The sequence below is a fragment of the Eleutherodactylus coqui genome, chromosome 5, assembly GCF_035609145.1.
Source record: "Eleutherodactylus coqui strain aEleCoq1 chromosome 5, aEleCoq1.hap1, whole genome shotgun sequence".
Lineage (NCBI taxonomy): Eukaryota > Metazoa > Chordata > Amphibia > Anura > Eleutherodactylidae > Eleutherodactylus > Eleutherodactylus coqui.
In genome coordinates this window covers 248059030-248174336 of record NC_089841.1, presented here as the reverse complement: position 1 = coordinate 248174336, position 115307 = coordinate 248059030, and the positions used below count along the sequence as shown (strand labels likewise).

At 46.4% G+C, this 115307-nt stretch overlaps 3 protein-coding genes across 3 annotated transcripts; 2 read left to right on the top strand and 1 right to left on the bottom strand.

The window, feature by feature from the left end:
• The first annotated feature begins 49839 nt into the window (after nt 1-49839).
• Nucleotides 49840-71254, top strand: LOC136627085 (glyoxylate reductase/hydroxypyruvate reductase-like). The gene is made up of 9 exons (XM_066602031.1): nt 49840-50021; nt 57952-58082; nt 60684-60756; nt 61670-61786; nt 62484-62572; nt 66286-66390; nt 67647-67782; nt 68576-68706; nt 71027-71254. Exons 1-9 carry the CDS (start codon nt 49855-49857, stop codon nt 71149-71151), a joined length of 1074 nt encoding a protein of 357 aa, XP_066458128.1. The 5' UTR covers nt 49840-49854; the 3' UTR covers nt 71152-71254.
• A 1193-nt stretch (nt 71255-72447) lies between these two features.
• On the top strand, nt 72448-87278 carry GRHPR (glyoxylate and hydroxypyruvate reductase). The gene is made up of 9 exons (XM_066604457.1): nt 72448-72595; nt 78837-78967; nt 81096-81168; nt 82120-82236; nt 82991-83079; nt 83212-83316; nt 83400-83535; nt 85297-85427; nt 86669-87278. Exons 1-9 carry the CDS (start codon nt 72513-72515, stop codon nt 86788-86790), a joined length of 987 nt encoding a protein of 328 aa, XP_066460554.1. The 5' UTR covers nt 72448-72512; the 3' UTR covers nt 86791-87278.
• A 3450-nt stretch (nt 87279-90728) lies between these two features.
• Nucleotides 90729-102639, bottom strand: ZBTB5 (zinc finger and BTB domain containing 5). The gene is made up of 2 exons (XM_066604456.1): nt 102440-102639; nt 90729-93215 (listed from the first exon to the last, which is right to left on the bottom strand). The coding sequence occupies exon 2, from the start codon at nt 93209-93211 to the stop codon at nt 91181-91183; it is 2031 nt and encodes a 676-aa protein (XP_066460553.1). The 5' UTR covers nt 93212-93215; nt 102440-102639; the 3' UTR covers nt 90729-91180.
• Nucleotides 102640-115307: the final 12668 nt, after the last annotated feature.

The window sequence follows — 115307 nt, the reverse complement described above, 5'->3', positions numbered from 1 at the left end:
CTTTCCAAACAGCCTTCATGGAACATGTGCTATTGTGTTGTAGAGGAGCCATCCATCTCCATGGTCCCAAGCTGCTATTAAACTCAGCGTAGTGCAGTCCTGTAGTCATGCCTGCTGGATGTTAACAAGCAGGATAAGAATACATAAAGTTTGTTTCCATGAAGATGCATAGGGGCTAGAGACAAAAAAAAAGCCTGTAGGACATTCCTAATCAAGACAAGTTGTTGCATTGGAGTAATTAAAATAAAAATAGTTGCAATGGTGGGCATAGCCTCTAACGCTTTCCTGCTTTGCTTGTACTGAACGAATAAGCTGTGAAAGTATGGTGCGTTGATGCTGCGGACTCGGAAGCTGACTCTGATCCTGGCCATTTAACTCCTTAGATGCTACAATCAATAGCGGGCACAGCAGCTGGTTAGACATAGGGAGGGGGCTCGTTTGGCCAGCCCATTGGCAACCCCACCCCCTGTGACGTGATGGTGGCTTGCTATAGTAGTCGGAAGCCTTAACAATCTCCTCCAGGTCTACCATATATGGAAGAGGCAGAAGCAGGGCCTAATAGGCTTCTTGTTAATTTTACACTGATAGGTGTAATATTCTGCAATACAAAAGTATTGCAGTGTTTCTTGAGCAGTCAGAGGATTGCACGATAAATTCCCCTAATGGGAATAAACGTTAACAAAAGCTTATAAAAAAAATATATATATTTTTTTTCAAAAAGAAAGTTTATTAAACAATCACCTTTTTATTATAGAAAAGAAAATTAAAACCTACTATACATAAATGGTATTGTCATATCTGTAAGAATGCATGCAATGAAATGAACACATTTTATATCCAGCTGTGAAGATGCGGTTTCTGTTCATCTGCAAAAAAAGAATAAAAAGTGGTCAAGAAGTCATATGTATCCCAAAATGGTGCAATGAAAGCTACAAACAAAAAAAACAATTCCTCATACAGCTTCATCAATGGGAAAAATTAAAATTCTCAGTCTTGTTATGTTGTGTCACAAACAATTATTTAAGTGTGCAAAAGTATAAAAACATAAAATGTATTCCCCGTGTAATTCTACTGACTCCCAGAATGAAGTTACATCATACTGCATAGTGAACACTGTAAAAACAAAACCCAAAACCCAATAGTATAATGCTGCTTTTTTTAGGGGGGAGTCACACCCTTCAAAAAAATTAGTAAAAGATTTGAATACTCATGATGTACTGTATTAGTGGCATTGAAAAACGAAACTTGTAGCACAAGAGAGGAGCCCTCATATTGTTACTTCAGCAGAAAGGGGGGAAAAAAGCTTCTGGCTTTCAGAAAGCTGAAGTTTAAAGAAATGTTTTGACAAATTGAACCCCTTTAAAGGGAATCTGTCATTAACTATGTTTCTGCTGCTTCTAGTTGAGTTGATGTGAAGTCCGGGGAGCCTCTCCTCTTACCTGTCCAATCTGCCATTCCTGCGGTGTCCCCCAGCAAACTCATTGCACGCACACAGCAACTGCTTTTGGAAGTCTGTGCATGCACGTTCCCATTCATCTCTATGGGAGCGAGAGCATAGCCTCCTGAAGAGTTAACATGGCTGTGTGTGTGCTGATTTTGTGGGGGGTCCTAAACTACAGTAAAAGCACCATAACGTAGTGTATGTTGATGAACTGTTCCCCTTTAAGGCACAAAACGGGTGGTAGTGGAGGGATGCAGTATACCTAAATAATAAACCCTATACTCACCTACTGCTTCCATGGCTCCCGCTTACAAATGCTGAATGCACAGTGGTTGTTGACCCACGTGCTCGCTGCAGTTACTAGAAGGCCCAACAGGGACATCACTGACAACATCCCATAGACCTGTTTACGGGGCGTCATCGGGTCTTCCAGTCGGGTGATGTCCTCTATCAGATGCCTGGCACTGGGGTGAGTATATTTAACTGATCAAGTTCTGGGCACAGCGTGCTCAAAGCTATATAAAAGAACTCGGAAAACTGGTTTGTTTATGGTGAGCTTTTAATTTGTTGGCTTTTTTTCTCTTATTCTGCGTAATTTTAGTAAAATGCATTTGCTGCACACCTCAGTTTTTATAACATCTGCATGTTTATGAAAAGATAATAATGGGTAGCGCTCCAGACAATGGAATGAAGAATATGATCTCAAAACAAAATTTATGTATAAAAAACACTATGGAAAAAGACTCACCCGTGACGCCGGGCCCGTGGAACGGGCTCCGGTATGTCAAAGTCCAAGGTTGCGTAGCAAATCACAGGGCGTGAGTTAGATTTTCTTGCACTGGTCATTGGAGACATCTCATGGAGAGCGTCATGGTAGGTCCCAGAAGTGGAAAGTGAACACCACGGGATAAACCGAGCAGGTAGATATAATACAAAAAATACCAGCGCTCCAGTGTTTGAAAAAGTAACAGACAAAGAATATGGGAATGTGTTGCAGCACCCAGTTAAACAGCATATGTCACTTACTTCTCAGGGGTGCTTATTGAAAAGTACCCCTGGGTCCCGGAAAGCAGGCAGAATCCAAATAATGATTAAGGAAATCTTTATTGTGCGAAGCGTTTCGGCCGAGCTGTCGGCCTTTCTCAAGCATAAAATCATATACAGCATGTTAACAATTTATAGAGCATGCATACCTATGGAATCAAGGGCATTGGGTCATGTCTCCCTCAGATGACGTTTCATCCTGTCAGCTGGAAGGTGCGAAAAGGATCATGCACAGGAGCAGAGCTGAATAGCTCCTCTGTGCATTAGAATCACTACATCATTGGTGGGCGTGGTTATAGTCGCGTCATTCATGACGCGGCGCACCCGACGTCATTAGTGGGCATGGTTATAATCGCGTCATTCATGATGCGGCGCACCCGACGTCACATAACTGAGTTTTACTATCATGTGACCGCGGACATCAATATAGGCGCCGCGGCGCATAGGGGGTGTGGTAAAGGAGACGTCCGCGGTCATGTGATGCTTCTGATACTATTCTCATGGACCTCGGCGTCATGAGTGACGTCCACAGTCATGTGATGTTCCTGCCGCCACACCTCTCACAGACCGCGGCGTCATGGCTGACGTCCGTGGCCATGTGACTTTGTATTATATCTACCTGATCTGCATGTTTATGTAACAAATCTATAACCCCCAATTCCCCCCAAAATTGGGATGCTGTGTAAATGTAAGAACCAAAAAAAAAAAAAAACGCAATGATTTGGAAATCTCATATATCCATATTTTATCCACAATAGAACATATCAGAGGGGAGAAGGCAAACATTTTTCCATTTCATTTAGGAAGTTAGAAATTGATGGCAGCAACACATCTCACAAAAATTGGGCGGGGCCGTATCTACCATTGCGTAGCCTCCCCCCTTCTTTATACAACAGTCTGTAAATAGCTGGGAAGTGAGGAGACCAGTTACTAGAGTTTTGGGAGAGGAAGGTTGCCCCATTCTTGTCTGATGTAGGATTCTTGCAGCTCAACAGTCCGGGGGCGTCTGCTTGATTTTTTTTTTTGTTTCATAATGCGATAAATGTTTCCTATTGGTGGACGGTCCGAACTGTAGGCGGACGGTTCACCCCCGGACTCTTCTCCTGAGAAGCCATGCTGTTGTGATGGATGCAGTGTGTGGTTTAGCATTGTCTTGCTGATCTTTACTAGCGGTACCTGAAAGAGATGTTGATTTTATAGGAATATATTGTTCTACAACCTCTATATACTGCTCAGCATTGATGGAGCCTTTCAGGATGTGTAAGCCGCCCTTGCCATAGACATTAATGTAACCCCAAACCAGCAGAGATGCAGGCTTTTGAACGGTGCGCTGATAAGATGGATGATCCCTCTTCTCTTGAGTCCGCAGGACTCTGTCTGGGGTTTCCAAAAATAATTTTGATCTGACCACATAACAGTTTTCCATTTTACCTCAGTCCATTTTAAATAAGTTTTGACCCAGAGAAGCTGTTGAAGTTTCTATTATCGTGCATTGTCGTGCATGCCATCCACCCATCTGTCTCAAGGCTTTTAATTAGACTATTTAGCCAGGATCCTACTTTCCCTGAGTTCATTTGGAGATTTAAAACCAAGGAGACGTACCGGTTACTCATGGGACCTGTTTGCCAATAGAACATGGATGGGGTCATCTGAGATGCCAACTTTGAATAACCTATGTGTCCATATGTATTTATCCATACCCGTATCACATCTTGTATCCAAGCTACAATAGGATGAGAGAGCCTGCATGACCGCCTACAACATATCTTGTATCTAAGCTAGATGCAGTACAACAGGGTACTAGAGCCTCCATGCCTGCCCGTATTACATCTTGTATCCAAGCAAGAGGCGGTACAACAGGATACTAGAGCCCCCATGCCGCCCGTATCACATCTTGTATCCAAGCTAGAGGCGGTACAATAGGGTACTAGAGCCTCCATTCCCGGCCTTATCACATCTTGTATCCAAGCTAGAGGCTGTACAACAGGGTACTAGAGCTCCCATGCCGCCCGTATCACATCTTGTATCCAAGCTAGAGGCGGTACAATAGGGTACTAGAGCCTCCATGCCCGCCCGTATCACATCTTGTATCCAAGCTAGAGGTGGTACAACAGGGTACTAGAGCCTCCATGCCCACCCATATCACATCTTGTATCCAAGCTAGAGGTGGTACAACAGGGTACTAGAGCCTTCATGCCTGCCCGTATCACATCTTGTATCCAAGCTAGAGGCAGTACAACAGGGTAGTAGAGCCTCCATGCCTACCTGTATCACATCTTGTATCCAAGCTAGAGGCGGTACAGCAGGGTACTAGAGCCTCCATGCCTGCCTGTGTCACATCTTGTATCCAAGCTAGAGGCAGTACAACAGGGTAGTAGAGCCTCCATGCCTACCTGTATCACATCTTGTATCCAAGCTAGAGGCGGTACAACAGGGTACTAGAGCCTCCATGCCTACCTGTATCACATCTTGTATCCAAGCTTGAGGCGGTACAACAGGGTACTAGAGCCTCCATGCCTACCTGTATCACATCTTGTATCCAAGCTAGAGGCGGTACAGCAGGGTACTAGATCCTCCCTTAAAAGAATCCGTTCTCCACAATAAGTTATCCTTTTGCTCTGATATTGTAGTTACTTATATCAATGTTATAATCACACAGAGAAAGTTGCATTATGACGATTCCTTCCAGGGAATGGATGGTTTTTTTTCTTTTCTTCTTTCTTTACAATGAGTGCACATAGTTGTCGGGTCACTCCTCAGCCTTTTTTATATAGCCCTAAGATTAAAATTTAAGTTTTGATGATCTTAACTAAAGAAAGGCTAAATATTTTTTAAGCAAAATTGCTAGAAGTAATTATATGGTACCAATTTTCTGATCGAATATTGGAATACTGAAAGGAATAGAGTGTTGGGCTACCAATGGAAGACAACATGCAATGGGTTGTGATTTTGGTGGCTCAAAGGGATTGTCCAGTTGTAAACTACTAAGGACTTATCCCCAGTATAGGCCATCAGCAGTAGATTGGTGGGGGTCTGTTGCCCAGGACCCCTGCCAATCAGTTGTTTGCTGGGCTGATGTCTGCAGGAAGCAGACAGCTCTGTTCCCACTGCAGTGGCCAGGCTTGGTATTACAGGTTCTCATTAATTTGAATGGAAACTTTGCCTTCAGTACTAACCCTAGCCACTGCCGTGGGAATGGAGCTGTCTGCTTCCTGCAGAAATCACTTCAGTGCATGAGCACACTGGTCCAGCAAACAAGTGATTGCCAGAGGCCAAAAAAAGTAAAGCCTACTACTGCTGCCCTATCCTGAAGATTATCCATCAATAGTTTGCAACTGGACAACACCTTTAAGGAGATTTACCAATTAAAATTTTTTTCTTTTTAAAAGAGCTGAGCAAACAAAAAAAAAAACAATGATCCTACCACAGCGCCAGTGCCGCATCTACCTTTCTCCCTGCGTTGTCTGTTCTGCATCCTGCAAATTTGGGCTCCTTTACAGGGGCGATGCGATTTTCGTCTGCACGTGTCGTGGCTGAAAATTGCATGAATTAAAGGTAGCCACGACAAAGTCGCAGCTGCATCTCTCGTTTTGTCGCCTTTTTAGAATATACACCGCAGCCCAGAATACTGTCAGGTGGGGGGAGAGCATTTAGCTCTGTTAACCTCTCTTCCCTCCCCCTCTTCGCCCTTTGTTGGCAAAGGGAGGGGGCGGGAGCTAGTATGTTAATCTCCTGCCCCCTCCCTTTTCAGGCAGCCGGAAAAAGGAGGGAGTTTAGGAGAGCTGCTGCTTAACTCCCTCCCACCTCCCTTGGACGGCAGCTTTCATAGGCTCCCATAGGAGTTTATGGGAGCGTCTAGCTTATTCTGGTCAAAAGATAGGTACAGACTAGAGATGAGCGAGCACCAAAATGCTCGGGTGCTCGTTCCTCGAGTCGAACTTCCCGCGATGCTCGAGGGTTCGTTTCGAGTAACGAACTCCATTGAAGTCAATGGGCGACTCGAGCATTTTTGTATATCGCCGATGCTCGCTAAGGTTTTCATTTGTGAAAATCTGGGAAATTCAAGAAAGTGATGGAAACGACACAGAAACTGATAGGGCAGGCTAGAGGCTACATGTTGGGCTGCATCTCAAGTTCCCAGGTCCCACTATTAAGCCACAATAGCGGCAAGAGTGCCCCCCCTCCCCCCAACAATTTTTACTTCTGAAAAACCCTCAATATCAAGGCATACCTTAGCTAAGCACCACACTACCTCCAACAAAACACAATCACTGCCTGCATGACACTCCGCTGCCACTTCTCCTGGGTAACATGCTGCCCAACCGCCCATTTCAGTAATAGTAGCAGTCAAGACAGGCCCCAGTAACAATTCCAAAGCAGCAGTATAGGGGGAGCACAGTATTAGTTCCATTTCAGTAGTAGTAGCAGTCTGGACAGACCCCAGTAACATAGCACTAGCAGCAGTATAGGGGGAGCACAGTATTAGTTCCATTTCAGTAGTAGTAGCAGTCTGGACAGACCCCAGTAACATAGCACTAGCAGCAGTATAGGGGGAGCACAGTATTAGTTCCATTTCAGTAGCAGTCTAGACAGGCCCCAGTAACGTATCACTAGCAGCAGTATAGGGGGAGCACAGTATTAGTTCCATTTCAGTAGTAGTAGCAGTCAAGACAGGCCCCAGTAACAATTCTGAAACAGCAGTATAGGGGGAGCACAGTATTAGTTCCATTTCAGTGGTAGTAGCAGTCTAGACAGGCCCCAGTAACATATCACTAGCAGCAGTATAGGGGGAGCACAGTATTAGTTCCATTTCAGTAGTGGTAGCAGTCTAGACAGACTCCAGTAACATATCACTAGCAGCAGTATAGGGGGAGCACAGTATTAGTTCCATTTCAGTAATAGTAGCAGTCAAGACAAGCCCCAGTAACAATTCCAAAGCAGCAGTATAGGGGGAGCACAGTATTAGTTCCATTTCAGTAGTAGTAGCAGTCTAGACAGGCCCAGTAACATATCACTAGCAGCAGTATAGGGGGAGCACAGTATTAGTTCCATTTCAGTAATACTAGCAGTCAAGACAAGCCCCAGTAACAATTCCAAAGCAGCAGTATAGGGGGAGCACAGTATTAGTTCCATTTCAGTAGTAGTAGCAGTCTAGACAGGCCCCAGTAACATATCACTAGCAGCAGTATAGGGGGAGCACAGTATTAGTTCCATTTCAGTAATAGTAGCAGTCAAGACAAGCCCCAGTAACAATTCCAAAGCAGCAGTATAGGGGGAGCACAGTATTAGTTCCATTTCAGTAGTAGTAGCAGTCTAGACAGGCCCAGTAACATATCACTAGCAGCAGTATAGGGGGAGCATAGTATTAGTTCCATTTCAGTAATAGTAGCAGTCAAGACAAGCCCCAGTAACAATTCCAAAGCAGCAGTATAGGGGGTACAGTATTAGTTCCATTTCAGTAGTAGTAGCAGTCTAGACAGGCCCCAGTAACATATCACTAGCAGCAGTATAGGGGGAGCACAGTATTAGTTCCATTTCAGTAATAGTAGCAGTCAAGACAAGCCCCAGTAACAATTCCAAAGCAGCAGTATAGGGGGTACAGTATTAGTTCCATTTCAGTAGTAGTAGCAGTCTAGACAGGCCCCAGTAACATATCACTAGCAGCAGTATAGGGGGAGCACAGTATTAGTTCCATTTCAGTAGTAGTAGCAGTCTAGACAGGCCCCAGTAACATATCACTAGCAGCAGTAAAGGGGGAGCACAGTATTAGTTCATTTTCAGTAATAGTAGCAGTCTAGACAGGCCCCAGTAACGTATCCCTAGCAGCAGTATAGGGGGAGCACAGTATTAGTTCCATTTCAGTAGTAGTTGCAGTCTAGACAGGCCCCAGTAACATATCACTAGCAGCAGTATAGGGGGAGCACAGTATTAGTTCCATTTCAGTAATAGTAGCAGTCAAGACAGGCCCCAGTAACAATTCCAAAGCAGCAGTATAGGGGATACAGTATTAGTTCCATTTCAGTAGTAGTAGCAGTCTAGACAGGCCCCAGTAACATATCACTAGCAGCAGTATAGGGGGAGCACAGTATTAGTTCCTTTTCAGTAATAGTAGCAGTCAAGACAGGCCCCATTAACAATTCCAAAGCAGCAGTTTAGGGGGAGCACAGTATTAGTTCCATTTCAGTAGTAGTAGCAGTCTAGACAGGCCCCAGTAACATATCACTAGCAGCAGTATAGGAGGAGCACAGTATTAGTTCCTTTTCAGTAGTAGTAGCAGTCTAGACAGGCCCCAGTAACATATCACTAGCAGCAGTATAGGGGGAGCATAGTATTAGTTCCATTTCAGTAATAGTAGCAGTCTAGACAGGCCCCAGTAACATATCACTAGCAGCAGTATAGGGGGAGCACAGCATTAGTTCCATTTCAGTAGTAGTAGCAGTCTGGACAGGCCCCAGTAACAATTCCAAAGCAGCAGTATAGGGGGAGCACAGTATTAGTTCCATTTCAGTAGTAGTAGCAGTCTAGACAGGCCCCAGTAACATATCACTAGCAGCAGTATAGGGGGAGCACAGTATTAGTTCCATTTCATTAGTAGTAGCAGTCAAGACAGGCCCCAGTAACATATCACTAGCAGCAGTAAAGGGGGAGCACAGTATTAGTTCCTTTTCAGTAGTAGTAGCAGTCTAGACAGGCCCCAGTAACGTATCACTAGCAGCAGTTTAGGGGGAGCACAGTATTAGTTCCATTTCAGTAGTAGAAGCAGTCTAGACAGGCCCCAGTAACGTATCACTAGCAGCAGTATAGGGGGAGCACAGTATTAGTTCCATTTCAATAGTAGTAGCAGTCTAGACAGGCCCCAGTAACGTATCACTAGCAGCAGTATAGGGGGAGCACAGTATTAGTTCCATTTCAGTAGTAGTTGCAGTCTAGACAAGCCCCAGTAACATATCACTAGCAGCAGTATAGGGGGAGCACAGTATTAGTTCCATTTCAGTAGTAGTAGCAGTCTGGACAGACCCCAGTAACATAGCACTAGCAGCAGTATAGGGGGAGCACAGTATTAGTTCCATTTCAGTAGCAGTCTAGACAGGCCCCAGTAACGTATCACTAGCAGCAGTATAGGGGGAGCACAGTATTAGTTCCATTTCAGTAGTAGTAGCAGTCAAGACAGGCCCCAGTAACAATTCTGAAACAGCAGTATAGGGGGAGCACAGTATTAGTTCCATTTCAGTGGTAGTAGCAGTCTAGACAGGCCCCAGTAACATATCACTAGCAGCAGTATAGGGGGAGCACAGTATTAGTTCCATTTCAGTAGTGGTAGCAGTCTAGACAGGCCCCAGTAACGTATCACTAGCAGCAGTATAGAGGGAGCACAGTATTAGTTCCATTTCAGTAGTAGTTGCAGTCTAGACAGACTCCAGTAACATATCACTAGCAGCAGTATAGGGGGAGCACAGTATTAGTTCCATTTCAGTAATAGTAGCAGTCAAGACAAGCCCCAGTAACAATTCCAAAGCAGCAGTATAGGGGGAGCACAGTATTAGTTCCATTTCAGTAGTAGTAGCAGTCTAGACAGGCCCAGTAACATATCACTAGCAGCAGTATAGGGGGAGCACAGTATTAGTTCCATTTCAGTAATACTAGCAGTCAAGACAAGCCCCAGTAACAATTACAAAGCAGCAGTATAGGGGGAGCACAGTATTAGTTCCATTTCAGTAGTAGTAGCAGTCTAGACATGCCCTAGTAACATATCACTAGCAGCAGTATAGGGGGAGCACAGTATTAGTTCCATTTCAGTAATAGTAGCAGTCAAGACAAGCCCCAGTAACAATTCCAAAGCAGCAGTATAGGGGGAGCACAGTATTAGTTCCATTTCAGTAGTAGTAGCAGTCTAGACAGGCCCAGTAACATATCACTAGCAGCAGTATAGGGGGAGCACAGTATTAGTTCCATTTCAGTAATAGTAGCAGTCAAGACAAGCCCCAGTAACAATTCCAAAGCAGCAGTATAGGGGGTACAGTATTAGTTCCATTTCAGTAGTAGTAGCAGTCTAGACAGGCCCCAGTAACATATCACTAGCAGCAGTATAGGGGGAGCACAGTATTAGTTCCATTTCAGTAATAGTAGCAGTAAAGACAAGCCCCAGTAACAATTCCAAAGCAGCAGTATAGGGGGAGCACAGTATTAGTTCCATTTCAGTAGTAGTAGCAGTCTGGACAGGCCCCAGTAACATATCACTAGCAGCAGTATAGGGGGAGCACAGTATTAGTTCCATTTCAGTAATAGTAGCAGTCTGGACAGGCCCCAGTAACATATCACTAGCAGCAGTATAGGGGGAGCACAGTATTAGTTCCATTTCAGTAATAGTAGCAGTCAAGACAGGCCCCAGTAACAATTCCAAAGCAGCAGTATAGGGGGTACAATATTAGTTCCATTTCAGTAGTAGTAGCAGTCTAGACAGGCCCCAGTAACATATCACTAGCAGCAGTATAGGGGGAGCACAGTATTAGTTCCTTTTCAGTAATAGTAGCAGTCAAGACAGGCCCCAGTAACAATTCCAAAGCATCAGTTTAGGGGGAGCACAGTATTAGTTCCATTTCAGTAGTAGTTGCAGTCTAGACAGGCCCCAGTAACAATTCCAAAGCAGCAGTATAGGGGGAGCACAGTATTAGTTCCATTTCAGTAGTAGTTGCAGTCTAGACAAGCCCCAGTAACATATCACTAGCAGCAGTATAGGGGGAGCACAGTATTAGTTCCATTTCAGTAGTAGTAGCAGTCTGGACAGACCCCAGTAACATAGCACTAGCAGCAGTATAGGGGGAGCACAGTATTAGTTCCATTTCAGTAGCAGTCTAGACAGGCCCCAGTAACGTATCACTAGCAGCAGTATAGGGGGAGCACAGTATTAGTTCCATTTCAGTAGTAGTAGCAGTCAAGACAGGCCCCAGTAACAATTCTGAAACAGCAGTATAGGGGGAGCACAGTATTAGTTCCATTTCAGTGGTAGTAGCAGTCTAGACAGGCCCCAGTAACATATCACTAGCAGCAGTATAGGGGGAGCACAGTATTAGTTCCATTTCAGTAGTGGTAGCAGTCTAGACAGGCCCCAGTAACGTATCACTAGCAGCAGTATAGAGGGAGCACAGTATTAGTTCCATTTCAGTAGTAGTTGCAGTCTAGACAGACTCCAGTAACATATCACTAGCAGCAGTATAGGGGGAGCACAGTATTAGTTCCATTTCAGTAATAGTAGTAGTCAAGACAAGCCCCAGTAACAATTCCAAAGCAGCAGTATAGGGGGAGCACAGTATTAGTTCCATTTCAGTAGTAGTAGCAGTCTAGACAGGCCCAGTAACATATCACTAGCAGCAGTATAGGGGGAGCACAGTATTAGTTCCATTTCAGTAATACTAGCAGTCAAGACAAGCCCCAGTAACAATTACAAAGCAGCAGTATAGGGGGAGCACAGTATTAGTTCCATTTCAGTAGTAGTAGCAGTCTAGACAGGCCCTAGTAACATATCACTAGCAGCAGTATAGGGGGAGCACAGTATTAGTTCCATTTCAGTAATAGTAGCAGTCAAGACAAGCCCCAGTAACAATTCCAAAGCAGCAGTATAGGGGGAGCACAGTATTAGTTCCATTTCAGTAGTAGTAGCAGTCTAGACAGGCCCAGTAACATATCACTAGCAGCAGTATAGGGGGAGCACAGTATTAGTTCCATTTCAGTAATAGTAGCAGTCAAGACAAGCCCCAGTAACAATTCCAAAGCAGCAGTATAGGGGGTACAGTATTAGTTCCATTTCAGTAGTAGTAGCAGTCTAGACAGGCCCCAGTAACATATCACTAGCAGCAGTATAGGGGGAGCACAGTATTAGTTCCATTTCAGTAATAGTAGCAGTAAAGACAAGCCCCAGTAACAATTCCAAAGCAGCAGTATAGGGGGAGCACAGTATTAGTTCCATTTCAGTAGTAGTAGCAGTCTGGACAGGCCCCAGTAACATATCACTAGCAGCAGTATAGGGGGAGCACAGTATTAGTTCCATTTCAGTAATAGTAGCAGTCTGGACAGGCCCCAGTAACATATCACTAGCAGCAGTATAGGGGGAGCACAGTATTAGTTCCATTTCAGTAATAGTAGCAGTCAAGACAGGCCCCAGTAACAATTCCAAAGCAGCAGTATAGGGGGTACAATATTAGTTCCATTTCAGTAGTAGTAGCAGTCTAGACAGGCCCCAGTAACATATCACTAGCAGCAGTATAGGGGGAGCACAGTATTAGTTCCTTTTCAGTAATAGTAGCAGTCAAGACAGGCCCCAGTAACAATTCCAAAGCAGCAGTTTAGGGGGAGCACAGTATTAGTTCCATTTCAGTAGTAGTTGCAGTCTAGACAGGCCCCAGTAACAATTCCAAAGCAGCAGTATAGGGGGAGCACAGTATTAGTTCCATTTCAGTAGTAGTTGCAGTCTAGACAAGCCCCAGTAACATATCACTAGCAGCAGTATAGGGGGAGCACAGTATTAGTTCCATTTCAGTAGTAGTAGCAGTCTGGACAGACCCCAGTAACATAGCACTAGCAGCAGTATAGGGGGAGCACAGTATTAGTTCCATTTCAGTAGCAGTCTAGACAGGCCCCAGTAACGTATCACTAGCAGCAGTATAGGGGGAGCACAGTATTAGTTCCATTTCAGTAGTAGTAGCAGTCAAGACAGGCCCCAGTAACAATTCTGAAACAGCAGTATAGGGGGAGCACAGTATTAGTTCCATTTCAGTGGTAGTAGCAGTCTAGACAGGCCCCAGTAACATATCACTAGCAGCAGTATAGGGGGAGCACAGTATTAGTTCCATTTCAGTAGTGGTAGCAGTCTAGACAGGCCCCAGTAACGTATCACTAGCAGCAGTATAGAGGGAGCACAGTATTAGTTCCATTTCAGTAGTAGTTGCAGTCTAGACAGACTCCAGTAACATATCACTAGCAGCAGTATAGGGGGAGCACAGTATTAGTTCCATTTCAGTAATAGTAGCAGTCAAGACAAGCCCCAGTAACAATTCCAAAGCAGCAGTATAGGGGGAGCACAGTATTAGTTCCATTTCAGTAGTAGTAGCAGTCTAGACAGGCCCAGTAACATATCACTAGCAGCAGTATAGGGGGAGCACAGTATTAGTTCCATTTCAGTAATACTAGCAGTCAAGACAAGCCCCAGTAACAATTACAAAGCAGCAGTATAGGGGGAGCACAGTATTAGTTCCATTTCAGTAGTAGTAGCAGTCTAGACAGGCCCCAGTAACATATCACTAGCAGCAGTATAGGGGGAGCACAGTATTAGTTCCATTTCAGTAATAGTAGCAGTCAAGACAAGCCCCAGTAACAATTCCAAAGCAGCAGTATAGGGGGAGCACAGTATTAGTTCCATTTCAGTAGTAGTAGCAGTCTAGACAGGCCCAGTAACATATCACTAGCAGCAGTATAGGGGGAGCACAGTATTAGTTCCATTTCAGTAATAGTAGCAGTCAAGACAAGCCCCAGTAACAATTCCAAAGCAGCAGTATAGGGGGTACAGTATTAGTTCCATTTCAGTAGTAGTAGCAGTCTAGACAGGCCCCAGTAACATATCACTAGCAGCAGTATAGGGGGAGCACAGTATTAGTTCCATTTCAGTAATAGTAGCAGTAAAGACAAGCCCCAGTAACAATTCCAAAGCAGCAGTATAGGGGGAGCACAGTATTAGTTCCATTTCAGTAGTAGTAGCAGTCTGGACAGGCCCCAGTAACATATCACTAGCAGCAGTATAGGGGGAGCACAGTATTAGTTCCATTTCAGTAATAGTAGCAGTCTGGACAGGCCCCAGTAACATATCACTAGCAGCAGTATAGGGGGAGCACAGTATTAGTTCCATTTCAGTAATAGTAGCAGTCAAGACAGGCCCCAGTAACAATTCCAAAGCAGCAGTATAGGGGGTACAATATTAGTTCCATTTCAGTAGTAGTAGCAGTCTAGACAGGCCCCAGTAACATATCACTAGCAGCAGTATAGGGGGAGCACAGTATTAGTTCCTTTTCAGTAATAGTAGCAGTCAAGACAGGCCCCAGTAACAATTCCAAAGCAGCAGTTTAGGGGGAGCACAGTATTAGTTCCATTTCAGTAGTAGTTGCAGTCTAGACAGGCCCCAGTAACAATTCCAAAGCAGCAGTATAGGGGGAGCACAGTATTAGTTCCATTTCAGTAGTAGTTGCAGTCTAGACAAGCCCCAGTAACATATCACTAGCAGCAGTATAGGGGGAGCACAGTATTAGTTCCATTTCAGTAGTAGTAGCAGTCTGGACAGACCCCAGTAACATAGCACTAGCAGCAGTATAGGGGGAGCACAGTATTAGTTCCATTTCAGTAGCAGTCTAGACAGGCCCCAGTAACGTATCACTAGCAGCAGTATAGGGGGAGCACAGTATTAGTTCCATTTCAGTAGTAGTAGCAGTCAAGACAGGCCCCAGTAACAATTCTGAAACAGCAGTATAGGGGGAGCACAGTATTAGTTCCATTTCAGTGGTAGTAGCAGTCTAGACAGGCCCCAGTAACATATCACTAGCAGCAGTATAGGGGGAGCACAGTATTAGTTCCATTTCAGTAGTGGTAGCAGTCTAGACAGGCCCCAGTAACGTATCACTAGCAGCAGTATAGAGGGAGCACAGTATTAGTTCCATTTCAGTAGTAGTTGCAGTCTAGACAGACTCCAGTAACATATCACTAGCAGCAGTATAGGGGGAGCACAGTATTAGTTCCATTTCAGTAATAGTAGTAGTCAAGACAAGCCCCAGTAACAATTCCAAAGCAGCAGTATAGGGGGAGCACAGTATTAGTTCCATTTCAGTAGTAGTAGCAGTCTAGACAGGCCCAGTAACATATCACTAGCAGCAGTATAGGGGGAGCACAGTATTAGTTCCATTTCAGTAATACTAGCAGTCAAGACAAGCCCCAGTAACAATTACAAAGCAGCAGTATAGGGGGAGCACAGTATTAGTTCCATTTCAGTAGTAGTAGCAGTCTAGACAGGCCCTAGTAACATATCACTAGCAGCAGTATAGGGGGAGCACAGTATTAGTTCCATTTCAGTAATAGTAGCAGTCAAGACAAGCCCCAGTAACAATTCCAAAGCAGCAGTATAGGGGGAGCACAGTATTAGTTCCATTTCAGTAGTAGTAGCAGTCTAGACAGGCCCAGTAACATATCACTAGCAGCAGTATAGGGGGAGCACAGTATTAGTTCCATTTCAGTAATAGTAGCAGTCAAGACAAGCCCCAGTAACAATTCCAAAGCAGCAGTATAGGGGGTACAGTATTAGTTCCATTTCAGTAGTAGTAGCAGTCTAGACAGGCCCCAGTAACATATCACTAGCAGCAGTATAGGGGGAGCACAGTATTAGTTCCATTTCAGTAATAGTAGCAGTAAAGACAAGCCCCAGTAACAATTCCAAAGCAGCAGTATAGGGGGAGCACAGTATTAGTTCCATTTCAGTAGTAGTAGCAGTCTGGACAGGCCCCAGTAACATATCACTAGCAGCAGTATAGGGGGAGCACAGTATTAGTTCCATTTCAGTAATAGTAGCAGTCTGGACAGGCCCCAGTAACATATCACTAGCAGCAGTATAGGGGGAGCACAGTATTAGTTCCATTTCAGTAATAGTAGCAGTCAAGACAGGCCCCAGTAACAATTCCAAAGCAGCAGTATAGGGGGTACAATATTAGTTCCATTTCAGTAGTAGTAGCAGTCTAGACAGGCCCCAGTAACATATCACTAGCAGCAGTATAGGGGGAGCACAGTATTAGTTCCTTTTCAGTAATAGTAGCAGTCAAGACAGGCCCCAGTAACAATTCCAAAGCAGCAGTTTAGGGGGAGCACAGTATTAGTTCCATTTCAGTAGTAGTTGCAGTCTAGACAGGCCCCAGTAACAATTCCAAAGCAGCAGTATAGGGGGAGCACAGTATTAGTTCCATTTCAGTAGTAGTTGCAGTCTAGACAAGCCCCAGTAACATATCACTAGCAGCAGTATAGGGGGAGCACAGTATTAGTTCCATTTCAGTAGTAGTAGCAGTCTGGACAGACCCCAGTAACATAGCACTAGCAGCAGTATAGGGGGAGCACAGTATTAGTTCCATTTCAGTAGCAGTCTAGACAGGCCCCAGTAACGTATCACTAGCAGCAGTATAGGGGGAGCACAGTATTAGTTCCATTTCAGTAGTAGTAGCAGTCAAGACAGGCCCCAGTAACAATTCTGAAACAGCAGTATAGGGGGAGCACAGTATTAGTTCCATTTCAGTGGTAGTAGCAGTCTAGACAGGCCCCAGTAACATATCACTAGCAGCAGTATAGGGGGAGCACAGTATTAGTTCCATTTCAGTAGTGGTAGCAGTCTAGACAGGCCCCAGTAACGTATCACTAGCAGCAGTATAGAGGGAGCACAGTATTAGTTCCATTTCAGTAGTAGTTGCAGTCTAGACAGACTCCAGTAACATATCACTAGCAGCAGTATAGGGGGAGCACAGTATTAGTTCCATTTCAGTAATAGTAGCAGTCAAGACAAGCCCCAGTAACAATTCCAAAGCAGCAGTATAGGGGGAGCACAGTATTAGTTCCATTTCAGTACAGTAGTAGTAGCAGTCTAGACAGGCCCAGTAACATATCACTAGCAGCAGTATAGGGGGAGCACAGTATTAGTTCCATTTCAGTAATACTAGCAGTCAAGACAAGCCCCAGTAACAATTACAAAGCAGCAGTATAGGGGGAGCACAGTATTAGTTCCATTTCAGTAGTAGTAGCAGTCTAGACAGGCCCCAGTAACATATCACTAGCAGCAGTATAGGGGGAGCACAGTATTAGTTCCATTTCAGTAATAGTAGCAGTCAAGACAAGCCCCAGTAACAATTCCAAAGCAGCAGTATAGGGGGAGCACAGTATTAGTTCCATTTCAGTAGTAGTAGCAGTCTAGACAGGCCCAGTAACATATCACTAGCAGCAGTATAGGGGGAGCACAGTATTAGTTCCATTTCAGTAATAGTAGCAGTCAAGACAAGCCCCAGTAACAATTCCAAAGCAGCAGTATAGGGGGTACAGTATTAGTTCCATTTCAGTAGTAGTAGCAGTCTAGACAGGCCCCAGTAACATATCACTAGCAGCAGTATAGGGGGAGCACAGTATTAGTTCCATTTCAGTAATAGTAGCAGTAAAGACAAGCCCCAGTAACAATTCCAAAGCAGCAGTATAGGGGGAGCACAGTATTAGTTCCATTTCAGTAGTAGTAGCAGTCTGGACAGGCCCCAGTAACATATCACTAGCAGCAGTATAGGGGGAGCACAGTATTAGTTCCATTTCAGTAATAGTAGCAGTCTGGACAGGCCCCAGTAACATATCACTAGCAGCAGTATAGGGGGAGCACAGTATTAGTTCCATTTCAGTAATAGTAGCAGTCAAGACAGGCCCCAGTAACAATTCCAAAGCAGCAGTATAGGGGGTACAATATTAGTTCCATTTCAGTAGTAGTAGCAGTCTAGACAGGCCCCAGTAACATATCACTAGCAGCAGTATAGGGGGAGCACAGTATTAGTTCCTTTTCAGTAATAGTAGCAGTCAAGACAGGCCCCAGTAACAATTCCAAAGCAGCAGTTTAGGGGGAGCACAGTATTAGTTCCATTTCAGTAGTAGTTGCAGTCTAGACAGGCCCCAGTAACAATTCCAAAGCAGCAGTATAGGGGGAGCACAGTATTAGTTCCATTTCAGTAGTAGTAGCAGTCTAGACAGGCCCCAGTAACTTATCACTAGCAGCAGTATAGGGGGAGCACAGTATTAGTTCCATTTCAGTAATAGTAGCAGTCAAGACAGGCCCCAGTAACAATTCCAAAGCAGCAGTATAGGGGATACAGTATTAGTTCCTTTTCAGTAGTAGTAGCAGTCTAGACAGGCCCCAGTAACATATCACTAGCAGCAGTATAGGGGGAGCATAGTATTAGTTCCATTTCAGTAATAGTAGCAGTCTAGACAGGCCCCAGTAACATATCACTAGCAGCAGTATAGGGGGAGCACAGCATTAGTTCCATTTCAGTAGTAGTAGCAGTCTGGACAGGCCCCAGTAACAATTCCAAAGCAGCAGTATAGGGGGAGCACAGTATTAGTTCCATTTCAGTAGTAGTAGCAGTCTAGACAGGCCCCAGTAACTTATCACTAGCAGCAGTATAGGGGGAGCACAGTATTAGTTCCATTTCATTAGTAGTAGCAGTCAAGACAGGCCCCAGTAACATATCACTAGCAGCAGTATAGGGGGAGCACAGTATTAGTTCCTTTTCAGTAGTAGTAGCAGTCTAGACAGGCCCCAGTAACGTATCACTATCAGCAGTATAGGGGGAGCACAGTATTAGTTCCATTTCAGTAGTAGTAGCAGTCAAGACAGGCCCCAGTAACATATCACTAGCAGCAGTATAGGGGGAGCACAGTATTAGTTCCATTTCAGTAGTAGAAGCAGTCTAGACAGGCCCCAGTAACGTATCACTAGCAGCAGTATAGGGGGGGCACAGTATTAGTTCCATTTCAATAGTAGTAGCAGTCTAGACAGGCCCCAGTAACGTATCACTAGCAACAGTATAGGGGGAGCACAGTATTAGTTCCATTTCAGTAGTAGTTGCAGTCTAGACAAGCCCCAGTAACATATCACTAGCAGCAGCATAGGGGGAGCACAGTATTAGTTCCATTTCAGTAATAGTAGCAGTCAAGACAGGCCCCTAGTAACAATTCCAAAGCAGCAGTATAGGGGATACAGTATTAGTTCCATTTCAGTAGTAGTAGCAGTCTAGACAGGCCCCAGTAACATATCACTAGCAGCAGTATAGGAGGAGCACAGTATTAGTTCCTTTTCAGTAGTAGTAGCAGTCTAGACAGGCCCCAGTAACATATCACTAGCAGCAGTATAGGGGGAGCATAGTATTAGTTCCATTTCAGTAATAGTAGCAGTCAAGACAGGCCCCAGTAACGTATCACTAGCAGCAGTATAGGGGGAGCACAGTATTAGTTCCATTTCAATAGTAGTAGCAGTCTAGACAGGCCCCAGTAACGTATCACTAGCAGCAGTATAGGGGGAGCACAGTATTAATTCCATTTCAGTAGTAGTAACAGTCTAAACAGGCCCCAGTAACGTATCATTAGCAGCAGTATAGGGGGAGCACAGTATTAGTTCCATTTCAGTAGTAGTAGCAGTCTGGTCAGTCCCCAGTAACAATTCCGAAGCAACAGGATAGGGGGAGCATAGTATTAGTTCCATTTCAGTAGTAGTAGCAGTCAAGACATGCCCCAGTAACATATCAATAGCAGCAGTATAGGGGGAGCACAGTATTAGTTCCTTTTCAGTAGTAGTAGCAGTCAAGACAGGCCCCAGTAATGTATCACTAGCAGCAGTATAGGGGGAGCACAGTATTAGTACCATTTCAGTAGTAGTAGCAGTCTAGACAGGCCCCAGTAACATATCACTAGCAACAGGATAGGGGGAGCACAGTATTAGTTCCATTTCAGTTGTAGTAGCAGTCTAGACAGGCCCGAGTAACGTATCACTAGCAGCAGTATAGGGGGAGCACAGTATTAATTCCATTTCAGTAGTAGTAGCAGTCTAAACAGGCCCCAGTAACGTATCACTAGCAGCAGTATAGGGGGAGCACAATATTAGTTCCATTTCAGTAGTAGTAGCAGTCAAGACAGGCCCCAGTAACAATTCTGAAACAGCAATATAGGGGGAGCACAGTATTAGTTCCATTTCAGTAGTAGTAGCAGTCTAGACAGGCCCCAGTAACATATCACTAGCAGCAGTATAGGGGGAGCACAGTATTAGTTCCATTTCAGTAGTAGTAGCAGTCTAGACAGGCCCCAGTAACGTATCACTAGCAGCAGTATAGGGGGAGCACAGTATTAGTTCCATTTCAGTAGTAGTAGCAGTCAAGACAGGCCCCAGTAACAATTCTGAAACAGCAGTATAGGGGGAGCACAGTATTAGTTCCATTTCAGTAGTAGTAGCAGTCTAGACAGGCCCCAGTAACGTATCACTAGCAGCAGTATAGGGGGAGCACAGTATTAGTTCCATTTCGGTAGTAGTAGCAGTCAAGACAGGCCCCAGTAACAATTTTGAAGCAACAGGATAGGGGGAGCACAGTATTTGTTCCATTTCAGTAGTAGTAGCAGTCAAGACAGGCCCCAGTAACATTCCCGTTGCAGCAGTTTAGGGAGATAACAGTCTCTTTCACATTTCAGTAGCTGCAATATAGACAAGGCCCCAGTTACATTTATGTAGCAAAAGTGTGGGCCAACCCCACACACCTTGCTGTATCATGAGTGCAGGCGAAGCCCATAAAAATTACTAGGATTACACTGTAGGCGAGGGCCCAAAAAAATTGGTGTACCAACAGTACTAATGTACCTCAGAAAAATTGCCCATGCTCAACCAAGAGGGCAGGTGAAACCCATTAATCGCTTCAGTTACTGTGGCTTAATTTGTAACTAGGCCTGGAGGCAGCCCAGTTAAAATAAAAATTGGTTCAGGGGCAAGTTTCAACGCTTTAATGAGAATTGAGACGTATAAACATTGTTTACAAAAGTAATATAACTGAGCCTTGTGGGCCTAAGAAAAATTGCCCATTCGGCGTGATTACGTGAGGTTTCAGGAGGAGAAGGAGGAGGAGGATGAATATAATACACAAATTGATGAAGCTAAAAGGTCCCTGTTTTTTATGGTGATAGAGAACGATTCTTCCATCCGCGGGTGCACCCTAATTATTGTTTAGGTACCGCTGGTGGAGAAGAGAAGTCTGGGGAAATCCAGGCTTTGTTCATCTTTATGAGTGTAAGCCTGTCGGCACTGTCAGTTGATAGGCGGGTACGCTTATCCGTGATAATTCCCCCAGCCGCACTAAACACCCTCTCTGACAAGACGCTAGCCGCAGGGCAAGCAAGCACCTCCAGGGCATACAGCGCGAGTTCAGGCCACGTGTCCAGCTTCAACACCCAGTAGTTGTACGGAGCAGAGGCGTCACGGAGGACGGTCGTGCGATCGGCTACATACTCCCTCACCATCCTTTTACAGTGCTCCCGCCGACTCAGCCTTGACTGGGGAGCGGTGACACAGTCTTGCTCAGGAGCCATAAAGCTGTCAAAGGCCTTGGAGAGTGTTCCCCTGCCTGCGCTGTACATGCTGCCTGATCTCCGCGCCTCCCCTGCTACCTGGCTCTCAGAACTGCGCCTTCTGCCACTAGCACTGTCGGATGGGAATTTTACCATCAGTTTGTCCGCCACGGTCCTGTGGTATAGCATCACTCTCGAACCCCTTTCCTCTTCGGGTATGAGAGCGGAAAGGTTCTCCTTATACTGTGGGTCGAGCAGTGTGTACACCCAGTAATCCGTAGTGGCCAGAATGCGTGTAATGCGAGGGTCACGAGAAAGGCATCCTAACATGAAGTCAGCTATGTGTGCCAGGGTACCTGTACGCAACACATAGTTGTCCTCACTAGGAAGATCACTTTCAGGATCCTCCTCCTCCTTCTCTTCAGGCCATACACGCTGAAATGATGACAGGCAAGCAGCAGGGGCACCGTCAGCAGTGGGCCCAGCTGTCTCTTCCCCCTCCTCCTCATGCTCCTCCCCCTCCTCCTCCTCCAAAACGCGCTGAGATATAGACAGGAGGATGCTCTGACTATCCAGCGACATACTGTCTTCCCCCGCCTCCGTTTCCGAGCGCAAAGTATCTGCCTTTATGTTTTGCAGGGAACTTCTCAAGAAGCATAGCAGAGGAATGGTGACGCTAATGATTGCAGCATCGCCGCTCACCATTTGCCAACCAGGCCCACTCTTCTGTAAAGAATTCAGGAGGCTGACTCCCACTATGCCGCCCATGTTGGAGTTGGTATTCCACTATAGCTCTACGCTGCTCATAGAGCCTGGCCAACATGTGGAGCGTAGAGTTCCACCGTGTGGGCACGTCGCACAGCAGTCGGTGCACTGGCAGATTAAACCGATGTTGCAGGGTGGCAGCGTCCGTATTGGACTTGCGGAAATGTGCGCTGACCCGGCGCACCTTTCCGAGCAGGTCTGACAAGCGTGGGTAGCTTTTCAGAAACCGCTGAACCACCAAATTAAAGACGTAGGCCAGGCATGGCACGTGCGTGAGGCTGCCGAGCTGCTGAGCCGCCACCAGGTTACGGCCGTTGTCACACACGACCATGCCCAGTTGGAGGCTTAGCGGCGAAAGCCAGCGGTCGGTCTGCTCTGTCAGACCCTGCAGCAGTTCATGGGCCGTGTGCCTCTTCTCTCCGAAGCTGAGTAGTTTCAGCACGGCCTGCTGTCGCTTGCCCACCGCTGTGCTGCCACGCCGTGCGACACCGACTGCTGGCGACGTGCTGCTGCTGACACATCTTGATTGCGAGACAGAGGTTGCGTAGGAGGAGGAGGAGGGTGGTTTAGTGGAGGAAGCATACACCGCCGCAGATACCAGCACCGAGCTGGGGCCCGCAATTCTGGGGGTGGGTAGGACGTGAGCGGTCCCAGGCTCTGACTCGGTCCCAGCCTCCACTAAATTCACCCAATGTGCCGTCAGGGAGATATAGTGGCCCTGCCCGCCTGTGCTTGTCCACGTGTCCGTTGTTAAGTGGACCTTGCCAGTAACCGTGTTGGTGAGTGCGCGTACAATGTTGCGGGAGATGTGGTCGTGCAGGGCTGGGACGGCACATCGGGAAAAGTAGTGGCGACTGGGAACCGAGTAGCGCGGGGCCGCCGCCACCATCATGTTTTTGAAAGCCTCCATTTCCACAAGCCTATACAGCAGCATCTCCAGGCTGATCAATTTGGCTATGTGCACGTTTAACGCTTGAGCGTGCGGGTGCGTGGCAGCGTACTTGCGCTTGCGCTCAAACAGTTGCGCTAGCGACGGCTGGACGCTGCGCTGAGAGACATTGCTGGATGGGGCCGAGGACAGCGGAGGTGAGCGTGTGGGTGCAGGCCGGGAGACGGTCGTGCCTGTGTCTTGAGAGGGGGGTTGGATCTCAGTGGCAGGTTGGGGCACAGGGGGAGAGGCAGTGGTGCAAACCGGAGGCGGTGAACAGCCTTCGTCCCACCTTGTGGGGTGCTTGGCCATCATATGCCTGCGCATGCTGGTGGTGGTGAGGCTGGTGGTGGTGGCTCGCCGGCTGATCTTGGCGCGACAAACCTTGCACACCACAGTTCGTCGGTCGTCTGCACTCTCAGTGAAAAACTGCCACACCTTTGAGCACCTCGGCCTCTGCAGGGTGGCATGGCACGAGGGGGCGCTGTGGGAAACAGTTGGTGGATTATTCGGTCTGTCCCTGCCTCTACCCCTGGCCACTGCACTGCCTCTTCCAACCTGCCCTGTTGCTGCACTTGCCTCCCCCTCTGAAGACCTGTCCTCAGTAGGCTTAGCAAACCAGGTGGGGTCAGTCACCTCATCGTCCAGCTGCTCTTCCTCCGAATCCTCTGTGCGCTCTTCCCTCGGACTTACTGAAATTACTACTACCTCACTGATAGACAACTGTGTCTCATCGTCATCGTCCTCCTCACCCACTGAAAGCTCTTAAGACAGTTGCCGGAAGTCCCCAGCCTCATCCCCCGGACCCCGGGAACTTTCCAAAGGTTGGGCATCAGTCACGACAAACTCCTCCGGTGGGAGAGGAACCATTGCTGCCAAATCTGGGCAGGGGCCCGAGAAGAGTCCTTGGGAGTCTGCCTGCTCCTCAGAAAGTGTCATTTTCATGGAGTGAGGAGGCTGGGAGGAAGGAGGAGCAGCAGCCAGAGGATTCAGAGTTGCAGCTGTGGACGGCGTAGAAGACTGGGTGGTCGATAGATTGCTGGATGCACTTTCTGCCATCCACGACAGGACCTGCTCACACTGCTTAGTTTCTAAGAAAGGTCTACCGCGTGGACCCATTAATTGTGAGATGAATCTGGGGACCCCAGAAACTTGCCTCTCTCCTAATCCCGCAGCAGTCGGCTGCGATACACCTGGACCAGGAGCTCGGCCTGTGCCCACACCCTGACTTGGGCCTCCGCGTCCTCGCCCACGTCCTCTAGGCCTACCCCTACCCCTCAGCATGGTGTATTACGAGTAGAGTAGAAACAGAACGCTGTAATTAAATGTGCCGCTTATTGGCCTGTGGTTGGAGGCTGCCTTCGCTTACGGAATGCACAGCAGACCAGGAAACAATTATGTGCAAGCCTGTAGTGAGACCTAGGTGCGTATGACTGAGCTACTGGAATTCACAGCGCAGAACCAGTCAAGTGGCCAAAGGGCAGTGGTAGGCCTTAAGTATTTTGCTTCAATTTCTTAAAATGGTGAGGTGAAAAACCAGACAGACACCGTATGCAGCGTATATATGTATACTCTTTCCCTCTGGCGGGCGATCATGTAACAGACACAGCAGAGCTAGGAAACAATTATGCGCAAGCCTGCTGTAACGCTTAGCTGGGTAATAATGAGCAACTACTACCCCCAGCAGACACGCGGTGAACTGTACATGGTCACAGGCTTGGCTGGGTATTAATGTGCGACTACTAGTACCCCCCGTAGACATGCAGTAAACTGAAGATGGTCACAGGCAGCCCAAATATAGTATTTTTTCCCAATTTTTTGGAAAAAGCCCACTGCCTATATAGCCTGTATATGGATTTCCCTGTTGGAGGATGACTGTGGTTATTGAAAGCACAGTGCAGCCAGAAAAAATTATGCGCAAGGCTGGGTATTAATGAGCGACTACTAGTCCCCCCAGCAAACACGCAGTAAACTGAAGACGGTCACAGGCAGCCCAAATATTGTATTTTTTTCCAATTTTTTGGAAAAAGCCCACTGCCTATATAGCCTGTATATGGATTTCCCTGTTGGAGGATGACTGTGGTTATTGAAAGTGCAGTGCAGCCAGAAAAAATTATGCGCAAGGCTGGGTATTAATGAGCGACTACTAGTACCCCCAGCAGACACGCAGTAAACTGAAGACGGTCACAGGCAGCCCAAATATAGTATTTTTTCCCAATTTTTTGGAAAAAGCCCACTGCCTATATAGCCTGTATATGGATTTCCCTGTTGGAGGATGACTGTGGTTATTGAAAGCACAGTGCAGCCAGAAAAAATTATGTGCAAGGCTGCAGTAACACCTAGCTGGGTAATAAGTGAGCGACTACTACCCCCAGCAGACACGCAGTAAACTGAACACGGTCACAGGCAGCCCAAAGATTTTTTTTTTCCAATTTTTTTGAAAAAGCACACTGCCTATATAGCCAGTATACCTCTTTCCCTGCCTCACCAGTACTGCCCCTATACTCATTAAAAATGACTGCAGACTGAGGACGCTATGGTCTGCACGCCCGATATACAAAAAAAAAATACAATTTGCAAAACTTCTAAAAGCAGCCTCAACAGTACTGCACATGGTCAGATGTGGCCCTAAGAAGGACCGTTGAGGTTCTTGAAGACGAATATAACAGCCTAACACTCTCCCTATAGCAGCTACAGCAAGACGGCACTTTCCCTAATGTCTCTCAGCGTGCATCTGTGGCAAGCCGCGGGCAGCCCCAGTTTATTTACTCGGGTGGCACCTGATCTCCCCAGCCACTCACTGCAAGGGGGTGGGATAGAGCTGGAACTTCACAGGAGGAAGTTGTAATGCCTTCTCTGTGTTAGTATTGGCCAGAAAACGGTGCAAAATTTTCTGGGAAGAAAATGAAAGTGACTCGAACACCGCGTGGTGCTCGTCTCGAGTAACGAGCATCTCGAGTACCCTAATACTTGAACGAGTATCAAGCTCGGACGAGTACGCATGCTCATCTCTAGTACAGACCTATCTTTTCCGGTCAGCGCACCGTGTATGCTATCTTTTCCGTCCAGACGATATTATGCTCCAAAAAATTGCCTATCTGAATTGGTATCCAATGCTTCAGACGGTCACAATTTTCGGCCAGTGTTTTATCGCTCGTGTGAATACAACCTCAGTCTATGCATAGGATGTCACAGACTGCTGCAGCTAATCACACTGCACCGCAGGGACAAAGATAGATTTTGTGTTGGATCAGTGGTGGCTGGAATGGCTATAAGCTCTTTTATTATTTCTTGGCATGGTCAGCTGTTCTAGAAATGACTACCATATATACTCAAGTTTTTCAGCACATTTTTAGTGAGGTAAAAAAAAAAACCCGCAATACTCACCTCCCAGCCTGCTTCTGTGTCCCTGGTGCGATGGTCTCCCCGGTGGTGCGGCAAGCTCCTTGACAATTCTCCCCGCTGTCATCTCCCTGCTCGTCTTAGAATTTCTTCGCCACCAGCCCTGTGTAAGTAAGCGCTGTGATTGGAACGAGCGCCAGCCAATCATAGCCAGCGCTCGATCATTCACAGCCAATAAGTGAATGATATCATTGAATGGCTGTGATTGGTTTATCAAGTGCCGGCTGTGATTGCTGGCGCTTGATCCAATCACAGCGCTAATGGCAGGGAAATTCAAAGATGAGCAGGGAGATGACAGTGCAGAGAATTCTCAAGCAGCTTGCCGGGAAGGCCATCACGCCTGGGACACAGACGCCGGCTGGGAGGTTAGTATTGCAGGTTTATTTTTTACCTAGTGTATATACTCGAGTATAGCTAGGCTTGTACTCAAGTCAATAAGTTTTACCAGTTTTTTTCGTACTAAAATGTATTGACTCGGCTAATACTCGAGTATTTATGGTATTTTAAATTCGGAAATCCCTTTTTAAATGTCAACTGGATATTATACCTAAAAGTGTTTTAACCCTTTCCAATCCAATTTTCATCCTGGTTTTCCTAGGGGGCTTACTCTTTTTCTGGCATTATACAATGGCGCTATATGCTGGCTAAAGCCAGTACTGCACTCAGGATAGGAAAATTAAATATAAAAAGGAAGGACCTCCTGACTATTCCACTAGCTAATGAGACATGTGAAGACGATACATTGAATGCTTGATTTAGGGTGCAGCTATGGAGCTCATTATAATTATTTATTCATTTATTATTCTTTTCTATATACATTGCCCAAAGAAATTAAGAAAACCCTTAAATCACACCAGGATCTCGATGAACAAAAGGTTAAAGCTGAAAATGTTTACTGATAGAAAATGTGTAATTCACTGAGAACAAAAGTTCTGATGTTCTCAGAGGGCCAATCAAGCTTCATGATGCTGGACTATGAGCTGAGGTGCCACTACAAGACCTTCATGACAACCTTATGGATCCTGTTTCTGATAGTTTGGTCAGAAAGCTCCTGACTAGAGATGAGCGAGCATACTCGTTAAGGGACAATACTCGAGCGAGTATCGTCTTTTTCGAGTAACTGCCTGCTCCTCGGGGGCGAAGGGGGGGGGGAGATATCTCACTCCCGCAACCCACCGCTCACCCCCGCCGGCACCCGAATCTTTGCGGACTAGCAGGCAGATACTCGAAAAGAACGATACTCACTCGAGTATTGTCCCTTAACGAGTATGCTTGCTCATCTCTACTCCTGACCAATAGCCCTCTTGTAGGACTCTGGCAGTCCTCCACCTGTTCCTCACCACACATTATAGAGCAGATGCCAGTCCTGATGCTGGGTGGGCTCCCTGCTCGGCTCAGTCTAGCTCTTCTTGAGTAACGTCCGTGACTTGGTATTTGCTCCATGCTCTTGAGACTTTTCTGGGAAACACAACAAACCTTCTTGCAACGGTTTTAAAAACTCTGTATAAGGTACAACCTGGGCACATATATGAGGACACAAGCAGTGATATTGCTTAAAGGGGTGGTCTCTCCAAACAAAGTGGGGTTATACACTTCCGTATGGCCATATTAATGCACTTTGTAATATACATCGTGCATTAAATATGAGCCATACAGAAGTTATTCCACTTACCTGCTCCGTTGCTAGCGTCCTCGTCTCCATGGTTCCGTTTAAATTCGCCGGCAGCTTGCTTTTTTAGACGCGCTTGCGCAGTCCGGTCTTCTCCATTCAGCACGAGCCACTTCAGTGTGCTCCCCGCTACAGCTCTTCTGCGCATGCGCAGACGAGCTGTCACTGCTCGGGAGCGCGCTGGAGCGGCCATTCTGTACCTTCCTCTGTTAGAGGAAGGTGCAGAGCTGCCGAGCTGTCCGGAGAAGCCGCCCAGCTGTCCCGCCGTCCAGCTGTCCTGGTAAGTGATGGGCCGGGGGGGGCTGCCACTGCGCCGGGCTGCCGCTGCGATGGGGGGGCTGTCGCTGCGATGGGTGGGGCTGTCGCTGCGCCGGGGGAACTACCGCTGTGCCGGGGGAACTAGCGCTGTGCCGGGGGGGGCTGTCGCTGCGATGGGGGGGGGGCTGTCGCTGCGCCGGGGGAACTAGCACTGTGCCGGGGGGGGGCTGTCGCTGGGCCGGGGGGGCTGTCGCTAGGCCGGGGGAACTAGCGCTGGGCCGGGGGTGGCTGTTGCTAGGCCGGGGGGGGCTGTCGCTAGGCCGGGGGAACTAGCGCTGGGCCGGGGGGGGGGCTGTCGCTGGGCCGGGGGGGGCTGTTGCTAGGCCGGGGGAACTAGCGCTGGGCCGGGGGGGGCTGTCGCTGCGCCGGGGGGGCTGCCGCTGTGATGGGGGGGGCTGCGCCGGTTACCTGCTGCCTGGCGGTGGGTGACTGGTCGGCGGCTGCGGTGGGTCCGGTCGGCGGCTGCGGGGCGTCTGGTTGCCATGGAGACACAGCTGGCAGCGTCTCGGGAGCGCGCACGTCGGGCTGCAGCGAGCGACGGGAAAAGAGCCGGCGGCCATCTTGGGGAAACTTTTATAAGTTGCTGAAATGCTGGAACGGTAAGTACGAACCAGCTAGAAATGTCATTTACAGGGGGGCTTAGTAATGTGTACTTAATGGGGGGGACTGGGCAAAAAAAAAAATTCACTGCTTCCTCGAGACATCTCCTTTAAGTTCTCAGTTTGTGTTTAGTTTTTTTTTAACTTGCACATATACGTGTTTTGAGGCCATGAAAGCCTCTTCCTCAGTATCTGCTGGGGGCACACTATACATAAAACAATAGGGTAAACGTAACCTACGATAAATAGTAAAAAGGGAAGTATAAAAGAATAAGTACAAAATAAAAAATAGAGCAGCATTCTGTGAGAAAAACTTATCTGCAATGGATGATTACATGAAGTCGGAAATGTTGGACCGCATAAGTAGCTGATTGTTTGGTAATGTGTAACAGACCGTTAGGATGGTTTCAGATCGGCGTCCGAACCTCTTGTCGGAGGTTCCATTGCAGATACGGCTGAAAATACCAGAAGAAAATATGCTTCACGCTAATCCCACCCAGAGGTCAGAGACAAAGCTTAGACCAAACACACCACAGGTTATTACACATGTGGGATCAACCAAAACAACACCCCCTCTACCTGTCACTCAAGAGGATCCTGCCTCAACTGTCCTATATGACTAGGGCCCAGACTAAAGGGTCTGTAGAAGTTTAATTCACATATTGTCACTCACTTGTATTTTTCCATTGTTTATCCTCCCTTTTTAATTGCTTGATGAAGTAACTAATGAGCTAGTTAATTGTTTATTTATCCATATATTTGTGACAACCTTGGGGTTGTTAACTCATCGGATCACCATCTTTCCTCCACCAGTGGTTGGTTGCACGCCAGGTCCAGGCAAGAAGTTTGGTACAAACCTAATCCGTCCTTTATTGTAGTAAATCAACATAAATCATAACACTATTTTCACACCGTTGTTATTTGTCAGTGTACACAAGCATGTGCAAGTCGTTGGCCGTTAAACAACAGAGTTTCCACTCTATTATACAGGCCTAGTGCCTCAATACAACATCACAATGTCCATATCTCGTACCCATCTATGGTGTCAATCAAGGGGGCGTCCTTCCCTGTCAGACTTGTGGGACTCAGGGGGCAACAGAGAGGGAATTTCTCCTCTGCAGCCCCACCCACCCAGGTGCTGGCTGATTAATTAGACACAGAAACCCCCTCAATGCTGGAGATTTCCTCGTAACACCTGCCCAGTAGCCCCCTACTGGCCACGTTCGGTACTTCTATTTCGCCTTTTCCTAAGGGCTCTTTCACACGAGTGTATATTGGCTGCCGTTTTCACAGCCGGCCAATGTAGGCAATGATCTGATGCATTGGATTCCAATGCATCAGATCACATGGCTGTATTCCTGCGGCGTAACTCGCCCGTCCGGAATACGTCGGGCGCTGCATGGGCTTCTATAGGAGCCAATGATAGCAGCCGAAGAAGGGAGGTGGGAGGGAGTTTAGCAATATGACTGCTGAACTCCCTCCCTCTTCTCTCCTCCCCTCCAGCTGTTTGCTCTGCACCCTCCCATTGCTGGCTGCAGACAAGGGGTGGGGAGGGGGTGGGTGCTTAGCTCCACCCCCATCCATTCCCATTGCAAACAGCCAGAGGGAAGGAGAGAGGAGGTAAGTCGGTGAAGGGGAGGCAACAGCATTGCGGCCTCGGCATATATGCGCCAGGGCCTGTGCCGTCTGAACGGGTGCACAAACGTTAGATTTGTGCGCTCATTCACATGTTTTTACGGCGCCAGGGGGGCACGTAAAAACACCTACAGCCATGTAAAAGCGGCCTGAGTATGCTAACAGAGCAGTAGTCTCAGAAATTCAGACTCCCTTGTATCATGCGATCAGTTCTGCTGTTGCTGATCTCTCCAATTTATACCCCCTATACCCACATATATAAGTGTTCTGTAAATATATATATATGTATATATCCCTCCGCTTTCCCTTTTTTAAATGTATATATAATAAAGATTTGTTTGTAAGCAATTAACGCTCTGTTACACATTTCCAATCAGTTACTTATGTTCAACATTCCTGACTTCACTTCGTGTAATCATCCATTGCCGCTATACAGGGACTATACTTACATAAAGAAAAAAATACGTTTTTTATTTATTCATTATTTATTCAATATTTTTTTTATCTGGTTGCTGATATGAATTTTCTCATCCACCCATTACTAATTGAATGCTTTTCTATGTTTTATACTGTACTTAAGGCTGCATTCCCACGTACGTATATCGGCTCGGTTTTCACGCCGAGCCGATATACGTCCTCCCCATCTGCAGGGGGGGAGGATGGAAGAGCCAGGAGCAGGCACTGAGCTCCCGCCCACTCTCTGCCTCCTCTCCGCCCCTCTGCACTATTTGCAATGGGGAGAGGCGGGACGGGGGCAGGGCTAATTCACGGAACTTAGCCCCGCCCCGTCCCACCTCCTTTCATTGCAAACAGTGCAGAGGGGCGGAGAGGAGGCAGAGAGGGGGCGGGAGCTCAGTTCCTGCTCCTGGCTCTTCCATCTTTCCCCCCCCCTGCAGATGGGGAGGACATATATTGGCTCGGCATGAAAAGCGAGCCGATATACGTTCATGTGAATCCAGCCCACGGCTGGTTTAGACACTACGGTTATCGCTCAAGAAATTTTTTTGAGTGATCATCGTTGTGCGCTTAAGAGCGCAAGGTGATCACTCAAACGTTGAGTGATCACCTTGCGCTCCAAGTGGAGGATGCAGAAGACTAGCAGGGCCTCTTGCCTTTTGCATCCAGCTGTTTCCCGCTCGGAGCACCCGGCTGTTATCCAGCCGAGCACTTCGAGTGGAGGATGCAGAAGACAAGCGGAGGCAGCCTGAACCAATGATTTGACAGTCGATGTGTCCCAGGTTGACTCAAACTAGGCACTGTAGCAAAATTATAGTCACAGATTACATTCCTGTCCTATTAGATGTGAGCTAAAATGCAGCCAGTAACAAGATCTGAGGAAAAATAAATAGCAGGTAATCATCCCCTACAAGCACTAACTTACACATCAATTTTCAGCTCCTGGCTGGAGGGTCACTTAAAGTGTTCCCTTCATTTTTTTGAGCAGTATATAGTGACACTTGCAGATGTCAACTCGCTGAGATCTCCATCTTTCTCAGTAAGGTGGGTGGTGCATTCACATACACGCCAAGCTTTAACACTGCTCGCAAACAGCTTTGTTGTGCTTCACAGCAAACACACATTGCAGTCGAAGATCATAAAATAAACCCTGGCCGCTTCATGTTAGAGGAACAGGACAAAAACAGAAAGCCAGGATGAGATCTCATCGCCACTCAATTAAAGAGAGAAACACAGAATTACCTATGGTGGAGCATTTTTCTAGTCATGAACACAATATAGAACACATGAAAGTTATTATACTTAAAGGCAATTTCAAATCAAGAAGCCATAGAAGAATTTGTGAGTACATACTTATAACAACTTTAGAACCTTTCAACTGAGCGTTAAAGTCTTCAAGAGGATTGTGACTGGGAAGTAGGAGAAATCCATAACACAGATAAAACTCTGGCCTGGTGACCCCCTAACAGTAATTCAGGGACTATAAAACTGTCACATCTTTGTCAGTGGACTATTTAAACATTTATTTATTTCTCTACTCATCCTGTTGTGGTATTTTTTTAAAGTGCAAATGAATCACATCCATGTCTGTGCCTTGTCATAAGTATGTGTGTATATATATTCATGCCTCTTCTGATCTATTTAATTATGCCTGAGGAAGATCCCCGAGTAGGTTGGATAACATCATGTATTTTTGTTAGCCATAAAAGGTATCATGTATACAAGGGTACTTGGTTTCTCCTGCTGGGAACAATCAAAGGTCATACACCATGGCAAGACTTAGCACAGCAACAAGACATAAGGTGGTTATACTGCATTAGCAGGGTCTCATCAGGCAAAGATTTTAAAGCAGACTGGGGTTTCAGGATGTGATGTTCAAATTTATTTGAAGAAGCAGAAATAAACAGACAATGTTGAGGACTATAGATGTAGTTGTTGGCGAAGGAAATTTAGTGCAGCACAGGAAAGACCCATCATGCTTACTTCCCTTTGAAACTGCAGTTGTCCAGCAGGGCCATCATTTCAGAACTGGCAGAAACCAATGGGACCCAGATCCTGTTTGCAGAAATCTGTCCAGAAGTAGTCTTTATAAAGGAATTTTGGCCAAAAAGCCATAACTTTAATGTAGAAGCAAGGCCTCAACTATGCAGAAAACCTAGGAAGTGGGGTGCACAAAAGTGGCAGAAGTTGCTCTGGGAAGAGGAGTCAAAATGTGAAATATTTGGGTGTATCAGGAAGAAATTTGTCAAAGAGCTGGAGAGCGGTACAATGAGTGTCTGCAGGCATCACTGAATCATGGTGATGGGTGGTACAATAATGAGTGTCTGCAGGCATCAGTGAAGCATGGTGGAGAGCAGTATAATAATGAGTGTCTGCAGGCAGCAGTGAAGCATGGTGGAGAGTGGTACAATAATGGCTGCAAGCAGCAGTGAAACATGGTGGAGAGCGGTACAATAATGAGTGTCTGCAGGCAGCAGTGAAACATGGTGGAGAGCGGTACAATAATAATTGTCTGCAGGCGGCAGTGAAACATGGTGGAGAGTGGTACAATAATAAGTGTCTGCTGGCAGCAGTGAAGCATAGTGGAGAGCGGTACAATAATAAGTGTCTGCTGGCAGCAGTGAAGCATGGTGATGGGTGGTACAATAATGAGTGTCTGCAGGCATCAGTGAAGCATGGTGGAGAGCAGTATAATAATGAGTGTCTGCAGGCAGCAGTGAAGCATGGTGGAGAGTGGTACAATAATGGCTGCAAGCAGCAGTGAAACATGGTGGAGAGCGGTACAATAATGAGTGTCTGCAAGCAGCAGTGAAACATGGTGGAGAGCGGTACAATAATAAGTGTCTGCAGGCAGCAGTGAAACATGGTGGAGAGTGGTACAATAATAAGTGTCTGCTGGCAGCAGTGAAGCATAGTGGAGAGCGGTACAATAATAAGTGTCTGCTGGCAGCAGTGAAGCATGGTGGAGAGCAGTACAATAATGAGTGTCTGCAGGCAGCAGTGAGGCATTGTGGAGAGCGGTACAATGAGTGTCTGCAGGCAGCAGTGAAGCATGGTGGAAGTTCCTTGCAAGCCCTGGGCTGCACTTCAGCAAATGGAGTTGGGATGTGGTCAGGATTAATATTGCCCTCCATGCTGAGAAATACAAGAAGATACTTCTCCATCATACAATACCATCAGGGAGGTGTCTGAGTGTCTCCAAATTCATTTTGCAGTAAAACAATGATCCCAAATACCCAGCCAATCATATTAAGACCTATCTTCAGTGTAAAGAACAGGGGGTCCTGGAAGTGATGATTTGGCCCCCAGAGCCCTGATCTTGACATTACTCTGTCTGTGTGGGATTACATGAAGAGACAAAAGAATTTGAGTGAGCCGACATACACAGAAGATCTGAGCTTAGCTCTCCAAGATGTTTGGAATAGCCTCCCTGACGAGTTCCTTCAAAAAATGTGCAAGTGTACCTAGGGGGATTGATGCTGTTTTGAAGGCAAAGGGTGGTCACAGCAAGTACTGATTTGATTTAGTTTCTCTTTAGTTCATTCGCTTTACATTTTGTTAACTGACAAAAATACACTACTAGCACTTCTATTTTTGTAAGAATTCTTACTTTGCAGCATTTTCTCCACACCTGCCTAAAACTTTGCGCAGTACAGTAGATGTTATAGAATATCATATTTTGCGGCATTGTACAGAGAATTAGTCACTCACATCATAAGCTCATAAGCTTTTTCCATATACACAGTATTTATGGGTGGAGTATCTGTAAATCATTGGCGGTCATCCTTTGAACAGTGACTGGTGATCCGGCTACAGAGGGATTAAGTTGTCTTACTTGTTGACACTATTTGCACTAGTTTAGTTGAGTAGTAAGGAGTTACAAAGCATATTTACCACACCATGTCTGAGTTTTTTGCTTTTTGTGGACCTCAAAGTGTTTTAGTTTTTTTTGTTTGTGTCAATTTTTTTTACTTTTTTATGTAAATACCTTTTTCTTTTTTTTTTAACCCATTCTGGACTAGCCCATATTAGACTTTTTAAAGGGTGTTTTCCAGCAATTGATAAGATAAATATCAGATTGCTAGAAGCTCCACCACTGGGACCCCACTTATAAGAAGAGCAGGGGTCCTAATTCCCCCCTCCCTATTGCTCCTCACGGCAGTGCGTGGCTGTTTCTGTCAGCCCTATAGACATTCAGTAGAGCGGTAGAGTGCATGCTTGACCATTGCATTATCCAAATTTCTCCTTAATTTCTCCTGACTGCGGTCCTGCAGTAGAGAGGAACTGGCGGCTTAGGATTCCGATTCTAGATATCGGTGGTAGTCCAGCAGTGGAGCCCCCAGTCATCAGACATTTATCTCTTGTTCTGTAGAAATTGTCAGTTATTGGAAAACCCTTTCAAACATATATCATCTATCCACAGGATATCTGATAAATTTTTGGCCGCTTCGACCCCCATCAATCATGGGAATGACACACCCCGAAATAAATGGAGCAGTGGTGTGCATGTGTGAATACCATTCCTTCATCTCCCTGTAGATGTGCCATTCTCATGATTGGTCAGACTCCAAGCAATATTTTTATCACTCATCCTGTGGATAGCTGACAAATGTTTTTGATAGGATAACCTTATGGTTGAATCATTTTTTTATTTTTATTTTTATTATTGCATTCGAAAAGCTTCAATGTTTTACTTTTCCATTAGTGTAGCTTAAAAGTTGTGTTTTTCAATGGCACCACCTTAGGATAGATATAATATTGATTAACTTAACTTTTGGGAGGAGAATAAAAATAACAAGCAAGAATAGCAATTATAAATTTATGCTATTCACCATGCAGCATGAATACCATTAACTTTAACTACATCAAGATTGGATTTGGGAAATTAGGAGCTGTATTTTAGCGGAAATGCTGTCCCGGAGGTCCGGAGCTGATGGACTAAATATCTATACTTGTAGGTGTGTCCCTGGTGTCAAATAATAGTCCCAATGGGGGGTTTCTGCCCTGAAGTTTCAATACTAGCAGGGGTGTCCTTGGCTTCTTATGAATCTGTGAATAGACGTCTGGTAGGTTGTGCTTATGCCACTGGGTTCCATGGATTGAAGCTCATTACCAGCTGGGATGTTCCTGATTCCTTATACATCTGACAAAAGATTCCTGGTAGGTGATGCAGTTTTCCAGCCGAGGTCCCTAACTTGCAGTTCTTTACTAGTTCCATTTGCAGGGGTTCGCTGGCTTAGGTATGGTCATCTAGCAGGTGGAGGCCTACAGCTTAGTTGACAGTTTTGCTAAAAATTTGTGTCTACGATAGCCTTGTTTTTGGCCAGTGGCGGTACCTGTTTGTGCGATCCATCAGCCCTGCTGTGGTTGTGATGATCCAACATACTCTTCCAATTCCAGTGGTGGAATTCGCACAATTCTTGTCCAGGGCTTGGTGTGATATGTCACGTCTACTTCTGGATGGGGCAGTGTGCGTCATTCCATTCAGCAGCGCTGCATCATTAGGCTAGGATAGCTGATTATGTGCTCGGTCTCACCCCTTCTTCTAGTAGTCACCATTTGTTAATTACTTGGTAGAAGAAAGATTGCACAGTAAAATATCAATATTTTCAGATGATACAAAACAATCTAAAGAAATTAACACAAGAGAAGATGCAAGATGGTTGCAAGAGGATTTGGATAAGTTGGGGGAAGAAAAGTGGCAAAAGAGGTTTAACTTTGATAAATGTAAGGTTCTGCACACGGGCAAAGGAAATACATGTCACCAATACACACTAAATGGGAAACACTGACATAAAAAAAGGACTTGGGGATTTCAGTAAGCTTAACTGGAGCAACCAGTATCAGGCAGCTGCTGCCAAGGCAAATAGGATCATGGGGTGCATCAAAAGAAGTCTAAGGGCACTTGAAGAGAACATTGTTCTAAGTCTTTACAAGTCACTGGTCAGACCACACATGGAATATTGTGTACAGTATTATATCAGAGCTTGAGCAGGTACCAAGGTGGGCAGCTAAAGTAATAAATGGAATGGGCGGACTACAATACCCAGAGAGGTTATCAAAATTGGAAATATTTAGTTTAGAAAAAGGACATCTGAGGGGTGACCTAATAACTATGTATAGATATACCAGGGCACAATACAGAGATCTCTCCCATCATCTGTTTATACCCAGGACTGTAACAAGGGGGCACTCTAATAACTATGTATAATATATCAGGGGTGTTGCAGCCCGTTCTGAGGTTTCCACCTTGCTTTCGGGCCAGACCAGGGTTTAGCAGCATTCCTACCTCTCCTGGAGCTGAGAGGTGTGGTGGTTCCAAGATTAATGTCAGTCAGCACCTGGTGCTAAGTAGCTCTGCTCCTATTTAAGCAATGCTAACTGTTACTCCTGTGCTGGTCAATTCACTTCAGTCCTATGTTGGACATCGTCGGAGCAACACAGAGTGGTGGAAGCTCTTCATTTGAAGCTAAGTTCTTTACTGTTTGGTTTGGTTTTGTTTCTCCTTTTGTTTTGTGCTAGGGCCTGCAGTGAGGGACTGGTCAGTGGCCCAGGTTTGAGTGCAGGCTCGCACTTATCAGCGCGGTCGGTCTGCCGAGTAGGCAGGGCCCCCTCCCGGGTTAGGGGACGATAGGGAGAGCATTCCCCCTTTAGTTTTTATTTCCTTTTGCACAGTTGTGCCTTTGATTTATGTTATTGAGGTTGCACGTTCTTAGGATGCAACAGATTGACCACCCCTTACCTACTCAGGGAGATTCTGTGCTGTTACTATGAATCCCTTTGAGGTTTTGTCACACCAGCTTGGCACGCTGGCTGCTGAGCTCGCTGAGATAAAACAGCGACAAACTGTGCTGCAGGTTCCCAGCAAGGAACCAAAAATTGAGCTATCCGACCGTTTTTCTGGTGATAGGCAGGAATTCGGATCCTTTCGGGATGCCTGTAAGCTCTATTTCAGACTGCATCCTGTGTCTTCAGGGGACGATGCCCAAGGGTGGGCATTGTCATGTCCAGACTGCAGGGGGCACCACAGGCATGGGCTTTTTCATTGCCCCCAATGTCTGAGGCCTTGGACTCGGTGGATGACTTTTTTGCTGCATTGGGTCTTATCTATGACGACCCAGACAAGATATCTGTGGCTGAAGGGAATATCAGACGTTTACGACAGGGGCACTCCTCTGTCAAAGATTATTGTGCTGGGTTTCGACGTTGGGCAGCAGAAACCCAGTGGAATGACCCTGCTTTAAAGAGCCAGTTCCATGGGGGTCTATCCAATAAAATCAAGAATGTACTGGTAGGTTATCCAGTACCCCGTAGTCTAGATGAGGCCATGTCTCTGGCTATCAAGGCTGGGAGACGGATCAGGGAGAGGCATCAGGAACTCTCCATAGATTCTGGCTTCTTATCTGCGGATGCGGAGGAGCCCACGCAGTTGGGGTTTCTGGCTGCCAGGGCTAGGAATGGGAACAAAGTACAGTGTAAAGGTCGATGCTTTTCCTGTAACCGCATTGGTCGCATGGCTCAGTGTTGTCCCCGTCATAATTGCCAGCCAGGACTTGATGACCAGGAGATTACTGAGGGGGCCCCTCTAGGCCATCAAATTGCCTGGATATCACTCTCCAGACTGGTGCTTCCTGCTGAGATCCTGTCTGATAGTGTGGGCAGCCCCATAAGAGTCCTTCTGGATTGTGGAACTAGTATTAATTTAATACATCGGGAGACGGTCAGACGTTTAGGCTTAGAGATGACGGCTCTGGAGTTTCCCATTGCCGTATCCGCCATTGATGCTGCTCCACTATCGCAGAGAAGTCTGAGGTTTTGTGTGCCTAACGTCCATTTAAAAATTGGGCTGTTTCACAGGGAGATTATAACATTATATGTCATAGAATCCCTCCCTTCGCAAGTAGTCTTGGGGCTGCCTTGGCTACATCTACACAACCCGGTAGTAGACTGGGAGAAGGGGGACATTGTTGAATGGAGCCCTGGTTGTCTGTCCGGTTGCATTTCTGTTGATATAGCTTCTACTCAGACAGAAGAGCTGCCGGAAGTCATCGCCGACCTCTCTGAGGGGCTTCCCCCAGTGGGGGCAGACAAATTACCACCGCACAGACAGGGAGATTGTGCTATTAAACTTCTCCTTGACTATGAGTTCCCCAGGAGCTGCATACCCCCTCCTGAGAGACTGATGCTCAAAGCTTATACCCAAGAGGGTTTTAAGATGGATCCTGAGAGGGTTCAGAAATTGAAGAAGTGTGTTGCTCCAGCACTGGGGCAGCCGGATTCTTCTGGGCCTATTATGGCCGAGGTCCAGAGAGAGTTACTGCGAGCAGTTCAGCGGAGAAAGCGAGTTGCTAACAGTCACCGCCCAGAGGGGGCGGAATTCCGTGTTGGAGACTTGGTTTGGTTGACTACCAGAAATATAAAACTCAAACAACCATCCGCTAAACTGGGCCCGCGATTTATCGGTCTGTTTAAAATAATTGAGAAGATTAACGCGGTGGCCTTCCGGTTAGAAATTCCCAGGGTGATGAAAATTAACAATGTTTTCCACAAATCTCTGCTCAAAAGATTCATCGATCCTGGGAATGACCCTCCACCCCCGGCTCCTGTGCTAGCGGATGGGGAGGAGCAGTTGGTAATAAGTCACATTTTGGACTCCCGTCGAGTCAATAAATTTCACAGATCAAACCCTGGTCGTCCTGATCTTAAGGGTCCTGGGGCCCCTCCTAGAAGGGGAGGTACTGTTGCAGCCGTTCTGAGGTTTCCACCTTGCTTTCGGGTCAGACCAGGGTTTAGCAGCATTCCTACCTCTCCTGGAGCTGAGAAGTGTGGTGGTTGCAAGATTAATGTCAGTCAGCACCTGGTGCTAAGTAGCTCTGCTCTTATTTAAGCAGTGCTAACTGTTACTCCTGTGCTGGTCAATTCACTTCAGTCCTATGTTGGACAGCGTCGGAGCAACACAGAGTGGTGGAAGCTCTTCATTTGAAGCTAAGTTCTTTACTGTTTGGTTTTGTTTTGTTTCTCCTTTTGTTTTGTGCTAGGGCCTCCAGTGAGGGACTGGTCAGTGGCCCAGGTTTGAGTGCAGGCTCGCACTTATCAGCGCGGTCGGTCTGCCGAGTAGGCAGGGCCCCCTCCCGGGTTAGGGGACGATAGGGAGAGCATTCCCCCTTTAGTGTTTATTTCCTTTTGCACAGTTGTGCCTTTGATTTATGTTATTGAGGTTGCACGTTCTTAGGACGCAACAAGGGGTCAGTACAGAGATCTCTCCCATCATCTATTATAATCAGGACTGTAACAAAGGGGCGCCCTCCACATCTAGAGGAGAGAAGGTTTCTACACCAACATAGAAGGGGGTTCTTTACTGTAAGATCAGTAAGACTATGGAACTCTCTGCCTTAGGATGTGATGATGGCAAATTCGATAAAAGACTACAAGACAGGCCTGGATGCTTTTCGTGAGTGTTACAATATTACAAGTTATAGTCACTGGTTACTTCAGAAGAGTCGGTGATCCGGGGATTATTCTGATTACCAGATTTGAGCCAGGGAGAAATTTTTTCTCTTAAATGGGGAAATTTGGCTTCTACCTCATTGGGTGTATTTTTGCCTTTCTCTGGATCAACATTGGGGAATAATAGGCTGAACTGGATGGACAGATGTCTTTTGTTGTCCTTACATGGTATGTTACTATGTAACACAGTAAAGTGCCAAGTGGGAAGTTTCTCTTTTTTTTTTTTAAATTGGAAATTCCATAAAATTGTTGATGTCAAGCTTTGTGATAACACAGTAAAATAAGGATGCCTACTATTAATTTCAAACAGAATATCTGAAACTTTTATTTTAGAACATTTAGAGGAGTAAATATAGTATATCTTGACTTTAGTAAAGCATTTGATAAAGTATCTCATACCACAAAGTGAGCAAATATGGGATTGACAAGGCAACTGTTAGCTGGATTCACAACTGGCTGAGTGATTGTACTCAAAGAGGGGTCATAAATGGCTGCACATCCAAGTGGAAGAATGTATCAAGTAAGGTACCACAAGGCTCTGTCCTAGGCCCAGTGTTGTTCAACATTTTTATATATGATCTGGGAATTGAGGGAAAACTGATCTAGTTTGCCAACAACATAAAGCTAGGAGGGATAGCTAACACTGGAGAAGTGAGAGAGGATACAAAAAGATCTGGACAAACTTGAGCAGTTTTCTGCGAGAAACAGAATTGTATTTAACAAGGAGAAATGCAAAGTCCTACACCTTGGCAAGAAAAATTTAAAAAAGGACATATAGTATGGGAGGAATTGGGCTAAGCAGCAGCACACGTGAAAAAGACTGGGTATACTTATAGATCACAGACTGAACATGAATCAACAGTATGATGCAGTAGCAAAAAAAGCAAGCACAATTCTGGGATGTATTATAGAGTCTCGATCATGTGAGGTAATTATCCCCCCTTTCTACTCTTCCTTAATCAGACCTCATCTGGAATACGGTGTCCAGTTCTGGGCACCCCACTTTAAAAAGACATAGGTAAACTGGAGTAAGTTCAGAGAAGAGTTACCAAGATGGTGAACGGTGTGTAAATCATGTCCAATGAGGAACGGTTAAAGGATCTGGGAATGTGTAGCCTGCAAAAAAGAAGGCTGAGAGGAGACTTAATAGCTGTCTACAAATATCTCAAGGGCTGTCACAGTGCAGAGGGATCGGCCCTAGTCTCATTTTTATTTGTAGTTCCAAGAGATGAGCATTCTTAAAAAGGTAGGTACCCATCTTTCCCAGGTTAAGATTAAACCACCTGGTATTAGCGTTAAGATCCATCTGATAGCTTGGTCACCTGGACGTTGGTAGATGGGCCAATATGATTTGATCGAATTATATACCAAGAACCTTGCATTATTCAATGTGGTTAGTGTATGTCTTATAGGTATGTATTATTCTGATAGCAAATGTATTTCGACTGCTGTTGCCACTTTTTGATTTCTGCTTCTAGTGACAAACAATGTGACGCTCCATAGTTCCACACAGATCACAAGGGAACATGCAGGATATTTATGTTTTACAAGTGTAGCATTGTAATTGTTCTTGTTTTGGTTTGTAAGAAAAGCCAATAACAGCAATCACATCCATTGTGATTATTTTGTTGCTACATGGAAGCTTGCCATAGTATTCATCACAAAAACCGCATTGTAGAGAATGTAATCTTTGGAAGCACATGGCTGGCCTATAATTACTGAGGAGAGGTTGTCATTGGCATACTAATATTAAAATGGTTTATTATGCCTCTTGCAATTAAAATTATAGATAGAACATTAAACGATTATAACAATAGCCCATACTAATATACCATTATTATCTGAATCACTCCCATTTCCCAAATTCAAATTCCCCATCGATTGTCCAGAATCTATTGTCTGGTTACACACGACAGTTTATACAATCATTGTAAAAAGAAAATCACTTCCTCTAGAAGGAGTTGTCAGAATCAAATGAAACGTTCTCTGTGTGATTGTAACATTGATATGAGTGATTACAATATCAGAGCAAAAGAAGAATTTATTATGAAAAACTGACCACTTGAAGAAAAGCTTTAGTACCCAGTTGGGCCGCCTCTAACTTTGATAAAAGATGTTATACAAACGGACATGGAGGCATACTGGTTCCATAAGGTATCCTGCGGTATATCGCTCCACACTTGCTGTAACTGAGCCTCTAGATTGTGCAAATTCATAGGCTGTTGAAGTCGGCATCCCAGATGTTCCCATAAATGTTCTACGGGTGATAAATCTGGGGACCGGGCAGCCATGTAAGTGTGACAATGTTGTGGGGACATTCCTGTGACCCCCTTGTGTGTGCGGCCGAGCATTATCCTGCTGGAAGCCGCCATACGAGGAACACATGTGTCTGCAGGATGTCCTGAACATATCGCTGAGCTGTCATTGTCCCTCATACCACTACTAGAGGTGACTGACTGTCGTATGCGATGGTCCCCTAGACCATTACACCAGCGGTGGGTGCAGTGTGCCGCTCCACAAAAAAAGGCAGGATTGAGGCGATCACCCCTAAATCTGCAGACACGGACACGGCCCTTGTCAGTGCCCAAACTAAACTTAGATTCGTTGCTGAAGGCAACCCGGTTCCACTCTGTAGCAGTCCAGCTTCGTTGTTTATGACACAACTCCAAACGGAGGCAATGGTGGGTTTTTGTCAAAGACAGTATACATAATAGGCGCTGTGAGACCAAAGGTCCTTCAGCCAATTGCCTAGAAATGGCTCCAACAGACACAGGGGCTTATAACAATGAGTCCATCTCTCTCTGGATGATGGTCAATAAAACAAATAGAGCTGCTCAGGCTTGTAAGATAATTCTCTATACTGGTACTCTATCAAGGATGTCTTGAGCCCAGCTGCCTTGTGTGTCCTCACACATCCACTTGTCTGAACATTTCCTAACAGTCTGGTCCAAGCAGCCCAGGTGACGGGAAATTCATTGCTACGACCATCCAGCATCTCGCATTCCAATAATGCGCCCCTCCCAGACTCTGGCAACTGGGCATAATCTCTCCAATTACGTCGTAGAGGCGTCTAGTGTTCAACAAGCTCTACACAAGCAGAAGAAGAGGTCACTACACACAAGGAGCCTCCGAGAGCCTTTTATAGGTCAAGGGGGGACCACTTTTAGAGACTCAGATGGCAAAACCGTTCATCTAATCACTCCACAACTCCAAACAAAGTTTTTCAGCAACTCCTTAAGGGGCTTGATTCTTTGAAATATTTACAAACACTGTAGTTGTGTGTTAAACCACATTTAATAAACTCAATGTTAAGATTACAGTCAACTTCCCATCCTTCGACATCATTGTTATTCACGGTCTTCTGATGAGTTGATGTTGAGGATTCTCTAGGCTTGCTTTCTGCAGATCCTGAGACTCATTCTGTCTGCATGAAGCACTGCTCAGCCTCTGATTTCCTAAGTTTACCCTCTGCTGCTTCATTTAAAGGTTATTCCTACAACATGTTTAGTAGGTGTGTTTTAGGTGCTACGTTAAAATATTATTTTATTAAAACATTTAGTTGCTTACAATTTCGGTTTTTGTAACTTTGAGCTGTAATGTTTTGTACCCTCCGATATACATCTGGTGCCTGCACCCATTGTAATCTTTATTACATTTCATAACCTTAATAAAACTTATTGTGAGCAAAAGAATCATAACACCTCATTACAACGCCATTGGAATGAATGCAAATTCTAAGAGAAGGAGTTTTTATTACTGGTTCCCAGCATGCACGTGACCTCTTATTTTGATGTTACGAAAATGGTGATAAATGAATATACGTTTAAAGATTTTGGCGATAATCACATCAGCTGTGACGTGGTGTCCCATCCAGACAGAAAAGATACAAATACAGCGACTGCTTTACTGTCACTCACATGAGCGGTGACTTGGTGGATAGTTACATAGTGTATATCCGAGGTCAGGCTTGGAATGACAGTCTTTTGATTCTAGATACCAAGAATTGTTAAATGACTGGGTATGAGGCACAACGTGGGGACATATATGAGTGCATGATGGTGATATTGCTTAACTTCTCAATATATTACAAAACCAGCACATATAGACGTTTCGAGGCCACTATGCCTCTTCCTCAGTATTTGCTGGGGGAGCATATCAGGAGTGATGAGCAGACTTCTGGCGGTTTTCCCAGGAAAAAGTTTCAACTTTTGAAATTTTGACACTGTTTTTATCATTTATTTACACTATTTGCGTCCCTGTGGGGGGCTTGCAGTATAGCACCTGTGATCAGTATGATAAAGCTTTGCAGGACTTCTGTCCTGCAATGCCTAATTGCTTGTTTTAGCGATCATAGGCATTGGCAATGCAGAACGCCGGTATCTGGCGTCCTGTTGCCATGGCAACCCGTCGGACTCTTCGCGATTATATCATGAGAGTCTAATAACGTCACAGAGGGAGCGCGCTCCCTCTGTGAACCCTTTGCATGCCGCCATCTACATAGATCGTAGCAGTGAAGGGGTTAACAGCTGAGGTCTCTGTCCTGATGCACCCCTGCTGTTGCAGCGGGAGGCCGGCTATCAGTGACAGCCAGCCCCCGCTGCCGGATAGCGTGGGATCTCTCCTGATCTCGCACTATCCTCCGGGTGTAACTTTACATCCTGTTGCATTAATTACCTCCCTGCCAGGATGTACAGTTTGACCCTGCGGCGTTAAGCGGTTAAATGACACAAAAGAGGGTTGTGATGTCACAGTTTGTTATCTGTCTAAAACTAGTTGTTAGCTTCACTTATGGTAGCACACGTGTGATGTCGTAGAAACATAGTTCAGCCTATTACCTGACAGTGTTGATCCAGAAGGCGGCAAAAAACCCCATTGAGTTAAAAGCCAATTTTCCCTATTTAAGGGAAAATATTCCCTACTGACTCCAATCTGGCAATCGGAATAATCCCCAGATCACCGACCCTTCTGAGGAATCAGTGACTATAACATGTAATATTGTAACACTCAAGAAAGGCGTCCAGGCCCCTCATAGAAGCTGAGAGCTCACCTGTTTAAAATCCACTTGTGATATCACAGCTTACCTGAAACAGGTGTGAAGTCAGCTGCTTTCCTGATGGTAACACTTGTGATGTCATAGCTTTCACCTGACTGAACCTCACATGTAGTGTCATAGAATCTCATCTCACACCATCACAATTGTTCTGTATGTCATAGAGAAGATGTTGTTCGTGGAGTCTAAGCGTTGAGATTTTCTGCAAGCTAAGGCTGCATTCCCACGAACGTATATCGGCTCGGTTTTCACGCCGAGCCGATATACGTCGTCCTCATCTGCAGGGGGGGAGGATGGAAGAGCAAGGAGCAGGAACTGAGCCCCCGCCCCCTCTCTGCCTCCTCTCCGCCCCTCTGCACTATTTGCAATGGGGAGAGGCGGGACGGGGGGGGGGATAATTCGCACCACTTAGCTCCACCCCATCCCGCCTCCTTTCATTGCAAATAGTGCAGAGGGGCGGAGAGGAGGCAGAGAGGGGGCGGGGGCTCAGTTCCTGCTCCTGGCTCTTCCACCCCCCCCCCCCCCCCCGCAGATGAGGACGACGTATATCGACTCGGCGTGAAAACCCAGCCGATATACGGTTGTCTGAATGCACCCTCAAAGTTTGTTCCCCTTTGTGCTACTGATCTTCAGGAGTCTAAGCAATTGGACTCTGACCATCACAACATCTGAGACATCACTATGATATGTCATAAGTCGTTTGGACTGAGAGCTGTACTTTAAGTCTATGTGAACTTGTATAAAGGGGTTTTCCAGTGAAATACTATTGATGACCTATCCTCAGGATAGGTCATTAATTGATCAGCTGGAGTCTGCCACTCTGGGCCCCAATTGATCAGCTGATTTTGCGCCCACTGACAGCGCTGCAAATACACCAGGGTCAGAGCGGAGGCTGTTGCTATGACCCCCGTGTAATGGCCAGTGCTTGTAATTGCAGGCATGACTCCTATTGATTTCAATGAGACCCTAGTCTGCAATTACAAGAGCCAGCTGGTATATAGGGGTCGGAGCAGCGGCTTTTGCTCTGACCATAGTGTACTTGCAGCACTGTTAGTGGGTGCATATCAGCTTATCGGTTGGTGTTCTGACTGGTGGACCCCAGACGATCAACTTTCCATAATAGTATTTTGCCACAGAAAACCCTTTTAGCTATCAATTCTCAAATACACACTCAACTCTGGAGCAAATAAAACATTATGGAAGCTTATATGACAGTAAACTTAAGTAGAACAACCAGTGTCAGGCAGCTGCTGCCAAGGCAAATACAATTATGAGGTGCATCAATAGAGGTCTAGGGGCACATGGTGACAACATCATTTTTCAACTATACAAATCACTGGTCAGACCATACATGGAATATTGTGTACTGTTTTGGCCACCAGTTAATGAGAAAGACAGCAGAGCTTAAGCGAGTTCAAACTAAAGAAATAAATGGAATAGACGGACTACAATACTCAGAGAGAATTTCAAAAATAATATTGGTAGCCGAAGGAAAAAAAAATTGAGCAGTAAAACCACGACATGGGTAAAATCCCTAAAAAGTGTCTGGTCCTTAAGGTACAAAACAGCCTGGTCCTTAAGTAGTTAAAGTCTACAGCCTCCCCTGGCACGCTCCCCTTCGAGTGAGAGGCTGCAGTTATGATGGGTCACAACTGCATTCTATCAGTGCACTGCTGGCCGCATGTTTGGTCCGGCCGGTGGCTCACTGATAGTGTCGGGCAGCGGAGGAGGATACCAGCTGTACATATATAATTATATACAGGCGATCAACAGGTTACATCAGCATGGTCAATATCACTTTATACAGGGATATATATACACATCTAAATACATGTATAGTATATACATCTGGTATAACCTGGGCATCTCCTGTATATAGTGATATGTACCATGCTGCTATAACCTAGATATCTCCTGTATATAACTATATATGTACTGCTGGTATACGTTATACATCTCCTGTATATAGTGATATGGACTATGCTGGTATAACCTGGGTACATGCTGTATATGAGTGCACACAATTTAAAAACGCATCAAAAACCAGCATACAGTTTTTTTTACGTGATTTTAATGGTGGTTCAAAAATGCAACAAAAAACATAGCCTAGGGCTAATTTCACACGGGTGAGTCTGATATCAAGCCGTGATATCACGCTTGCCAACCTGTGACATCCTTGTGGATATGAGGCGTTTTTGTGTTGAAGCTAGCTGACATCACACCAGCGGAGGATCGCAGCGTTTCCCATTGTTTTCAATGGGTAAACCTGGCAGCGCATTGCACTTGTGTGCACCTTGGTATGCCGTGCAATGCTCTGCCGGCCCCATTGAAAACAATGGGCGATGCCCAAAGATAGGACAAGCCATGATATTTTCCCACGATATGGGGGAAAAAAATAAAAAATAAATAATCACTCGTGTGTATGACCCCATTCAAAAGAATAGGGTTTATATTCGTGCGAGATTTGTGCGTCTCACAACGCACAAATCTCATGTGATTTTCTCAGCTGTGTGAAAGTGGCCTAAAGGGCTACAAACACATTTTCACAAAGTCCAGGGAATGAGTCATGTTTGGAAAGCTGAAGACAAAGGGGCTAGATCATGTACGTAAATTGGTTTTGCAGCTATAGGCAGCACAGTTTAGGTATGGGTACTGGTACAGGGGGTTGGGGGGAGGAGCTGAACATCTGCATCCGGGCCCCTGAGCCTTTAGTTACGCCCCTGTGTCTAAGAGCTCATTCACATGGGCATATGCAGTTTCTGTCCAAGAAATATACAGTGTTTTCACTGGCAAAGGGCTGTTTCAGACGACCATATATTCACGCCGGCCGATATACAGCGTCTCTGTCTGCAGGGGGAGGAGGCTGGAAGAGCCGGGAGCAGTGCTCTGAGCTCCCGCCCCCTCTCTACCTCCTCTCCACCCCCTCTCCGCCCCTCTGCACTATTTGCAATGAGAGGAGGCGGGACAGGAGTGGGGCTAAGTTTCTGGGAATTAGCTCCGCCCCTGTTCCGTCTCTCCCTATTGAAAATAGTGCAGGGGGGCAGAGAGGGGGTGGGAGCTCAGAGCACTGCTCCCGGATCTTCCAGCCTCCTCCCCCTGCAGAGAGAGACGCCGTAGATCGGCTGGCGTGAAAACCCGGTCGATATGCGATCGTCTGAAACAGCCCTGAAACTGCATATTTACTGGATATAGTAGCGTGAATGAGGCCTGGCGCATTTTAAAGGGGTACTGTCATCATTTTCAAGTCCCCTAAACTACATTATAGGGCTAAAAAGTGAGGGAACAGAGACTTTGGAGAGTTGTGTTGCATACTCACTGGGCGCCTTGTTCCAGCGCTCTGTCCCCACAAAGTTGTCTTGCGCCAGCAGCTTGACCCTTTCTGCGTGTGCAGCTCCCATAGAGATGAAATGGGACATACAGATGTAGAAAGAGCCAAGCTGTTAGCATGCACCGACTTTGTGGGGTGGACAGCGTTGGAACGGGGTGCCGGTGAGTTTGAATCACAGCTCTCCAGACCCCCCTTTGAATCCCATAATGTAGTTTATAGGGCCCTAAGGTGGTAAGTGTCCCTATAACACTATATAGTCTAAGCTAGCACTATGTAACTATTAGACAGAGTTAGTAAATCAGCCCCAATATATTTACACACTTCACACAAAATACCCTGCATTTAATAAAAAGAACTGTAAGTGTAACAGCCTTGAGTACAATGACTAATAAATCATCTACCAGCACTTAAGGAGGCCAGGAGTGTAACCGGCACATGGGAAGTATTCATTGGCTACAAAATTCACTTTCCTCCCACCTTCACTGTTTACTCGAGTCCCCAAACCTGCTCATCTGGCACAAGTGAGATCCAAAGTCCTCCAGAAAGTGTGTTAATGTCCTGGACTTGTCATGTGGAGTTCCAGTCATCTGAAGGTTCTGCTCCGGACGTTAGCTGCAGATCTCCACAGCTGCTGCAGGTCACAAGCAATGAAGGCTTCAGGAAAACACTTACCGAAGGTTTATGTAACCAGAAGGATTCCACCAGATGGGATAAAGATTCTGCGTCAGTCAGGATGGTGAGCAAAAGTATATGATGTTATATTCAGGAAAGTGTTATAGACTCTTTGTAACAAAAAAAAAAAAAACAGTTGTCGTTTTGTTGCAAAACTTGTCATGCAGTTACACCTCAGGCAGACATACAAATAATTAAAGTTGTGGCATGATTAAATGAACAGTATTGTCACCGGAGGCCCTAAAAGTGCTTCCCCCCTTGGTTGTCCCCCGCATGCATAGCATCTTGTATCCAAGCCGGAGGCGGTACAACAGGGTACTTGAGCCTGCATGCCCTCCCGTATCCCATCTTGTAATCAAGTTAGAAATGGCCCATCAGGGTACTAGAGCCTCCATGTCCACCCATATCACATCTTATATCCAAGCTAGAGGCGGTACAACAGGGTACTAGAGCCTCCATGCCCTCCCGTATCCCATCTTGTAATCAAGTTAGAGATGGCCCATCAGGGTACTAGAGCCTCCATGTCCACCCATATCACATCTTGTATCCAAGTTAGAGGCGGTACAACAGGGTACTAGAGCCTCTATGCCTGCCCATATCACATCTTGTATCCAAGCTAGAGGCAGTACAACAGGGTACTAGAGCCTCCATGCCTGCCCATATCACATCTTGTATCCAAGCTAGAGGAGGTACAACAGGGTACTAGAGCCTCTATGCCTGCCCATATCACATCTTGTATCCAAGCTAGAGGAGGTACAACAAAGTACTAGAGCCTCCATACTCGCCTGTATCACATCTTGTATCCAAGCTAGAGGAGGTACAACAGGATACTAAAGCCTCCCTTCAAGCGTTCAGTTTTCCACAATAAATGCTCCTTTTGCTCTGATATTGTAATCACTTATATCAACGTTACAATCACACAGAGAAAGTTACATTTAATTCTGACATCTTCTAGGGGAGGGATTGTTTTCTATAATGAGTGTATAGGTTTCTACTTGTCAGTCATTGTAGTATTTTACATAATATGAATTTATAATAAGAATTTTGGTAAGTACAATTACTTATGCAAACATAAGATTCTTTTAAAGCCACAGCTGCCCCACACTTTGTCTTCCGACCATGCAGCAGTAGGAGACTGCAGTAGTCTTCATGTAATCGTCTAAGGCCAACAGTAACAGCCACCACTTCAATTAAATCTCCTTTTTCTACTATTAAAAAAAGTCAGGACGCACACAGGCTGTATAAGTGCCTGACAATAAATACCAGGCCGAAATTAGAGGATATATGACTGTTAGATATAGAATGTATATAAATGGGTATCTATTATATTGCATTACTTCTTTTTCTACTAATCTTGAGTTACAATCTACATTATAGCCCAGAGCTGCATTCACAATTCTCCCTGTTGTCAGAGGAAATCCTATAATGAAGGGGATAGTTATAAAATGAGGTCTTCATGATGTAGAAAAAAGCTATCAGAACAGGTTCCGTGTAGACATTGAGCCTATGTGGAGTAACATGAAATTTGAGATCTGAAGAATTGTGAAAGCAGCTCTGTACTTTATTAGGAACCTGGATCAGGAAGGGCATCATTTATCCCTAAGGCCACCTGCAGATGGGCGGAAATTCCACGGCGGGATTTCACCCGTTGGAAGCCTGCATAGGATTGCGTTAACAAACACAATCCTATGCAGACGGCCACGGTTGGCCGTGCGAAATCTCGCGCGGCAAGCAAACCGCGGAAGCCGGCACATGAAAGATCCGGAGCTGCGGGGCACGGGTGAGTACGCGCTGCTCTCTGCAGGCACTCGGGTCGGGTCCCGTGGCGAGAATTCTTGCTGCCGGATCCGACCCGGCTGTCTGCAGGCGGCCTAAGGAGAGCACCTAGAAAGTGTGAGGAGACTTATAAGGCCATGCATGCTCCTCTGTGAAATATGCAAATGAGAAGATGGAACAATACCTCTGTAGTGCCACCTATTGGATGGCAGCATTCCTGTAAGTCAATGTCAGACCTTATAACAAGCCTTGAAACAATGAGTCGGAATTGTGAGCCAAAGCCAGAGTCTTCTCCAGAAATAGAAGACAACCATGCACAGACAGCTGTTTTGGGGTGATTGCGCCTCATCAGTGTGCAGCAGGTTTCTGGCTTGGCTACTGAGAGGCCTATAGATGTGGATCAGAAAGGGTATCATTTCTCCCTAGGGAGAGACGTAGAAGGTGTGAGGAGACTTATAAGGCTGGGTTCACACAGGGCGGATTTGCCGCGGTTTTGCTGCAGCAGATCCGCCTGCGGCAAAACCGCCCGCGGCCGCTAATCTCGGGATTAGCCAGCCATGTGGATGAGATTTCTCAGAAATCTGATGGCTAATCCGCTGCGGTAAATCCGGTTGAAACCGCGGCTTCAAAAGAAGCAGCATGTCTGTTTACTTTCTTTTTTTTGTTTATTTATGTCGCGGCCGCGCACTCCTCTATGGGAGCGCCGGCCGCAACGGAAAAGCATGCGGCCGGGCCGCTTCAATTCGCCGCGGCTTAAACCGCGGTGGTTCTCACGGCGGAAATCTCGTGTTTTTTGCTGCGGCCAAACCGCGAGATTTCCGACGGGAATACGGCAAGTGTGAACCCAGCTTAAGGCTATGCATGCTCCTCTGGCTTTGGCTCACATTTCCCAGTCATTGTTACAAGGCTTGTGAAAAAGTCTGACATTGACTTGCAGGAATGCTGCCTTGCAATAGGTGGCACTGTAGATGTATTGTTCCATTTTCCCGTTTTAATACAGACTGTAACTCAGTACTCATTACAAGTTAAGGCCTTAGTCACACGGGCGTTTTTTCACGCGATTTGCGCATCGCATGACGGATGCGCATGCGCAAATCGCGTGACCGGCGCCCAAAAATCGCCCGAAAATCTGCTCCTAGCCGCGTTTCATTAGAAACGGGCCGGAGCTGTCCAGCGCATTGCATTCAATGGAGCCGGCAATACAGCCGGCTCCATTGAATCCAAGCGCTGCGGGCGAGTGTGGGATGAATTGTCGGGAAGGGGTTAAATATATAACCCCTTCCCTGCAATGCATCCTTAAATGTGAAAAAATTAAAAAAAAGGATGTACTCACCTGCTCCCGGCAGCTGGAGATCCCGGCGGCCGGCCTGCAGTGGGTGTGAAGGAGGTGTGACTCAGACTGGCCCCTGATTGGCTCAGCGCTGAGCCAATCAGAGGCAAGTCTCAGTCACACCCATTCATGAATTCATGAATGGGTGTGACTGAGATCTGCCTCTGATTGGCTCAGGCTGAGCCAATCAGGGGCCAGTCCGAGTCACACCTCCTTCACACCCACTGCAGGCCGGCCGCCGGGATCTCCAGCAGCCGGGAGCAGGTGAGTACATCCTTTTTTTTTATTTTTTCACATTTAAGGATGCATTGCAGGGAAGGGGTTATATATTTAACCCCTTCCCGACAATTCATCCCGCGCACGCCGGCAGCCCATTGCTTTCAATGGAGTCGGCTGTATTGCCGGCTCCATTGAATTCAATGGGCAAACATCGTTCTTCTCTGCCACAGCTGTTCCAGCTGTGGCAGAGAAGAATGATTTGTCTTCTGTATGTTCTCAATGGGGTCGGCGCTGCTGCCGCCGGCCCCCTTGAGCGCATATAGAGAAGAGAACAGGAATCGCAGATCGCAGATACGTGCGATCTGCGATTTCTGTTCTCTAATTTATCGGACGAGCGCATAAAAAGCGCTCATGTGTCCGATACCATTGCAAAGCAATGGTTTTAAAAAATCGCCGGACGCATGCGCAAATCGCGGCAATAAATGCCCGTCTGACTAAGCCCTTAGTGATACAATTTATTTACAAAGTTAATCAACTTTTTATATAGATTCTTTCTATTTATAAATAGTAAAATTGTGTTGAAAGGTGAGCATATGCTTTTGGCGTATTCCAGTAGTTTATTTATGCTTTAGGCGGCCTGCAGACGGGCAGGTCGGATCCGGCGGCGAGGATTCTCGCCGTGGGACCCTACAGAGCGCCTGCAGGGACCAACGCGTACTCACCCGTGCCCGCTGGCTCCGGGTGTTTGATGTGCTGGCTTGCCAGGCAGCCGGTGCATGCGCAGACCGGAGCCGGCGGCGGGTGAGTGACACTTCTGTGCGAGGCTCTGTGAGCCCCGCACAGAAATAGAGCATGCCGCGATGTGTTTGCCACGCGATATTTCGCGCAGCCAAATCGCGGCCATCTGCATAGGATTGCGTTTGTTAACGCAATCCTATGCAGGCTTCCAGCAGTGGAAATTCCGCAGGAAATCCCACTGCGGAATTTCCGCTCGTCTGCAGGCGGGATCTCAGCTACAGTACCAACCTGGGTCGCTGCACTGTGGTCAGCACTTTCTGCTTCCTGCTCTGAGCACAGTGACAGCGGCTCTGGGAATCAGCTGATCGGTAGGGAACGAGTGATAGGTCCCTGATGATCATCTATTGATAACCTGTCGGGCGTCAATAGCGAAACTATGAGGTACAGTATGTCTAGTGTGCTGTGAGTTGTGCTAAATGTATGTGGTAGCATGCTTCATTTGGATGAAAATTTACATTTTTCATGCCCTCCTTACACTACTGATAAACGTGACTACAACGTGATGACTGTACAGACCAAAAAAGCAATTTTCCTAGAACTAAGAAACTCCACACTACATTGGAATACACTTGAAAGGCTAAATTCACACAGGCGAACGTGATATCGGTCCGAAAAACTCAGACCAATATTGCATTGTTGAAGATTAGGGATGAGCGAGCGTACTCGGAAACGCACTACTCGCTCGAGTAATTTGCTTTATCCGAGTATCGCTGTGCTCGTCCCTGAAGATTCGGGTGCCGGCACGGAGCGGGGAGCTGCAGGGGAAAGCGGGGAGGAACGGAGGGGAGATCTTTCTCTCCCTCTCTCCCGCCCGCTCTCCCCTGCTCCCCGCTGCGACTCACCTGTCAGCCGCAGCGGCACCCGAATCTTCAGACCCGAGCACAGCGATACTCGGATAAAGCAAATTACTGGAGCGAGTAGTGCTTTTCCGAGTACGCTCGCTCATCTCTATTAAAGATCCAATTCTGGATGCAAGTGCAATGCATTTTTGCTTAATCCTATAGGGATCAAGCGGCACTTGGTCCTGGGCTTTAGTCCCAGCTGATGGTAAAAATACAGTGCAATATAGCAGGAGTGGGTGGGATTCTCAGCTATTAGTGCTCCCACACACTTGCATTTGCGTTTTTTGTTAACGAGATTGTCAATGGGACTTTCTAATGTTAAAAACGCAACGCAGGGCAACTTGCATTTTTGGTGCATTGCGTTGCGTTTTTAACATTAGAAAGTCCCATTGACAATCGCAGTAACAAAAAACGCAAACGCAAGTGTGTGGGAGCCCTTAGACACAGCCGAGGACCTGGTGGACAAGGCAAAAACCAGAAGCCGTATTAATGTGACTGCCAGGTGCCCTCTGCCACAGCAGAGCTGCAGGGTGTTAGCAGACCCAGATCACCTCTGCCAGTGTCTACAGTCACTACAGGGGGATGTTTCCCTATAACTGGGTCTCCTATGGATGAGGCTCCTATTGATACCCCAGCAACAGTGGAAAAGTGTGAAAAAAAGACAATGTAAATGATCCTAGAGGTCTTATATAACAATATGAGCTTATTTACACAAGCGTATATCGGCCAGCGTTTTCACGGCCGGTCGATATACACTTCCATCTGAGCTGTCCCTCCTTCCCTCCCCCTCACCGACTCTGTGCCTCTCTTCTCCACTCCAACGCTTGCAATGGGAGGGGGAGGGGAGGGGGCGGAGCTAAGCTGTGCTCTGTCTCGCCCACTCCCATTGCTGGCTATGGACAAGTGGCAGGAGCTTAGCTCCGCCCCCATCCTACCCACTCCGATTCAAACCGCTCTAAGGGGAGGAGAGGGGCAGAGAGCCAGTGAGAGGGAGGGAAGGGTGGGACTGCTCAGATGGAAGCGTATAGAGGCCGGCCGTGAAAACCCTGGCCGATATACGCTCATGTAAATAAGCCCTATGGGGGATAAAGATGTTAAAAAAAATACTTATTTTTATAAGTTTAAAAAAATTACAGAATAAAATGTAAAAAATATATATAAAAAAAGAATCTAAACCGTCGCCATATACGCCCTGTAATCTGAGATAATAAAAATTACATATCAAAACGTATTTATCAAAAGAAAAATCAGGAACCCATTTCTGTACCTAACTTTAGTGTAAATATAAAAATTTTTAAAATAAACAACTATGAATTTAAAAAGTATTTTTTTAGCTTTTTACCCCTAATAAAACTAAAAAAATGCAAAAAATACAGTGAAAAAAATATTTTTTTAAAAATTGCCTTATATGACCACAGAAAAAAACGCAGCAAAAATAATTTTGGTAGCTGAAGAAAAAAACAGGGCAGTAAAACCACCACATGGCTAAAATCCCTAAAACGTGTCTAGCTCTTTTGGACTGGGACACCTTGGTCCTTAAAGGGTTAAAAACGCATTGCATCTATGTGCTTGTAATTTTTACTAGCGTAAAAAAAAATCCAGTAGATTTCAATGGTAAAAATCACCTGGTACTCACATAGAAATCGCACGGCAAGTGAGTGTGATGCAACTTTTCTTTTAAAGATGCCATAGGAAATAATTGGAGTTTCCTTACGAGGAATCGCCCAAAAATAGGACAAGAGGCGATTTTTCAATCTTACAGCATCGCCGCGAGAGAACAATCGCTCATGCGAATGAACACATTGAAATCAGTGCGTTATTAACTTGGATGAGTTCTGTTCTCATAGCTGATGGACGGGTGAATATACCCTTCAGACAGGAGGTTGGTATTGGGTCTTCTGCACTTGCATTTCTCCTGCACTTTGAGATGAGTGGCTGCAATGTGCAAAGTCCAAAGTTAGGCAAAGTTTTGTTAATATGTTGCTGAGACGAGGGCGCAGGTCTACCCACAGGAATGGTATTAGGGCCAAAGCACGGTTATTGATTCTAAGTTTACACTCTGGATACTTAGGCTCTGTGTGCCGGTCGTACTATGGCTCTATGCATAAGGGCTCTTTCACACACAGCTATTAGAACCAATTGTTTCCCATGGGAGCGCTGAGGTGAAGGAATCTGAATGTTCCCATAGGAAACTATTGGTTCTAATAGCCGCATATTTTTTAAGTGCGTGATTTTTGCGTGCGTAGCTTCCCGTGTGAAAGAGTCCCGAGTCGTATAATAAGTGCCAAGAATCATCCTGTGAGATCAGGAATACCTTCTCCAAACCTTTCCCATCACTGGCACTAAATATAAAGTTATGTGCAGAACTGTAAGGCCCCCTTCACACGGGCGTATTTGCGCGTGCGATGTGCAGAGAGTAGAACCCATCGATTTCAGTGGGTACGTTCACATTTTGATAGCGCAAAAAAGTAACACGCTCTATTTTCCTGCGCATTTGCACACCAATTGTCCTCATACAAGTCAATGGGGATGCACAGATGCACATGCAATATGCTAGGAGATGCGTGAAAAAGAACATGTCTTGAACTCATTAGAATCATTAGGACTGGTAGCAAGGGTGTGTATTTTTTGCACATGCAATTGTGTACAACTTGCGCGCTTAAAAAGTACAGTAAAATACACCTATGTACACCAATGAGCACAATTAACAATGTTCATTCCGCAAAAAATGCTATGGTCATGCACACGCAAGCACACGTACCTGTAATCCCCAGAACCCCCATGGTTCCTGAACACAAGACTGTACAGATACACAGGGGCCGGGGGTGTTGTGATAGTCGGTGCTACATGAGATCTCATCTCTAACCAGGCAGAACTGATCCAATTTTTGTCTGCACCAGTTTCCATACAGACAATTATATTATCTGGTATGATCTGTTCTATTTAGAAGGGATTTCTGCTTGACTGTCTCATATATACTCATATATACATACATTATATATATCAGTGCTGTTCTGTTTTCCTGACAGTTGTGATATAGAGCAGTGGGACTCCGATGAACCTGTGCCACGCTCCGAACTTCTCAAGAAGGTTGTTGGAATTCAAGGATTGTACTGTCTCTTGACCGAGAAGATTGACAAGGAGCTGCTGGATGCTGCAGGTAGGACTTACAGTGTTTGCTTAGTAGAGAGGTATTGAAGCCTATCACCATATTTAAAGGGGTCTGCCAGGCAGCGCCGGCTGCCAATGCCAGAATACACCTGGGTTGTAGTGAAAGCTGCTGCTCAAACCCCTGTGTGGTGGCCGGAGCTCATAAATGCAGCCACAGCTCTCATTGAAATCAATGAGAGCTGCACTAGTGATTGGCTGGGGTCCCATTGATTGCAATGAGAGCTGTGTCTGCAATTACGAGCGCTGGCCACTACACAGGGGTCAGAGCAGTGGCTTCTGCTTTGACAATGATGTACCCATCACTGACAGCCGATGCTGCCTGGAAACCCTCTTTAAGTCATCTATATCAACCCTTTCCTGCTGCAGTACTTTTGCATTTTCTTATTTTTCAAAAAATCATACCTCTTTTATTTTCCTGGTTACATGGCAACATGAGGGTTGTTTTTTTTGTAGGACGAGTTGTCTTTTTCAATGGTGCCATTTAACCTAGTATATAACGTACCGGAAAACTTAAAAAGATTTCTAAGTGGGGAGTAATAGAATATGCAATATAAAATGCAGCAGCGCAATTTCTGGTGAGTTGTTTCTTTTATGACTTTCACAACACAGTAAGGGCGCATTCAGACGACTGTATAGCGGGCTGGGTTTTCATGTCCGGAAACTTAACTCCGCCCCCGTCCTACCCCTCCCATTGCAAATAGTGCTGAGGGGCGGAGAGGAGGCAGAGAGGGGGCGGGAGCTCAGGGCACTGCTCCCAACGCTTCCAGCCTCCCCCCCCTGCAGAGAGGGATGCCGTATATCGGCCGGGCGTGAAAACCCAGCCGATATACGGTCGTCTGAATAAGCCCTAATAATGACATCATCTTTACTCTGTAGGCTCATATGATTGCTGTGATACCAAATTTATATCATTTTTTTAAATGTAGCATGATTAAAAAGAAAAAACTATTAAGGGTAGATTTACGTGTAGCAGAAATGCTATATGTTTTCCACACCTGAGAATCCACTGAGGAGGGAGGCGCATTATTTTTGCATCAAATGGTTTGGACGCAGATTTTGGTGCGGATCCACAGCAGGCGTCATCCCTTCTATCCAGCGGTGCAGATTTTGAAGCGCTTTTTGATGTGGATTTCCCCACAGACTTTCTGCTGCGGACAATATGCAGCATTCCCGTTAGATGTAATCCTACCCTAAAAAGAAAAATTAATTGCTGTTGCTGACTTTTCATGCCTGTAACTTGCGGTCTCGCTTCTGCTGGGGAATTAATCACTCTTTGCCGGCCATCTCACATAGGTTCCTATAGGAGTCTATGGAGGCTTCTGCAATTTTCTGCAGCAAGATAAGTCAAGACCTATTTTTTCACGCAGCAGGGAATTCCATTGCTGAATTCCGCCGCTGATCTTTTTTGGTGTGAATTTTTGACGCGGCTACAAATTGTTTATCTGAAGGTTTCCATAGGAAACTATTAGTTCTATTAGACACGATTTTTTGACACATGTGACTTTGCTGCAGAAAATCATCCATGTGGAGGAGGCCTAAGGCTCCATTCACACCGGGCAGTTCAGTTGCAATATAAAAACGCACCAAAAAGTGCATTGCTGAAACCATGCGTGTTTTTAGTATGTTTGTAGTAAAATGTGGCAAGGGGGGTGGTGGCTCAAAATAGAAGCCCTACCCCAAAACTAAGCTCTAGCTGCATTAAAATATGGTCCGCCACACGTCTCTTCTTCAGCTCCGGCAGACTTGCTTGTGGTTTTTAGCAAGCGCTTCCTGGTTTGGAGGAAGCTCTGGCTGTGATTGGTTCTCGAGCGCCACGGCTCAGCCAATCAGAGTCAGCACTCGGTGAAGCATTCAACGCAATGGCTTGTGATTGGTTTATCAAGCGCTGCAGTGATTGAATAGGCCACAGCGCTCGAGAACCAATCAGAGCCAGTGCTTCCTGGAGGCGGGGATTTTGAATCTCAAAAATTGGAAGCGCTTGCAAGGAAACTACAAACAAGTCTGCTGGAGCTGAAGAGGAGACAGCGGCTGTTGGGTGATGTATTTAATTATTTTTTTAATGCAGCTAGGGCTTATTTTACGGACAAACAGTAGGACTTCCTACCGTAAAAGCTGCGTCGCACTGCATGAAAAAGGTGTTTGTGATGCAACAGAAAGCAAGTCTTCATAGGTAAACACGGGCTACAAAACCTCGCAAATCGTGGCAATATTCAGCGACTATTTCTACCTTCTGCTCCAGGTCCTCGGCTGTGACTAACAGAGAAGGACCGACCTGCCGTTCTTACTATCAGCTAGGATTAAAGCCCCAGAACAAGCGCTGTAAATTTATGCCACTTAGCCCTTATCGGGTTGAAGACCTGCAACAGTGGAATGCATTACTAGTGAGACGTTCAGTCCTGGGGTTATGGGCTATGCTTGTCATTGAAAACTAAATGTAAAAAACCTTTCTTCAAGAAGTCTGCTATTGGGTCCGCCATTATGTACAGTAGCTGCTCGCCTGTTCTTTACAGTCATTTGCAAATGATGGTGACAATTCACTAAATCACAACTTATCCATAAAAACTGACAAATCAATGATTTACTTCTGCAGGCCCAAGCTTGAAAGTTGTCAGCACCATGTCTGTGGGGTACGACCATTTGTCATTGGAAGAAATGAAAAAACGGTAACTTTTTAATATGTGGAAATAGTGCACTGTGTGGATGCTACCCTATGGTCGACATGAACACTGTTTCCCTTACATTAGACCCAACATGTTCCAAGCTACAGTGATTGCCTAATGTAATAAAGTAGTACTACTGGGGCCACTATGGGTGTCCCTGTTACTACTGGGAGCACTATGGGGGACACTATCACTACTGGGACCTCTGTGGGAGCACCATTACTTACTGTGGCCAGTATGGGGGTCACTGCTACTACTGGGACCACTATGGGGACACCATTACTTACTGTGGCCAGTATGGGGGTCACTGCTACTACTGGGACCACTATGGGGACACCATTACTACTGTTGAACTCTATGGGGCACTATTACTACTAGGACCACTATGGGGGACACTGTTACTACTGGGACCTCTATGGGGGCACTTTTACTACTGCGGCCACTATGGGGGACACTGTTACTACTGGGACCACTATGGGGGCACTATTACTACTGGGACCACTATGGGGGCACTATTACTACTGGAACCACTATGGGGGCACTATTACTACTGGAACCACTATGGGAGCACTATTACTACTGGAACCACTATGGGGGCACTATTATTACTGGAACCACTATGGGGGCACTATTACTACTGGAACCACTATGGGAGCACTATTACTACTGGAACCACTATGGGAGCACTATTACTACTGGAACCACTATGAGGGACACTGTTACTACTGGGACCTCTATTGAGGACACTATTACTATACAGTCTTACAATTACAACCGTCCCTTTAAGGGCAAACATGAGGCTGATGTGGCCCACGATGAAAAGGAGTTTGACACCCCTGATGTATTAGAAATTAGTATTAAAAGATAAAGTTCTGTGTTTTCTGTTTTGTTTAATTTTGACTATTTTACCTCCCAGTGGTGTCCGAGTGGGATTTACGCCTGATGTTCTCACAGAGGCTGTGGCTGAGCTTACGGTGGCGCTATTGCTAGCAGCATCTCGAAGACTGATTGAGGCGGTGGATGAAGCAAGGAGGTAAAATAAGCCAGCTCATATACAGGGCAGCCACTGTAGTTGATGCCACTACGATCAGCCTAGTGTCGTTGAACAGGTCACATATCGCCAGTTTTACCTCCATTCACTGCGGAATTTTAGAAGCATACTGTGTACCAAAGTAATTAATATATTAATTAAGTGGGGAGGAAAAAAAACAAAAATGAAAAAAAAATGGGCCGCGTCCTTAAGGGGTTAAAAACAATCACTGTGATGTTCTATATAGGCAACTATTTCATTATCATACAATAAACTAATTTGACTGTTAGCAGCCTGTCCCAGATCATTCCCTCTAGTCCTTCATCGAAATCAATGGCCCCAATGGCATGGAGCAGCATACGATACAGTGCCTTATTTAGGCCCCACCATTACCTGTTGTCATTGCTATGCATACATGTGTTGTCCCGGACCGAGTGCTGCTGCCATACTGATGTCATTGTGAAGAGTTCACCCCCACTTTGGCCTGCGGTTGGCTGTCGAGGTCTTGTAGCACCAGGCAACACCTCATTGCAATGTGATGACAACTGGAAATGGAAATGAAGTTACTGGATTTGGTAAAAAAAACACATTTCTAATTTGCTGACTTTAAATACATTAGAGATACTTTGTTACCACTTTAAACTGTTATCAGTTTAAAGTGTTTTAGATGTTACTAACTTGTATTTCATATCATACTTAGTGGGGGATGGGGCACGTGGAAACCCCTATGGATGTGCGGGTCTGGACTCTCTGCTAGTACTGTTGGAATCCTTGGCTTGGGACGAATAGGTGAGTAATGTGAGGAGGAAAGCAAAATACTGTATATTATAGTTTACATACATTTTATTTATGTTCTTTTAAGCGAAACATACAAAAATATATAAATCACTGGTGTAACTATAGAGGATGCAGGGGATGCGGTTGCACCCGGGCCCAGGAGCCTTAGGGGCCCATAAAGCCTCTCTTCTCCATATAGGGAGCCCAGTACTCTGAATAAAGCATTATAGTTGGGGCCCCGTTACAGATTTTGCATCGGAGCCCAGGAGCTTCAAGTTACCCCTCTGTATGAACAGTTTGGTCATGATGACACAACGACAGGGACCAATGTTAAAAGAATCAATAAATCCTGATAGGTAATAAGTTGCGAGGTGTAAAGTTTCACTCTGGTGCAAACCATGGATATTGTAGAAGAAGGGTCCCTAAAAGAAAGCGATCTCAGCAAGAAGTTTGGGGAAGACAGGACGGACACAAAAAGGGGTATATATGGGGGAATACTGATACCAGGAAGTTCAGATTCTCCTCATGGCAGCTTCTTATCGATCATTTCCCCCCCAACATGCATAAGCAGTTGTCCAGTTGTAACAACTAATGACTTCACTTTAGTATAGACCACCAGTAATAGATCTGCAATATTCCCCCGTTTAGGACCTTGTCTGATGAGCTGTCTGCTGGGCCGGTGTGCTCATGCACTGAGCTGATTTTTGCCAGAAACAGACAGCTCTGTTCCCACTACAGTGGTCAGGTTTAGTATTGCAGGCAGTGTTACCATTGAACTGAATGGGAGCTTTGTCTGTAATACCAAGCCATGCCACTGCAGTGGGAACTGAGCTATCTATATCCTGCAAAAATCAGCTCAGTGCATGAAAACACAGACCCAGCAAACAGCTGATCAGAGGGGATCCTGAATGACGGACACCTTCCAATCTACTATTGATGGCTTTAAGGATAGGCCATCAATAGTCTATAGCCAGACAACCCCTTTAGCTGTTTGACAATTGAGCATCGCCAACTAGAGGAACTGAGAGGTGCGGAGAAGAGGGGGATGTGCCTGGCACTTGCAGGTGACCATCTGGCCTCTTAGTACCCAGCCACTGATGCTCCATGCAGGCAGTACTGTGCAAACACTTTAAAAATAAAAACACATACAGGGCACAGAGGGCCACATTTAAAAGTGCCATATTATAAGGAGACATAGGCCCTGTTGAAGGCTCGCAATAGCAAGAGATCCTAAAAATGACACCCAAATTGCCACCAAGTGAGGCACATAGATTGTCGCAGTTATACATGTTGCACAGAATATACCGCATGCCGGCTTTTCTTTATAATACTAGTAATTATTAGGAAATTATAGTACTAGTGTTTCTGGTGGTGCAATGCTGTGCTCCATGCACGTCACACTCACAGCTCTGCTATATACATTGTTCATCCCATACAGCAGGGATCAGAAGCAGCACAGCACTGGTGATGAAGGACCTGTGATGACGTCACCATCATGCTCCGCCCCTGATCACATAACGGTGACGCTCATCCCGAATGAATGACTTGAATACTCCACCCCTGATCACATGACGGTGATGTCATTAAAGTTCTTTCATCCCTAGTGAGGGAGTTACATGCTCCGCCCCTTATCACATGATGGTGACGTCACCAAAGGTCCTGCATCTTTGTACAGATTACGGGCGGACTACAAACCCCTGCAGCTTCAATTGCTATGGAATACTTACGAACACCTAGCCAGACAGCAGACGTTTGCGTACATGATCTGTGATGATGTCACTGTCATGTGATCAGGAGCGGAGCATGTCACTCACTCACAAACCCACTCATTACTCACTCACACACGGATGGACAGGTCATCATTAGTATTTTGATTGGCGTGAGCGGCAATCCCCTTTGTGTGCAATATAAGACTCAAACAGCAGGGCTAATACATATGTTATGGAGATCCCCAAAGCTGAATACATACTGGCCAGAAGTACGTTCTATAATATAAAATGTGTATAAGGTTACTCTAGAGCAGTGATGGCGAACCTTTTAGAGACCGAGTGCCAAAACTGCAACCCAAAACCCACTTCTTTATCGCAACGTGCCAATACGTCAGGGGGCGGGGCTTATCACGACGTATGGCTTTAACTCCATCGTTATAAAAAGGACATGGAGTACCATTGGTGCGGATTTTGACTGGCAATCAGCCGCATACCCGCAGCTGATTTCATACTATGCGGCGCTCTTCCTCACTTCCTCCGAAGGCTTCCCGCTGTCAGCACTCCCTGGCTTCTGGTTCTCAGCATCCTGTAGTGACCTCACATGACCAGCATCACCTGACCAGCGACGCCACACCTAACCAGGCCGCTGGGAACTGGAATCTGGGGGGCTCCGACAGCAGGAAGGCTATGGAGGAGGTGGGGGAGCGCCGCATAGAATAGAGAGGGGATAGAGTGCCCTGACTGCTGAAAATGTGCCAGGGTGGTGCCCTGATGCACCTTAATTCCACCACACCCACCTTCATGGAAATGCTCTCTTTTTTTAAAACCAGATATTTTATACTGAAGTTGTATTGTTGAATACAATTACCCTATAATATACATAGAACCTATTATTACTCCACCCAAACAACACAATCATTCATCAATATATTTAAGCAAATCATAATCTCCCCCATCTCCAACAAGAAAATATATATGTATTTATAAAAACACACAAAAAAGGGAAAAACCCTACCTCTTCTCCACCTTCTCACCTCTCTCCCTCACCTCCTCCTAATCCCATCAGCTTGTCAACGATAACTCAACGCAACAGCACTCCATGTGAACTATCCATTATATATCACACCATCTTCCCCAAATCTCCTCAAACTTAGTCTAACTTCACACGGGCAAGCGCGATATTGGACCGTGCAACCTGCCCCCGTATCACACTCCCCACCATGTGAATTCCCAGAGGATGCAAGGTGATCTCATGTTAAAGCAGCCTCTCATCACTTTGGGGAAGAAGAGGATCGCAGAGTTTCTCCCATTGTTTTCAATGGCAGACCTCGCATCGCATGCTTTTTACAGATGGTGGGATGCTGCTGCCGGCAGCAAGATAGAACATGCATCGCATTGCTGTGCCATGCAGGAAAACATCGCTCATGTGTATGACCCTATTCAAAAGAATGGGGTTCATATTTGTGCGTCCAGTCAAACAGCCCCTTTTTTGATATGTTCCCCCTTTGAAGGATATAATCTCTTTTGTATGTGACAAAATCTCTTACTGTCAGGGGAGGTGGGGGGGGGGGGGGATGCATATAACATGCAGCAGTCAGCTTCTGCTCCTGTAAAATACTCTCTAAATACTCAAAAGAGGATGCCCATCAAGCCCTTCGACAATACCCAATATACCTCATTAAAATCAATGGGAGCTGCAATTGTAATTTCAGGCTGGGGTCCCATTAATTTCAGTGACTTCCGCTCCAACCCCGGTCTAGCCCAGCACTGAAAGTTGGAGCTGCCTGGCAAACCCTTTTAACAAGTACACTTAGACTCTATTAATACTTGAAGTGGCACCTAAGTACCCCCCAAAAAATGTTTGCACACCGTAATCAACATCTACCTGGCACTAGTTCCTGAAAGATGTCAGTTGTTGGTGTAAGTCCTGCTTTTGTGTTTGTTGGAAATTATTTTGAATCTTTAAAAAAGAAGTAACATTAGATTAATTAAACGGGTAACATTGTTTTCTTGTAGGTGAAGCCATTGTGAACCGCCTGAAACCATTTGGGGTCAGTAAATTCCTATACAACGATGTGGCACCCAGACATGAGTTAGCGCAGAAGATCTCAGCTGAATACGGTAAGAGCTCTCTCACCGCATTAGGGTCAGTTCAGGTCAGGCTGCTCTCACACCGGCGTTAGGGTCAGTTCAGGTGAGGCTGTTCTCACACCGGCATAAAGGCCCATTTACATGGGACGAATGTTGGGCAAATGATGCCCGACACTCGTCCCTGTGTGTCCTTGCTCCCGTGCTACTGCCCAGGAGCAAGTATAATTGGATTACAGCGGGGCGGCTGGAGGAGATTTCTCTCCTATCGCTCTCCGCCTGTCTTCATTCACTCAACACAGCGGCTTTTCAGTACTGAACGTCCGCTATTTATACTAAATGCTCACCGTTCAGGATTTTATGCAGCTTAAATGATGAACGATAATCCGCCCCGTCCAGCGTCCTCTCATTGCAAAGAACAAGTAGGAGAGCAGAGGTGAGCTTGCGAGAGGGAGGGAGGGAGGGGAAAGGGGCGATGGCATGGTGACCTTGGCGTATATGCGCCAGGACCCATGCCGTGTGAATGGGCGCACAAATGGTAGATTTGTGCGCCCGTTCACGAGCTTCTACGCCCCAGATGGAAGCGTATATCCGCCGGCCGTGAAAATGCCAGCCGATATATGCTTGTGGGAAAGAAGCCTAAGATTCATGAAGAGTGATCTGAAATTAGAAGAAGAGTTTTATCACAACTGATCCTATAAAAGGTGGAACAACTAAGACACAAGTACTTTCTATATTGGTTTAATGGGCGTGTGCTAACTGATTATTTAGGTTCCTCTTGTCTAACATTACATTGGTTTCAAGATCAGAAATCATTTAGCATTACAAAATGTTTGAATGGGTTCAAGTAGGGCAACTAAAGTAATAAATGGAATGGGTGGACTACAATACCCAGAGAGGTTATCAAAACCTGATAACTATGTATAACTATATCAGGGGACAATACAGAGATCCCTCCCATCATCTATTTATACCCAGGACTGTAACAAAGGGGTGGCCTCAACATCTACAGGAAAGAAGGTTTCTACACCAACATAGAAGGGGGTTCTTTACTGTAAGAGCAGTGAGACTGTGGAACTCTCTGCCTGAGGATGTGGCGATGGTGAACACGATAAAAGAGTACAATAGGGGCAGGACGCCTTTCTTGAGTGTTACAATATTACATGTTATATCACTGATTACTTTAGAAGGGTGGGTGATCCAGGGATTATTTTGATTGCCAGATACTATGTTATACATTTCACAATGCTGCATATTTGTAACCACTGAATTTACTGTTACCTTTACAGTTTCCTTGCTTGAACTGGCTAAGAAATCTGATTTCCTCCTTGTGTGCTGTGCGTTAACACCTGAAACACTTGGGATCTGCAACAAACAGCTCTTCTCCAACATGAAAAGCAGTGCTATCTTCATAAATACAAGCAGGTGAGCTACTATGTACAGTGGTAGTCAGTGGTAGACATAGTACATAGTTCCCTGCATTATGCCAGGGCTACACCTAGACTTTTTTCTCTCACTACAAAAAATGCTGTATTTTTCTGAAATTGTTCCACAATTTTTAGACCCAGTTTTTCCCAGGTGAACCTCCTGACCATCTTTGCTTCTGAGAGACTCTGCCTCTCTCACATGCTCTTTTCATGTACAACCATGTGATTTAGTAGAAAATTGAACCTACAGCTGTTTTTCATCAGTATTACTTATTTTTCCTGCATTTTATTAACCCTGTCCCAACTTTTGTGAGATGTGTCGCTCCCATCAATTTCTAAATGAGTTAATTTTTTTTAATGGAGAAATGTCTCTCTTCCCCCTTTCCGATATGTTCTATAGTGAATAAAATATGCTTATATGAGATTTCCAAATCATTGCATTCTTTTTTTCTCAACATTTATTCACACAGCATCCCAACTTTTTTAGAATTGGGGCTGAAGCTTTTTTTGCTGTATGGAATAGCGCAGCAGTCCGCACTAATCCATATAGAGGTATGCAGTATAACAACATAGTGCACTCTATACCTTTTTTAACAAGGGGAGGCTATGGGCATTGGATGCGACTTTATAACTATACACTGGTATCTTTCGGAGGGGTATATTGGAGAATCCCCCCGACGTACTGTATACCTCCGCCAGACACTGCAAACTGATGTGTGAAAAAAACCTTTGTTGCTTGCAAATCTGTATTTATTATCTTAAATGAGCCATAAAATGTCTTCACCACACAGGGGCGCTGTGGTCAACCAAGAGGATCTGTACCAGGCCTTGGCGTCTAATCAGATTGCAGCTGCCGGTCTTGATGTAACCGTCCCGGAGCCGCTTCCTACAGATCATCCTCTCTTCAAACTCAAAAACTGCGGTACGTCTTCTCTCACCAGGTTTTAGAGTACTTCACTTTTAGTGCATTTTTTTAACCGCATTCTGCAATGAAATAAGTCAGAAATCCGTATTCACTCTTATTCAGAATATAACATATATCTTGACTAGATACCCACAATAAGGCCTCGGAGAACATGGGGTTGTATTTGTATTCCCTGTATGGTGTCAGTTCGGTAGGAAAATTCTTGGTTTACTAGAATTTGCACAACTATTTATAACACACATTTTTTCCTATTCCACTCACTAGCATCAGTTCAGCCAAAGCCCCACTTCACAGATGCATTCCTGCTATTAGGATACTAAGGGCTTATTCCCACGAGCGTATATCGGACGGCATTTTCACGCCCGGCCGATATACGCTTCCATCTAAGTAATCTCTCCCTCTCTTTGAGGTTTTGTGTTTTTTTTTCTGACAATGTTCACCGTATGGGATAAATAATGTGTTACTTTCATAGATTGGACTTTTTCGGACAGTGATGCCAAATATGTTTGTTTTGTTTCTTTTATGATAAATATGGGAAAGAAGGTGTTTTTAAATCTTTTACTACCTTTTATCTTTTCTAATAATTATATTAAAATGTTTTTTAACTCATTTTTACACTCTTTTTAGTCTCCATGGGTGACATGAACTTGTGATGGTTTGATGGCCCATAGAGTATAATGCAATACCACAGTATTGCATTATACCGCTTTCTTACAGGTGGTCTATAACAGGGGTCCCCAACTCCAGTCCTCAGGGACCACCAACAGGTCATGTTTTCAGGATATCCTATAGTAAGAACACCTGTGGCAATGTCTGAGGCACTGACAATAATTACATCACCTGTGCAACACTGAGGAAATCCTGAAAACATGACCTGTTGGCGGTCCCTGAGGACTGGAGTTGGGGAACACTGGTCTATAAAGCCACACCACAAGCATGGTTTGATAGGCAATCAGTCATGGCAGCACTGTGGTGCAGTTTTTGCTCTTCATATACTGTTATATTCGAGGCCCTGAGGCGGTAAGGACCTGTTCACACACACAGCATTAAGTATGAGAGATCAGTTCGACCATTGTGATAGCTTCACATCATAAACATTGATATCAATCAGATGTCCGGCCATTCAGATTCCCATTGATTCCTAGAACAAACCAGCTCAATGCCTAATCCAGTGTTCCCCAACTCCAGTCCTCAGGACCCCAACAGCTCGTGTTTTCAGGATTTCCTCAGTATTGCACAGGTGATGTAATTATTGTCAGTGCCTCAGACATTGCCACAGGTGTTCTTACTATAGGATATCCTGAAAACATGACCTGTTGGGGGTCCCTGAGGACTGGAGTTGGGGACCCCTTGCCTAATCAATGTGCCGTCAGTATCAGTGGTTGGAAAACCCCTTTGAGGGCTCGTCAATAGGACCAATGGATAGAACCCGTTGATTTCAGTGGGTTCGTTCACATGAGTGTATTTTTTCATGTAATGTGAAATTGCGTAAAAACATATTTGACATGTTCTATCTTGGGCGCAACTGCAAGAACCCATTAAAATCAATGGGCTTGTGTAAATACACACAATATGCAGAAAATCTGCGTATTCGCTGCACATATACGCATAAAATAAATGTGATTTTGTGCGTATTCTTTTGTGTACACGCATACAGGCTGGAGCGGGTGAAATACGCGCGGTGCATTTGTGCTACCGAAGTGCACTTACAGCCGTGTGAATGAGCCCTAACGCCTAATATGTTCTTGCCTAACTAATGTATAAGGCCGGGCTCACATAGGCGTAAGCTCATTTTTGCCGCACAAATACGCTGTGTGTTTGCACGTCTGAAATGCGCATCTGCTGGTGTATTTTGCCCGTTCTGGTGTATATTTATATAAGACAAACACATCGCGTGCGTGCACACACAAGTAAATATACACAAGATCACATTGATTTTGTGCGTATATGGGCCGGTTTTCTGTGTATGTTGCGCCCATTTATGCAAGCACTGCAAGAGGCCATTAATTTCATTGGGTTGTTGCACTGCGCACAAGATAGAACATGTTTTTTCACGTGATCACACCGCATCATGAAATCCGCTCATGTGAATTGACCCATTAAAATCAACGTGTTCTATTCACTGTGTATTACGCATGCAGATTTTACGCTCGTAATACGCAACGCAAATACGGCCGTGTGAACGAGCCCTAAGTGATTAGCTTCACTCTAGACAAAGATGCCAACAGAAATACAACCACCACAACAGGATACATCACTCCGGGCCTTTATTATATATATCTGCTGTAACGAAGGCTCCGTTCTCCTTCTCTTCCAGTCATTCTTCCTCACATTGCCAGCGCCACTGTGGAAACACGGAATGCCATGGCGGCTCTTGCAGCCAATAACTTGTTAGCCGGACTGAAAGGTGAATCAATGCCCAAAGAAGTCCCACTAAAGTAATGGGGTCTCCAAGAAGGAACGTCTGGATCCACGTGGCCATATATGCAGTAATGAGATTTAATGACTGTTTTAGCTACATACTCTATATCCATGTATACTAATTATAGATTATATGTCCATATATGCTAATTATAGATTGTATTTCTATTAATAGTAATTAGGCAAAAATAAATGTTGAAATGCTGCCTGATTTTTTACTAAGCAGAATAAACTGAAAACTAGAGGAAAGTCTCCCATCTGCTCCCCGGACATCGCGGCGGTCTGTAGATCGGTCGTATTGTTTTACCTTACAGCGTGTTTGATCACGGTTTCTTTATATAAAGGAGTTCTGCCGGCTTCAGCTACCAGCAAACACTGAGGTCGGAGTGGAAGCCGCTGCTCCGACCGTCTAGTGGCCGGCAGTGGTAATTGCAGGCTGGGGTCCCATTGACGTCTGTGAGAGCTGCGCCTGCAAATATGATTGCTCACAATCGCATAAATGTGCTCACGCGCTTGTGACACCTTACTGACGGCTCATTCAAACGGGAACCCACGTGCGCAAAAATCACATGTGTAAAAAACTGGCGGCTATTAGAACCAATGGTTTCCTATGGGGACGTTCAGATGAAGGCATTTTAAACGCGTGAAAAACATCTGACCGGTCCCATAGGAAACCATTGATTCTAATCGCTGTGAATTTTTTACGCACGTGATTTTTGTACGCACGTAGGTCCCAATGCGAATGAGCCCTAACTAAGTCACAGGTGTGTTCTTGGTATGTAAGTAAGGCCGGCTTCACACGGGCATAAGCAAATCCGTGCTACGAATTAGAGCATTAGGTGTTGCGCTTTTTCACGCCCCTGCTTGTGTCTTACTGTATTTTTTGTGCACGCATGTAGTGCATATTGGCACATGCAAGAAAACCACACAAGCATGCTGCCATTCATCTCAATGGGCAATTCTGTTAAATTAGTTTAATCTGTGCTATGTTCGTGTGCAATACGCAGGCAAATACAAAACGTGCGTGCAGAATACGCTCAGGTGGAGGAACACATTGAAATCAATGGATTCTATACACTGTGCATTACGCATGCATATTTCGTGTGCAAATGCGTTTCTATGAATAAGCCCTAAAGGCTCACTAACAGGGCGTATATATATGCAGTGAATACAGGGAGGAAGATTGGATTGGAAAGGGTTAATCAGGTACTCTGCATGCAAGAAAGTTTTTTTTCTGTGGAATTTGCTCCCCATTGTGCTGTGCAGTTACCTGGAGCACGCAGCAGGTGGCGCTGTCACCTCACTCTCAGCCCTCTCTATGGAGGAGCAGTGACCTTCCAGGCATTGGGCTCCTCCTTCTTCCTCCTCAGTCCCAGCTGGCAATGAAAGGAGCTCAGCAGCTAATGAAGGTGTTTGTAAGTAGGAGGCTGCCCCCGGACGGGCACAGACTGCTGGCCCAAGGGAGGTAAGTGACAGTTACGTAAGTGTCTGCGGCATGCATTGGGCATGAGTGCCAGCCTGAGAGTCACGCTCCATACCCGGGTATTACTAATGATCTTCCCCATGTGAAGCCCCCATAAGTGATGTTTGATGGCGCTCAGATACAGAAATGGGATAGAAATGGAAACAAAGTTTTGTTGCACAACATCAAAAATGTTTCCCCTATCAGAGCTGCTCAGTGGGACCCCCTACTGGACACACATGGAGCCACGTGCCTGCCATACACGACTGACGGATACAGTGACTTCTGGGATATCAACTCACAGATTATGGTGGGGGCATGTAGACTCTTTAACCCCTTAATGTCACAGGGTGTACGTTTACATCCTGGCAGGGTGGTAGTTAGCGCCACTGGATGCACGCTTACGTCCTGTGGGTGGCACAGGCTCAGAGGTGAACCTGCGCCATCCTGCAGCGGGAGCCGGCTGGGACTATGTTGATTGCGGTATGTGAGAACACCGATCCCCACAATTAACCCCTTATATGACGCAATCAATGTAGAACACGGCTTGTAAAGGGTTCACAGAGGGAGTGCGCCGCGTCTGTGACATCAGCCCTCTGCTATGTGATCACGGAGGGCTGATGAGTTGCCATCGCCACCAGACGCTGGAAAATGGCGCCCAAGCCTGCCCTGGCTCGTGATCGCTATAGTGAGTGATAATGCATTGCAGCGCAGAAGTGCTGCAATGCATAGCGATCAGAGCTTTTCAGGTTCAAGCCCCTACAGGGACATAAAAATGTAAAAAAAAGGGTACAAAAAAACCCTTTTTGTGCACTTTCCCATCTTTGTATAAAAGCAATTTAAATACAAACACATTTGGTATCATTGTATCCGTAAGAACCTGTACAATAAATTGAACATACTAGTTATGCTGCACAAAAAGTGTTATAGGAAAACTGCGCCAAATTGCTTATTTTGCTTTCCAAAAAACACAAAAGTGATCAAAAAAGCCGCATGTATCCCAAATTCGCATCAATAAAAACTGAAGCTTGTCATGCAAAAAACAAGCCTTCTGAGCTCCGACCATGGAAAAACTAAAAAAGTTCTGGGACTTTGGGTGGATTCAGACGACTGTATATCGGCTGGGTTTTCACGCCCAGCCGATATACGACGTCTCGTTCTGCAGGGGGAGGAGGCTGGAAGAGCTGGGAGTAGTGCACTGAACTACCGCCCCCTCTTTGCCTCCTCTCCACCCCCTCTCCGCCCCTCTGAACTATTTGCAATGAGAGGAGGTGGAACGGGGATAAGTAACGGGGGTGGGGCTAAGTTATGGGAATTAGCTACACCTCTGTCCCGCCTCTCCTCATTGAAAATAGTGCAGGGGGTGGAGAGGAGGCAGAGAGAGGGCGGGAGCTCAGAGCACTGCTCCCGACTCTTCCAGGCTCCTCCCCCTGCAGAGAGAGACGGAGTATATCGGCTGGGCGTGAAAACCCAGCTGATATATGGTTGTCTGAATGCAGCCTTTGAATGTAACGATGTAGAAAAAAAAATCCTTTCCAATAAAATAGGTTTTTATTGTGCAAAATTGGAAAAAAATGATAATTTGCGTATTGCTGTAATCATACTGACCCACAGAAAAAATGTATCACAACTAGAGATGAGCGAATGTACTCGGTAAGGCCTTAGTCAGATGGGCGTTTTTAGCCGCGATTTGCGCATGCGCATGCGTCCGGCGATTTTTTTAAAACCATTGCTTTGCAATGGTATCGGACACATGAGCGCTTTTTATGCGCTCGTCCGATAAATTATAGAACAAAAAAATCGCAGATCGCACCTATCTGCGATCTGTGATTCCTGTTCTCTTCTCTATATGCGCTCAATGGGGCCGGTGGCAGCAGCGCCGACCCCATTGAGAACATATAGAAGACAAATCATTCTTCTCTGCCACAGCTGTAACAGCTGTGGCAGAGAAGAACGATGTTTGCCCATTGAATTTAATGGAGCGGCAATACAGCCGCTCCATTGAAAGCAATGGGCTGCCGGCGTGCGCGGGGTGAATTGTCGGGAAGGGGTTAAATATATAAACCCTTCCCTGCAATTCATCCTAAAATGTGTTAAAATAAAAAAAAAATTGTATACTCACCTTTCCGCTGCAGCCGGAGTCCAGCCGCGGCCGCTGTCAGTTCTCCTGAACTGCTTCTTGGCACTATTCAGCCGGCGGGGCTTTAAAATCCCCGCCTGCTGAATGATCTGCCTCTGATTGGTCACAGCCCTGACCAATCAGAGGCAGGTTTCACTCACACACCCATTTATGAATTCATGAATGGGTGAGTGACTGCTGCCTCTCAGTGCTGAGCCAATCAGGGGCAGGTCTGACTCACATCCATTCATGAATGGGTGTGAGTGAGGCATGCCTCTGATTGGCTCAGCGCTGAGCCAATCAGGGCGCAGGTCTGACTCACACCCCCTTCACACCCACTGCAGGACGGCCGCGCGGAGCTCCAGCTGCTGGGACAAGGTGAGTATATATATTTTTTTTATTTTAACACATTTTAGGATGCATTGCAGGGAAGGGCTTATATATTTAAGCCCTTACCGACAATTCATCCCGGGCTCGCCCGCAGCGCATTGCTTTAAATGGAGTCGGCTCTATTGCCGTCTCCATTGAATGCAATGCGCTGGACAGCTCCGGCCCGTTTCTAATGAAACGCGGCTAGGAGCAGATTTGCGGGCGACTTGCGCGCACCGGTCACGTGATTTGCGGATGCGCATCCGTCATGCGATCTGCAAATCGCGGGGAAAAACGCCCGTCTGACTAAGGCCTAAGGGCGATTTCGCAATCGAGCACCGCGATTTTCGAGTACTTCACTACTCGGGTGAAAAGTACTCGGGTGCGCTGTGGGGCGGGGGGTTGCAGAGGGGAGTGGGGGGTAGCAGCGCGGAACAGGTGGGAGCTCTCTCCCTCTCCCCCCCCACTCCCCTCTGCAACCCCCCGCTCACCCACAGCACCCCCGAGTACTTTTTCACCCGAGTAGTGAAGTACTCGAAAATCGCGGTGCTCGATTGCGAAATCGCCCTTACCGAGTACGTTCGCTCATCTCTAATCACGACATATATGCTACATGCTTAAAAAAACAATGGCAGAATTGATGTGTTTTCTCTCTCTGCCCTTAAAAAAAAAATAAAAGTTTTGCTATACATTATATGTACCCAAAAATGGTACCAATCAAAACTCCAGCTCACCGCACTATAAACGAGCCCTCATACGGGCACGAGTGTTGGCTGAAAAATAAAAAAGTGATGGCTTTTGAGAAGTGGAGATGCAAATCCCCAAAGATTGTTGGTTCCTCATGGCCAAAATAGGCCGTGTCCTTAAGGGGTTAACACTGCCCCAGAGAAAAACATGACGAGATGTAAAGTCCGGGGAACGTGGGGGCCGAGGAAGAAGTTCACCATCATCACCACCAGCTCGGCCAATCCATCTGTTAGTAGTCGCGGATCACTATCCCAGTAGGGCCGGTGCGCTAGTAATGGGTTAACCTTATCCTAGTTGGATGTCTTGATGGTGGAATGGCAAGAGTAATATATACATGAAGTGGGTGCAGCCAACCCAGGAAACCTACAGCCTGCGGGCGGGTGTAACTGGCATGGAAGGTGTAGACCAAAAACTGGGAGTAAGACGCCACCCCATGGTGAACATGCACAAATACTGTTGGATAAACTTCTCTTTTTTGGTTAAAGACAAAAATTACACGGGGAGTCGGTGAGGTTTCGATTTTTAATTCCGCCAGTATTTGCCGGCTGGTGATGAAGAACACTCATGCAAAATGTCACTCAAACCGGAGCAGAGCTGTGGATGTGTAGACGACCCAAACGAACACATCTTGTGATTTATATATAAGATTCGGGTCCGGTCAAAGCTCGCCCATTTTTCGGAGCTGTGGGACAGTGTATTTTCTGACTTTTATTTTTTGACTGCCATGGGACCCTGAAGGGAGGAAGGGGCTACTATGGCCTCCTGTGATGTGGGCGCACCAACTGGTGCGCCATCACGAATTTGAATTCTGCGCTATATGTCAGTTTCGGCACAGCTTGTCCGCAGCGTGTGGACGAGATTTTTGCAAATGCAGCGCCCAAGGAGCAAGCCCACAGCTGAGGAGACAGCGGGGTAGAGATGTTAAACCTGTTACAGGGCTCTACCCTTTCTCCCCTAAGGGTAGCTCGGGACCCGACCATGGTGCTGCTGGGGGAGATTAAAGGCATAGTAACCGGGGGGGGGGGGGGGTCGCGTGTAATCCACTTATCATTCGTGACGCCACGTTTCTACTTTCTGGTGCGGATCCCTCATTGAAATAAAGTAGTCCACACACAGAATATTTTCTGAACAAAGCCGGGAACGGTCGGTAATGTCCATTTGCTGAACTTCTTGCAAAGGCAAAACAAATAAAACAATTTCCCAATTTCCCTTTTCAAATGAAGCATAGAAGCAGTGGAGGCTCTCGGGACATTCATACAATCCACAGTCCAAGTTATCTGTCAGATTCTTTTCTCCGGGTACAAATCTCTCGACACTGACACTCGTACGGAGGATCTCCGGGACAGCTAGACCCAGAGTGGGTGGTAAGCCATCGCTCGGCTTCCCCCATCTCTCCTAGGCTCGCACATGGGCAGGCTTTTTCTGCCGCCGGCTGCAGACAGACTCCCCGACTACGCTGGACTGCTTAAGGCCATCTGCACACGGGCAGATTTGCATTGCTGAGTCCGCGGTGGGCGTCCGCCTCCACAGCAAATACTGGCCAATAGCATGCTATGGCAAATCGCTATTTCATTTCCACGAGCGGAAATCGATTGCGATTTTTCACTTGCAGAGAAGAAATGGCAGCATGCACAGTTGGCTTCCATTGAAGTCAATAATGGAAGATGTCTGTCCTTCGGCACTTCTGTGGCACGCTGGCGGCTACTGCACATGCACGACGGAATACCGGCCGTGCGGCACATCTGCAGCACAGAAAGAAGCCGCCAAACAGCTACGCTGAAGTCGCCAGCCAGGCACTGGGTCGAACTCCGCTGCGGGAATCCCACGTGCGGGGTCTGACCCACCCGTGTTCAGGAGGCCTTACTCCACTCTCTGACTTTGCATTCTTGCAAACACATATACATAGCACAATCACATGACACATACAAAACGTAGCATTTTCAGACAGGACAGAATATACCAGACATTAACCCATTCAGTCCTGCAACCATGCAATACACAAAAATCAAATGCATGCCACCGACAAGACAGACACGAGATGGACATAACATTATGGAGGGGCCCAATTAACTCTGGCCCAGTACACAAATCTCGTCCACTTTGCTGCTTAGGCTCGGGCTTTAGAATGCATGCAGAATTCCCATACGGAAATTCTACCCCATGTGAACCCAGCCTTACAGACATGGAATAACGTCCAGTCAAACCAGTTGTAAGTTATTGGCCCTGATTCTCTTAAAGGGGTATTCCGGTTGCGGTTTATGACCTCTCCTCAGGATAAGTTATTGATAGTTCATCAACAGGAGAGGGTCTGCTGCTCGAGATCTCTGCCGATCAGCTTGCAGTGTCCCGGAGGGTGACCCTGAACACATGGTATACGCTGTGTCTGTGTCTCTGTCTGTGTGTCTCCATAAATTGATACATTTACAGACAGTCATGTCACACTTTGCAGAGAATAACCCATCACACGCTGCAGCTGTGTAATACACATAACAAATGAGAAGACAGTTTTGCACAGAGCATCTATATAAGACATGCATGTTGACATTATGGAGGGGACCAGGAAAGCATGTAGCGGGCCACTACAAGCTGATCCTCTAGCCTGTCAGAAATGCGGGGCTGGATGTCTTGCATTGATGATCAGTGGGCTGAAGGATCCCAAATGACAAACACCCTGCTGATCAACTATTGTTGACCTGTCTTATGGATCGGTTATCAATAATAAAATCCTGGAATACCCCTTTAATAACAAGGGCTTGACCAATGATCTATGTATTTTCGGTAGCCTGGACAGACAAGTGGCCAGCGCACAGATATCATAAATGTTCATTGTAGCCAACCAAGGGTCCTGTTAGACCGGCCGATTCTCGTTTGGAGGAGCGAACAAGGGAGTGACATCACCGCTGGCTCATTCACATTCATGCAGACTGTTCAGACAGGCACACACATCCTTCCATCTAAAAGCTCCCTAAAATACTGTGATCTTTAGTAGCACCTCTGCTTCTCTTCTAGCTGCAACGTCCAGCAATGGGAGTCCGATGACCCTGCGCCAAGGGCGGAGCTGTTGAAAGGAGTCGCTGGGGCGCACGGCTTGCTTTGTCTCCTATCGGACAAGATCGATAAGGAGGTCTTGGATGCTGCCGGTAAGTTCTGATTTTGCCTCTTGCAAATATGTAATGTACGTTTCTGGTTGGAATGATGAAAATAAAGACATAAAAAAGAGCGGATGTGCAGAGAGTCTTCAGCGCCATCTCCGGACCGCATTCTTATAGCGGCTCACATTAGCATCTGGACCGCTCATCAATACAGCACTTTAATAAACTCTCACATACAGCTTTATGGCGGATTGCAGAATGCGCTCGCTCCTGCACAGTGAACGAGGGTACTTTGCGCGCGTGCATGTCCATAACACTGTGTATTTGCACAGCCACCACTAGTTCAATATTTGGCTTGATAGCCATTTAAATCAAAGAGGGGGGGAGGGGGGATTCCATCTCCCTGATTTAAATGGCTTATCGGAGGTGTAAAGTAAAGGTCCATTTAGACACAACGATTATCGCTCAAAAGCCATCTTTTGAGCAATAATCATTGCATCTAAACGCACAGCCATTGCGCACTATTTGTTCATCACTGATTTCTAGCAAGCTAGAAATCACCGATGACTGTTATCAGCGCTGCACGCTAATCTTCTCAGCGGGCAGCGCTGATAGTATTCTTTCAGCTCAGAACTGCCAGCTGGACACCAACCGGAAAGCTCCGAGAACAATGCAGCTGTTTGCATATACAGAACAGCTGCTTTAATCTCTGAGCTATCACAGCGGTATCCTGCTCTGCCTGCAGTAACTCTTAAGTAGCTACTTAGAGTTATGCAAAGATGATCGCTCAAAACTGTCATTGTTCCGTGTGAATGGGCCTTAAAGCATATTGTTCACTAGGTGGGTGGGGTGCCAGGAGCCGCCAGCTACGTTGTCAGCATAGTTACTTTACACAAAGTTTGAGTCACTTCACCAGCGTACTTCAAATGTCACAAAAGGGACAATTAGAAGTATGCTTCCAGTGCGGCAGCCTACAGACAGACGTGTAGCTTAAAGCTTCTGGGCCCCAATACATAATCTGTAACGGGGCCCCAACTATAATGCTTTATTCATAGTACTGGGCTCCCTATATGGAGAAGAGAGGCCTTATGGGCCCCCTAAGGCTCCTGGGCCCGGGCGCAACCGTATCCTCTATAGTTACACCCTGCCTACAGACCTGGCCAGTGTCCGTGTATACAGGAGGGAGAAGGTGCAGATTTATCGAGTGGAGTTTCGGATGAAAAATTCATTGCTGAATACAGTTGCAGTAAAGCAGATGGTCTTAGACGATTTCTGCAGCTTCTGGACGGAATTTGCCAAGTCCAAAGTGAGCTGCAATGCCAATTTCTATAACCGCAGGATTTCAATTTTGGGCGTCAATTTTCTCCATTCAGTGAGAAGGTAAAACCTGCAAAAAAAAACCCAATTGTTAGTCTGTTTAGACCTGCTAATTTCTCGTTTGCCCGAGCGGACGGTGTCGGGGTTCGCTCACACCGGTTTATACATCACTGGCTCATTCTAATGAGATATCGTTCAGTCTTTCACATTCGCTGTATACGTGATGAGAACGACTGAACGAGCGCTGGTTATACCGAACGCTTGGTGAACGAGTCAACAATGGTTTTTATGCCGATGAACCAAAAAGCGAACAATTTATCGTTTGTCATTTTATCGTTAGAAGCGTTTACATAAATGATTTACATTCCTTTTTGCTCGTGTGAACGAATCGTTCCATGTAAACGCACGTTTCCAGATTACTTGTAGATCCGCGGCAAAATCCATAAGTGTTTAAAAAAAAAAATTAATAAATTACTCAAAAGTTCCAAAAAACTCCCAAAACACTATACTCAACTTACTGGCGCTAAAGTGGCACCGCGTCTCAGATCCTCCGCCAGCCCTTGTATACCCGGCTCCTAGTGAATAACCATTTGTTCGCTCATTTCATGCAAACATGTAAATCATCGTTGGCTTGTTCCACAGTTATCCGTAGTTCTTGGTTATCTAGTCGGTGCGTCTCGTATGTTCAGTATTCATTCGCTACCTTATGTAACCGGACCGACTCGCTGGAGAACATGTTGGCGTTATATAAAGATTATTATTATTGATGTATTTTTACAGCTTGGAGACAAAGTTGGAGATTCTCAAATGATTAATAATTCAATTTCGTAATTCTAATCTATTTTGGTTCAATTTTCAGGGCCGAACCTCAAGGTAATCAGTACATTGTCTGTTGGTTTTGACCACCTAGCGATGGATGAAATTAAAAAGCGGTATGTATCTTGGAATTTCAGGATATCTATACTACATTTTTGGTTTATTTCCCTTGTTAAACCATTAAAGACCAAATGCTGAAAATGTATGGCTCCTGGGCTTTAATCCCGGCTGATAGTAAATATATGGCGCAGGCTTAAAGCTCCTGACCTGCTATCAAGCAGAAGCAGGTTGGGTTTTCAACCGCTTCTGCTTTCTCTTTCACAGGCTACATAGCGCTCAGTGAGCACCATGTAGAGAATACAGGAAGCTGCACTACTGTTCCCTGCATGCGGACCCGGCAATCATATGATTGCCAGTAACCCCCCCTCCCCGATATGTCAGAACTGCAGGGTCTTAGCAGACCCCTGACCAGCTGTGACAGTGACTACTGTTGCACTAAGGAAATGATTCTCCCTGTAACTGGGGCTCCTGTGGATGCCCCAGCTACAGTGGAAAAGTGTGAAAAATAAATAAATACAATGTGAATGTCCCCTGGAAGTCTTATATGACCTCATAGTGGACACAGATGTTCAAACTTTTTTTTTTAAGTTACAAAAATAAGTAAAGAAAAAAAAAATACAGAATTTAAAAATGTAAAAAAAAACCCGAAACAGTCCTGTAATTCAAGATTATACAAATTATAAATCAAACCGTCCGGAACAAAATGCCAAATCCATTCCTATACTTTACATTGGAAATTATCGGATTTACTTTAAAATAAAAATATAAAATAAAAAAAAAGCGGGAAACCAATTCAGTTAAAAAATATACTAAAATATTGTCCTGTAAATGACCAAAAAAAAACATGGCAAAAATTTGTTATGCCTGGAAAAAAAAGTAGGCTATAAAACCACCACATTGCTAAAATCACTAAAAAAGCGAAACTCCCTGGTCTTTAAGGGGTTAATGGACATTTTCTTATATTTTCTGTATGGCAGTATGATATATAAGATTTGTGTGTATTGCAGAGGGATCCGAGTGGGTTATACTCCTGATGTCCTGACTGAGGCCACCGCAGAACTAACCGTAGCCTTACTGCTCGCCACCTGCCGCCGCCTGCCAGAAGCCATCCAAGAAGTTAAGAGGTAAGCAGTTTATAGCAGCGTGCTAATTGTCTGTCATGTTTTTATGGAGATGTGACTAGTGTACAGATTTATTCAAACTGCATTTCCTGGTTTATACACCAAATGTGTCCTCGGGGGTGGGGCCTGATCCAAACCAATCAGCTGTTTTAACCCCATAATGACCGTCATGTACGCCTTTTTACAGTTGTCATAAAGGGGCCCTATTCTGATGCATGCACCTGTGCTAGGGGGGGTGAGTGGTCAGCTGTTGGATAGCCTGGCTCCTGCTCTAACAGGGACTGGAGACACCTCCAATCCCCTAGGTTTAACCCTTTACATTCCGTGGTCAATTCAACAGTGTCTTGTGAAAGGCTAACAGAGGGAGGGGGCTCGCACTATCATCCATCACAACCCCTTGAGGGTCTCGATGGGTTGTTATTGACACCCAGAGGTGGCAACACAAAAACAAATCGCAGTACTTAATTTGTATGCTGAAATTCAAAAAACTGTGGAAATTTAATACTGTTAAAAAAGTAGGCGTTGTGCAACAAAAAGAAAGCGGTAATACAAATATGTAGATGGAAAAATAGGAAAAAAAAGTTGCAGCCCTTAGATGGCACAGATGAAAAAAAAATTTAAATTGGTTTGGGAGTGAAGGGGTTAAACGCCATGAAGTATATTAGAGAACTTTATCTCTCTTCATTTGACAATGAGTAAACTTTATTTGATGAAACTTTGATATCCCTTTAATTAAAGCTGCGCTTTTTCTTTAAAGCGGAGGATGGAAATCATGGGCACCAATGTGGATGTGTGGCTACGGGCTCTCCAACAGCACGGTGGGGATCATTGGATTGGGCCGAATAGGTAAACAGTCTAAAACTCTATTGTTACATAAAGACTGCTAATATTTTGATGCCGCCCTCGTTAGTTGCTACAATGTTGCGATTGTGTATATTCCTGTTGCTGGTTTACAGCGTACATTCTCCTCCTCTTCAGGAATCGCTGTTGCCCAACGCCTCAAGCCTTTTGGAGTGAAAAAGTTCTTATACAGCGGCCGCCGGCCTCGACCCGAGTGTGCTGCAGGGGTTAATGCTGAATATGGTAATTTTATGGAAATGTACTTTTCTCCTCTTCTTTGTAGTTGGCGATTAATAAGCGGCGATTTATTCTATGTGTGTTTTTAGTGTCTTGTGAAAAGCTTACGGAGGACTCCGATTTCGTTGTCGTGTCTTGCGCTTTGACTCCGGAGACGGAGGGGCTGTGCAACAAGGATTTTTTTAGCAGAATGAAGAAAACGGCAGTTTTCATAAACATAAGCCGGTAAGTTAGCGAACATATAAGAATCCACAGATCCGGTCACCTGACATTGAATAGACTATTTCTACATAGAGGCATTTGGTAAAAAGCCGTGTAGCGCAAGCTTTGCGCCTCTTTACCGTGCGCCTGTGGACGATCCTGCCACTGTGTGTCAATACAGTGACCTTCATCACAGGTATAAATCAGGAAGTCCTCGCCCCTTGTACATGGCAAACGGAGTGTAAGTGCACCATAGTGGTTCAGCCTCCTGGTGGAAGGAGATGGGGAGGAAGCCTAATGGCAATCTCCTCCACTGAGGCCGGCTTCACATGTGCATCTGCGCTTGCCTGGGCGTAGTTTTTGCGGATTGATGCTTTTTTGCTTGCACATCGGCATATTTTACTGTACATTTTGTACCCGCAAGGCCTGTTTGTATGCGTTAGAGAAAGTCGCACCAATTGAAATGGCTAGTCTAATGAGTTCCAGATGTGTTCTTTTTAAAGTAGAATTATGCAGCATATCACACATCTCCTTGCATATTGCGCACCTCCAACTGACTACTGTGGAGAAAATAGAGGTGTGTAGGTGTGTGTGTGTTCTGCTTTTTTTTTCTCCACGGGGCCGAAATACAGAAAAAAGTCAATGGGTTCTGTTCTCTGCGTTTTGCGCGCATAAATTTTGTGCATGCAAATATGTCCGTGTGATCCTAGTCTAAGGGCTCCTGCACACTGGCGAGGGCAATATTCATGGCCTGATCTCACTCTCATGATGCATGTGGAAACCCCTGGATATGAGGGGTTTTCATGTGAAAACAGCCTCACATCACTGCGTGGAATCCCTTCATTCTATTGCTTTCAATGGGGCAGCAGCAGCAGCGCCGGCCCCATTGAAAACAATGGGAGAAGATCGCAATAATCTGTCTCTGCTGTGACAGCAGTGGCAGGGGATTCAATCATCGCTGCGGGGAGTCCCCTCATCATCGAACACCCTACTACTGCTGTCACATTGTTCGGTGATGAAGGGGACTCCCGATGGGGATGAAAGAATCCCCTGCCGCTGCTATCACAGCAGAGACAGATTATTGCGATCTTCTCCCATTGTTTTCAATGGGCCGGCGCTGCTGCTGTTGCCCCATTGAAAACAATGGGAGAAGGTCGCAATAACCTGTCTCTGCTGTGACAGCAGCGGCAGGGAATTCAATCATCCATGCAGGGAGTCCCCTAATCACCGAACAGCGAACGCCCTGCTGTTCCCCACTGGGGAACTTGAATATAGCCATCTTTTATCATTCTTATAATATACTGCTTATAACTCACTATAGCAGATAGTCTGTGAAGCTAAGCCCCACAGGCCACCGTAGATGGCAAACCTGTTGGCCACAATCGCATTAGTGGGGTCTGATGGGTCACAGAGGTAGCCCCCTTCCTCACCTGGCCCTCTACATGTCACAGTCGCATTGAACATGAGCATGTAAAAGGTTGAACAGCGGAGATCAAAGGTTTCTCCGATCCCTGCTGTTACAGCAGGTGCCTCGCTGTCACCAGACAGTCTAGCCCCCGTTTCTAGTGATACGGGAGAGCTGTGCTACTGTTCTAATGCAGCGCGGTAAAATGGTGCTACATGTGAATAAAGCCCATTAGTGACCACCATCCAAAGGCGTATAGGGGGGGTCAGTAAGGGGTTAAGCTTGCCTATTTCTGTAAATGTTACCTTGTGTGCATTTTCCGATGTGACATGCAGAGTTGTTGACCGCACAGCATGAATCTGTTTGACTAACCTTTTCAGAGGCTCTGCTGTAAACCAGGAGGACTTGTACCAGGCGCTGGTCAGCGGGCAGATTGCAGCTGCTGGTTTGGATGTAACGACGCCTGAACCGCTGCCAACGAACCACCCGCTCCTCGGCCTAAAGAACTGCGGTAACCATTCTAGAGCTTTAAAGTTTGTTTTATAAACTCTTTAGCGCTAGAGAAATTTACGGGATTATATGGAAGTTAGGCCGCTCTCACACCGGCGTTGGGGTCAGTTCAGGGTTTTTTGTTGACGTAAAATTATGTTTTATTCCCCATTAATTTCAATAGGGTTTTTTTTTTTTTGGGATAGAGCGCTAATTTTTCTCTTAAAAAGAAAATTAAAAAAAATAGAAACCGGACCGAATAGAAGCCTTTCCGTTTGCTTTCTGTTTTTTGAAATTGCCGGGGGAAAAAATGATTTTATTTCAATTTTTCTCCCCCCAAATCAGAGCAGAGATGGAAACCCTGAACTGACCCTAACGCCGATGTGAGAGCAGCCTTGGGCTACATTTACATGGGAGGGCACAATATATGACCGAAAAACTAAGCCCGATATCGCACAAAGCATTTTTGGTTGAAAATGGCATCACTTTTGTGAAATTGCGATCCTTTCATGCATGTTAAAGAGGCTTCACACAGGCGTGCGTGCGCTGGATCGTATTCGTACTATGAACAATGGTTTTGCGCGTATGTTTCAGCGTATTATTAAGTATGCTTTGCAGCCATAAGGCATGGCTTCTGTGCACGGGCACAACCATTCCGAAATAAATGGCTATTAAGCCTAAGAAGTTCCATATGTGTTTCCCCCCCCCCCCGCGGCACTGTGCAGCATATTGCGCAGGCCTCTGTTAACAAACCCATTGAAATCAGTTGGTTTATTCTCTGCATATTCTACGTGCACAAATATGCCCACATGAATCCGCCGTTAGGATCACAAATGTTTCTCATTGATTTCAATGGGAAACATTGCATAGCACGGCCTGATCGAGCCCTCAGATATCTTTTAAGGCCCTATTGCAAACAATGGGTGGGGCGTTGCGAGGGAACGTCCAAAGATGGAACATGCTGCTCGGGTGAATGAACCCATTCAAAAGAATGGAGTTAACATGCGCATGCCATAAAACTCGCGAGTGACTATCACTCCCTTGAATAAGCCCTTACAAAACAGCTTTTACTAGAAAGCTAGAATTGTACTAGAAGTATCAGATGCGCCCGTGGGACTAATTTAGTTTGATTTGGTCAATGTGAGATTACGAGACGGCAGTAAGCCGAGCAAGTATGTTAAGAGCGCCGCAGTGAACGACTGACGCCTCGTCATGCGTGAATATTTAAGTGTCCTGAAATCTCATTTCTTTTTCCGCCTCCAGTAATTTTACCCCACATTGGAAGCGCCACCTACAGCACGCGGAACACCATGGCTGTGCTGGCCGTGACCAACCTACTGAAAGGCCTGGCTGGGGAGGAGATGCCAAGTGAACTTAAGATCTGACCTCGCTGTTCTACCGACAAGTTCCCTACAAGAACTTCGTTACTATCTGTAGTTATTAAACTTGTTCAGTAAGTACTTAAGCTGGGTTCCCACTGGGCTGACTCCTTTGGCTGCAGCGAAAAACCGCAAGATTTCCGCTGTGGCTGGTGCTTCCATAGAGGAGAGCGCGGCCGCAATGGAAAAAAAATGGACATGGTGCAGCCGACGAATCTGTGCTGGCTTTGCTGCGGCAGAGTCGCCGTCCAGTGTTGATGAGATTTCTGAGAAATCTCGTCCACATGGCTGGCTAATCCCAGGATTAGTGGCCACAGGCGGATTTGCTGCGGCCAAATTCCGGACGTAATTTCTGCGGTAAATCAGCCCAGTGTGAACCCAGCCTAAGTCCTGGACTAAACAGTACTGTACTGATGGGATTTACATTTCTCTTTTGTTCATCTACTTTGCATTTTGTTTATTGCCAAAAATAAACTACTACGTTTCACTAATAAGCCATATCCTGATTTTTCAGGGGTTGAAATATAAGCCCTAGCTACACTGCATGGGGGAAAAAAACCACTTCGCAGGAGGCGCCCTCGTTCCTCTAGCTTCTCTCCAGGTGCGCCAGCAGTCTTCAGTGTCATCCTCACGGCTGAAAGAGCATTCTCTTCCTGGTACTGTGAGTTGAATACCCCGCCTCCAGCAAGAGAATGCTGTGATTGGCTCATCGAGTGCCGGCTGTGATTGGCTGATGCAGCGCTCGATGAACCACTCACAGTAATCTCTTGCTGGAGGCGGCGGCATTCAACCCAAGTTACCAGGAAGATACTACTGTCTCAGCGCTGAGGACACAGAAGAATGCCAGAGCAGCGAGAGGAACAGTGTCGGTGGCTGTGATGAGAGTATAAGGCAGCCCCTGAAAATAAGACACTGTGCCTCTTGAGGCAAAAATTAATGTCAGTGTCTTATTTTCAGGGAAACAGTTTTAACACTTATTTTTGAAACCATTCTTAGGCCCTATTCACATCTGCATTTGGGCTCTGTTTGTGGAACTAAAACCGAAGTTACACTGGATTTAAAATTATCCATTTTTTTCCAATTGAAATCAATGATAGAAAAAAAAATGGAAAGGTTTCCATTTAAATCGGTTCTGTTTGACTTCTGCTTTTTCTCCACAATAGCGCTGCAGACTGCGCATTTTGGTCCTGTAAAAAAAGGGAAATGGAACGGATTCAAACGGAAATATTTCAGTTTTTTAAAACATCATTGATTTCAATAGTAAAAAATAGATCAGTTTAACTTCAGTTTCTCCTTTCCAAAGGTGGATTGGAAAGCCCCAACCGAAGCTCAAACGGACATGTGAATGGGGCCTAAAACAATTGCGCAGTATTGTATATATCAGATGATCCACTATTAAAGGGAACCCGTCACAATCTTTGAGCCCAATTAACTAAGCTGTGGGGCTCAAAAATCAGGAAACTGAGTCTGGGGAGAGCCGTTTTATACTCACTTGGCACCCACCTCCTGCACCGCGTCCCCCATGAAGTCCGGGTGCGCCAGCAGCGTGACTCTTTTCAGTTTGCTCTGTTCACACACTCTCCTATAGAGATGAATGGGCGAGTGGACTAAAGAGTCCGGGCACGGAACTGGGGGCCCAGTGAGTTTAAACCGGCTCACCCCATTCCGACCTTTGAGCCACATAATTTAGTTTATGGGTCTCATTGGTTGTGGCAGGTTCCTTTTACCCAGTATTAACTCACAGGAAAGTGGTCAGATGGGATGAGTTGGTAATACATGAAGCTCCAGTGGAGAATCTATACACCATATAAATGGACAGAAATGGTTATGTACTCTGGTAGTTGAATACAGGAACACTTTTCCTTTGGGGGGTCTCCATTAATAGAATCTCAAGTAGTTGCAGTTGTTTTTAAAAGGGAATGTACTAATGTACATGTTTACTAATAGCTGGTTAACCCTTTAAACAATTACCTAGCCACAGGATAGGACATCAGTAGCTGATTGGCGGGGGTCTGGGCCCCAGCTGTATGCCACGCTGCTGTCACCGTGTACAGAACAGGAAGCGGTTTAGCTTCATGCACTGTTATTGTAGGCAGAGCTCTCACTGACATCAAATGGAGCCATGCCTGCAATACCACACTGGGCCACTGCACGATGGACAGAGGCATCTGCTTCCTGCTCTGTACACTGGCCAACAAATGTTTGATCATAGTCCCAGACTTATCCTGTGGATAGATCGTTGGGAAACCCCTTTAAGAGAACCAGGAATGTAAATATAAACAAACTGGCTTTTATTTTCAACAAGGAGAACAGTGACTTTTTTTTCAAGTTCGGCGCAAAGTAAGCAGTGTGTCGCCTTTTCCATGGCTAGTTTTATCACTTACAGTAGCAGGTACATTATCTCATATGGCATACAAAGCTAATCATATCCCGTTCCTAAAGGGGTATTATATCCTAGAGGATTATGGCAGATCTACAGGATTGTATGCCCGAAATGTGTGATAATTGTACGTACCTGAGGGGGGATTGAAGGCCACGTGTGTCTCTGTCATTGTGACTTGCATTACACTGAGACCGTACTTTATTAATATCAATGCAGGCATCCAGAATATTCCAGGGTTACCTTACCTTTTTTCCCACTTTCAGCTCCTCCAGCAGCCATAAGGCCTTTTAAGAAAAAGTTCCATACATCATAAAATAGTCCCTCATCTACAATTCCAATGAAGTAGAAGGCGGAGCTGCATCCTCAACACAAGTATAATAGTACCCAGGAGAAATGTAATTGTCATATTTGGAGGACTTGGAAATCTTTTCTTGCCAAAATGAAGTTTAACCCTTTCCAATCCAGTGCCGGACCTCATCCAACATTAAGCTTTTCCTGCAACGCTCTGAAGCTGGGGCGAGGTCCCACATGGTTTTAACAATTCTTCCCCCCACCCCCAGGCAGTTGGGGGGAGGGAAATTGTATTGATTTCTATGACTATGGGGTGATCAGGTTGATATCATTCTTAAAACAGGGTCTGTTTTAGCTGATGCACGCCCCTTCATGGGTGGAGCCTCTGATTTCTCAATGACCACTTTAGCCAATCACAGCCGGCGCTCGATGAACCAATCACAGCCATTCAGTGAATGGCTGTGAATGATCAAGCGCCGGCTCTGATTAGCTAAGCATGTGGCGCTCATGATCCAATCACAGCCCACACATTTTTGAACTGACCCGACCAGGAGCAATGAAGTTGACTTTGAAGAATTTATAGAAGTCAAGCTAGCAATCGAAATCAAAGCAATGAAAATACATTTTCACATACGTATTCTTTTAGTATCTGACACTGGTCCCAGGTCGTCCCAGTTATAAATGGCAATACTATGGCTGCAGTTTATGGGCTGTATTAAAGTACACAAACACCCTCCGTAATATAAATGAATAAAATAAAACTATATATCGCTGCTCATTCTGAGCTGAACAGTCCGATGGGCGGTCCTATCAGTGACAGCAACCTCTTTATGTACAGTCAGACACCGCTGTCTCACTAATAGCTCCGCCCATTGGACTGAAGCTCAAAATGAGCAGAGACCGAAATGAATAAAAGACAAGTTATACTGAATCCTTCCCCATAAAACTATATTCCGTCAGCTCAATCATCCTGCCTGCAGTTTGGACAGCATATTCGAGCTTTAAAGGGCTTGCCCCACCGAAGCAAGTTATGCCCTATCCCCAGAACAGGGAATATAGATTGCTGATCAGTTAGGGGTTCACCCGCTTGGCTTGCCCCTGGATAGGGGATAACTTGCTTTGGCAGGACAACCCCTTTAAGGAGCAAAAAGGGTTTAAAGGTCTCATTGTAACCGTATTTATACAAAGTATATAATTTTTTTCCCCATAAGTTAGACCATAAGATACGTGTGTAGCCAGCAGAAGATACAGAAGCCACATTGCACACCTGTAAAACAAGAACACTGGCAATGGAGATCCTTTATTGGCAAGTTTTAAATATTGTTTTCAATTGAAAATCTTTTGTTTTCAATAAGTTACTTGAAGGAAGGAAACAATACTTACCAAAAATGGCTAAAAATGCATTTCGCTTCATTATATGTTTACACGGTTGTACAGAAATGTCTGGTAAAACAGTATGTTAGTATTTAGTTAGCATTTTACATAAACATACATAAAACAAATGAAGTAACTTGCACCTCAAAACATCAGAGGTTGAACCCCTATCCGTAGGTACGCCCCCCCCCCCCCCCTCCTTCCAAGACCAGATCCAAAAGTCATTTGCTTTTCATCCACGACACACGCTGAGTCTTCCTACTTGAGTTAAGTACAAGGAGATGCTGCTACATCACACAACATTATATCAATTGGTCTTGGAGAGTTTTTGGAGAAGTGATGCTAAAGTTAAAGCAACGTTGTGGGCAGATTACTGTTTTGCCACCTGAGGCAAGTAGTTTTGGAATGCTTATATAAATGGCTGGACTGACTGAACCGCTTCCCGCATTTCAGGCAGGCGTAAGGTTTCTCGCCAGTATGTACTCGGATGTGCTTTTTACAGTCTGTTAGAGTCAGGAAGGTTTTACAACATATTTTACAAGCATATTTTCGGGCGCCCTCCACCACTAGCACATTATGCTCGGACAGCGCCTTCTTGCACTTGGAAAGCACGTCTGCAGAAGCCCTCGTCAACTGTGGTGGACCCTGTTGAGACGTGTTCCCATTGTCGTACGAAGAGTTTGACCCGTTCATCATTAGTTGCGAGTTAGAAGTGTTATCCTGTAGCTGAGTGCTCCGGACTGAGGTTACAATAGGCATTTTGGGGGCAATTCGGCGATAATTTGGAAAGTTAAAAGCGCGGCCCCTGACATTTCCCATGATGGATCTTGACATAGAGTGAAGTCCCAACCCCGACCTTGGGAAATCCATTCCAAATGGGTCGTTTCCACGGTAGTTAGAAGACTGAACACAAGGTAAAGACATTACATCCTGCATAGGACGAGCAAAATGAGAATCCGGGCCATCTCCGAAAGGATTATCCATGTGAGACATTACATTAGAAGAATGGCCACTGGGTCCGGACTCGGGGCTGACCAGGTAGGACACCTCTCCATCCATTCTACAATCACTGGTTGTATTGGGAATGTTATCATCGCTGTTTTGACTTAAGCTAAGGTTTCCATTTCTGTTCTTATTTAGAAAATTAGAAATGCTATAAGAAGATTTGTGCTCTAGGGTGGCCGAAACATCTAAAATATGAATATCTCCCACCCGGTCGGTGCTAGACTGAGGGTCCGAAAAACTGCGGTCACTGCTTTCTGGGCTCAGTTCGATCTTTTCCCCACTTGCGACACCTTCTACTTCGACCGGTTCACTTCCCTCCGCTTGGGATGTGACATCGCTTACCTCATCTTGGGGTTCTGGGGAGCTCAAAGGCTCCGATTTAACGATAACTCTCATGTGGTCTTTTCCGTCCAACGTAATATTGTGAGTTTCTGACGTATACATGGTCTTATCGCAAGACGACCCTTGACTGTAGCCGGTTTCGATAGGCGTCGTCTGGGATGCCATTGAAATAATATTTTCCCCACCGTTGTCAGACTGACTGGGCACTTGCGTGTCTTCTTGATTACTGTAGGCCTGGTCAAATATGATGCCGCCATCCTCCTGGTGGTCAGGGGCAGAATCAGATTTGATGTTGTCTGACATTTTGATAGAATCGGGAGAAAAATATTCTTCCCGAGAATTGACCATGGACTGTACACTTTCATTGGTAACATCTGTTATGAGGCATTCTTCAATGGAGGTCCTCATACGTCTAGCCCTTTCTTCGGAAGATTGCTTTCTTTTATGCAACCTCCTTATGGGAAAGGTGGCCCTCTGCTCCACCATAGCGTTTCGAACGGAGGAGTTCATTGAATTCTGTTGCTGCTGGGATTGCTCTTCACTACCTGGATTGGAATTTAAGGCCGAGCTAACTATGCTCAATCCCAGTTGTTGGAGCATGAAAGACCTCTGCATTCTTGCACTTTGCTCCTGAGATCTCTCGTTTGGAGAAGATATGGGCAATGTCCTTGTAGTGAGGTAATGCTTGCACGCTTTCACCACCGCATTCAGGTGAAGGTGAGACGCTGCCAGCAGGACATCCATCACGTTGCTCTCTCCAAGCATAAGAGTGGATGTGTACATCATATCAATCAGAGCGGCAAAGGCCTCGGAGGTGACCACCTCGCTGTCCAGCTGGATCATGTTCATGCTCTGGTCACCCTCCGCCACGGTGAAGAGAGCACGGAAATGAGTACTGCATGCGGCCAACACAGAGCGATGGGCTTTAAAGTGTCTGCTGCCCACCACGATTACGCAGTCACAAAGTTGGCCTTGGAGACGTTGGTAATTGAGCTGCTGAAATGTTTGTTCGAAATGTCCAGGAAAATCCATGGTCCTAGAAAGAAAGAAAGGCAAAGTCAGTAAGTAACGAAGCTTCGTGCACGGTGAGGAGCGGGTCAGAGAAGACGCCCCAGCGCAGGTGAAAGCTTACTTTACATAAAGGTGTCATCACATAATAAGGCTTCGACGAGAACTCTGCCCCATATTTTAAGTTTAACGTGTGACTCGAGTTTTGGATAAATCAGATTTACTATCACATGTTCCCCATTAATCCCAAAAACAGAGGAGCAGTAAGGTTGGTTTCACACCTGCCGGAAGTTCCGTCACAAATGTGGCTATAAGTACTATAAGGAAAGGCGCTGCACGCAATGCTTCTTCCATCCAAAAGCCGGCCAAGCTGGGCGAACCCCATTATAGCCAATGGGGTCCATCCGGCGCTGTTTGGTTCCATCCAGAGACCGAGCTGTTTGGCTGCAGGGATTCCCCTTTCATGCGCCTCGAATGGAACAGGAAAGCAGAATCCCCAGGGCAAGTGTGAAACCGCCCTAAGCTAACTTCAGATAGGTGAGCGCAATATGGGGGTCGTGAACTCCGCCCCCATATCATGCTCATCACCATGGAAAAAAACAGAGGGATATGCAGCTGGTTTCACATGAAAACAGCTCGCATTGCTTTGGGGGATGCGGGGAGCCTCCAGTGTGGCCGTCACCGCCGCGGCAGAGAATCGCAGAGTCTCTCCCATTGCTTTCAATGCACTGCTGCTGTATTGACACCAATGGGCGCTACAATACGAGATCATGCAGAAAGATAAAACGTGCTGCAATTTGCTTCCCACATCGCATTGTGGTTCCATGCGGGATGACCCTATTTAAAACAATGGGGGTCATATTTGTGCGTCTCATCACACAAATCTCGCACAATTTGCTCACCCGTGTGAAGCTGGCCTATGGCTCAGTGAAACATAACTGCCCGTTTTGCATTTTATCTCCTCAGATTGGTGCAATTTCTAAAAACGCTTTCATTTGTCTTTGCATCGCATTTTTCAACCACGCGTTACTTACAGGAGAAACGTTAAAAAAACCAAACCCCAAATTCACTTATAAACCCACGTAGCGCGCTAGCAGACTGTAAATACTTCATTTTAAGCAGTTCTGGTGACAGAATTATATTAAGGCGCTTTTACACGGAACAATTATCGCTCAAACAATAGCTGGATTGTTGGGGTTTGAATGCCGATCGCTGCCTGCGTTTACACTAAGCTATCAAGCAGTCAAAACATTGACTCCCTAAAATAATCCTGCCCCCCTGCGCACTTTTTGACGTTCCCTGAATCTTAGATAAAAGTAATAATGTGAACTGTGTGGTTTGTCCGTAGACGGGTAATTCCAGAGGCTGGTTGGGATGGGTACATGGGGCAATAAAACCGGTTATCCCCCCTCCTCCCATGCTTTTTTTGGGGGGGTATTTCTTGACCCCAGCGTCAGGAATAGGGCGTAAAAAGTGGCGCTCTGTGGGGCTTCGTAAGCCAGCTGAGGTGCGGGGGTCTCACACAGAAGGCGCTCAACAAGCTGCTCCTTGAACTGCATGAAGGCGAACGTTCCCGGGGCTTCTTGTAAATTACTTATTACAGGTAGCGGTCTGAATAACGCCGGGCTCACACGGCCGTATGTGGAATCCGCTTGTGGAAGCCCGCAGTGGATCCCAGCTGTGAGCCCGGCCGTGGCGCTGCGTACGGCCACGTAATGTACTGCGCATAACTGCCTACTCACACGGGCGCACTGTCGCTTAGCGATGACACGGGTACCCGCAACCTGTACACAATGTAGTAGCGTATGGGCTGCGGGTATATCCACCACCATAGAGTACAATGGGTTCTATGTGGCGGATATCAGCGGTAAAATAGAACATGCTGCGTTCTGCTTTCTGCGAGTGGATTACGTAATTCAAACCCGCCAATGTGAGCGGAATTGTGTAAGCCAATGCATTTCATTGATCTGCGTATTACCGCGGATCAGACACATGCGGAATCCGTAATGCCTATCCCGTCGTATGAGACCGGCCTAATTGTAGATCGCTACCTTTTTATCATGTGACCGGGGACCGCTCTATGAGGTTGCTGCTCCAGGCTCTTGGTGACAGTTCGTAGCCAGGAGCAAGGAGATTTTAAATTTCCCAGGCTCCCCAGCTCCTGCAAATGTGTCCAGCATTTTGCCGACGGTCACATGCGCAGAATCCGGGTGAGGTCCGTGGAGTAGGAGGCCTCCGGTAAGAAGTTTTATCTCCTCTTACCGATCGCAGATGAAACTTCAACTTTATTTTTACTTTTACGTGATCGCCATTAACCATTGGATAACGAGGATCCCGTGTTCAGAAACTGCTCACCGTGACATCTCCAGGCTTTCGGCTACCTTCGTCAGTCAGGAACAGGGAGATTTTAAAATTCCTGGCAATCCTTGACTTTTGCACATGCGCAGAAGCTGGGGTCAGGTCCGCCGATAAAGATCCCATTGTGGGACAAATCCGGGGACCTTAGGTATGTCATTTCATCTCCCCTTACAGATATGATCCGTAAGGGGAGATGAAACTTTAACTTTTTATTTTGACTTATTTTTAACTTTATATGATCACCGTTATCCGATCATGTGACCGAGAACCGCATATAGCCGTCGCGGTGACATCTACGAGAACTCCGCTATCTTTGACAGCGGGTGCAGGCCGATTTTAAATTTGCTGGGCTCTCCCGCGGCAGGTCCTGATCGGGACATCACGAAGGACCAGGGTATTTTCTTTAACCTTTAAAGCGTCGTCAGGTCCCAGAGGACGAGATCACCGCCGGACATCACAGAGGACCAGGGTGATTATGCTCAGCTGCTCTGATGGATCCGATCCATCAGGGCAGCTGAATCTTTAACTTTTTGAAAACTTTCTTTACTTTATTTTGATCGGCAATCGCATTGCCGGAGGGGATGGGGGGGGGGTCCCGCAGCCCCTCATGACAGCTCCATGTTGTCTGCTACCTCCGAGAGCCGACAGGATACAGCTGTCACGTCCACAGCCCATGTGGCTTTAATCCTCTAGGATTAAAGCCCACTTAGGCAGGACGTAAAAAAGGCAATGGGGTCGTCACTAAGGGGTTAAGAAATATTCTGAGTGTTTGTGCTTTTCTACCCTGTGTGGGTAAGGCTGCCCTCACATCTTAGTTGGGGGTTCTGTTTTCCTGCTATGTTTGGGGAGCAGGAAAAGGAATCCCCTGGCCGAACAGATCCATCCTATAATGGGATCTGTTCGGTTTCCGCCCAGCTACTCAGTATTTTATTGGAAGAAAAAACGCTGCATGCAGCATAAAATCCTGAACGATGATCGCTTAGTGTAAACAGCAGCCGGTCAGTACGTTAAGTGAATGGGGAGGAACGGGGGAGAGCGAGGAGAGAAATCTCCTCCAGCCACCCCACATTCCTGCTGAGCGAACCAGCGATACTTACTCCTGTACAGCACGTTTGCCCGACATTCGTCCAGTGTAAATGAGGCTTCACATGAGATGAACTGGGTATTAGTCTAGCAAGTCTCCACTCGGGAGCGATTTTGTCAGCTTTTGGTGTGACCTGTAGGTCAGCTCCGCAAATCCATACTTCCGGTGGAGACATACTACACTAATACCGTTGGAGCCTCCATGTATTGAGCTTGTTGTTGCAGCACATTCCACAGATGCTGGATGGGACCAACATTTGGAGGACAAGTCACTACCTTGAACTCTATGCCAGGTTCCTCGGATCATTTCTTCACAATTCTGCAGTGTGGTAGGGTGCATTATCCTGCTGAAAGAGGCCACTGCCATTAGGGGATACCGCTGCCATGAATGGGTATATTTGGTCTATTTAGTTAGATTGTACACGGCAAAGCCAAAATCCAAGGACTCCTAACAGGACATTGGCCAGGACTTCATATTATCACCACCAGCTTGTTCTCGTCCCATAGTAAATTCTGCTGCCATGGCTTTCCCAAGGAGGTGACATAAACGTACCCTGCTGTCCACATGATGGAAAGGAAAACGTGATTCACCAGACCTCCTCCTTCCCTTGTTCTACGGCCAGTTGTGATGTTCTCAGGCCCATTGTAGGCCCTTTCAGAGGTGGACAGAGATGCAGACATGTTGACCCACACAGCCCCATACACAGCCAGCCACAATGTTCCATGTCCTGGTACCTCCAACATAGCCAACGTTAACATCTCAGCAATCTGTGCTACAGTAACTTCTCTGAGATCAGACCACGGAGGGTTCACACAGCGTTTCTTGCTACACTGTGTGATTAGATTAGGGGGATTCCATCACAGAACTGTAAAGGAACCACTCACTTACATCAGTGAAACAACGACTTTGGTGCTCGTGTTACAAGGGTTCAGTTCGTTTCCGTTACCTTTAGAGAATAACAGCCGGCTAGGTTATTCTGTACTCCAAATATAACAGAAAAGACCCAAAGTGGTGTCAGTGTTACTAATGACCGTGAATGGTTTCCATTTGGGGGGGTCCCGACTGTCAGCCGCGCCGGAGGATTGCTACTTTACTAAAGTGATAGGAGGCATTTTTGCCAGAAAACCGCCTCACATGGGTATAAAAACGCACGAGAGAAAAATCCCCCATGTGACTAAAGTCATTGAAGTCAATGTGTTATTTTCACGGGCGAGTTCCGTCCATATTGTTATTTAGTGGATCTCGCGTGAAAATAGCCCGTATGATTGCGTGAGCCACGGAAAAGTAGTTCACTTGATTTTTTGCTGCGCTCCGCGGTCATGGCTGCCATCTCCGTACATGTGGCTGCAATTATAAGAATGGTGTTCAAACCGTCACACTTATGGCGACTACAATGACTGGTGGCGGAAAAAAAAAAAAAATGTGGGGGGTATAATCGTGCAAAAAGTCAAACGCCCCAATTTAGGCTGTCTGCACACGACCGGATTAGAATTGCAGAATCCGCGACCGTCACCTGCGCGGATGATCCATGGTATTCCGCACACATTGTTAAAAATGGAACATTTGCACGGCCGCTAAAATGAGCCAATGCGATTTAAAATACGCTCGCGGAAATTGCTAGCACGTTCCATCCTTCTGTGGAATTTGCACGGATGGATGAGTCCGCCATCGCTAGGCGGGATCATCGCCAAGCGATGGCGCAGGTAAAACAATTATTTAAAAAAAAAAACAAAAAAAAAAAAAACATTCTGCACATTATCAACGGTGTGCTGCCGCAGTCATCCACAGTACAGAAAGAGAGGGTATGTGTGGCCACCGCCCACGTTCTGCTGCGGGCTCCGACTCATTTGTGTGTAGGCGGCCTCATCAAGGAACAATTTGGCACTAATACACGCACTATATCAAGTGTCACCAAAACAATTTCATGTAATCATCCACAGATCGTTCTTCCCCTGCAGGATGGTCACATCCAGATCTCCCCCTCCCCCGCAGAAAGACCACAACCAAAGCTCCCGCCTGTCTGCAGTATTCGCTCAGAGATCCCCCGTCATTCACATTCAGAGCCCACCCCTCAGCCATAATCACATTAATGCCGGACTCACACAGGCTACACGAAGGTAATGGCGTTTTCCCGGAATCGCCCCCTCGTGTATTGCTCCACTTCGGCAGGCCGCATTTGCGCCAGTTGCCAAGTTTTCTAGTAGGTATAATGGAGAATTTTTATTTTCATAAAGCCAGCAGCAGTGATAGTCACGAATGGCAGCAAAACTGCAAAATCTTGTCGCCATTTGCAAAATCCTGTTGCCATTTGAAGCCTGCCAGGATATAGATTCATAAAAAAATTTCACATATCAGAGTTGATATAACAGAAGCAAAGCAGCCCTTCTGCTCATAACAGCCGGAATACAGCTTTTATCTCCGAGAAGCAGATACTGAGGTGTTCTTTTCTCCTTATCCGTTTTTATTATCTCATTTGGTGTTTTTCATTCTATTATGGGAGCAGCTTTACAGGAGCCTCGTGGACCACAGAACCTGAAGTCTAGAGATGTCCAATGACTTACGTGTTTTAAGCATATGTGGAGGGGGAGGAGGTGAGCTGTGACCTTATATTGTGAATGGTGGATCCTTGGTTATCTATATATAGGTGGTATCCTTCACTGTAATCCTGGCGGTGATGAGAAGTGATCTGTACAGGAAGGAAGCGTCAGACTACTTTTTTGCTTTAACTATAGATAGTAACAGAGAACATTAAAGGGGTTTCCCAGAACTTTGCTATCCTCAGGATCGCTCACTAAGGCCGGCTTCACATGAGCGTTAGAGTATTTGCGTGAGCCACAGTGTTTCTGTGGAAGCTGGTTTGCGCACGCATCAGTGTAGGCTACTGCACTTTTTGCGCCCACAGGGTATGATCAATTGCGCACGGCAAACAAACGCACCGATTGAAATGGGTAATGATTCCCTTTTCCTGCACAATTGCGCAGTGTTTCACGCATCGCCTTGTGTATGATGCGCACAGTTGCCCCCCCCCCCCCAAATGACTTCTATGGGGACCTTTGATGTGCAAAAACACAAAAGGCGGAAATGTGAACACCTCCATTGAAATCATGAAAATATTCTCCGTGTATTGCGCGACTAATAGTTGATCGACACGGGTCGGCTACATAGGATCGCTGACGATCAGCCAATGCCATTATTATTCACATTATTAGCCATCATGGACATCGGAGCCGTACACAGGCAGCTCCATCTGTAATGCTGCACCTGCAATACCAATCCGGACCACTGCACTACGGACAGAGCTGTCCGCTTACAGGTCAATCCACAATGACAGCAATCCACAAAATACAGCTGATCGGTGGGGATCCCAAGCTGCAAACGTGGCTGGTCAACTACTGAGGACAGCATCAACAGGAAATCCCCAGACAACCCCTTTAAGTGGACTTAAATAAATAATTTTCTGATGACTTACTCCCTTTATTTCAGCCCCTTGTGGCGTTGATATCCCCCTGACCTTATTAAGGTGCCAATTTCATGCTGCAGCCACCTCCACCAACAACCTGATCACAACTGCCGAGCGATAACCACGGTATATTAGTTGAAGACCAACAAGTGGTAGTTGACTTACTATATAGCCGATTGGCCCTTTAACCCCTGACAACGTCGCCGGCCTTCCATGGAAGTGTGTTTGCTGCAGTCACTTTACTGGGATTGGTCAGCGATTACAATGTAACAGATACAACTTCCCTTTTTTCTCCTAGCAAACTCAAACAGTGAAATATCAACAATTACTACCCGACCTCAACATTATTAACCCCTCAGTGACGGACAAAACGCCCGCTTACTGACCCCACTAATGGGCTTTAAACCTGTACAGACATCTTTTTACGGCAATATATTGGCTGACTACTGACAGCGGGGCTCCTGCTCCAACAGCCAGAACAGGAGAAACCTCAGATCCTGGCAGTTTAACCCATTACATGCCACAATCAGTAGCAGCATGTAAGCAGATAACAGGGGGCGGGGGATGCTTCTGTCACCCATCGGCGCTCTGCTGTGTGATCGCACGTACCAATGCTTCCCATATCAGCTGAAAGCCTGACAAAGGTCTCCATATCTGCCATGTAACTCGGCCTATTAGGCCCCGCCTCCGGCAGAGTCTAATAGGCTGCTGTCATAGGCTTAGTAGAATGCACTACATAAGTAATGCAGTGTACTATCCTAGTGATCAAACGATTGCATCTTCAAGACCCCTTTTAGGTGCTGAAGAGAGAAAAAAAAATTGTATTAAAGAAATTCGATAAAAGTTTAATTTAAAAGGAGAATAATTGCAGCATAAAAGAAAAAACGTTTTTCTCTACAAAAAAACTTTTTAAAGTGGATGAAATACCCAGGAGAAAAAGCAGCAGCTGATAAGTATCACGGCGCTCGGAACGACCAGACGAAGAAGATGTTCTGCTCCTCGCCTCACAGGGTGAACGCCGGAAAAACGGTTTCAGATACTGCGCCAGAGTTACATCGTCTCTTCTGCTCGCCTCCAAAAACAAAAAAACAATAAAAAGTCATCCAAAACGGTACCGATAAAAACTGCAGCTCTTCCCGCACACAACGGGCCTCACGGGGCGCCGGCCGTGGAACGATGAAGATGTTATTACGGGTCTTAGAGCGCGGCGGCGCCAATACGGGGGTGGTTTTTTTTAAACAAAACTTGTTTTCATTGTGCAAAAGCCGTAAAAACTAAAAGAAAAACGTGCAGATAAACTGTGTGGCAGCGCTCACCCCGGCCCGGAAATACTGTTATAGCCAAGACAAAAACCAAAAAAAAAACCCGCAGACTTTCTGGCCGCTCCATCCCCCCACTATATGTACCCCGGAGTGGCGCCATTAAAATACACAACTCGTTCCCCCCAAAAAAAACCCGCCCTCATGTGTCCAGGCCAACAAGTCACGGCTCTTACGATGCAACAATAACTTCCGCTTGGTCCTTAAGGCTAATGCCCACGGCCGGATGTCTGCCGCATTTCACGCAGCTATTAACCCTTTCCGATCCACTGTCTGAAGACATTCTGATTGAAGGCTGTACAGCTCCGATGTCAAACGATGTCCGGCAGGGTATTCTTACTGTATATTCCTGGCCGCTCTGTTGTTGGGGGCCTCTTCAGCGTGTCCCACACCGCAGTACTGGCTCTAGCCAGCAGATGGCGCCATTGTGTAATGGCAGAAAGAGAAAACCCCCTAGGAAACCCTGAATCCAAAATTGGATTGCCAAGGGTTAAGTTCTGTTGAACCCAACAGCTCAATGTCCACACTGCGGACTTCCGCAGCGCAAAACAAACCGCAGGAATACGCTCAGCCGGCTTCCACTGTAGTCAATGTAAAGCCGGCCGTCGCGCGATGCTTCCGCTGTAGCACAGCGATATTCAACCAGCGGCATCCGTCACGGCCGTGGGCACGAGGCATTAAGGTGACAGAAAAAAATATAGACAGGTCACTAAGGGGTTAAATATGACGGAATAACATCAATCGTGCGCTTTCGTCAAACGCTACTAAATAACGGCGAGATTAAACCGTACGGAAACTTTACACGCCAGGCTCCCCTCAGCGGACGACACCAGCGTGGCGGCTCCGCTACCGTCTGCCCTCAGCGGTGTGACAGCCCACCCCACTACTGCCCCCTTCAGGCTCAGGCTGAGCCGCCCTCCAGCACCCCGTCCACGGCAGTGCATAGCGTGGACGGGGCTGATGACACAGGACGGATGTAAACACACGGCTGCGGGAGGGGCCGCCCAGCTGTCACCCGGCTCCCCGCTCACCTGTCTCAGGCCCGTGGCCTCGCTCACACGCCGGCCTCTTTGTGTCTCACGGCTCCCCCGGGTGCTGATGCTCTCGGCCGCGGCCTCCTACACAACCTCCGGCTACCGGACGTGACGAGAGAGCCGCGGCGGGAGGGAGAGAGCAGACAGACACAGCGCTAGCAGACAGCGCCGGCTCCTCCCCCTCCACACTGACAGCCGCGGCGCTCAGCGCTGATTGCTTCCCGTGCGCTCGCGGCTCTCGCGAGATTACACGCTTGTGAGGGAGAACAGAAGGAGCTGCGGTGGAGGCGCTCACCATAGCGACACAGTGCCGTCAGGTGAGACGGCGACGCCCTGCCGCGCCTCCTCCTATCAACGGGCTCATTGTGAGAGGGAATGACAGACCACGCCCTCCCTGCCGTAGTCGCCCCGCCCCTTCTGTCAGCGGCTCTCATTCTTTATGCTGCAGAGCAGGTCAGTGCGGAGGGCGGAGTGCCGGGAGCTTATTGATCCTGACACTGCAGAGCTGCAGAGGGGGCTAGTAGACGCTCCTGGAGAGCGCCCGCCGCAACCCTCGCCCACCGCCTAGGACTACCCTCTTAGGGCACACACACATATATATATACACACACACACACACAAATCGCACTCACCTGTGGCTTTAGATGCACTTTTTAACCCTTTAATGTTACATTATGGAGGTTCAGGGTTTGCATGAAGGGGGAGCTGTGTTCAATTTCGCTGCATACAACACAGGTGACGGGTGATTTTGCCAATACCCGGGGCTGACCGCAGCTGTTAGCCCCTTTAAATGCTGCGACATTTAAATACCTTGATCGCAGTTTGGGGTCCCAAATGACCCTCCCCCACACCATGATGAGAACATGGGGTTCTGTTCAGTTGCCATGGCTGCCATTGAAGAATACACTTGTTAACCAGCGCCTGTGGCTTGATAGCCTGCCCGTCAGATGGCGGAATAAAGTAATCTAGTATACTGTAATACTGTGGTATTGCATTCTAATGCAGGAGCAAACGGGCGCAAAAAACAAAACATTTCAATAGTTCCGTGCTCTCGTGGGTATTTTGTGTACGCATTGCGGCGGTGCAAAAAGAGATAGAACATGTTCTATATTCAGGCGCATTTGTGCACCAAAGCTCCCAGTAGAAGTCAATGGGCGGGGGGGGGGGGGGGTGCAATACGCAAGGGAATGCGTAAAACACTGTGTGATTGTGCTGGAAACAGAACACATCTGGAACTCATTAGCCATTCCAATCGGTGAGAATGTTTGCCGCCTGCAAATGAACGGCAGAAAAGGGGCGGTACAAGGCGCAGATACGCACTTTAAAAAGCCTCATTCTTAGCGCAAAATGTTGCGCTAAGGCACGCTTAATTGACTTAAGCCCATGTGAAGTCGGCCTAACTCCAGCTCCAACTCATAATGGCTCATGTACGAATAAAATTAGTGATATCGAGAATACTGTAGCAAACTGCTACCATCAGCCGCGTTATATTAATGTAGGATACGTCATATTCGGGAGCGGCAGGCAGTCACCACAGCCCCCAACTATCTGCAGATTGCCCCCCGCCATTCTTGTACTTAGCTTCTCATGAATTACACTTTCCTCTTGAACCTTATTTAAAGGGATTGTCCAAGTTATTTTTTTTTAACTCTTTCTTTCCTTTGCCCAAGGAGGATACAACAGGTACTGCTCGCCTCTCCTGGCCCCCTGCATGGACTCCGCTGCAGTGTCTCCCCATAGTTGTCGGAGTTAATAATTCTAGATTGCGACAAATATTATAATGTTTGCATAAAGAATTAGTAATCAGTTGTGTTGTGCGCGGCGTCTCATCGTGGGAAAAGCTCTATTATAGGGTAACACAATGCTAATACTGAAGGCCTGGTGAAGGTGATCAAGTACTCCATTGTGATCAGACTAGGATACCACCGATACTCTGGATTTCAGATGTTGCATCGGTTTCTATACATGTATTTGAATAGGAAGACCTTTTGAAAAATGGACATCTTCAGACCCATTAATGGATGCTTTCTGCAAAGACAGTGACTGAATGGGCTTATTTTGCTGTTTTTTGTTCACTTTATGGCTGGGGTCACACAGGGAGGATTTGCCGCGGATTGCCGTTGCATATCCGCACTGCAGCAAAACTGCTGCGTTTGCAGTGCAATGCAGCACAAATAAGATTTGCCAAAAAGCTGTTCTCACAGTGCGGATTTTTTCCGCACAGCCGCAGTGCGAAATGCAACTGCGGCGCGGTTTTAAAAGATGCAGCATGTTCATTTTACGGTCTTTTCTGCAGCGTTTTTTTGACCATAGACCGCTATGGACGCAGCCAAATCCGCGGAAAAAAGCAAAAAAGCGCTGTGGAAAAAAAAATCGGCAAGCCCAAATTAACCTTTGAAGCGGTTTTCCCGCAGAAGCAGTTCTTCTGCTGCAAAGCCGCAACGGAAAAACCGCGGCAAATCCGCCCTGTGTGACCCCAGCCTATATTTACTGGAAAAAAATCTGCCTTCATCCCTCTGCCAAAGAAAGGATCGCTCCAACTACCGAACAATAGCCCTCCGCATGCAAGCAAGATCCTTCTCCACATTATACAGGGAAGACTGAGATCAGTAGTCAAAAAGCTCAAAAATACCAAAAGAATATCTACTGCATTGGCCATGACAAACTATGGCGCCCCCTACAAGAGCTGGGCGTATCGGCACATCTAGTCAGGCTGATAAAATCACTTTATACCAATCAGGAAGCCACTGTGAAAACACAGTACGGGGACACAGATTGGTTTGGGATCGGCAAAGGCGTCCGACAGGGCTGCATCCCCTCACCCCTCTTGTTTAACCTACATGGGGAAGTGATCATGCGGAAAATGGACCTAGATGAATTGGAATTCGGGGTGAAAATAGGTGGAAGAAACATCAACAATCTCCGTTATGTGGATGACACAACTCTGCTTGCAGAAACAGAAGCCAGTCTGAAGTAGCTGATATGTAAGGGTAAAACTGAAAGTGAAATAATGGGCCTCTGCCTGAGGCCGCCTGCACACGGGCGGAAATCCTGCCGCGGGATTTCCGCCACTGAAAGTTTGCATAGGAATGCATTACAATACGCACTCCTATGCAGACGACCGCGGTTTGGCCGCGCGAAATTTCGCGCGGCAAACAAACCGCGGCATGCCCTAATTTTCCTGCGTGCACGCACTCACCCGGCCGCCGGCTCCGGTCTGCGCATGCGCTGGCTGCGCGGCAGTCGGCACATGAAAGAGCCGGGGCCGCCAGGCGCGGGAGAGTACGCGCTCGTCCCTGCAGGCTCTCGGGTCGGGTCCCGCGGCGAGAATTCTCGCCGCCGGATCTTACCCGCTCGTGTGCAGGCGGCCTGAATGTAAAGAAGACTAAAATTATGACGACTGCAAGAAATGCCCAAATACAATTTAAAACCGACAATGAAGCCATAGAGTGCGGGCTGGAGAATCTATGCCAGAGATAAAACGTAGGATAGCACTGGGGCGAAGTATGATGCTAAACATGGAGAAGTGGGGATATCGGCATAGCAACTTAACGCAGGATGGTGCAAACCACCGTTTCCCTAGAGCCATGTATGAATGTGAAAGCTGGATTGCAAAAAAAGCTGATAGAAGGAGGACCGATGCGTTTGAGCTGTGGTGCTGGCGAAAGCTGTTGCGTATGCCCTGGATGGCGAGAGTAACAAACAGAGAAGTCCTGATTCGTGTAAGACCCAATATATCACTGGAGGACAACATGGCCGGGCTCAGGCTCACGGAGGACAAGATGACCGGGCTCAGGCTCACGGAGGACAAGATGACCGGGCTCAGGCTCACGGAGGACAAGATGGCCGGGCTCAGGCTCACGGAGGACAAGATGGCCCGCCTCAGGCTCACGGAGGACAAGATGGCCCGCCTCAGGCTCACGGAGGACAAGATGGCCCGCCTCAGGCTCACGGAGGACAAGATGGCCCGCCTCAGGCTCACGGAGGACAAGATGGCCCGCCTCAGGCTCACGGAGGACAAGATGGCCCGCCTCAGGCTCACGGAGGACAAGATGGCCCGCCTCAGGCTCACAGAGGACAAGATGGCCCGGCTCAGGCTCACAGAGGACAAGATGGCCTGGCTCAGGCTCACACATTTTGACCATATTACTTTTTCAAATCTGTTACTTTTCCAACAATATATACTGTAGGAAGGAACTTCCACATAAAGAAGAGTTTTTGCAAAATCCTCTGTTTTGCATAGGTCAAAGTGTAGTTTTCTGAGTACTGTTAACCCCTTAGTGACCAAGGTTTTTTTTTGTTTCTGCATTTTCGTTTTTTCCTCCCTGCTTTTAAAAAATCGTAACTCCTTTATTTGTCCATCGAAGTAGTTGTATGAGGGCTTGTTTTTTCTGTGGGACGAGTTGTGTGTAATGTATTGTATAATGTACTGAAAAACTTAAAAAAAAATTTTAATTGGAGACAAATAGAAAAAAAATTAAATTCCACCATCTTGTAGTGCGTCTTGTTTCTACGGCGCATAAACAGCAACAAAAATAACATGATAACTTTATTCTATGGGTCAGTACGATTACTACGATACCAAGCATATAGTTTTTGGGGTTTTTTTTAAACAATAATTTTTATTTATATATATAGTTGTTTTTTTTGCTGCACTATTTGTATTTTTTTTTCAAAGATATTTAATTTTTTCAAATTATTCTTTGCCGCCATCTTCTGCACACAATAACTTTTCTATTTTCCGTCGACGTAGTTGTGCGAGGGCTCATATTTTGCGAGAGGTCCTGTTGTTTGCGTTGGTTTTGGAATAAATACCACTTTTTGATTGCTTTTTATTGCATATTTTTCTTGAAGAGAGGGTGACCAAAAAAGTGCATTACCTCAGTCTCGCAAAGCACAAATCTCGCACGATTTTCTCGCCAGTGTGAAGGAGCCCTTAGAAAGATCTTGCAAAATAGTAAAAGGCCGTCTATTTACTCTCAACTCTCCATTGTAATAGTCTGCAAACACTGACCTAAAAATGTACCCGGCTGCTACTAATTCACACAAACCACCATATTGCTGGGTTCACACATGCTGGAATCCCAGCGGAAATCTCGCGGTTTGGCCGCAGCTAAAAACCACAAGATTTCCGCCAGTAGAGCGCTGCTTCAAAACCCGCGGCACTTAGTGAATCACACTAAACTTCATCTTCTCACAAGAACACACGGCAGTGCAGACGCTTGCATCGCATACAATCTGCGCGTAGGCGTGTGTGACATCTCCAAGAGCAGCCCAAGTATTAATAGTGACATCCCACAGAGTGGCCCCAGCGTTAATCCTGACATCCCACAGCGGCTGCCTGTAGTAATAGTGACATCCCACAGCAGCCCCCTGTACTAATGGTGACATCCCACAGTGACCCCTGTAATAATTGTGTCCCCTGCGGGGATGAAGAACACATCGGCCACATGCCGCAGATGTTTTCTTCATCCCCGCGGGAAATAAAGAATTCCCTACCGCAACTGTCACAGATGGAGCTCGATGTGAAGATGAAGATGTAATCCTGCCGCTACCTCCTGCTGGATAAGTCATTAGTGGTTAGGGCTGTCCCCTTAATGGCCCCAATGGCAATACTGCGCCCCATTAATGGCCCCAATAGCAACAGTATGCCCCCTTAATGGCCCCAATAGCAACTGTGCGCCCCCCTTAATGGCCGCAATAGCAATAGTGTGCCGCCTTAACGGCCCCAATAGGAATGGTGCACCTCCTATAGGGAGGGAGGTGGTGGTGGTGGTGGGCAGTTGTGGGGTAGGGAGGGAGGGTGGTGGGGGGGGGGGGTATGTGGGATGGGGAGGGATTGTATTGGGCAAGTAGTTTTACTCTTGAATGCAGATGCTGTTTGTTGAGTTTAATTTGGCCTGATGCTTATCTCTACTGATTACCCAGTACTGACTCCACAGCTTGTTGTTTTCTTTGTTGCCTGTTTGCTCCACCAGTCAGCGACTACTCTGGAGATGCAACCTAGGGATTCGTAGCAGCGAAGTCCAGATCCCTGTACAGGGGTTAAAGGGTTAAAACCTGCGGTCCCTAGATCCTGCTATCCAGAGTAGCCAGCGCCAAGTCAGGCTGTGGAAGTGCAGTTGCTGAACACGCAATTCCGAACACAACAATGTTACAGGAGTTTATAATTATAGGAAATGTGAGGGTAAATAATTAAAAGTTAAAGGGGTTTTCCAATGAAATACTATTGATGAACCATCATCAGGATAGGTCATCAGTAGTTGATTGGTCAGCGTCCGTCGCTCAAGACTTCCGCTGCTTCCGCTCCAACCTCTGTGTTATTGCGGCGCTGACAGCATGCTCCCACTCAGCTGATCGGTCGGGGGGCCCAAACGACGGACCCCAGACGATCAACTATTGATGACCTATCCTGATGATAGATCATCAATAGTATTTCACTTGAAAACCCCTTTAAGTTTGAGATGTTATATGGGGGAGAGGGGCAGGGTTTGTGGGATAGGGAGGGAGGTGGTGGGGGTTTGTGGGATAGGGAGGGAGGTGGTGGGGGTTTGTGGGATAGGGAGGAAGGTGGTGGGGATTTGTGGGATAGGGAGGGAGGGAGGTGGTGGAGATTTGTGGGATAGGGAGGGAGGGAGGGAGGTGGTGGGGATTTGTGGCATAGGGAGGGAGGTGGTGGGAGGGTGTGTATAGAACAAGTAGTTTTACTTACTAATGCTGATTGTTGAGTCTAATTTGGCCTGATGCTTACATCTACTGATTACCCAGTACTGACTCCACAGCTTGTTGTTTTCTTTGTTACCTGTTTGCTCCACCAGTCAGCGACTACTCTGGAGATGAAACCTAGGGATTCGTAGCAGCGAAGTCCAGATCCCTGTATAGGGGTTAAAGGGTGAAAACCTGCGGTCCCTCAGATCCTGCTATCCAGAGTAGCCAGCGCCAAGTCTGGCTGTGGAAATGCAGTTGCTGAACAGGTAATTCCGAACACAACAATGTTACGGGAATTTAGCATTATAGGAAATGTGAGAGTAAATAATTAGAAGTTAAAGGGGTTTTCCAGCGAAATACTATTGATGAACTATCATCAGTATAGGTCATCAGTAGTTGATTGGTCAGCATCCGTCTCTCAGGATCCTGACCAATCAGCTGAGCGGGGTATGCTGTCAGCACTGCAAAAACACAGAGGTCGGAGCCGAAGTCTCCACGTCGACCTATATGTAGTGGCGGCACTTGTAACTGCAGGCATCGCTCTCATTGATTTCAATGAGAGCCGTGCCTGCAGTTACAAGCGCCACCCACTACATGGGAGGTCGGCATGGAGTCTTCCGCTCCAAATACACAGAGGTAGTAGCGGAAGCCTAAGCGCCTATGTCTGTATAGTGGCCTGTGCTTGTAACTGCAGGCACAGCCCGCGTTGATTTTAATGAGAGCCATGCCTACAGTTACAAGCCCTGGCCACTATACAGATGTCAGCGCAGAGCCTTCTGCTGCTTCCGCTCCAATCTCTGTGTTATTGCGGCGCTGACAGCATGCGCCCACTCAGCTGATCGGTCGGGGGGCCCAAACGACAGACCCCAGACAATCAACTATTGATGACTTATCCTGATGATAGATCCTCAATAGTATTTCACTTGAAAACCACTTTAAGTTTCAGATGTTCTATGGTGGGGAGGGGCAGGGTTTGTGGGATCGGGAGGGAGGTGATGGGGTTTTGTGCTATAGGGAGGGAGGTGGTGGAGGTTTGTGGGATAAGGAGGGAGGTGGTGGAGGTTTGTGGGATAGGGAGAGAGGTGGTGGAGGTTTGTGGGATAGGGAGGGTGTGTATAGAACAATTAGTTTTACTTACTAATGCTGTTTGTTGAGTCTAATTTGGCCTGATGCTTATCTCTACTGATTACCCAGTACTGACTTCACAGCTTGTTGTTTTCTTTGTTGCCTGTTTGCTCCACCAGTCAGCGACTACTCTGGAGATGCAACCTAGGGATTCGTAGCAGCGAAGTCCAGATCCCTGTACAGGGTTAAAGGGTGAAAACCTGAGGTCCCTAGATCCTGCTATCCAGAGTAGCCAGCGCCAAGTCTGACTGTGGAAGTGCAGTTGCTGAACAGGCAATTCCGAACACAACAATGTTACAGGAATTTAGCATTATAGGAAATGTGAGGGTAAATAATTAGAAGTTAAAGGGGTTTTCCAGTGAAATACTATTGATGAACTATCATCAGGAAAGGTCATTAGTAGTTGCGTGGTCAGTGTCCGTTGCTCTGGACCCTGACCAATCAGCTGAGCGGAGTATGTTGTCAGCACTGCAAAAACATAGAGGTCGGAGCCAAAGTCTCCACGCCGACTTATGTGTAGTGACCGGCACTTGTAACTGCAGGCACAGCTCTCCTTGATTTCAATGAGAGCCATGCCTGCAGTTCCAAGCGCCGGCAACTACACAGAGGTCAGCATAGAGACTTCCGTTCCAACCTCTGTGTTATTGCGGCGCTGACAGCATGCGCCCACTCAGCTGATCGGTCGGGGTCCCAAACGACGGACCCCAGACGATCAACTACTGATGACCTATCCTGATGACAGATCATCAATAGTATTTCACTTGAAAACCCCTTTAAGTTTGAGATGTTATATGGGGGAGAGGGGCAGGTTTGTAGGATAGGGGGTAGGTGGTGGGGGTTTGTGGGATAGGGAGGGAGGTGGTGGGGGTTTGTGGGATTAGGGATGGAGGGTGTGTATAGAACAAGTAGTTTTACTCACTGATGCCGATTCTGTTTGTTGAGTCTAAATTGCCCTGATGCTTATCTCTACTGATTACCCAGTACTGACTCCACAGCTTGTTTTCTTTGTTGCCTGTTTGCTCCATCAGTCAGAAATGTGAGAGTAAATAATTAGAAGTTAAAGGGGTTTTCCAGTGAAATACTATTGGTGAACTATCATTGGTATAGGTCTTTAGTAGTTGAATGCTCAGCGTCCGCCGCTCAGGACCCTGACCAATCAGCTGAGCGAGGTATGCTGTCAGCACTGCAAAAACACAGAGGTCGGAGCCGAAGTCTCCACGCCGACCTATATGTAGTGGCCGGCGCTTGTAACTGCAGGCATGGCTCTCATTGATTTCAATAAGAGCCGTGCCTGCAGTTACAAGCGCCAGCCACTACATGGGAGGTCGGCATGGAGTCTTCCGCTCCAAATACACAGAGGTAGTAGCGGACGCTTAAAGGGGTTGTCCCGCGCCGAAACGGGTTTTTTTTTTTCAACCCCCCACCCCCCCCCACCGTTCGGCGCGAGACAACCCCGATGCAGGGGTTAAAAAAGAACACCGGAGAGTGCTTACCTGAATTCCCGCGCTCCGGTGACTTCTTACTTACCTGCTGAAGAAGGCCGCCGGGATCTTCACCCTCGGTGGACCGCAGGGCTTCTGTGCGGTCCATTGCCGATTCCAGCCTCCTGATTGGCTGGAATCGGCACGTGACGGGGCGGAGCTACACGGAGCTACACGGAGCCCCATTGAGGAAAGAAGAAGACCCGGACTGCGCAAGCGCGGCTAATTTGGCCATTAGACGGCGAAAATTAGTCGGCTCCATGGAAACGAGGATGCTAGCAACGGAGCAGGTAAGTGAAAAACTTTTGATAACTTCTGTATGGCTCATAATTAATGCACAATGTACATTACAAAGTGCATTAATATGGCCATACAGAAGTGTATAGACCCACTTGCTGCCGCGGGACAACCCCTTTAAGCACCGACCTCCGTATAGTGGCCTGCGCTTGTAACTGCAGGCACAGCCTGCGTTGATTTTAATGAGAGCTATGCCTGCAGTTACAATTGCCGGCCACTACACAGAGGTCAGGGCGAAGACTTAGGCTGCTTCCGCTCTAATCTCTGTGTAATTGCAGCACTGATACCATGCGCCCACTCAGCTTATCAGTCGGCACCCAAGCGATGGACCCCGGTCAATTATTTATAGATGACCTATCCTGATGATAGATCCTCAATAGTATTTTACTGGAAAACCACCTTAAGTTTAAAATGGTATATGGGGGAGATGGTGGGGGTTTGTGGGATAGGGAGGGAGGTGGTGGGGGTTTGTGGGATAGGGAGGGAGGTGGTGGAGGTTTGTGGGATAATGAGGGAGGTGGTGGGGATTTCTGGGATTAGGGAGGGAAAGTCTGTATAGGTCAAGCAGTTTTACTCACCGATGCCGATTCTGTTTGTTGAGTCTAATTTGACCTGAATACCCAGTACTGACTCCACAGCTTGTGGTTTTCTTTGTTGCCTGTTTGGTCCACCAGTCAGCGACTACTCTGGAGATGCAACCTAGGGATTCATAGCAGCGAAGTCCAGATCCCTGTACAGGGGTTAAAGGGTGAAAACCTGCAGTCCCTAGATCCTGCTATTCAGAGTAGCCAGCGCCAAGTCTGGCTGTGGAAATGCAGTTGCTGAACAGGCAATTCTGAACACAACAATGTTACAGGAATTTAGTATTTAATTGTGAGAGTGAATAATTAGAAGTTAAAGGGGTTTTCCAGTGAAATACTATTGATGAACTATCATCAGTATAGCTCATAAGTATTTGATTGGTCAGCGTCCGTCGCTCAGGACCCTGACCAATCAGCTGAGTGGGGTATGCTGTCAGCACTGCAATAGCACAGAGGCCGGAGCAGAAGTCTCCACACCGACCTATATGTAATGGCCGGCACTTGTAACTGCAGGCACAGCTTGCGTTGATTTCCTTGAGAGCCGTGCCTGCAGCTACAAGTGCCGGCCACTACATGGGAGGTCGGCATGGAATCTTCTGCTCCAAATTCACAGAGGTAGTAGTAAAAGCCTCCGTGCTGATCTCCGTATAGTGGCCTGCGCGTTGATTTTAATGAGAGCCATGCCTGCAGTTACAAGCGATGGCCACTACACAGAGGTCAGAGCAGAGACTTCCGCTGCTTTCGCTCCAACCTCTGTGTTATTGCGGCGCTGACAGCAAGCGCTCACTTAGCTGATTGGTCGGGGTTCCGAGCGACAGACCCCAGCCGATCAACTATTGATGACCTATCCTGATGATAGATCATCAATAGTATTTCACTGGAAAACCCCTTTAAGTTTGAGATGGTATATGGGGGGGAAGGGCAGGGTTTGCGGGATAGGAAGGGAGGTGGTGGGGTTTGTGGGTTGGTGGAGATGGTGGAGGCTTGTGGGATAGGGAGGGAGGTGGTGGGGGTTTGTGGGATAGGGAGGGAGGTGATGGGGGTTTGTGGGATAGGGAGAAAGGTTGTGGGATAGGGAGGGAGGTGGTGGGGGTTTGTGGGATAGGGAGAAAGGTGGTGGGGGTTTGTGGGATAGGGAGGGAGGTGGTGGGGGTTTGTGGGATAGGGAGGGAGGTGGTGGGGGTTTGTGGGATAGGGAGGGAGGTGGTGGGGGTTTGTGGGATAGGGAGGGAGGTGGTGGGGGTTTGTGGGATAGGTAAGTAGGGAGGGTGTATGAGAAATTTTTTAAAGGAGTATTCCGTTTCCAACAGGTTAGCCGCATAACCACGGGATAGAGGATAAGTAGCTGATCGGTGGGGGTCCGACTGCTGGGACCCTCACTGATTACAAAGAACAAGGGCCCAGTCGGGCCCTGAATGAAGGAAGTCCAGGTTGAGCAAGCACAATGTCTTCCATTCATTTCAATGAGAACACCAAAGATTCCCCAGTCAAACGCTCTCATTGAAATGAATAGAGTGCAATGTGCCTGCCCGACCTCTTCTTCCTGCACTGCCCAACTTGCCCTCCCTTCATTCGGGCACCGACCCAGCCCCTGTACTTGTGATCAGTGGGGGTCCCAGTGGTCGGACCGCCACCGATAGGGGATAACTCATTGGAACCCTTTAATGCTTTTAGCTAGAATACCTACTAAAATAAACATCTGCTAACTACTTGAATACAAATTATTATTTTTTTTTAAAACCAGGTGTGTCTATAGCTTATTCTTAGAAAACCGTTCAGTGTTACCACCATTAATGGCTCTCTCCTTCCAAACTTTTTATTCCTAAAACAGTTAAATAAAAACTGAGCATCTCGAGTCTGATTGGGACGTGTATGTGTATGGTTTTATTCTACATTTTTCTCCAATTCATGGAATATGGGCTGTTGTCACCCAAGAAGAGGTTTCAAGACCAGTAGGCGGCCGGCCCAGTTCTTGCTGGGATTGTCACCTACTAGAAGCAGCTAGTTTTCCTGTTTTAGGCCAGATCACTTTGTGGATTTACTGCAAATTTCTACAACAGAATGTGTAATTTGCAACAGACTTCTATATTTATTCTGCATGCATCACTCCAAATAGTGAAAAGTTAGTCCGGCTAAGAAAACCTCTGGAAGCCGCCGGCTGAAAAAATAAACCTGGTTGGAATATTCGGGTGGAATGCTTCTCAAGGGACAAACCTGCACAGATGTGAAGATGGAGAAAGGTGCAGAATGCAGATACCCTCCAATTTTGCATAGCTGGTTACTGATCTGCAAATTTCTTCCCTAGTAACCTGTAAACTGAGAGGAGAGCCAGCATGTGTAACTGCATAGGGGTCCAATAGGTAAAGGGTCCCACTGCCACCGTAAAGTGGATTTCTTCTTTGGACAACCCTTGTGAAGAGGATCCTTTGCTAGTAAGCCAACAGTGTTATTTCTGCTGGAATCGCCAGCCATCAGCTGTCATATGTGGAGAAAACTGGCAGTAAGGGCTTGTTCACATGGGCATAATTCACATGTAACCACCCAATATGGTTTCCGTGCAGAAATTACACCAAGACCTGACGTGTCAATTCTTTTTTCACGATGTGGATTTCAAAATCCATATGCGGAAAAACAGGAGCCGTGTGAACTCTAGTGCGGATTTCCATAGCATGC

Excerpts from the sequence above, each read along its gene's own strand:
- LOC136627085 (XM_066602031.1), top strand. The coding sequence starts at position 49,855 with ATGTGGAGTTCCAGTCATCTGAAGGTTCTGCTCCGGACGTTAGCTGCA. Across the intron at positions 58,083-60,683 it reads GGAGCTGCTGGATGCTGCAG|GCCCAAGCTTGAAAGTTGTC; the intron begins GTAGGACTTACA and ends TTACTTCTGCAG. Across the intron at positions 62,573-66,285 it reads CCTTGGCTTGGGACGAATAG|GTGAAGCCATTGTGAACCGC; the intron begins GTGAGTAATGTG and ends GTTTTCTTGTAG.
- GRHPR (XM_066604457.1), top strand. The coding sequence starts at position 72,513 with ATGAAAGGAGCTCAGCAGCTAATGAAGGTGTTTGTAAGTAGGAGGCTG. Across the intron at positions 81,169-82,119 it reads ATGGATGAAATTAAAAAGCG|AGGGATCCGAGTGGGTTATA; the intron begins GTATGTATCTTG and ends TGTGTATTGCAG. Across the intron at positions 83,080-83,211 it reads CATTGGATTGGGCCGAATAG|GAATCGCTGTTGCCCAACGC; the intron begins GTAAACAGTCTA and ends CCTCCTCTTCAG.
- ZBTB5 (XM_066604456.1), bottom strand. The coding sequence starts at position 93,211 with ATGGATTTTCCTGGACATTTCGAACAAACATTTCAGCAGCTCAATTAC.